General features: G+C 44.3%; 2 protein-coding genes and 1 long non-coding RNA gene across 3 annotated transcripts; 1 reads left to right on the top strand and 2 right to left on the bottom strand.

Annotated features, from left to right (window-relative positions):
- Window positions 1-3126: 3126 nt before the first annotated feature.
- LOC143930388 (uncharacterized) lies at window positions 3127-69577 on the top strand. The gene is made up of 3 exons (XR_013262767.1): window positions 3127-3300; window positions 69078-69215; window positions 69343-69577. It is a non-coding gene; the product is annotated as an uncharacterized LOC143930388 (long non-coding RNA).
- Window positions 10491-72507, bottom strand: GAN (gigaxonin). Its single transcript, XM_077454665.1, has 11 exons — window positions 72096-72507; window positions 62712-62826; window positions 59420-59770; window positions 49561-49778; window positions 44430-44551; window positions 41866-41978; window positions 37633-37782; window positions 19232-19368; window positions 19021-19149; window positions 16622-16731; window positions 10491-12362 (listed from the first exon to the last, which is right to left on the bottom strand). The coding sequence occupies exons 1-11, from the start codon at window positions 72269-72271 to the stop codon at window positions 12181-12183; spliced, it is 1803 nt and encodes a 600-aa protein (XP_077310791.1). The 5' UTR covers window positions 72272-72507; the 3' UTR covers window positions 10491-12180.
- Window positions 72508-108013: 35506 nt separating this feature from the next.
- Window positions 108014-133688, bottom strand: NUDT7 (nudix hydrolase 7). Its single transcript, XM_077454686.1, has 4 exons — window positions 133556-133688; window positions 128869-129016; window positions 126061-126219; window positions 108014-115684 (listed from the first exon to the last, which is right to left on the bottom strand). The coding sequence occupies exons 1-4, from the start codon at window positions 133606-133608 to the stop codon at window positions 115316-115318; spliced, it is 729 nt and encodes a 242-aa protein (XP_077310812.1). The 5' UTR covers window positions 133609-133688; the 3' UTR covers window positions 108014-115315.
- Window positions 133689-144179: the final 10491 nt, after the last annotated feature.

Here is a 144179-nt window from a genome sequence, read left to right on the forward strand (position 1 = left end):
AGTTTTCAGAATTTGTAAAAGATCCTCCAAACTATACATTTTCTGAAAACATACGACTGGTAGAATAAAAAAAAAAAAAAAAAAAGTGCAAATTTTTAATCAATAACATATTTTCAGTAAAAAAAAAATGACACTAAAATCGTTATTAGCAGACACTAGCATAACAAAACTTACCAAACGCCATCTAAATTCCTACTAAATGTAAAAGCTATGGGTACATTCAACACCAGAAGAGCCGCCCAACGCAGTCCCACTAAATGAAAGGGTAAAATGCCTCTCGTCATCTGCCCAGTTCACACCATTCGGTTGCTGTGTGCTGACGGAGCTCAGAGAACTGAGGGATCAACGGTCTTTGATCATTCTGTTTCTGTCTTAGAGCTGATGAGGGGCCGGCGCTGCAACCACCTAGGTAAGTATGACTTTTGAAGAGAAACAAAAAAATAAAAAATAGCCCAACTTCTTTTTAATCCGTTTGCAAAACGGTTAAAAAAAAAAATCTGGAGGTTGGCCTTCATATATGAATTTTGCTAAACACCCAAATGCAGTGCTATGTGCATTGGTGTACGTTGTAATAAAATGATGTCGGCATACTTTCTATTGCAAAGCAGTTTGTTATAATGTACATTTGTTTTGGGTTTTAGGCCTCATTTACATGACCACAATGGGCTCTACAACATCAAGGAGTAGTGTATTTCTGTGTACAGCAGCCTGTAGAAACCAGTGACAGGCTGACAGCCACCGCAGTATACACATGTAACTGCACATCTGAATGATTACAGTCACACAGGGATTTTGGAGCAGTCCAGTTGGCATCCAGGATGCAGGATATATAAAAAACAAACAAAAAACAAACAAACATACAGCCGCAGTATCCATTAGCCTATCGTTAATTCATACAGGCTGTACACAAACATCTGCGACTCCTGGCAGCAGAAATGCACACTGTGTTTGCATAAGATCTTGGAGCTCATTCAATGGGCGCTGTGGCCCATATAGCGTCATGAGCAAGGATGGGCTCGGGCATGTTCGCAACCTCACGTACCCAAGCCCGCCAGGAAAATGACACTGCGCAATGCTAATCACAGGCAGTGAAAGATATCCCGATCCGTGGCTGCACAGATCAGGAAATGTCTCACTGCCTGCGATTAGACAGCTTATATTACTCTACAGGGACACAGTGGCTGTACAAACACAGCCGCAGGTCCTAATCTAACAGGCATGAAGGTATATAGCCCCCGAATGCAGACAGTGTGCTTTTGGGGTCATTTACCGTACACCTGTGTTTATACAGCCACTGTGTCCCCATACAGTAACAGACTGCATGCAGCTGTAGCCACACAAACCATAACTACGCTTTTCAAAGAACTTAAATTGTCAAACTGCTTGACACAAAAAAAAATAGGATTTTTGTACTCACCGTAAAATCCTTTTCTCTGAAGTTCATTGATGGACACAGCACCTTTAATTTTGACCTTAGGGTTATATCGCCACCTTCAGGAGAGGACTAGGCAGAACATGTAAAAACAGCAAAACTGCACAGTACCGCCCAGGGGTCGGTCCTACTGGCTATAACCCCTCACTCTGCTTCCAGCAGCTCAGTATGTCAAAAAACAGTACAAACATAGATAGGAGGGGTGGGTTCCTGTGTCCATCAATCAACTTCAGAGAAAAGGATTTTACGCTGAGTACAAAAATCCTATTTTCTCTTTTGTTCTTTGACGGACACAGCACCTTTAATCTTGACCTTAGGGATGTCCCCAAGCAGTGTCAAAAAACGAGGGGTGGGAGCAGCAAGAAAATACACTCCACCCATAACAAAAAGAACTCCTCAATGGAGGAGTTGCAACCTTAAATAGCTGCCTGCAAAACCTTGCGGCCGAATCAAGTATCCAAAGATGCTCTCACATCAACCCAGTAAAATTTTGTGAAAGTGTGAACGGACGACCAGGTCGCCGCCTTACACACCTGGGAAATGGATGCTTGATGTCGGAAACCCCAGGAGGCACCGATTGCCCTGGTCAAATGTACAGTGACAGGAAAGGGGGGAGCCGGCCCCCTTAAGGTATAATCCTGAATCACGATCTGTCTGATCCATGAGAAATGGGAGGCCAACAAGACCGCCAGGCCCTTCTTCTAACTGAAATGGGCTTTCAGACATGCCCAGGATGAAGGGCATGTTCTCCTGCGGTCACTGTGGAATCTCCAAATTTGTTGATCGGTCTAGAACATATACCAGGCATGTGTAGTGTTTCCGTATCCCTCATGCAATGAGATGTCATTGTGTGATTGGCTTTTATCTATGTTCTCTAGTTTATTTTACAAATCTTTCCGACGGACTCGAGTCCAGTCAAAAAATCCGCTCGTGTGTGTGCTAGTCCGACGGATGAGACCGGCGCTAGGGCAGCTATTGGCTACTGGCTATGAACTTCCTTATTCTACTCCGGTCGTACTTCATCACGTTCAAATCCGTCTGACTTTGGTGTGCTTGTGTGTGACCAAGTCTGTTCGTTTGGAAAGTCCGTTGGGAAGACCATCGGACCTAGTCCGCCGAATAGTCCTGTCGTGTGTACACGGCCTTATTCTATTTCAAATTGGCTGCTCCGCCTACCATAAAATGAGCCCTTGACATGTTGGCATAGATCCTTTTATGGTCAATTTGTTCTGTAGGAAATTCAAAAGTGTGTCTAAACATAAATACATTTTTATTGTTTGACACTTGGGTGACCGTTTAAAATTTTTTCAGATATTATTCCAAGGGAAAATTATTAGAACCACATTCTGACTATGTTGTCTTGGTGGCTAACTGGGATATCTTATGTTTGTTTTGTTTAACTGTAGTTTCATGTTGTAACCAAAAGATGGCGATATAAAATCTATTGTGCAATTGAGATTAGCCAGGTTGCCTTATTTAAGGACTGGGATCATACATGCACAACGTCCAGATAAAGCACTAGTTTAAAGCACGAAACGCGTTGACGTAGCGCTGTTATAGACGCTGGCAGCCCCCCCCCCTCACACCTGAGCAATTCCGTATTGAAGTTAGCAAGGTGACTATAGACTATATGGTGGTATAGATTGTTTGGAGAGTGCCCTCAACTGGCTAAATTCAGCTAAGCAGCCCACACAAGGAACCGGATGTAAAGAGAATCACTGCTCCTTGTGAAAACAAGTGGTCATGCTGCCGGACACGAGGAATCTATCATGCTGGCACGGCTGTAGTCTGTGCCTGCAGGAAGTGTTGAAGCCTGACGCGTGAGAGACGCCCTTACAGACGGTCAAGCTGTTATAGCAAAGGGAAGGGTAAGAACTTTTTTGATGGCTGATTCATGCATCAATTGGTATGAGCTGTACTGATTCCTGGTTTCAAATAATCAGCAGAAAGTCTCTGCAGTCTGTTATATCAACTAAATCAAACATTGACTGTTTGAATATGTTAAGTGTTATGGCTGATTAACTGGAGATTTATATGCTGAAATAGTATATGGACTGATTAATATCTATACCGGCAGGACTGTCATGGACTTTTCCTCAAATGCATGAGCAGCAAAAACAGACGGTAGCTTTTTGTTTATTCCTATTGACACTTCTATTTTTTCAAGCCCTGGTAGGGGCACGAGTATTTCTAAGTGAATTGGGACATTACAAAGTTACTTTTTGCTACGAACAGGCAGTGTCACTCTCCCTTACAACGCTTCAGGGTTAATCTTCTACTTTGGTTAAAGGAAGTTCCGTGCTCAGGTTTAGTGGGGGAGGGTTTGTTTTCAGCTTCTCTTTTTAAATGATACAACCTTGTTCGTTTTCTATGGTTTAGAATGTTTTATTATTGTTAATGGATATTGTGGAGGAAGGTGTCCCACTCGTGCAGTCTTTGTGCTACATCTGTGGGATTATTTTTATACTATTTTTCATTTACCAATAAAGTTTAGGATATAATTGATCAAATTTAGTTGCCGATTCTCCTATTGTTAGCATTCCTGGGACTGCTGTGGTCCTAATCCCTTTTCTTTTGCATACATGTAATATATTTGCTACTAGGAGATAGCCCGTCATACTGACAAATTAATTGATCCAATAAATATTTGCATCAAATTCAAATCCCATGGAGGCAACAGTGGTCGATCCAGAGGGGCCACATGTCGAACCCCCTGAACAAACGTACTCACTAATGAATGAGTCGCCAAAGGTCACTGAAAAAAAAAAAAGCAGATACCTGCCCCTTAATGGTGCTTAATGCAAGTTTCTGATCCACTTCTTGCTGCAAAAACAGCAGGATCCTGGAAACGGAGTATGTGCTTGGACACCACCCCATCTCCTCACACATGGAGATGTAGGCCTTCCACGTACGATGATAAATCTTCAGAGAAGATGACTTCCATGCCCTCAGCATCGTCGAGATTACTGAATCCGACAGACCTCGGTCCCTTAGCACCTGGCTTTCAACAGCCATGCTGTTAACCAGCGACGGTAAAGCAGGATAAAAGTATTGGACCTTGCGACAGAAGGTCCTCTCGCATCAGCAGCCGCCAAGGAACATCAGCCACCATTTGTACTATGTCGGCGTACCAAGGACGTCGAGGGCAACCTGGGAAAATTAGAATAACTGGAAACCCCTCGGCCTCCACTCTGCGTAGCAGACGAGTGGGGGGGGGGGGTCATAAATCAGCCGATAATGCCCCCATGGAGCCACCAACGCATCTGCCGTGTCCGCCCAGGAATCTTTTGACCTGGCCACAAACCTCTGTACCTTCTGATTGAGTCGAGAAGCCAAGAGATCCACATCTGGTGTTCCCCACCTTAGGCAAAGGAGCCAAAATACATCCGGCTGCAGTGACCATTCCCCCTGGTCCAGCAACTGACGATTTAGGTAGTCTGCCTGCCAGTTTTCCCCCCCAGCCAGTCAGGCTGGCATCCGTTGCGATCACTGTCCAATAAAGAGGAAGGAATGACTTCCCGGACCGAAGACCTCAGCCACTAGAGAAGAGATTCCCTGACTAGCTGGCTCACCCGAATTTGACAATCCAGGGATGACGGAGGTTTGTCCCATTTGGAGAGGATCTTCTCTTTCTGCAAGACTCGAGTGTGGAATTGAGCATACAGTACCGCCTCGAATGAAAAAACGCAGTGACGGCTACCTGCGGGACACCAACAGCTTCACTGCAGCTTGAAGAGTCTGCAGCTTGTCTGAAGGGAGAAAGACTCTCCTCTGAGGAGTCCAGAATCAAGCCCAGGTACTCCAGGAATTGAGTCGGCACCAACACAGACCTCTGGAGATTCAGTACCTAACCAAACTCCCGCAGTGTCTGAAACCTTTCCGGCGTCAGCACAGGTACTATCACCCCGCGCAGCAGCAAGTCCTGTACTGCCCTGAAGAGGGCTTCCCGACAAGCCGGAAGAAGATGATGGTTGGAGGGAAAAAAATCTGTTTGGTGGACAAGAAGCTAGCTTGTATTCTGATGAAACCAGTTTGCAGACCCACTGGTTGGAAAGTAGGGAGGTCCACCGGGCTGCAAACTCCCGAAGGTGACCCCCCATCCGAGAATCGGGTGTGGCAAACTTTCATGTGGCAATAGATTTGCTCGCAGGTTTGTTTGGCTTGCGAAACCAGGGACGCTTTTTTCCCCTCAGCGGGCACCTTCTCGGACTGGGAACGCTTACCTGCTGACCCGGGTAGATGAAAAATTTGCTTCTGAGTGGAAAAGGAGGGCCCTTGCCTGCAGCATGGCTCCTTACCCTTCCTGGACTGTGGGAGCAACGTACTCTTTCCCCCAGTAACATTAATAATAATGTCATCCAGCGAGGCTCCAAATAGCCTCTCCCCCTGAAAGGGCAAATCCACCAGTGCTTTCTTACATGCTTGGTCTGCAGACCAGCATTTAAGCCAAATCAGGCAACGTAGCACCACAGCTGATACTGAGGCTCTAGAAAACAAGGGGGCCGTATCTAAGGCCGCATCACAGACATACTTCAGGCCCTGCAACAACTGGTCTGCAGTTCCACGCAGAACGGGGAAACCTGTTGCTTCTCCAACTTACGGCGCAACAACTTAGCCCATTCAGTAAGAGTCTGTGACACCAGGCCCTGTGATACCAGACCCCACCATCGTAAACATGGACCGGGCAACCGCCTCGGCCCTTCTGTCGACAGGATCATTGAAAGCAGGAGTCCCTTCCACCGGGAATCGTGGTTACCTTATTTAACTTGGATACCGGGGGGTCAACAACCAGAGGAGATGTCCATTTTTTCAGGAAACTCTCCTCAAAAGGGATCATCATCCGTCTCGGGACCGAAAAGGCCCGCTGCAGGCTTTCCCACTCCTTGTAAATAAACGTATCAAAATAAGTTAGGTAGGTTGGCTTGTGGAACCCAAAAGGGACAGACACCTCTGTAGATGCCCCCACTGTATCCTCCATCTTTAGGGTATCCCGCACTGCTGTGATAAGTGCTCCTACTAGCGCTTTTTCCTGCGCCGACCTGGACACGGAGTCATCCTTACTGTCCGAACGGTCCTGGTCCGTATTCCTCTGAGACGTCAGAACAGGGGCCGCCTGCCACAGCGGGACCTGAGTCTGAATCAAAGCTTTCCCCAGACGGTGGGGGCGTTTTTTTACCCCCCTCGCGCCCGCATGCTGCTTCCACCCTGGCAAGAAAGGACTTTAGGACCGCCGACAGAGCGTCCATAGGCACCGCAGGTGCCGGGGAACCAGTTGCAATAACAGGGATGTCTGGGGAAGAAGGGCCAGCTTCTGACGCTATGCTGACCCACTCTCGCCTGTCACCACTAGGGACCTAAGGCAAGTCACAAAAAATGCCCACCCTCCTAGCTGCCACAGACTGAGGTGCCCCCTGCAGGACTCGCCACCCTGACCCAGGTACTGCGCTGTGCCGCTTCCATCCACTCTCCCCTGTGGTGACCATGAGGTGTTCGGTGTAAGTTTTGCGCTGTTCAAGAATGAACCGGCCACCCAGCGATAGAGGTAAAACCAACTGAGGCTACTAGAAAATGGCAGCCGACCACCTCAGCAAACAACATCTGAGAGCGTCAGGAAAATGGCAGATTAAGAAAAAACTGGCTGTGGCTACAGAAAAATGGCTATGGCTCACGCAGCGGCTGGCCCACATGGCATACACACAGATACCCCACCATGGCCTAAAAACAGGGAAAAAGATGAGCGGACCACCAACCGTCCAGCGCAGCCCCCTCCCAGGACTCAGAGGCCCCGACCCAGAGGACCCCCGGCCAGGTACGTGCTCCCCACCCCCTATGCCCAGTCACACAGCGGCCCATAGCATGGGGAGGAGAGAAAGGGACAGGGAGAGAAGAAAGGGAGAGAGAGACCCCCTAGCCGACCTCCCAGGGAATGCCCAGCTGCTCCATCCTGCCAAGAAAGGTGGAAACATACTTAACCCTCCTGCAGGGACTGCTGGAGGCATTCCACGGACAGACCCATAACCTGAGCAGTACGGGGTGGCTGTCGGCCACGGCACACTGTGGCACGGACAGCAGTAGCCCGGTCATATGTGTGACCCAGAGCATATAGTTCACCGCCTGCCCCTGGATCAGACGGGGCATGTTGTGGCCGACCCAGCGCGTAGCTAAGGTCTGCTCACGCTTGATGGCCAGGCTGGGGAGACTACCGAGATCTATATTATCCAGCCTGTCACCCAGCCCGGCTGTTGATTGTAGAGCACAGGAATCAAAAAGCAGAAAAGAAAAAAAAAAAAAAAAAAAAAACTAATTCCCAGGACCAATGGTTCCCACGGGGAGCCAGGTCCTTCTCCTACACTAGGCAGAAAAAAACGGAGCTGCTGGAAGCAGAGTGAGGGGTTACAGCCAGTAGGACCGTCCCCTGGGCAGTACTGTGCAGTTTTGCTGTTTTTACATGTTCTGCCTAGTCCCCTCCAGAAGGTGAAGATATAACCGTAAAAGGTCAAGATTAAAAAAGGTGCTGTGTCCGTCAATGAACGAAATAGTTAAGTCATTTGAAACACGTAACCACGCCCATTGCTCTGCCCGCATGCAATGTCATCCAGGAGATTCCCTGCAACACACTGTGCCTATGTACAGAGATCTGGTCTGTCCTTCAGCTGCAGCTATTCCTCCATCTGACAGTGCTGTTGTCCAGGACTACAAGTGTGATAACAGAGGGTGCCCATGCTGAAGAGTTCTGAGTACATGCCTTTTCTATTTTTAGTTTGCCGTTGGCCAATTTGTATGATTTTAACATTAAAAAGTTTTTTTTTTTTTTTTTTTAACGACACTGCACTTAGGCTTAATGTACACAGGACGTTTTTACAACCTCTTCTGAACGATTTACCTTGACAGATCGTAACCCACATTTAAAACGTCAGTTTGACCACGTTTACATGCAGTGCTTAGTGGCATTTTCGTTTAGAAGTGTTTGAAATTTTTTTTTTTTTTTTCCAAAATAGCCAAAAATGAAAAATGCCTTTAAATGAAACGCGGCCAAATGCGAATTACTGCGTTTAGAATCGTTTGGCGCTTGAAATGCCTCCAAACTCAGTGTTTGAACTAATTTTTTTGCTTTCCAAAAAAAGCCTCTAAACTCAACTGCCTAGCAACGACTAAAAAATGACCCTGTGTACATGTACTGATACCATAACAGAGGAGAGTTCAAAAGCAGCTGAAAAAAAAAATCTGTTTAGCAGCAGCAGTGTACATGAGGCCTTTTTTTGTTTAGAATTACTAGTATTGTAGTAGAGTAGTATTGCAGAGATGTTGAATATACCATATATAAATTAATTTTGCCCCCATATACAATCTAGGGGAAACCTGTAATAAAAGAAGTTACGTGCTATGGATGACCTCCTTAAAAATATAAGATGCCTGGCTATATTTGGCTTCAAACCCTTCTAGGTAACTGACCCATGGGATTGCATGCAACAAGTGAAGTCAAAACTCACAATCTGTACACATGGTTCCAGATAAATGATTCAGGGTAATGAAACCACTGCATCTGCACAGCTAAACAACTAACATTTCAGAAGGAGCTGTTAGCAATAGTGTGTGTGTTTTATTTTATTTAGACCCGAACAAGAAAGTATAACGAGTAGTCAGCTGAAAATATAGCATCAGATTCCCCCAACGGATGACATGGGTTCACCCAAGGTGCAGAGTCTAAGTACTAGCCAGTATTCACCAGAGCTTCAGATTGTGGAGATGGGCTTTGGTGCATGCTAGTACCAGGCTGCAGTCTTCCAGATCGCCCCACCCAAGCCAGGGTCCAGTAGCAGATGTGGCAGGTAGTCAGTAACAAGTAGTAGTGGGATGGAATCAGACGAAAGCATATTCGATGAACAAGCTAAGGGTCGATAACCAGTTGTAGTGAAGAGAGAGCACAAAAATCTGGTAAACAGGAAGTGCAGACATGGCTTAAATCAGAAAATTCATGGGAGGTACAAAGGGATCAAGGTTCACTAGAAAAAAAAAAAAAAAAAAAAAAAAAGCAAGGTTGTCAAAGGAATCAGGCAGGGAGCTGTTCAGCATACCCAGTGGCTCAGCCAAAAGAGCCACAGCACGACACCTCAGGAGGTTGCAGGTTCAGACCTGGAACCCGACAAAAGGTAATGGTGGAAAAACATAAAAAGGAAACAAAAAACCCTCAACTAAACCATTTCAAGACAGTGGGCAGAGCCATGCAAATTATTCTCTGTTGCTCATGTGTACCCAGAAATGCTGGGGTATAGTGCAGATAAGTCCTATTATTATAGAACTATTAATTTCAAACTGCATACACTAATTCTACAGCACACACAGGTTCAGTTGAGGGCTTTTTGGTTCCTTTTATCCCCGCTCACCATAAAATTCTAGGTTATAGCTTGGTCACGGTCAAGTCATGGTTTTTGAATACTGGCGTGATGATGGGCAAAAAGCCTGAAACAGCTGTATGAAGTTTGAAATAAATAGCTTTATCTATACTGATACACATGCAGATCTGCATGGACAATATACCACTGGGGCAAAAAAACAATTTGCATGGCTCTGTCTACTATTGTGAAATAAGGAATAATTGTCTTACTTTTGGGGCACGACCTCCCATTATAAGGCGACTCTGAGCGACAACACTAGATATTAGTGCTCTCCAAACTGTTGCCCGGGGGCCTGGATTTGGCCCTTTGCATGACTTCATCAGGCCCTTGCCTTGGGGCACTTATACTCCCACTGATATAAGACACTCTTCCTCCCAACGATACCAACCATGGGACACTCTTCCTCCCAACGATACCAACCATGGGACACTCTTCCTCCCAACGATACCAACCATGGGACACTCTTCCTCCCAACGATACCAACCATGGGACTGATGCCAGGAAAAAGTCCACTCCTGATGGCTACAGTCCAGCCCCCCCCCCTAAATTTTGAATGACAATAGACTGGCCCTTTGTTTACAATGTTTGGAGACCCCTGCTATTAATATCTATCAATCTTTTAAATGATTCGATTTTTTTTTTTAAAGAAATAAAAACACATACAAGAGCCATACTTTTTATTTTCAAAGAACCATTCTGTTTTGCAGAAAGAAAGAAAAAAAAAAAAAAAAATAGAACACGTCCATTTTCACCTTTGCAAATAATATGAATTCTGTATCTTGTTCTCTTGTTCCCTCGCTTTTACACTCTCAGCTGTGCCCAGTAAAAATTGTAAACATTTCGCTTACTCCTATGTCCTGCCTGACAACAGTCATGTACCAAAACTGAACGGTCATTTACTAAACACATTGCTGCCATCTAGTTGTGAACAAGCAGCACTACTATAATTATGGAGTTGTGATGATCTATTTTATTAGGATGTCATTGGTAAATAAAAACAGTGGGTAGTAGCTCCTCTGTTTGGTTGAATTAGCACTTGTGTAGGCCACAACCAGTTTATATGCATTTGCCTACCTTGAAGCCCACTGAATCCTGGGTTTGAACCTCATTAGGATTACAGTGGCTGGTCTGCATTCCTTCCACAATCCCAAATAAGATATAGCTGTGTAAACTGGGTTTCACCCAAACGGGTCTGCCCTGTGTAGGACTAGGAGACACTGTTGTAATTAAATTCAGGGGCAGACAATGATGTTGCGCGTTCAGTTCTCTTTGCAAAACTATGCAGAATAGTTCAGTGCTATATGAGTAAAAATTTCAAACTAAAAATACACAAATCCTATATTTTAACCCTAAAAATTTCACAAAACAGCTAGTTGCATACCTTCCAAAATTGTAAAAAAAAAAAAAAAAAAAAAATGTAAGCTGTAGGTAATAAAAAAATTTGCATTTCAGAAAAAAATATGCAGTGTGCAGAAATGGCTTTATTGTCAGCCTTCACACGAGATAAAAAAAAGTCCCATTGTGCTTTCACAATTTCCCTCAAGGCAACAAGCCAAAGTTAAACAGTCTGAATTTGGCACAAACGATAAATGTATAAAGCCTAGAAAAGCATTAGAGAACAAGAGCAGCAAGAAACGCATTATGTTGCCCTGTCTGACAATATCAAACTAGCTCAGTATCACCAGAAATGAATATGAACAGACCCACCAAAATACCCTTTGTGCAAAAAAGACAAGTGAAGACCACACTGAATCCTGTTTAGTAAATAGAAAATTCCCCTCAATAATAACATCTCTAAAAACAGAAATGGAACATATGGCTGAATACTGAGTTAAAAATTATTAATTAAAACCAAATAAAATACTTTGATCCATTGCACGTGTCACCTAGGTTAAGCAGGTGTTAAAAGACAAAGTAAATAAAATAAAAAGCTATGTTTTAAGGCAGGCACACATGAGTAACAAAACACTTTAACATTAGGTTGCCCTTTGTGGTGTGAAAATATTTTCTCTTGATAATTTGCATATTAAAGCCATTTCTTTCATTACATTGCCTCATGCTTAATTATTAAATTCTCAAACCCCCAGAAGCATAAAAGCAATGTAAAATATACACATAGACAATATATTGATCCCAACGCCCTGATATTTAGTGTGTGTCTTTTCGCAAATAGTTTTTTTTTCCTCTGATCAGACTTTGACATCAAAACATAAACGGTGCTTTACAGGCCTCCAGTACATACCGGATGTATATGTAGGCTGCAAGGTGATATATTCCTTTGTAGGATTTAGCATCAGCCTGCTGTTTTACATAGTAAAGTGGCTGTTCACAAGGCTGTATGACCTAAGCTTCTCATGAGGGTGTGACGCGGATGCGGAAGAGTCCCTGCTGAAGCTGCAGCCGGAAAAGGCGACAATTGGCGATACGTAATGCAGCGCAGCCTGTGCGTCTGAGATCAGAGGGGAATAAAGGTTTGGTATGATGCCAGGTGCCCGTGCTCCTCTTAAATTCTCTCACGTAGTCATAACTTGTACCTAACATAGAAAACAATATAGTCAAAAAATAAAAATAATAATAATAATAATAATAATAATAATAATAATAATAAATAATAATACTACAGACTAGCCGATGTTTTTTCTTAAAGTATAGCGAAAGCCAAAAAACTCAGATTTAAGCTTTGGATAGAGAAGGGAAAGTCCTGAAACCTCTGTTGTGTGTTTATGGCGGTCTCTGGGGAAACTCTCCCTTTCTATCCATTTTGGCAAGCAAAACAAAGTGATGGGAAATTAAAATTTGTACAGTTGTCACTGTAATAGGAATAATGAGGATCTCTTTCCATTTTGACAGTTCCTGTGACAACTAAGAGGGGAAATCTCTCTAACAACACACAGTCATTAATGTCTAAACCACTGGCAACAAAACTGAGTACAACTCTAAATTGAAAATGTCCTAATTGTCAATATTTTGTGTGGCCACCATTATTTTCCATCTTGGGCATGGAGGTCACCAGAGCTTCACAGGTTGCCATTGGAGTCCTCCTCCACTCCTCCATGACGACATCACAGACCTGGTGGATGTTAGAGACTTTGTGTTCCTCCACCTTCCATTTGAGGATGCCCCACAGATGCTCAATAGGGTTTAGGTCTGGAGACATGCTTGGCCAGTCCATCACCTTTACCCTCAGCTACTTTAGCAAGGCAGTGTTTGCCTTGGAGGTGTGTTTGGGGTCATTGTGTTGAATACTGCCCTGTGGCCCAGTCTCCGAAGGTAGGGGATCATGCTCTGCTTCAGTATGTAACAGTACATCTTGGCATTCATGGTTCCCTCAATGAACTGTAGCTCCCCAGTGCCGGCAGCACTCATGCAGCCCCAGACCATGACACTCCCACCACCATGCTTGACTGTAGGCAAGACACACTTGTCTTTGTACTCCTCACCTGGTTTCCGCCACACAAATAAGTTCCTCTTGGTCTCAGACTACAGAACATGGTTCCAGTAACCCATGCCCTTAGTCTGCTTGTCTTCAGTAAATTGTTTGCAGCTTTCTTTTGCAACATCTTTAGAAGAGGCTTCCTCCTGGTAGGACAGCCATGCAGACCAAATTGATGCAGTGTGTGGTGTATGGTCTGGTGTGAGCACTGACAGGCTGACTCCCCTACTCCTTCAACCTCTGCAGTAATGCTGGCAGCACTCATACGTCTATTTCCCCAAGGACAACCTCTGTATATTATGCTGAGCATGTCCACTCAACTTCTTTGGTTGCCCAAGGTGAGGCCTGGTCTGAGTGGAACCTGTCTTGTTAAACCGCTGCATGGTCCTGGCCACCATCCTGCAACTCAGTTTCAGGGTCTTGGCAATCTTCTTTTAGCCCAGGCCATCTTTATGAAGAGCAACAATTCTTTTTTCAGGTCCTCAGAGAGTTCTTTGCCATGTTGAAATTCCAGTGACCAGTATGAGAGTGACCGCAATAACACCAAAATTTAACACACCTGCGACCTTGTAACACTAGCGAGATGATAATGGGAAAAAGAAAATGGCTAATTGGGCCCAATTTGGACATTTTTACTTAGGAGTGTACTCACTTTTGTTGCCAGCGGTTTAAACATTAATGGCTGTGTGTTGAGTTATTTTGAGGGGACAGCAAATTTACACTGTTATACAAGCTGTACACTCACTACTTTACATTGTAGCAAAGTTTCATTTCTTCAGTGTTGTCACATGAAAAGATACCGTATATACTCGAGTATAAGCCGAGATTTTCAGCCTCTTTTTTGAGGCTGAAAGTGCCCCCCTTGGCTTATACTCGAGTCATCGCTGTCTGCCCGCTCGATCAGCGTGTCGAGCAGACAGACAGCGGCCATTCTATCATTCAAAAGCCGCGCCTCCGGCTCCGCCTTCGCCTGTGATAGGCGGAACACTGAATTTCCCAGCAGCCTGTGTTCCGCCTATCACGGACATCGTCTCATCCTCGTACTACGGACGAGGATGATACGATGTCCGTGATAGGCGGAACACAGGCTGCTGGGAAATTCAGTGTTCCGCCTATCACAGGCGAAGGCGGAGGCTTTTGAATTTTACAATGGCCGCCGAGGCGCCGACGAAGAGGGCACGGGACGGAGGCAAGGCAAGGCACGGCACGGGACGGGACGGAGGCAAGGCAAGGCACGACACGGGACGGAGGCAAGGCACGGCGGCACGGCGGCAAGGCACGGCACGGGACGGAGGCAAGGAGGCAAGGCACGGGACGGAGGCTCGGGACAAAGGCTCGGGACACAGGTAGGCTGGACACACACACACACACACACACACACGGATGGAGACACACACACACAGGGATGGATGGATGGAGACACACACACACACAGGGATGGATGGATGGATGGATGGAGACACACACACACAGGGATGGATGGATGGAGACACACACACACAGGGATGGATGGATGGATGGACACACACACACACAGGGATGGATGGACGGACACACAGGGATGGACGGACACACAGGGATGGACGGACACACACACAGGGATGGACAGGCATGTCTCACCCTCGGCTTATACACGAGTCAATAAGTTTGCCAGTTTTTTTGGGGGTAAATTGGGGGCCTCGGCTTATATTCGGGTCGGCCTATACTCGAGTATATACGGTACACTAAAATATTTACAAAAATGTCAGGTGTGTACTCACTTTTGTGAGACACACACACACACAGTGCCTTGTAAAAGTATTCATACCCCTTGAAATTTTCCACATTTTGTCATGTTACAACCAGAAACGTAAATGTATTTTATTGGGATTTTATGTGATCGACCAACAAAAAGAGGCACATAATTGTGAAGTGGAAGGAAATTGATAAATGGGTTTTTCAAACCTTTTTTACAAATAAATATCTGAAAAGTGTGTCATGCATTTGTATTCAGCCCCCTTTACTCTGATAACCCTAACTAAAATTTAGTGGAACCAATTGCCTTCAGAAGTCACCTAATTAGTAAATAGAGTCCACCTTTGTGTAATTTAATCTCAGTATAAATACAGCTGTTCTGTGAAGCCCTCAGAGGTTTGTTTGAAAACCTTAGTGAACAAACAGCATTATGAAGGCCAAGGAACACACCAGACAGGTTAGGGATGAAGTTGTGGAGAAGTAGGGTTAGGTTATAAAAAAAATATCCCAAGCTTTGAACATCTCACGGAGCACTGTTCAATCCATCATCCAAAAACAGAAAGAGTATGGCACAACTGCAAACCTACCAAGAGATGGTCGTCCACCTAAACTGACAGGCCGGCTAAGGAGAGCATTACAAAGGAGAAGCAGCAAAGAGGCCCAGGGTAACGCTGGAGGAGCTGCAGAGATCCACAGCTCAGATGGGAGAATCTGTCCAAAAGGACAACTATTAGTCATGTACTCCACAAATCTGGCCTTAATGGAAGAGTGGCAAGAAGAAAGCCATTGTTGAAAGAAAGCCATAAGTCCTGTTTGCGGTTTGCGAGAACACAGCAAACATGTGGAAGGTGGTGCTCTGGTCAGATGAGACCAAAACGTAACTTTTTGGCCTAAAAGCAAAATTGCTATGCATAGTGGAAAAGCGAAACTGCACATCACCCTAAACACCATCCCCACGTGAAACATGGTGGTGGCAGCAACATGATGTGGGGATGCTTTTCTTTAGCAGGGACAGGGAAGCTGTCAGAGTTGATGGGAAGATGGGTGGAGCCAAATACAGGGCAATCTTAGACGAAAACCTGTGAGTCTGCAAAAGAATTGAGACTGGGGTGGAGGTTCACCTTCCAGCAGGACAACGACCTCAAACATACAGCCAAAGCTACAATGGAATAGTTTAGATAAAAGCATATCCTTGTGTTCGAATGGCCCAGTCAAAGGTCAGACCGAAATCTAATTGAGAATCTGTGGCAAGACTTAGAAATTGCTGTTCCCAGATGCTCTCCTTTAAATCTGACAGAGCTTGAGCTATTTTGCAAAGAAGAATGGGCAAAAATGTCACTCTAGAAGTGCAAAGCTGGTAGACACATCCCCAAAAAAGAATGGAAGCTGTAATTGCAGCGAAAGGTGGTTCTACAAAGTATTGACTGAATACAAATGCACACCACACTTTTCACATATTTATTTGTAAAAAGGTTTGAAAACCATGTATTATTTCGAATGGAATGGAGTAAGATAAAAAAAAACCTTCTGCCTTTACAACTCTTAACTAGCCTGGCCAACAACCTTTGAAGCTGCAGCCCTCATCAGTTAGCATAACTGCCAGATTAGTTTTATAATGTTAATTACCTGTGTCAAGGTCTCCAATAACATATATACTCGCTCCAATAGGCACCGCTCCATAGACAAAGGAAGAGCTTGTTGGAATACACAAATTCTGATCATTTAGATAGATCCATCTGTAGGAAAAACAAACATACACAGGATGATTCAGGAGTGGACGGTTTGTATCCATTAAAAAAACAATAACAAAACAAACAAACAAAAAAAACACATCTGATTAGGACTAAAAAAGGTACCAAAACATGCCAAAAATCGCTTACAACACCATGTTACACAATTTATTGCATGAACTAACTCTACCAACTACCTCGAATAATCTGCTCACATATTAGTGTACATCATAATGGACTCAATGAGCACAAAACCGCATATCCAAATTTGCTGGTTGATGCCCAGTTATACTCTTATTTCTCTGAAGTAGGTATATTTTTTAAAACCGAGGTGTGGAACATCCATTGCACCAGTTAAAGCCAATTGTTCATTTATGTTAAAACAGAGCTGGACCCAAATAAAACATGTTAATCAGTGTGTGATAGAAGGATAGGTATTCCATCTTTTAACTGTATCTACAAGACAAGAGCCCAATGTTGAAGAAACCCAATATGGGACAGAACAGGGGTCTCCCAAAGTTCTAACCAAAGGGCCAGATTAGTGTCCCGATTTTAGAGGGCCCGGAATGTGGGCAGCTGGAGAATAAAATTCCCCAGTGTCAGTGGGAATAAATGCCTCAGGCTTGGTGGTCTATGCGAGTATAAAAATAGTGCCCTGTTGTTGGGGTCAGTGGAAGGAATAGTGCCCAATTGTTGGTATCAGTGGGAGGATTAGGCCTCAGTGCTGGTGTCAGTGTACGAAATGGTGCCTTATCATTGGTGTTAGTGGGAGAACAGTGGCTGATATCAGTGGGAGGAATAGCGTCCCGAGGGCTGGATAAAGGCAAGCAAAGGGCTGTAACCCATTGGGATAAAGCTCTCTGTGATTTTGTGGTGGGGTTTTGTTTATTAGAAATGCTTCCCAGTGAGAGAGAAATGCTGTTCAAAGCCTTGCTGGCCCACTTTTATTAATAAAAAAAGAAAGGTTCACACAGAAAATCAGATTTCCAATGTAGGAGTTTCCACCATCAACACAAGCATAAATGACAATCAGCCTCGTCATTCTCTCCAACAGTGCCACTGCTCAGGCCTTTTGCACCGTGGTCCTCCCGGCCAACAAACCCTGCACCACAATGCTTTGTACCTCAGCTGTTTTCCAGTTACTTGCTGCTCTGTCACCAACTGTACCCAGGGGCGGACTGACAACTCATGGGGCCCTTGGGCAATAGGAGATTATGGGGCCACACAGTATACACACACACAGTATACAATCACACAGTATACACAGACATGTTTCTATTGGCTGAGAAGGTACTGGAGAGGTGGGGCAGCTATAATCTTGGGATTTTTAGACCAAAAGGATGTCGGTAAGGGACATTTCAGAGACTGATGTAAAAACAAAAAACACAAATTTTACATACTGTCCCTGGTTTTACTGAGGCTGGCAACCCTGATGGGGCCCCCTAGTGGCATGGGGCCCTCAGGCAGTGCCCGAGTGGCCCAATGGTCAGTCCGCCCCTGACTGTATCTGCACTGTGCAGACATACATGCCCCTGGCTGCCCTATGCAGCCTCTCTGACTCCTGGGAAGGATTGAGGTCTTCCAGACCCCTTATTAGAGACTTCCTGTCTCTCTAGTGGAGCCCCAAACTATTGTCAGGTCCTAGATTATAAAGTCTGACCCAGACACAGGATTGGAGACTCCTTCCCTCCCAAAGTACTTCAAAAGTCTCCAAGTTCCAGACCCCGATTCAGAAGTTACAAAACACAGTGCTCTAAATTGACATTCTGAAGTCCCTCACTCTGCATATGTGCAAACCTTGTGTCACTTTCTCTTATGTTTTCACAGTGGCAGGACCTTGCACTGCCACAATACAAAATGTAGAAAGTAATTAGCAAGCTTAATGTGGATGCAGCGTGCAAAGCCTGTAAATGGCTAATAATAATGTATGCAGTGTTCAAGGCTTCTTCAAAAAGGCAGTTAAGATTCTGGGGGGGGGGGGGGGGGGGGGGTTGAGTTTTCACTTTCTCCAAATCAAACATAAATCCTGGAGCACTTCACCATATGAGAAACCTAGGTGACACCTACTGTACACACCAGTGGTCATCAACCCTGTCCTCAGGGCCTACAACCAGGTTTTATGTATTACCTTGGGGAGATGCAGACTAGAATACTGCAATTACTGAGCAGCAAATTATATCGCCTGTGATGTATTTTAGTTATCTTGAAAACCTGGCCTGGTAGTGGGCCCTGAGGACAGGAGTTGATGGCCACTGGTATACACCATTGCCTGACTTTCTAAACATCAAAGTGTACCTTTTAAAGTCATCATGGTAGAATTCGGATTTACAAGCCACCATTTCACTGTTTTGTTCGTTTTCCCGACTTCTGACTCCACCAAAGACATAAAGTTCCATACCGACCCCACATGCTACTGCCCCAAACCTGCAGAGAAAATAGAAGTTAGTGAAGATACAGTTAGCAGGAAGAATTTCTCCATAAAATCACCATAAGTTTTCCCTCTCACCTTCTTTCTTTCAGGGGGCATATTGCTGTCCACTGCTGTGTTTTGGAATCATAACACTCAACGGACTCAAAAAGCTTTCCATACGATCCTCCTCCCATTGCATAGATTTTCTTCTTCATTGTGGCATAGCAGCCAATCTGTGATTAACCAACAAATGTCAAGTCAACACAAGCAGACTCTACAAATATATACTTTTTTTTTCACAATGCTTAGCCCACGTCTGCAGATAGTAGTTTAAAAAACCGTGTTGTGATTGATTCTCGTTTTAAACAGTTCTTCAGTGCTTGCTCATACTGCACCCTTTCCAGGTCATTTAGAACTAGACACTTACAGTATGTGTAATGTACATCTTGATCGATATCTCAAAGGGATAGGCTACCACACATCCTTGTTGAGACACAGTTCCTTGAAAAAGTGGCTGGCTGCAAAGTTCTCAGAAACAGAGCCCACTGAATTTTTGGCAGGATCAAGTTATTTCTTTTAACGGATATACAATGCCTTGAAAAAAAGTGTTCATACCCCTTAAAATTGTCAACATTTTGTCATATTGCAACCAAAAACGTAAATGCATTTTACTGGGATTTTATGTGATAGATGGACCAAACACAAAGTAGCACATAAATTGTGAAGTGTAAGGAAAATGATAAATGGTTTTCAAATTTTTTTTACAAATAAAATATCTGAAAAGTGTGGTGTGCATTTATAATCAGCCCCCCTGAGTCAATACTTTGTAGGACCACCCTTTGCTGCAATTACAGCTGCAAGTCTTTTTGGGGATGTCTCTACCAGCTTTGCACATCTAGAGGGACATTTTTGCCCATTCTTCTTTGCAAAAATAGTTCAAGCTCTGTCAGATTGGATGGAGAGCATCTGAACAGCAGTTTTCAAGTTTTGCCACAGGTTCTCAATTGGATTTAGGTCTGGACTTGACTGGGCCATTCTAACACATGCATATGCTTTGATCGAAACCATTCCATTGCAGCTTTGGCTGTACTTTCAGGGTTGTTGTCCTGCTGGAAGGTGATCCTCCCCAGTCTCAAGTCATTTGCAGACTCCAACAGGTTTTCTTCTAAGATTGCCCTGTATTTGGCTCCATCTATCTTCCCATCAGCTCTGACCAGCTTCCCTGTCCCTGCTGAAGAAAAGCATCGCCACAACATGATGTTGCCACCACCATGTTTCACAGATGAGGTGTTCAGGGTGATGTGCAGTGTTCGTTTTTCACCACACAAAGCGTTTTGCTTTTAGACCAAAAGTTCAATTTTGGTCTCATCTAACTAGAGCACCTTCTTCCACATGTTTGCTGTGTCCCCCACATGGCTTCTCACAAACTGCAAACAGGTCTTCTTTTGGCTCTCTTTCAACAATGGCTTTCTTCTTGCCACTCTTCCATAAAAAGGTCAGATTTGTGTAGTGCACGACTAATAGTTGTCCTGTGGACAGATTCTCCCACCTGAGCTGTGGACCTCTGCAGCTCCTCCAGAGTTACCATGGGCCTCTTGGCTGCTTCTCGTTTTAATGCTCTCCTTGGCTGGCCTGTCAGTTTAGGTGGACGGCAATGTCCTGGTAAGTTTGCAGTTGTGCCATATTCTTTCCATTTTCAGATGATGGATTGAACAGTGCTCCGTGAGACATTAAAAGTTTGGGATATTTTTCATAACCTAACCCTGGCTTTAAAACTTCTCCACAACTTTTTATCCCTAACCTGTCTGGTGTGTTCCTTGGCCTTCATGATGCCGTTTGTTCCCTAAGGTTCTCTAAAAAACCTCAGAGGACTTTACAGAACAGCTGTATTTATACTTAGATTACATTACACACAGGTGGACTCCATTTACTAACTAGATGACTTCTGAAAGCATTTGGTTCCACTAGATTTTAGTTAGAGGTATAAGAGTAAAAGGGAGTTGAATAGAAATGCACGCCACACTTTTCAGATATTTGTAAAACATCTCGAAAACCCATTTAGAATTGTCCTTCCACTTCACAATTATGTACCACTTTGTGTTGATCTATCACATAAAAATCCCAATAGAATACATTCATGTTTTTGGTTGTAACATGGAAAAATGTGGAAAATGTCAAGGGGTATGAATACTTTAAGGCACTGTAATGGCTTGGGTGGTGCAAACCTAATTTGAGGTATGTAGAATCACTGGCAAAAAATAAATGTAAAGGTGTGCTCTGCAGGACATAACAGCAAGGGGAAAATGTAACAAAGTATATTTTGCAGTGGATTTAGTCTTTTTCCTAGAGGCAGCACTCACTTGGCAGGTAATGATCATAGCGCAAGGCACACATGTAAAAATATATATACACCGAGCTGAACTCAGATCTATAGACTTTCTATATACACAAGAGGCCCATTTCTTTCAAATATTGTTCACAAATCTGTAAATGTGTGTTAGTGCACACTTCTCCTTTGCCAAAATAATCCATTCCCCTTACAGGTGTGGCATATCAAAATGCTGATTAGACAGCAGGATTATTGCACGTGTGCCTTAGGCTGGCCACAATAAAAGGCCACTGTAAAACGTGCAGTTTTATCACACAGCACAATGCCACGTCCCAAGTTTTGAGGGCAATTTGCATGCTGACTGCAGGAATATCCACCAGAGCTGTTGTCCTTGAATCGAATGTTAATTTCTCTACCATAAGCCATCTCCAAAAGAGGTTTCGGAGAATTTGCCAGTACATCCCACCGGCCTCACAACTGCAAACCACGTGTAACCACACCAGCCCAGGACCTCCACATTAAGCATCTTCACCTCAAAGACTGTCTGAGACTCGCCACCAGGACAGCTGCAACAATGAGTTAGCATAACCAAAGAATTTCTGCAAAAACTGCCAGAAACCGTCATCTGCATGCTCGACATCTTTATCGGGGTCTCAACCCGACTGCCATTCGTCATCGTAACTGACTTGAGTGGGCAAATGCTCACATTCGATGGCACCTGGCACTTTGGAGAGGTGTCCTCTTCACAGACGAATGCTGGTTTTCACTGTACAGGGCAGATGGCAGACAGCATGTACGGCGTTGTGGGTGAGCGGTTTGCTGATGTCAACATCTTGGATCGAGTGGCCCATAGTGGCAGTAGGGCTATGGTATGGGCAGGCGCATACTATGGACAACGAACACTGGTGCATTTTATTGATGGCATTTTGAATGCACAGAGATACCGTGACGAGATCCTGAGGCCCATTGTTGTGCCATTCATCCACAACCATCACCTCATGTTGCAGCATGATAATGCACGGCTCCATGTTGCAAGTATTTGTACACAATTGCTGGAAGCTGCAAATGTCTTAGTTCTTGCATGGCCAGCATACTCACAGGACATGTCACCCATTGAGCATGTTTGGATGCTCTGGATCGCCATATACAGCGTGTTCCAGTTTCTGCCAATATCCAGCAACTTCGCACAGACATTGAAGAGGAAAGGACCAACATTCCACAGGCCACAATCAACAACCTGATCAACTCCATGTGAAGGAGATGTGCTGCATTGCATAAGGCAAATGGTGTTCACACCAGATACTGACTGATTTTCAGACCCCCCTGACCCCACCAATACAGCAAGACCCCTTTCACACTAGGGTGCTTTGCTGGCGCTACAGCGCTAAAAATAGCACTTGCAAAGCGCCCTGAAACAACCGCTGCCGTCTCTCCAATGTGAAAGCCCAGAGGGCTTTCACACTGGAGCGGTGCGCTGGCAGGATGCTCAAAAAAGTCCTGCTAGCAGCATCTTTGGAGCGGTATATACACGGCTCCTAAACCGCTCCTGCCCATTGAAATCAATGGGGCAGCTCGGCTATACTGCTGACATAGCGCTGCTGTAGCGGCGCTTTGCGGTGGTTTTTAACCCTTTCTGGGCCGCAAGCGGGGGTTAAAATGTCCCAAACTAGCAGCCGAATAGCACCGCTAAAACGATGGTAAAGCAGCGCCAACAATAGCGCCGCTTTACCGCCGACGCCGCCCCAGTGTGAAAGGGCCCTAAAACTGCACATTTTAGAGTGGCCTTTTATTGTGGCCAGCCTGTGCAATAATCATGCTGTCTAATCAGCATCTTGATATGCCACACCTGTGAGGTGGATGTATTATCTTGGCAAAGGAGAAGTGCTCACTAACACAGGATCTATGAATAATATTTGAGAGAAATAGGCCTTTTGTGTACATAGAAAAAGTCGTAGATCTTTGCGTTCAGCTAATGATAAATAGGGGCAAACTCAAAAGTATTGCATTTATAATTTTACTCAGTGTATATACATTGAGAAAACCAAACAGCACTACCTTGTGAGTTTATGAGGTCTATATCACATTTGTGGTGCCCTCTGAAGAGCAACCCACATTCAAATTGCTCTTCAAAAGGGGCGTAAACCCTGTAATAACACACTGCCACGCTGCATTCTGTTGCGGTGCACCCCCATTAACCACATGCCGACCGGGCCATAGCCATAGCCAAAAGACGGCTACAGCGAGGTCGGCTTATTCTGGGTGGACGTCCTCACAGAATCCTGCTCCCGTGCTAGTAGCGGCCGTTTACCACGTGATCGCTCCGTCAAATGACGGCGGTTTCCCCCCTCTCTGTACCATTCAGTGCCCATATTCTGCCACTGCCAGTGCTGCCATACTTGGCGCCAATAAATTTAAACAAACAAATATTTTTTTATTTTATATTTTTTTACAGAATTTTCTGTATTTTTTTTTTTATATCGCAAAAAATAAAAAAACAGTGGTGATTAAATACCACCAAAAGAAAGTTCTATTTATGTGAAAAAAAAAAAGGACAAACATTTCATATGGGTACAGTAATTGTCATTCAAAATTTGAGAGCACCAAAAGCTGAAAATTGGTCTGGTTAGGAAGGGGGTTTAAGTGCTCAGTGGTTAAACTCAATAGGCAAAATTGACAAGCGGTAGTTTCAGTATTTCTACAGACAGAGGTAGCAGAGGAGCAGGCTGGGTTAAAGCTTAAAGCAATGGGCCCTGATGGTATTCATCCCAGAATTCTAAGAGAACTTGGAGGTATAGATTTTAGGCTAATAACAGATCTTTTTAATCAATCAAACAGAAATTCACTATGACTGGCGGACAGCTAATATTGTACCTATCCACAAGAAGGGTAGCAAGGTAGAAGCTGGCAATTACATGCCAGAGAGTTTAACATCAGCTGTAGTCAAGTTAATGGAATCACTCCTGAAAAGAAGACAATTTGCTGGACCCAAAGCAGCATGGCTTTACTGAGGGCAGATCATGTCAGACTAATCTGACTGGTTTTCTTTTTTCCACTATATCACTAATGTTTTGGACAAGGGTGGTGCTGTGGACATAACATATCTTGATTTCAGCAAGGTATTTGATACAGTTCCACATAATGATCTAATACAAAAGTTGTACAAGCTAACCCTTGGGTGGTTCAGTGGATATGCAGTTGGCGAAAGGAGAGATACCAGCATATGGTTGTAACAGAGCTGTTCCGCGTTTACTCAGTTGATACAGAGAGGACACAGACAGCCTGATCTACTCTATGGATGACTAGATGTCAACGGACAACTGAGTCTGACTGCCCTCTAATCCAATTCGGCTAGACGGAGGAGGATGGATCCCCTTCCATTTTTATTTTTATTTTTTTAGCAGACTGGATCTGATCAGAGGTAGCTGGGTGTAAACAGACACAATTCCATTTACACCCACCTGTCCATAGCAGTGAATGGACGGTCCGATCGGGTCTGCTTGAAAAACCGACAGGCAGACCTGGTCGCAATGACTTTGTGAAAGGGACCCAAGGTATTTATTTTTTGCTGATGACACAAAGGTGTGTAAATAGGGTCGATATCCCTGGAGGAGTCTGTAACATGGAACATAACTCGAAGATTGGTCAAAGAAGTGGAAACTGCAGTTTGTTTATAAACGTAAAATAATGCACCCACCCAGAGAAGAAGCCCTTGATAGACTACACTGTTGGCCAGCATTACAGAGAAAACAGATTTGGGGGTACTCATTTCAGATGACCACAAAATAAGCAGACAGTGTGGCTATGCAGTGGGAAAAGCAAATAGAATTCTATAAAGCATAACTAGAGGGATCACCAGTAGGAGGAAGGAGTTTCTGATTCCCCTACATAGATCTTTAGTGAGACATCATCTAGCATACTGTGTCCAGTTCTGGAGACCTCACTCACAGAAAGAGATTGAGAAGATAGAACAAGTCCAGAGATGGGTAACAAAAAAATGGTGAAAGATCTGAAGTATAAAAGATATCAGGAAAGACTTCAGGAACTTATTACGTACAGTCTGGAGCAAAGAAGGGAAAGGGGAGACGTGACTGAAACCTTTAAATACATGAAGGGTGTGAATAAGGTTCAGGAGGATTACAGTATTTTCTGTATGACGTCAAGATCAAGAACTCAAGAGAGACTTGACCTCAAACTAGCAGGAGGAAAGTTGAAAACTAATCTTATGCAGCATACACATGATCGAATTGTCCGGCGTACTTAGTCCGGCAAACAATCCGGCGGATAGTCCGGCGGACTTTCTACCGAACGGACTTGGCCACATAGAAAGTCTGACGTTTGCTAGCGCGATGACGTACAGCACATATGACGGGACTAGAAAAAGGAAGTTCAATAGCCAGTAGCTTCCTTTTCGTACTTGCTTCTGAGCATGCGTCATTCTTAGTCCGCCGGACTAGCATACTGACGAACGTATTGTCCGCTGAAACCCAAGTCTTTACGCTGAGAAAGTCCGCTGAAGCCCACACACGATCGAATTGTCCTGTGAAATGCGTTTCGGCGGACTAAGTATGCCGGACAATTCAATCGTGTGTACGTGGCATTAGAAAGTGTTTTACTGATAGAGTAGATGATGCTTGGAATAGACTTCCAGCAGAGGAACTGAATCAGTCAACAGTAAGTGGATTTAAACACGCTTGGGGCAAACAGATCTATACTATATAACACCCCCCCCCCCCACAAAAACATGTTTAATTATAAAATAAAATAAAATGCAGCAGGTGTGATAGACCACTTTGTCGTTTCTCTGCCGTCACTCTTCTATATGTTACCTCAACATTTTTTCTGATACACGTTTGTTGTCTCTTACTTGTTTTAAGAGATATCCTCTTTGTATTGCTTCCTATGTGTGAAATGCCTGGGGATCCTGCCAGTCCCCCCCTTTTCTATTTCAAACTGACCATGACTAGCTAGGCATGAGAGCACATCCTTCTTAGTGTGTTCAGTTTTCTGGCTGCGCTGGAAGAACAGAGAACAGCCCGCCTGTCTTCCGATGGTCAGACTTGTGCTGACACGATAACCTGCACAGCTAATCTCTGGAAAGATCAGTGTAGTGTTGCTTCTCCCCCAAGTTCCTTATGCATTTGAGAACAGAGATTATATTACTTATAGAAAGAGAATAAAAGAGAAGGGGGGAAAAAAAAAAAGCAAGAGAAATGGGTATTTATAATGTATTGACACACAGTGCGGCTTAGCCCCGTCTCCCATTCTCTGCTCACAGGATTTGATTGACAGCAGCAATGGCTCCCGCTGCTGTTTCTGTCAACAGAGAGAGATGCTGTAGAGGGGCACAGCCCTGGATCGAGAGAGGACTCTGGTAATTATAAAGGGGGGTTGGGTGATACAAATACTAGGAAATTTTATTACAGGTAAACATGTCCAAGCTTTAGAACCACTTTAAAGCGGAGTTCCGGGGGTCTGGGCTGCGGCAAATTACGTCATAGCTCGGCCCCCTCTTCTCTCCTCCTTCCCCACCACCAGGCCAGTAGGAGAGCGCTGCGGAGCCTTGCGCATGCACAGTAGGGACCCGGCATGAAGCCGTAATGCTACACTGCTGGGTTCCCTTACCCGCAATGGCAGCGACAGCCGATGGAAACATCGGCTGCGGTGCCGACATCGCAGGACAGGTACTCCAGGACAGGTAAGTGTCCTATTATTAAAAATCAGCAGCTGCAGTATGTGTAGCTGCTGGCTTTTAATTTTTGCTTGCAGAGGTGGACGGACCTCCACTTTAAGTTCTGCCCTGGGTCCTGGAGTCTAGAGGCTTTGGCTGGTTACAGCCTTCATTCCTGGGTCCACATCTTACCTTGTATCCAGAGCACATTATTAGTCTTAGACCACTGCCTATACAAATTGACTGATGCTCAGGGTTTTTTTTTTTTTATTCCTATCACGCTTTCTGCTGTGAGAGCCTGCAGCTGACTGGAAAGGCTGCGTGCTAACAACAATAATAAGTTACACTTACTGCCTGTTTGTGTAGGGTAGCTTTTTAGGGGATACCCTCTAAGGCATGCTGACCTGAGTTTAGTTAGTTGCTCAAGCAAGCTGATATTTTGTGTTTGTTTCATGCTATGGACTTGCTGTACAATGCCCTCCTGCATTGAATGGGGCTTGTTTCTTGTACAGGTCTGTTGCTGAGTATCCATGTCCTGCCCACTACCAGTTGAACCTGCCCACCTTATAATTAATATTTAAACTTAATTTTTTATTGAAAAATTTGAAAGCCTTTGTACAAAGTATCCACAATAAGGCAAGTGGTATAAGAAAGAGAAAGAGAGAGACCCCCTAATACTTACCTGAGCCCCATTGCAATCCAGCAATATGCACGAGAGGCTTTGGCTCTCCAGGGACTCTCCTTCCTCATTGGCTGAGACATTGGCTCTGGCTGCTGTCATTCACAGCCAGTTGGCAAATAAGAGAGAGGGGGCGAGAAGCGAGCCTGCTTGGGTGCCCCCATTGCCAGCTGCTTGCTCTGGGGGCAGGATGGAGAGGTCATTCCGCTGTTACAATCAAAAATCAGTGCGGATGTGCAGGCATGTGAATGAATGAACTACAAGTCCTGTCCTCCACCGTGGCAGACAGCTTCTAGTTCTCAATGGAGTACTAATGTGCTCATCAGCGCACTTGTAGTCTATGGACACTTCCCCCAGCTTTATAACTGAAAGCCCATACAGAGGTTAAAAAAAAAAAAAATAATAAATGCGTATTTTTATTTTTGCAAATAGATGTGCATTTATTTTGTTTTCCTTAAGGCTGGGTTCACACTAAGGAACAGAGGGGCTCACAACAAGGGGCCCGGTGCCTCTCCATTCACTGGTTCAGGTCCGATTTCAGCCCAAAGATGCACAGGGCTCCTGTACAATTCGCACTGTAGCCACTCCAGAGATGTGTGAACTGGCTCCATAGAGAGTCTGTCACAATCTCCTGCCATGCACTGGTGTGAACCCAGCCTCAAGGTGAGCTTAGCCTTTAAAGTTATGTAAAGTGTTTATTTCTTTTTAAAAACTGCTTCACTGTCTGTGCCTAGCCTCTTAAAAAAAAAAAAAAATTGTTTAAAATCAGAACATGTTAAATTAAATGTAATTGCATTAACGGACATACTTAATGGTGCCCTGCTCTGTTGGGGTTTTGGCTGTGCATTGCAGAGCATATCCTAGGGCTCACATTGTTAGGCGTTCCTTTCAAAAGCTGCCTTTGCTATTCAAACACAAAAAGGCATGCATCATAATGGCAAATGCAGCGTTTGCCAAGAAAAGCTGCATCTGACCCACTTTGCCTGTTCAAGCACACTCCAAATAGAACATGCTGCATCCAAAGAATTGCAGTGCAACGCCACGCAAAGCAGGTCAGACGCAGCCTTTGAACTGCTATGTGTACTAATTACGGTCAATGATTTGACAACAGATTTTAAATTGACCTGTGTTTGGCATGTGATCTAAATGCACATTACACACATGAAAACTCTCGTCGACACCCTTTAAAATGCTCTCAATTGGGACCCACTCTTCCCAAATATGCATATGGACTCTCTATTTAGGCCAATCAAAAGTTTGCACTCCACTCATCCTGACTAAAAACCACACTTACCCCTTGGCAACAAGATAAGTGAAATAATAAAAAATGCTTCACATAATGTTACCATGTTAATGCAGAACTACCCATGCATGTTTATTTTTTGCGGTACTAAAATTCTGCAAGTCTTGGCTTAGTTTAGAGTCCAAGTGCCAAACCAAATCATTTGCCAAGTTACATATTATGCACCACGCCTTTGTGCTCACCTTTATTGACCGACTTACTAATCTTTCCTTAAATACCCTTTTGAAAGAAGGTTTTTGAAAAAAAAGAAAAAAAAAAAAAAAAAAGTGTACACCTAGATTCTTTAGCCTGCCTGAAAGGGAATACTAGGAACCACAGGGCGGCTGTATTGTCCATAGAAGACACACCTAAGTTGTCTTTTTTTGAAAGAATATAAGTGACCAGTGGATGCCATATGAAATGGATCTGTGAATGGAAAACTACAAGTCCCATCTAAAAAGGTGTACATATCCAAATACTGTTTAAACAGGCATATTCGTGTATTGTGATAACTATTAAAGTGCTCAAAATAGTACTTCCTTTTTAAATAGTGATCGCTTATACTTCAATTAGGCAATAATGTGCTATTAATTCATAAAATAATTACAAGTCCATTCATTTAACAATTATTTTGTGTTGAAATACTTCATGTCGATCCTTCAACAATAATCTCCAATTCCAAAAATGTGTCACCATACCATGTGTTCAAGGCTTACAGAACTCTCACTTTAACCACAGATCAATGAGGCCTAATGATATATTGCAGGGATATGCAATTAGTGGACCTCCAGCTGTTGCAGAACTACAATTCCCATGAGGCATAGCAAGACTGAGAGCCACAAGCATAACACCCAGAGGCAGAGGCATGATGGGACTTGTAGTTTTGCAACAGTGGAAGATCCACTAATTGCATATCCCTGATATATTGTATTCTCTGTTCTCTGTATTGGCATCTCTTCTCCTATTCACTGGTGCCCCTCTCCAGATACTCCTCCTCAATATGCAGTATGTGTATATGGCTCCTTATGTTAATACTCCAGGTTACATAAGGCCATTCTGCATAACTCACAATGGTGAGGGGGTGGAACAAAAATGCACAGGCTCCCATAGTGTAGTATTTAAACCATCAATTTTCTTATTTATTAAAATGTATGTACTCACATTCAAAAACACGCTTCAAACATGAAAAACCTCAATGTACTGGCGTCTTCCTGTGTTACTTCCAGTTCGTGTCAGCCTCTCCTCTCTCCCTATGAGTCACATCAAGCCACACGCGACTTAATCAAGGGGGCCCCCCCCAGTGAAAAGGAGAAGAAAGATGCCAATATAAAAGAGAATACAATATATTATTAAGCCTAACTGATATGTAGTTAAGGTGAGAGTTCTGTGAGCCTTGAACACGTGGTGTGGTGACACGTTTTTGGAATCAGAGGTTATTGGCGACAGGTGAAGGCTCACTACAAAGCGACAGGTGAAGGATCAACACAAAGTATTTCAACACAGAAAATAAAATTTCTGATTTATGGACTTGTAATTATTTTATGAATTAATAGCACCTTATTGCCTAATTGAAGTAGAAGATCACTATTTAAAAAAAGAAGCACGGACCTATACGCTCCAGGTGGTATCGCTGCCCCTCCATTTTTCATAAAATTTACCCTACCATCCCTGACCTATGCTGGGGCTGTTTGCAGGCTCCTGTTATACTATGATTCATAGCTGTGACACTTGCCCACGTCTTGCTGCTTTTTGGGAAAAGATTTTGCAACGGTTTGCTGACCTGGTGGGTGATACCTTTCCCAACCAACCCCAGCTTACATTTTTATCCTTAACAGCAGATCAAAAAGAGTCGATTTAGATTTTTCTTGACCACAGCTTGCTCTGTTATTGCCAGATACTGGCGCCAATCTGACACACCAACCTTATCAGTTTGGGCTTGTGAAATGAATCAAATGGAATACTTGCAGAATATGGTAGCATGGGATGAAGATAAATCTGACCTCATAATCTACCGTATATACTCAAGTATAGGTCGATCCGAATATAAGCCGAGGCCCCTAATTTACCACAAAAAAATTGGGAAAACGTATTGACTCGTGTATAAGCCGAGGGTGAGACATGCAGCAGCTACTGTTACAGCGTCCATCCCTGTGTCCCTCCCTGTGTCCCTCCCTGTGTCCATTGCAGCCTACCTGTGCCAATCTGCAGCCTCTTTGTCCTTCTGCAGCTTCTGTGTGCCATTTTGCACCGATCTGCATGTATAAAAAACATATGGCGGCCATGCCAGGTTTCAAAAGCTGCGCCTCTGTCTGTGATAGGCAGAACACTCAATTTCGCAGCAGTCAGTGTTCCGCCTATCACGGACATCCTCTCATCCTCGTCCGTAGTATGAGGATGAGCGGATGTCCGTGATAGGCGGAACACTGACTGCTGGGAAATTGAGTGTTCCGCCTATCACAGACAGGGAGGCGCGGCTTTTGAATAGTGGAATGGCCGCCGTCTGTCTGCACGACACGCAGATCAGGTAAGCAGACGGCGGTGACTAAAGTATAAGCCGAGGGGGGCACTTTCAGCCTAAAAAAAGGGGCTGAAAATCTCGGCTTATACTCGAGTATATACGGTAATTTGGATTGTCTAATAATTTCTGGTATTCATCTACCTTTGATATGTTTACCTCTACCTTCCTTTAGCCTGTCCAAGGATCCTCTTATTAGCCTATGCCATCTTCTGTTGTCTCTATAGATATTAATAGCCTCTCTTTTTCAGTCTGTCCACACACACACACACACACCTTTTTTTGCTCTTGGATATACTCATTTTGCTCATCTGTCAAAATTCTTTTAGAGGTGCTCTGTGTAGAAGATTGTATGTGTTAACACCACACCCCTAATACATGCATCTTGTTTGATCTTAATTGTATTATGAAAATGAGAAAAGTTTTCCTATTTCATGTGTATGTAGCCTGATTATTCTTGATGCTTGTATTCTTACTCTGCATTACCCGCAGATGCGAGCGTCAATATGATCAGGCTCCTCTAACATATTTGTATTTTACTAACATAGGTCGGTATGTTTTATTGTGACTGCAAAACCAACAAAAAAAAAAAAGAAGATTAAACATAAAAAGGAAGCACTGTTTTGAGCACTTTAATAGTTATCAAAGTATACAAATACGTCTGTTTGAACAGTATTTGGATATGTACACTTTTGGATGAATATTATATGTTTGCTCGTTATTGAAAGGAGCGCAGAGCTTTAAATTATTGTCATTTCATTTGTGGGAACACAAAGCAGGGATTGCAGCACACTTGGTTATATCACAAATAATATCAGTAAGAGCACAGTTTGCTAGGACAACCCATTATCTAAGAGATTGGGTAGCGCAGGAGTACTAACACCTATACATATTGACACAAGTCCCATCTGCCACTGATACCGGTTGTTCTCAATGGAGCACAAGTGGAGTGACATCACTACAATTGTAGTCCATTGTTTATTTCCTCCTGCTCCATAAGTAAAAAAGATATGTACTTCTGTATGAACCTAGGGCTAAAGAGTTTGCAGGAGCCTGTGCACTGCACCTGTGATGCACAAATTGCAGTTGCAATGCTTTGCAGGCTCCATAACACCCAAATTAATACACATTTTTACTTAATGCAATATGGCTGCATTTATTTATTAATTTCCATTTTTACAAAAAATGCCTTTAAAATGTCTGCAGCAATATCCCTGTGCACATGTTCTCAGATGCACTCACCCTGCACAGCCAATATTATTATACAGGATTTATATAGCGCCAACAGTTTTGCGCAGTGCTTTACAACATGGGGCAAACAGTACAGTTACAATACAATTCAAGACCGGAGGAATCAGAGGGCCCTGCTCGTTAGAACTTACAAGGAAGGGTCAAGTGGAACAAAAGGTAACAGTGGTGGGGTGATCAGATGGAGAAAATTTAAAATACAGTTGTTGGGTGTGGGAGGAATAGGCTTCTCTGAAGTGGAGGGTTTTTAGGGATTGTCTAAAAGCTAATAGAGTTGGAGATAAAATCAGAGAGATTTGGGGTAAGGAGTTCCATAGGATTGGAGAGACTCTGGAAAAATCCTGCGCATGGGAGGAGGTGATGAGGGAGCTATAGAGCAGGAGGTTTTTGAGAAGAACAAAGAACGATTAGGTGGGTATTTAAAGACTAGGTCAGTGACGTATCTGGGGGCAGAGTTGTGGATGGCTTTGTAAGTAGTTGTTAGTATTTTTAATTCAATTTGTTGGGTGAGCGGGAGCCAGTGGAGGGATTGACAGAGGGAAGTAACAGACAGAGTGATTGGTAAGGCGGATGAGTCTGGCAGCAGCATTCATGATGGATTGAAGGCGGGATAGACTATGTAGAGGTAAGCCAATGAGGAGGGAGTTGCAGTAGTTGAGGCGAGAAATAACCAGAGAGTGAATTAAGAGTTTTGTTGTGTCATTGGTTAGAAAGGGGCATATTTTGGAGATGTTGTGGAGGCGGCAAGATTTGGACAGCGATTGGACGTGGGGCTTAAAGGAGAGTTCAGAGTCTAGGGCTACACCTTAGCACGTGGGGATGAGCTTATAGCTGTGCCATCGATTTTGATAGAGGTGTCAGGATCAGGGGGAGGCAAAATGATAAACTCAGTTTTGGATAGATTAAGTTTGAGGAAGTGGTGTGACATCCAGACTGATATATCCAACAGTAAATTAGCGATACGTGAGGAGACTGAAGGCGTGAGCTGAGGGGTAGAGAAATAGATTTGAGTGTCGTCAGCATAGAGATGGCATTGGAAGCAGCTGCAGGAAGGAGGTGTAGATTTGAAAATAGGAGAGGTCCGAGAACAGAACCTTGGGGAACCCCAACAGAGAAAGGAAGAGGAGAGGAGTAGGTAGAATTGTAAGTAACGCTAAAGGTGTGATTGGATAAGTAGGAAAAGAACCAGCGAAGAGTACAGTCATGGAGACCAAAGGCGTGGAGTTTTTTGAGGAGGAGGGGGTGGTCAACCATATCAAAGGCAGTAAAGGGGTCCAGGAGTAGGAGTATAGGGGTCCATTGGTTTTGGTCATTAGTAGATCGTTTGTTAGTTTTAGCAGAGCAGTTTATGTGCAGTGTTGAGGACGAAATCCAGACTCAAGGGGACCAAGAAGGCAATAAATCAGCAAGGTGGTCACTCAGCAAGTTGTAGACCAGACGGTCAAGGAGTTTGGATAAAAAGGGGAGCAAGGAGATAGGGCATAGGCTGTTAAGATTGGATGGGTCCAGTGAGGGCTTTTTTTTTTTTTTTTTTTTTTTAAGTATGGGGCTGACAAGTGCTTGTTTTAGAGAGTTGGGGAAGATGCCAGAAGAGAGGGAGAGATTGAAGATGTTGGTTAGAGAGTGTAGAATAGAGCTAGAGGGTGAACTTAGCATTTGTAAGGGAACAGGATCCAGAGGGCAGGTGGTAAGATGGGCGTTAGGAAGTAGTTTAGCAACCTCATCTATAGTGGTGGGGTTGAAAGAGGGAAGTTATGATTGTACCTGCGGGCATGAAGTGTAATGCGTGGAGGGTATCTGAACAGTAGAAATCTCATCACAAATTGTATCAATCTTCGGTTTGATGTGATTGGCGATCTCCTGGGCTGTGAGTGAGTTGGTGGGTGGAGGCAGTGGAGGACGAAGTAGAGAGTTGAAGGTAGAGAAGAGTTTACGGGGACAGGATAAGGTGTTAATGAGAGAGATGAAAAGGTCTGCTTGGCAGGGAGGAGGCAGGAATTGTGTTTTTGGAGGGCAGATTTACACTGGCTGAAATCTTTGTGGGACTTAGGCCACGTACACACGGGCGGATTGTCTGTCCAACTTAGTCCACTGAACAGTGTTTCAGCGGACAATCCGCTCGTGTGTGGGCTTCAGCGGACTTTTTCAGCGAACTGTCTGACGAACAAAGTCTTACGGAATTTCCGAAATTTTGTCCGTCCAAACTTGGTTTCAGCGGACAGTCCGCTCGTGTGTAGGCAAGTTGGACGGACTAAGTATGGCGCATGCTCAGAAAGGATTTACACGGCCGAAGGTTGCATTGCAGTGTATAGGACGTCGTTTTTCTAGTCCCGTCGTACGTGCTGTACACGTCATCGCGCACGCTTTCAGCGGACTGTCTGCTCATCGTGTGTGGTCAAGTCCATTCATGTAAATTTTGAACGGACTGTCTGTCGGATTGTCTGACGAACTTAGTTGGCCAGACAATCTGCCCGTGTGTACGCGGCCTTAGTCTTAAGCCACAGGCACGGCTGTGTTTTTTCAGACTTCTAATGTCATCTGTTTGCCAAGGTTGAAGGGGATGGGGCCCAATTCTGTGTGTAGTGAGGGGGGGGGGGGGGGTCAGTGTGTCCAGTGAGGCTAGAAATGAAGTGTTATAGACAGAAGTGGCTAGGTTGGTGCAGGACAGGGGTGCGATTTTGTCATAGAGGTGGTCAGTAGCAGAGTAGAGAAGGCGTAGGTTTCTACAGGTAACCATTAGACGGTTGGGGGGAGAGCAGAGGGAGAGACTGAAACTAATTAGGTAGTGATCAGGGGAAGGGTAAGGATAGTTGAAGCGGTTGCATGGAGTGCATAGGTGGGAGAAAAACAAGGTCAAGGGTATTGCCTTCAGAGTGAGTAGAAGCATGTATCCATTGCTTCAGGTCAAAGGAGGAGGTTAGACTGAGAAGTTTGGAAGTAGCAGGAGTGTTAGTAGGGATGTTGAAGTCCTCGAAAATTATAGGGATTTCAGAAGAGAGAAAGCAGGGTAGCCAGGCAGAGAAGTCATCAAGAGGTGAAAGGTTGATACCGGTCCAGGGGGCCTGTAGCCATCTTTAGAAACTGGGGAAAAGAAATGAATGCAGTGTGCCTCAAATGAGGAGAGTGACAGAGAGGGGAGGTGGGTGAAGTACCTGAAAGGTGCTAGCTAAAAGGATTCCATCACTATCCTTCCTGCATGTAGGTTAAATAAATATGTAACCCCAAAATTTCATATTCCCGATATGTGCCTGCTGTACTGTGTACTTGTATGAAAAAGCATCTTGTTCTCTTTCTATTGCCTCCTTTGCGTGAAATTCCTGGTATTCCTGTCAATACCCCTGCTTTCCTATTAAAAACTGACCACGCTAAGCAGGATAACACGGCATGGTCAGTTCATTGGCTGTGCTGGGAACTCAGCCTGCCCTCCTCCAATGACACACCCCCCTAACCAGCTATCAGCGTGCTGCTACTTCTCCTCCCCCCAGCTCTTATGCAGCTGAGAACAGAGGTAATGTGATCACCTTTAAAAAAGGGACAAAAATAGAAGGTATTTTTAATAATTTTTTTTTATATAATTCACAAAAACGTTTTGCCTCTCATTACCATTTTAAACTGAATGGGCTGTTTAACAAGGGGAGGTGTTACAATATCTTTAAATCTTATGTTGTCCCTAGTCTGTGTGCCTGCAGAACAAGTCTGCTTATTGCTTACAATTTAACCACTTCAATACAGGGCACTTTCGCCCCCTTCCTTCCCAGCCCAATTTTCAGCTTTCAGCGCTCTAGCGCTTTCAGTGACAATTGCGCGGTCATGCTACACTGTACCCAAATGAAATTTTTATCATTTTGTTCGCACAAATAGAGCTTTATTTTGGTGGTATTTATTCACGACTCCGTTTTTTATTTTTTGCGATATAAGCGCAAAAAAGCGGAAATTTGGAAAAAAAAAAACAATATTTTCTTTTTTCTACTTCAATAAAAATCCAATAAAATCAAATTTTGTCATAAATTTAAGCCAAAATGTATTCTGCTACATGTTTTTGGTAAAAAAAAAATCCGTTAAGTGTATAATAATTGGTTTGTGTGATCACGGACATATGTACGCAAATGATCATGTACATATGTGTGCAGGTGATCACGTACATATGTGTGCAGATAATCATTGGGACATGTGATTTTAGTGGGACATATGTGGGGGACATGTTTTTATTATTAGGGACATGTGTTTTTATTATTTGGGGACATGTATGTTTTGGGGACATGTGTGGGGACATTGTGTTTATACTGTGTGATGTGTTTACTGTGTGGTGTGTTTACTGTGTACACTAGACTGGTGATCAGTGAGTAAAAAGCTGTAAAAAGCAGCTCATACTCACTGATCAGCAGCCGGCTGCAGCGATCTGCTCTCCTCTCCACAGCGATGACTTCTGTGTGAGGAGAGGAGGAGCCGATTGCCTAGCAACCGGCTGTTTGTTTACATCACATGACGGCCGTGATTGGACACGGCCGTCATGTGATCAGGAGGGCCAATCACAGAGCCCTCCTGCCGATCTGAGATGCGCCGTGTCCGGGTGACACGGGCGCATCGGGATCGCGCCGCTGCGCGGGCACGCGCGCGCGATCCCGCTCCTCCTGATGGACGTTCCTGAAGTCCTATCAGGAGTAGGCGGCTCCCACCCGGCCGTATATGTGCATTGGCCGGGTGGGAAGTGGTTAAATAAGTGTACATCAAATCATCTAGAATGTGGTAAATAAATAGTAAGCAGATCAGACATACCTTTCGCACCATAGTCATATTTTGCTGCTTGCTCCAGGTTTTCGTACAGGTGTCATAGGACTCCATAGAGATTAACTCACGATCCCCGTCTTCTCCTCCCAGAACATAGACTACGCCATCAATTTCTACAACACCAAAACTGTGTCTTTCCTATTGGAGCAGACATACATTATTACTTACTATGGTCTTATACTTGCATAACAGTTTACTGAGCTGGGAGCATAAATAAATGTTCTGCACTTAGGCTCCGTTCACACAAGTGTGACTTGTCATGCGACTTTGGAAAACGAAGTCGCAAGACAAGTCGCAGCCCACCGATTTTAATGGCATGCGTTCCAATCTTTGTGACTTTGAAAAGGTTCCTGCGCTACTTTGATGCGACTTGAGTGCCAGAGTGTAAAGTTGCATCAAAGTCGCACTGGAAATCGTGCGACTATGGAAAAGCACTAGTGTGAACCAAGCCTTAGTGAAAAAAACTTGGCAGTCTAAGCAATGAGCAAATCAGAGCAAGGATCAGATATAATTTCCCGATTCCTGGGCCCAAGAAGGTTCTGGCCTGTGATTACATTACAGAACACAAATCAAAAATGATTTCTATATAGCTATATATCTATTTATTTTTATTATACAACTTATTAAAGCGGAGGTCCACCCTAAAGTGGACCTTCCGCTCATCAGAACCCTCCCCCCCTCCGGCGCCACAATTGGCACCTTTCAGGGGGGTGCAGATACCTGTACAGTACAGGTATCTGCACCCACTTCCGGGATAGCTCTCTGCGGAAAGGGGCGTACATTACGCCCCTTTCCGCAAGTGCCCGCCCCTTTCCGCAAGTGCCCCGCTGCCTGCTGGGAAACACACAGATCCCAGAGGCAGCGGGGACCGTCCTTATTGCGCAGCGCGACTCGCGCATGCGCAGTAGGGAACCGGGAAATGAAGCCGAAAGGCTCCATTTCCTGATTCCCATACCCAAGATGGTGGCGGCAGCACCCGAGAGACGATCTAGAGATCGGCTTCGGGTGTCGACATCGCGGGCGCGCTGGACAGGTAAGTGTCACTATTTTAAAAGTCAGCAGCTGCAGTATTTGTAGCTGCTGGCTTTTAAAAAAAAAAAAAAAAAAAAACAACACGTGGAGTCCCGGCGGACTCCCGCTTTAAAGAACACATTTGCAACTCAAAGAAGTACAAAACTCCTGTTAAAAGTTGAACTTTGGTGTGAGTAAACAGATTAAAACCAGTACATAGTACAATGCTCTTTTGGTCTATAGCAGTTGTCTCCAAACTACAGTCCATGGGCCAGATGCAGCCCTTTGCTTGCTTTTATCCAGCCCTTGGGGCACTGTTCCCACCACTGCTATGAGGCTCTGTTATTCCCACTGATATGAGGAACTATTCCTCCAACTGACACCAACAATGGGGCACGATTGCTTCCACTGACTCCAAAGGTCCTCCCACTATTCCTTCCACGACACCAATGATGAGGCACCATTCCTCAAACGAATACCAATGATGGGGGGACTATTCCTCCACTGACCACCAAGTCTGAGACATTGTCTACTTCCACTGACGCTGGGGTATATTCTACCTTTGCTGGCCACAGTCTGGACCCCCTAAGGACTGAAGGGCAGTATTCTGGCCTTTTGTTTATAAAGTTTGGAGACCCCTGGTCTAGAGAGAATATACTTACCAGTTCTGTGCAGTTGGTTTTGCATAGGGCAGCCTGGACCCTCCTCTTCTCAGGTCCCGCGCCTCCCCCCAGTTGAGTACCTCCACAGAAGCAGCTTGCTATGGGGGCACCCAAGCCAAGTCACAGCTTCCTGTGTCCATTCAGACACGGAGCTGACGTTTGGCTCCGTCCCCTCTCTCCCCTTATTGGCTAACTGACTTTTATTGACAGCCGTGGGAGCCAATGGTGTCACTGCTGCGTCTTAGCCAATCAGTAGGGAGAATCTTGGATGGCGAGGGACTTGTGGACATCGCTGGACAGAGATGGGGCTCAGGTAAGTATAAGGGGGCTGGGGAGGCTGCTACACACAAAAGGTTTTTTTTTATCTTAATGCATAGAATGCATCAAGATAAAACAAAACAAAAAACTTCTGCATTTACAACTCCTTTAAATTACACACAGTTGGACTTTATTGATTAGGTGACTTCTGAAGGCAATAGGTTACACTAGATTTTAGTTAGTAGTATCAGATTAAAGGAGGCTGAATACAAATGCAAGCCACACTTTTCAGATATTTGTAAAAAAAATAAAAAAAAAAAAAATAATAAAAATTGAAAATCATTTATCATTTTCCTTTTCACAATTATGTGCCACGTTGTGTTGGCCTATCACATAAAATCCCAATAAAATACATTTACGTTTTCGGTTCCAACATGAAAGAATGTGGAAAATTTCAAGGGGTGTGAATACTTTTGCAAGGCACTGTATCTGACCCAGAAGTAATCTTTTTACACACACACACCGTTTGAGAGATGTGTAAATCACAAGACTAAAATTGTTTTGACAATAAAATGGCTCATTTACATATCATTAAACCCACACTATAAAAAAAACTAGCAAATGCTGTCCATACTTGGCCACTATGGGATTTTTTTTTCTGCATTAAAAAAAAAAAAAAAAAAAAAACAAAAAAAAAAAACCTGGTCTATCTGCTGTTTCTGTCTCCCCCTACTGTCCATGTCCCCACTACAGTTAGAGATATTGCAGAGCAGTGTTGGCAGCTAGCGCACATGCTCAGTTTTAAGTGCATTTCTACTCTGAGCATTTCCTCCCCATTACACCTGAGAAGCCCAAGTGACTTTAGTCTCACACATGTTGGTGTATATACACAGTGGTAAATAGCAGCTCTCTCCCTCCTCCATGCTACCAACCAGCTAAACACAACGAGAGCTGGATATTACATGTAGATTGATGGAGGATTCACCTCCCCCGTATTCTAGGACACAGGCTGGAGGGGTGTGACACAGAAATCCGCCCACACCATGTTATTGCCAAAAAATAACGCTTTGATTTCAAATATGTTGTTTATTGATATTATTTATTTTTATGCTTTATCCCAAAGGTTGTTTTTTTTCTAAACATGTGACCAGCAGCAGAGGACTAGAAGCTCCTCCTGCTTATGCTTCCCTGCAGACAGGCTGGGAAAGAGCCGGGTCATGTGACAACTAGTTATTGATTAGGAAAAGAGGTACTAGATGTCTTTTTTTTTATTATTAAAATAATTAAAGTGCCATCATCTATATACAGAAATAAAAGGGACAATTTAAATTAAACGAAATGTGTTTAGTATCACTTTAACTGTGTGATCAACCAGTTCCTCTGGCGTTCCACTCCAATGTTGTGTGGACAGATCAATAGCATGACTTTTCAGCAAGTCATTCTAAAAATATTAGATGACCTAATTTTTTTCTTGAAAACAATGCTGGATTATCTGCCTTTTAATGGATTTCTGGTTATGGAGTACTTGCCTGGGCTGGCGATTGGTCAACGAAACTGGGTCTATCGACCCCCCCCCCCCCCCCTCAAGTTCTGGAAAAACCTGGTAAAACGCCAGTTTGCCCCTTTATAAAGCCACCTACTCAGGCAGGGGTTGCCCGCAAAAATTTGAGAAGGTGTGGTCCTGCTGGTTAGACGATGACACTATGGCAACTGCTGCAGTAGACAATTCCTAGGTTAACAATGTGATGTTAGTATGCGGATAGACTGACCCAAATACTCTTATGTCATATTATCCTGTAATTTTACCTTTGTGCACAGAATCTCCTGAGCTAACCTCTCCCCATATTGGGGGTTAGATAGGTATGGTTAAGTTGTGTTGCTCTGATATGTTGCGGCATGTTGCTGCCTCAGAGGTAGATTGTTGTTTGTTATAGGATGTGCCTTGCTGTGGCCTGTTGCCGCAGCAGGAATGTGCCCCTGTGTGGGTAATGTTTGGCCTGCATGGGGAGGTCTGTATGCTTATGAAAAACTCAATAAAAAAAGATCTTATAAAAAAAATTAAAAAATTAAACTGGGTCTAACTCTACCACAACAAGATATCACAGAGCAGTACTGCCTTTTCAATCACTGTCCTATGCCATCCTAAATCTACAGGAGTGGTTTGGGTGGAGCCGATCGTTTATTGACAAAATATTTCTGTTTACAGGAGGTTTAACATGTTCTTTTCAATTAGAGAAATCCTAAAAAAGTGTTGCGGTAGCATTAACTCTAATTACTGCTAATAGGTTACCTCAAGCATAGGTGGTAGTGGGCTCCAGGCATTGGCATCTGGATCATACTGCTCCCCAGAACTCAGAGTATCGCCGTTTTCATTCTGTCCTCCAAGAACAAACAAAAAACCCTCTGCCAACACAAAAGCAAAACACACCTCAGCGTATACCTGGCATTAACTCTTATGGCTTTAAAGTGGTTCTAAAGGCTCAAGATGCAGCAGCTCCCTTAATACTTACCTGAACCCCATTGTGATCCAGTGATGTGTACAGGAGCCTTGGCTCTTTGGGGACTTCCCCCTTCTCATTGGCTGAGACAAGCGAGAGCCACTGGCTCCTTGCTGCTGTCAGTCACAGAGAGAGAGAGGGGGCAGGCTGAGCTGTGGCTCTGTGTGTTAATGGACACGCAGAGCAGCGGCTCAAGAGGGAGCCTGCTTGGGTGTCCCCACAGCAAGTTGCTTACTCTGGGGCAGTCAGCAGGAGCCAAAAGTGGCGGTGGGGGACCAAAGAAGAAGAAGATCGGGGCTGCTCTGTACAAAACTACTGCACAAAGCAGGCAAATGTGACGTTTGTTATTTAAAAAAGAAAAGAAAAAGGATTTGTATAGTATGAAGAGCAAACTGAACATCAAAAAAGAAAAATGTAATTAATTCACAACATTACATACTTGTTCAGAAAACATACAGCATATATAATAATGGGAAAAACAAAGTGTCAAAAAGCTCAACTAATAAAGGGTGTTAATAAATCTGATAGGGAAGAGTTACCACCTTGGTCAAGCGAGAGAGATAGCGAGATAGCGAGATAGAGAGAGATAGCGAGATAGAAAGACTCTATATTTATCCTAGCGATCACTGCAAATGGGAGGAATAATGATGGCAAAAGCCAAAATGTACAGTTGTCACTGGATGATTATGAATAGAGGAGGAATCTTTCAATGACACCTGTTTTGTGGACTACTATATCAGAGAAGATTTCCTCTTGCTTATAGTTGAGCCTCTGGGAGGAGAAATGATGGAAAATATTCCCAAAAAGAGACAAGGCAAACCCCTCAACATTAAAAAATAAATAAATAAATAAAAAATAAAAAGCCCTCACCTGTGAAAAGCAGAGCAATGTCAGGATCCTGCAGCTTTCAGCCTGTACCTCCGATGTGAGTTGACTGTTGACAAGCTGCAGGGCCCGTGAGTGAACTATGAGAGCGCTCATCAATGCCCTTGCAGTTCAAGAACTAAAAGACATCAGCCCCAACGGGCTGACAATATTTGTAGTCCTCTTATTCACAGATCTCGGTGACTGAATGACGCAGCCATGTGGGTGGATCCCACATGTCCACGCTAATTTCGAAATGTGACAGTGGGTGAGAGTAGAAGAGCCCCTGCCTGCTGTCACGGGGGGCAGGTCTGGAGCATGTTACACCCAAATAATGGATGTAACATTTGACCACACCCACTATTTGATGCGATTTGGAGGGTGTGGGGTTTTGGGAAGTCGTGGTCGAGTACCTGCACCTATTTTCTGAGAAAAAAAAGCCCCATATCACAAGTTGTGATATGACGCAACACTAATTAATGTTGCTGTGTGGGATTTAAAGTCCCAGAGACACTGGGCCACAATATGATAAAGCACCACATCCCAAAAATGGTATAGAGAACAAGTACTGGGATTATAGCTTTGCCAATAACAATATTCATCAAAATATTACAATTTACTGAATTTTAATGATACATAGTTAAAACATGATTTTAGAAAGAACAAGGTTGAAATCTACATGTCCATACTGATATCTTAGGTAAATAATTGTGTTATGCGTCTATTCCCGACATGTTGTACCAATGATGGCTTCCTCAGTGGACTTGAAGACCACTAATGATTTAAGGACCAAGCAATCACCAAACAGACTCCCACCTGTCCACCTGCATTGAAAGACTGGAGAGAGGACACCATGGGACTACAGGAGACATATATGGACCAGTATAGTAGAAAAACAATAGATTAAACTGAGAGGATCTGAACCAGAGACCACTGCTGCAAATCAATCTGCAACCGTGTTAAAAACTTGTCCAGATAGCCCTCAGGAATCCAGCCTTTAGTGGTCTTCAAGTCCCCCGAGGAAGCCATCATTGGCGAAACATGTCAGGAATAGAAACCATAACACGAGCAAGTACGCAAGATATCAATATGAAAACATTATGGACATAGATTTTAACCTTGTTCTTTCTAAAATGATCATGTTTTAACTATCAATAGAAGTTTGTAAATTTTATATTTTAATGAATATCGTTATTGGCACCACTATAAGCCCAGTACTCCTCTATTGTTCTCTAGACACTTGACATGTTTCATACATATGAAAGGTAGGATGCTTGCACAGCAACAGTAGTCGATATAGGGTACACTCTTCAGGATAGAGATAAATATTGTTGAAACTTTGGAACTGGATACAGAGTTACCACTTGTATTGTCGATACATTCAGTGATCTTTTCAAAAAGACATTACATTATGCAGAAGGCAAGTGCAGGAACATACATCTCTAGCATTTTATACTTTAAAAAACAAACTTGCATCAATGAGGCGACCTACCTGCAGATAAAACCCCATGATTGATTCTTGGTATGCTTAGAGGGGCTAGCTCAATCCATAATTGTCTGTTGCGATCATACAGAGGGCACATACAACGAACATTGGCCAATGGCTTCCGAGACCTTAAAAGGGCAGAGACATTTCAGATTTATTTATTCTGTTACTTTCCTACAATAAGCATTACATCTTCATTGGCAATTTGTTTGAATGGAGGAATCTCCAGGGATTTTCACAAATCCTTTGTGTTTGGCAGCGGTAGACTTAAAATGCATCTGCAGCGTTATCCTCTGGTGAACCTGAGATGTAGCCTTTGTGAGCAGTTTTCATGCCAGTCTAGTTATTGCTATTCAGAAGTTAGTCTAATATTTTAAAGTGGCCACGTCATGATCTCGTTCCTAAAGCCCCACTCCAGGAAGATAAACTATCCACCATTACAGTGTTGGTTCATAACAAAAAACACTGCAAGGGTTAAAAAGCCCAACTCCAGGCAAATATATATATATATATATATATATATATATATATATATATATATATATATATATATATATATATATATATATATATATATATATAATTTGCCTGGAGTTGGGCTTTAACCCTTGCAGTGTTTTGTTATGAACCAACACTGTAATGGTGGATAGTTTATATACATCACATTTTTTTTTTTTTTTATCCATGCAGTGGGGACTGTTTGTTTCGTCTAGGGGTGAGCGGGAAGCATATACTCACTCCCCTAGCGGTGAACTTTTCCTGGTCTATGGAACCTGCTCTGGATGTGATGACGTCGGGAACGGTCCACTAGTCAAGACCAATGGAGTGCAGGGGAGCCGGACCAGTCTTGTGCTGGGAGGATTGGAGGTTCAGGTAAGTACATCTCAGCTTTTCTCTCCCCTAGACAAAAAAACGAGGGCTGCTACTAAGGATTAGTTGACCGATTATTGTTTTGATTAATCGGTTAATAACCTTAAAAGTGTGGTGTATAATTTAGTTAATATGTAAAGTTTAAAAAAAAAAAAAAAAGGCAATTTATTCCTAAATATCTCTATATACAGTGGTAAATATAAATAGCTATATGGTTAGGGAGCAAAATATCTAATCCACTCTGAGAATAACAGACAGAAGAGATATACTGTATATATTAGAGGGGATATATACACTATTAGAGATATACTGTATATACTATTATAGGCTATATACACTATTATAGGCTATATACTGTATATACTATTAGAGGAGAGATACTGTATATATTATTAGAGGAGAGATATACTGCATATACTATTAGAGGAGAGATACTGTATATATTATTAGAGGAGAGATATACTGCATATACTATTAGAGGAGAGATACTGTATAAACTATTAGGAGAGATAAACTGTATATACCATTAGAGGAGAGATATACTGCATATAAAATTAGTGAAGAGATATAGTGTTTATACTATTAGAGTGTATATACTATTAGAGGAGATATATACTCTTAAAGGGTCAATCTGGTAAATATCATCAGACTCATTAACTTTAACCCCACTTTGTTACTGGCCGATTAATCGATTATGAAAATTGTAATCGATTAATTGACAACTAATCGATTAGTTGTTTCAGCCCAAAAAAAAAAACTAGCAGTTAACTCATGCAGTGTGGACAGGGTCCCACTGCATGGGAAAACATTTATTTTTTTTGCTCGGAGTTCAGCTTAAATCGTTTAGTCTGGGGCCAGAGTATTAGGAACTTTCCTTACTACTCAGTCCAGCAGGCTCCTTACAGATGCTCTGTAGGCTGCGACCAGTCCTGGGTGTACTCCAGGACTCCTCAACGTACAATACAATAACAGTCCCTCTATTCTGTATGACAGTGCCAAGGCCATGCCCACAGACCAGAGCTTTGGGCAGAGAACCAGGTGACACCCCCTAGACAGAATGAGCATATAACACTTGCAGTGTGGGGGTTAGTAGGAGCCCCACTGCAAGGGTGTTTTTTTTTTTTTATTTAAAGAGGAAGTAAACCCTGATGAGTTTACTTCCTCTTTCATTCCCTGCAAAGGCAAAGCATAATGGACTACTATGCATCGCATAGTAGTCCATTATGTGTCACTTACCTGACACAGGAGCCAGCAAAGTCACCGCTGTCCCCTGTAGTCCGCCGCATCCATCTTCTTGGTGGGGTCTCGCAGCTCCGCCGCTGTCATTCAGCGAAGCCACAATGACGTCTCTCCCGCACATGCGCACGGGAGCCGACGCGCGCACCATCTGCGTCGTTGAAAATGCCTCGCTCAGTGCGCCTGCGTGCCGCTGTCTACGGCGCATGCGCCATAGACAGCAGTGCCTGTCTTCGGGCAAATATCTCCTAAACCGTATAGGTTTAGGAGATATTTCTTGGACCTACAGGTAAGCCTTAATCTAGGCTTACCTGTAGGTCAAAGTGTGTTGTAAGGGTTTACAACCACTTTAAAAATGGAGGTGGCCTTTAGGATTGCTAGTTCCCCGATACTGTGGCTTTAATCCTTTCTAAGCTTCTTCCCTAAAACACATACAGGAATGGAGGGATTCTGACACATTTATAGCATGCTTGTTCAAGGTCTATGACTGCACCGTAGTCAGACACAGTCAAGTATGGCAGTGCCCATACCTTTCTCTTGACAAATCCATTTTAAATAATTTATTACTTCACAAGGTGAGGTCCAACATCTTCAAAAGAGAACCTGTCAGCCTTACTTACCTCTATGGCCCAAGGAAACCTCATGCTATAAATATAGAGGGTTGCCAAGCCTGACCTCCTCCTAAATATACTAGTTGCCTGGCTGCTGTGCTTTAATGATTTCCGAGTCACCAACTCAGACCCCATATACAGGTCAGGAAAACCAGAGGTCCTTATCTACATGTGTTCCAGATCTCTTACTCAAAAGTATCAAAAGCAAGAGGATCGCAGATAACTAGCATAAGGTCTCTGACAACAGCTCTCTATTGCTGTCACAACAGTTATATTATTGAGGGACCAAAAAAAAAAAAAAAAAAAACCAGGATTGAATTTCCAGGTAAAATTTAGGCTTGGTTTCTGGATATTCAAGCCATGCCACCTTATATAAAACAATGCCACTCAATTTTTTGGAGCACATTAAAGCGGAGGTCCACCCTAAAGTGGACCTTCCGCTCATTGGAATCCTCTCCTCCTCCGGCGCCACAATTGGCACCTTTCAGGGTGGAGGGGGGTGCAGGTACCTGTACAGTACAGGTATCTGCACCCACATCCGGCATAGATTCTGCAGAAGGTACGCCCCTTTTCGCAGAATCTACGCCCCTTTCCGAAAGTCCCCCGCTGCCTGCTGGGAAACACACGGATCCCAGAGACAGCGGGGACCATCCTTATTGCACAGCGCGACTCGCGCATGCGCAGTAGGGAACCGGGAAATTAAAGCTGCTGGCTTTTAAGAAAAAAAAAAAAAAAAAAACGGCGGAACTCCCGGCGGACTCCCGCTTTAAGGTAAATGCATCGGTCTCATCAAATCTCCCCGTGTTAAAATCCTTGCAGTAAATAAAAAGGCAAACTTTCACGCGAGAACTTGTTTCCAAAAACATTAAAAACCAAAGTTTGCACGTTGTAGAACACATTTTAGTGAGCATGTATTTTCAGGTATTATTGCAGCGTGTTTTATTTAAAGTCATTCTGGTTATAGTAGAGGAGGGTTACACCACGGTCATTTTGTTTTGCCATCTGTGTCTCATTAGGAAGATTCTTTCACTTCCTGTCATACAGCCTCAAAAAGGAAGCAAAGGGAAATCTTTCCAATGTGGGGGAGACCCCCCCTCAGTATTCATAGAACAAGTGTCTCCATTGGAAAATTTCCCTCTATTCCTGATCTGGTGGCAACTAAAAAAAAATTAAATTTACCTGCATATGGATTTAATATTTGCTCCCATCTAGTGCTTAATATACAAATCTTTATATTTAATAATAAAACCATAATATGTAAAATATAAAAATCCTTGGTGACACTTGTGATCAGTACAATAAAAGAAGGACTCAAGTTACAAGGAAACACTGTAGCCCCTCGCCACTCTTCCCAAATCTTTAAAAATTTTTTACATATTGTTATCTTATCAAATATACAAATTTGTAGATTAACCACTAGAAGGAGCATGTATTAAATCCACAAACAGTTGTTAAAGTGGAACGTTACCCCCAACAACTTGACAAAAAAAAATAAAAAAAATCTTTAGCAAGGAACATACATTCCACATTAGGCACGTGGAGCCAGTGCCTCCCGGCCCTTTAAGGGGTTTAGGCTGCCAGGAGGTGGGGCGGAGTTTCTGATCATGTGATCGTCCTGATTGGCTGTCACGGCAGTCACATGATCGTAAAGCTCACAACTGCGCGCAGCAATCGGGAGCTGTTAGCCACTGGTAACTGTACCAGCTGTATTTGTACTGATGCACGCAAATATGTATATATATGCGCAATAAGCGTATATTGATTGGTTTGCGCAAAAGTTATAGCCTCTACAAAATAGAGGCTAGAGTTATGGCATTTTTATTTATTTTTTACTAGTAATGGCGGTGGAAAGCGATTTTTTTAATCGGTATTGCGACATTGCGGTGGACAGATCGGACACTTTTTTGGGACCAGTGACATTTATACAGTGATCAGTAGTATAAAAAATGCACAGATTACTGTATAAATGACACTGGCAGGGAAGGGGTTAACACTAGGGCTGATCAAGGAGTTAAATGTGTTCCCTGGAGATGTTTCTAACTGTGGGGAGAGGAGGGGACTGACTGGGAGTACAGAGAGATCTGGTTTCTAGTGACTATGAACAGTGATCACGCTGTACTCTCCTGTCAGAACAGGGATCTGTTTGTTTACATTGGCAGATCCTCATTCTGGCTCTCCGTGGAGCGATTGCGGGTGGCGATTCACGGGACGGCGATTCACAGGAACGAGCCAACCTGCCGCAGTATAATGATGCCGCCCCCCTTACCATACATTGATAATGTCTTTAATGCAGGTTCGTCTATTTATATGTGCATCTAAAACTATTCCAAAAAAAAAAAAAAAAAAACGAAGGAAAGCTGTAGCATTTAATGGAGGGGGTACATTATAAAACAGACTTCATGCACAGAAGCGTCACCTACACTCGTTCCTCTCCACCCGCTGTCACAATGCATTCCGAATAGCCTCTGGGCTTGAAGGAGGCCAGGACAGCCTCTCCTTGCTGAGGCTGGCTCAGGGGAATGTTGGTGCATTCTCGGACCATTTCTCGTACCAGTGGCTCATTCAGCATTTGTTCACGGAGGTAGCTGGAGTCTAAACCACTCACCCACAAGGCCGAGCTTACATCCCTCATGTAAACCTGAAGGAACAAACAGAAATTCTGTTAAGGCACTTTAACTACAAAGAAAGTCACAGCAAGTGTGAAGTTAACCAACTGCAAAGATTTTAATGTTTTTCTAGTTAAAAGGCTTATGTGGGGTCTTGTGGCACCTACTACAATTAAAGTGATTGTAAAGTCTCGTTTTTAAACCCCCCCCCCCCCCCCTCAAAAAAAAAAACACACACACACACAAACATGTTATACTTGCCTCCTCTGCAGTTGGTTTAGCACAGAGCAGCCTGGATCCTCCTCTTTCCGGGTCCCTCTTCGCTGGCCCTGGTCCCTTTCCTTGATGAGTACCCCCATAGACCGGCGGCTTGCTACAGGGGCACCTGGGCTGCAGTCCTTTGTGTCCATTCAGACACACAGCTGCTGCTCGGCCCTGCCCCCTCTCTACCCCGATTGGCTAACTAACTTTGAGTGACAGCTGTGGTAGCCAATGGAGAGTCCCAGACGGCCGAGGGAATTGTGGATATCGCTGGAGAGAGATGAGGCTCAAGTGTTGGGGGATGCTGGGGAGGCTGCTACACACAGAAGGTTTTTTTTTTTTTTTTATCTTAATGCGTAGAATGCATTAAGATAAAAAAAAACTTTTGCCTTTACAACTCCTTTAACTACTTCCCTACAGGGACCAATTCTGACATTTCTCGCCTACATGTAAAAACCAGTATTTTTTTTTTTTTGCAAGAAAACTACTTGCAACCCCCAAACATAATATTTTTTTTGCAGAGGCCCCAGAGAATAAAATGGTGGGTGTTGCAATTTTTTGGTTACACAGTATTTGTGCAGCAGTTTTCAAATGCAATTTATTGGCAAAAAATACACTTTAATGAATGTTATTGCTCACAAACACTATAAAAATACCCAATTTAAGAGATGATGTTACACTAAGCAACTGCATCCACCTGTGGAATGGTGCCAAACGACAAAAATCTCTATAGGCAATACTTTAAAGCCTTTACAGGTTACTAGTTTAGCATAAGGCTGGGTTCAGACATGCTGCGTCCATGGCTCACAGGCGGAGGTCCCTGTTCTCCAATTCAGGTCCCAATTCCTACCTGAATTTGCACCCGATTTGGAGCCAAAAGATGCACAGGACCCTTTCCAAGTCTGGACCCCCCCCCCCGGAGCTGTGTGAGCGCTTTAACATTTTTCATTTGAAATGTATTATTTTACTTCAAGAGGCAAATCCTCGGTCTTCTAATACTTTGAGAGTGACAGACCTGAAACATCTCTGACTTTACTGATCTGTAAAAGGAATCTGCGTTAGGGACTCAAAAATAATTAAAAGATGTGTGGGGTTTTTTTTTATTTTTTTTATTTTTTTTTAGCTTTAGACCTAAGTGGATCTGTCCCCCAGTGCCTCTAACACTAAGAACTGAGCAATCGAACACCGCCGATCGCTCAGTTCTCATAGCTCCGCAAGCAGAGAGCTGCTGACTGTCAGTCACCGGCTCTCTGCACAGCCAGCCGGTCCAGGCATCTAGGCAGATACCAACTTCACAGTCGGGTTGACGCCCGAGCCCTGGACCAACATCAGCAGACAGCAGACTTCGGCCCGCTCTCTGCTGAAAACAGTTCACACGAGTGCACAACGAACTGCAATCCTGTGATCCACAGAGAAGTATATCCAGATGAGCTTTGACTGTACTTCTCCTTTAAAGCACAGCCTCGGCTCTGTTGCTGCGTGGAGGGGAGGAGGTGAGTCCTTTCCCTCCAATTACCTGTTGGAACGCTGCTTGCTGAGCTCTAGAGTAACTTCAGCTCTCCCCCCCTTTTTTTTCCGACAGCTCAGACAAGCTTTATAAATTCTGGACTTTGAATGGATGTAGAGAAAAGAAAAGAAGACTGCAGATAACCAGGTATAGCATATGTAGGAGAACTGGTTTAATCTCTGTATCACCTGAGGCCAGTCACTTCACTGAGTATACGTAAGGGTTTACAACCACTTGCCAATCGTTGTCGGCATATATACGTTGGCAGAAGGGCACGGCTGGGCAAAGTAACGTACCTGTACCTTCCTTTGAAATTCCCGCTGTGCGTGCACCTGCCGCAAGCTCCGTGACCACGGGACCTGATCGCCGTGGGGATACCCGCGATTGTGTCACGGAGCTCAAGAACGGGGAGATGCCGATGTAAACAGCGTCTCGCCGTTCTGCCTAATGACAGGATACTGATAGTCTGCTCCCTGTCATCGGGAGCAGCGATCAGCGTCACGTCATACAAGCCCATCCCCAAGTCAGTTAGAAACACATCCCTAGGACACACTTAACCCCCTTTCCGCCCCCTAGTGGTTAACCCCTTCACTACCAGTGACATTTTTATAGTAATCAATGCAATTTTAAAGCATTGATCGCTGTATTAATGCCAATGGTTCCAAAAATGTGTCAAAATTGTCCAATGTGTCCGCCATAATGTCACAGTCACGATTATATATATATTTATTAATAATAAAAATGCCATAAAACTATTCCCTATTTTGTAGATGCTATCTAACTTTTGCACAAACCAATCAAAACGCTTATCACGATTTTTTTAAAATCAAAAATATGTAAAAGAATACGTATCGGTCCTAAACTGAGGAAAAAAATATAATGTTTTTTTTTATACCTTTTTGGGGGGGATATTTATTATAGTAAAAATTAAAAAAATAATGTGTTTTTTTCAAAATTGTCGCTCTATTTTTTTGTTTATAGCGCAAAAAATAAAAACCGCAGAGGGGATCAAATACCACCAAAAGAAAGCTCTATTTGTGGGAAAAAAAGAACGCCAATTTTGTTTGGGAACCACGTCGCACGACCACGCAATTGTCAGTTAAAGCGTCGCAGTGCCAAATCACAAAAAGGGCTCTGGTCAGGAAGAGGGTAAATTCTTCCGGGGCTGAAGTGGTTAATGATCAAGAATGCTTTAATAGTACTAGAACCTCTATGTAGCCACATGGTACAGATCTGATGGTGCCAAAAAGGGGTGGTATTAAAGCTACAGATAACAATACGGATTGGTCTTTAAAAATTAAATTTAGAAGGTTCATTTCATTAAACAACGTACAATGGCATTTTGAACTGTTTTCAAGATAACATGGAAAGAATGATAAAAGTCGGCATTCCTCTTTAATATTCATTCAGCATACAAATAAAAGTTCATGGTCATGGCAGTTCTCTGTGCAGGCATAGTGCCAGCCACACATAAATCAGCTGATGTGTTCACAGATAAAAAATAGTCTATGGAATACTTTTGATGAGGTCTGTGATGAAGCATACCGTTTCTGCTCAGGAACCCACGTTCAACGCGCTCGTGTCACTAGTTTATCAGAGGGGTTGTCCAACACTGGAAATTGGATCCATGCTTCATCAGAGGCCAGTAACTGACCTTATTTATCAAATAGGAGATCATTCTGCAATATTTTTACAGATGATTCCCTGCAAAGGTAAAGCATAACGGACTACTATGCATCGCATAGTAGTCCATTATGTGTCACCTGACACAGGAGCCAGCGAAGTCACCGCTGTCCCCTGTAGTTTCGAGCGTCCATCTTCTTGGTGGGTCTCGCTGCTCCGGCACTGTGATTGGCTGGAGCAGAGATGACGTCACTCCCGCGCATGTGCACGGGAGCCGACACTCGCGGCATATCACTGCGATCTGCGGCCTATGCAGTGCGCCTGCGCGCCGCTGTCTGCGGCGCATGCGCCGTAGACAGTGGTGGCGGTCTTCAGGTAAATACCTATACAGTTTAGGAGATATTTCTTGGACCTACAGGTAGGCCTTAATCTAGGCTTACCTGTAGGTCAAAGTGGTTTGTAAGGGTTTACAACCACTTTAATGCTGTGAGGCCGCATAAATGCGGTCATGTGTAAAACACTTACCGCGCTGAGAGCGCACTCCCGCCACAGTAGCTGCTGGTTACCTGAAAGCTCCCGATGCATACTAGCACTCTGGAGTTTTCCCAATCACATGACAGCCAATCACAGTGGTGGGTGGAGAACTGAAGTTACACTCTGCAGAGTTCAGTGAGGAGAGCTCCAAGAGCTGATTGGAGGGAAGGGTCACACCCCCTTCACAGTCACACAGCAAACATTTTTTCTTGGTGTCAGGAAAACTTATCAGAAGTGACTCATGCTGATAGAGGAAGGAAGCATCAGACAGAAATGACACTTCGTACTCTGGATTAGGACAAGTACACACTATAGAGATGGGGTCAGCAACCAGTAGATCTAGTAGATCGCAGTCTGGGCTTGGACCCCCCATTCCAGGGCATCAGAGTGCAATGCTGAGGGGCTACTTGTAAAGTTGCTGCTATAGTAGAGTGCAAGAGCCGCATAAGCGGATGTCTCCTCCGTAGTTCCGGCTCCTGTCCCATGCGGAGTGATACCAGCTGCACTCCACCTCTTATCCCGGCTAGCGGTCTCCAGCAGCAGGAATGAAGAGATCTTCAGGTCAGTGTGAAGCAATACACTGAGCATAATAGTAGCTGCTTTCACACCGATGTGCTGTGGTTTACCCAAACCAGGATTTCAGTGCATTGTACCTGCAGGTTTGCTACACTTAATCACAGCCTTCAATTATATCCTGCGGGTTTGGTGTACTTTCTAAATGCAGGAGATTTAGCTACTTAATGGCGTTTGTACATATTTCCTCGGCCATTTAACAAAGTTCTAAATACTTAAACAATCGTGAAAACCAGTCGCTCACAGCCAGAGCTAATAAAACAGGAGTACAGGCATAAAAAGGGAGGCAAGGTTCTTTGCATATGTAGTGAGCCAATCGTCCCATCAAGAGTTTAGTAGTTCAGACAGATCAGTCAATGAAAGCTACACTACTCAAATGCTGCAAGAGATCAAGTAACAAGAACAGATCGTAGATAAGAGTCTCAGAGGAGCCATAATGCACTCAGAGTACTTCTAACACCACTCAGTCTAGTAATACAACTATAATGGCGTGCTGAGGGATTCCACTAATGCTCCACACTTACCATACTCACAGTTCATATAACTAAACATCACCAATCCTGAAGCACGATCGGGTGAAATAATAAACTGTGTTCATAAGTTAGTATTAAAAGGACTCATAAAATATATGAGTTCTACTGAATTGATAAGCTCATTTTGCAGAGGACCTAAATTCCAAATAGTAACTGATGAGAATACTCCCGTTACAATAGATATATAAAAAGTGATATGTGCTGAAATCCCTTCCTGGAGAACAAGCTGCTTCTTGTATGCACCAGTACTGGTCATGAAAAGCCCAGTAATATAAAAGTGGTTGTAAATCAGTAGCTATACCCAATGCAGTGTCTGGCCTAAGGTAATACACAGAGATGAAACAAATCCTCCTAAATAAGTTGTACTGGTTTATCTGCAGTCTTGTCTTCATCAGTTCAAAGTGCAGAATTTATTAAGCTTATCTGAGCTGGGGGGGGGGGGGGGGGGGGGGGATAAAAGGGAAGAGAGCTGAAATTACACTTTGCAGAGCTCAGTGTGAAAACTCAGAGATGATTGGAGGCAAAAGGGAGGAAAAAGGGAGGCAAAAAAAAGGGAGGGAAGAGGAGGGACACCACCCACCCCCCCACCCCCTTCACACAGCAACAGAGCTGAGGCTGTCAATCAGCTGGAGGTCCCTCCCCTGTCACCATTTTTCTCTTGGTGTCAGGAAAACTTGTCTTAGGCGACTCATGCTGATAGATGAAAAAAGCAGCAGACAGAAATTACACAAGTACACACTATAGAGGGATATGCTTTGTTCATATTTTGCCTAGGTTCACACTGAGTGCGGGAATGAAATTGTGTGAGTTCAGGTGAACTTGTGCGATTTCAGAGACATCTTACATAGTTAGTCAGGTTGAAAAAGATCCAGTTCAAGCACAAAAAAAAAAATTATATTATAATATATATATATATATATATATATCAATCATACAATCCCATATACCCAATTCTATACCCACAGTTGATCCACAGGAAGGCAAACAGCAGCAGAGCATGATCCAATTTGCTAAAGCAGGGGAAAAAAAATTCCTTCCCGATCCCCCCCAGAGGCAATCGGATTTTCCCCGGATCAACTTTACCTATAAATGTTAGTACCCAGTTATATTATGTACACTTGGGAAATAATCCAGGCCCTTCTTAAAGCAATCCACTGAGCTGGCCAGAACCACCTCTGCAGGGAGTCTATTCCGCATTTTCACAGCTCTTACTGTGAAGAAACCTTTCCGTATTTGGAGATGAAATGTCTTTTCCTCTAGACGTAAAGAGTGCCCCCTTGTCCTCTTTGTTGACTGTAAAGTGAATAACTCGACACCAAGTTCACTATATGGACCCCTTATATATTTGTACATGTTGATTACCGTATATCCCCCCTTAATCTCCTCTTATCAAGAGTGAATAAATTCAGTTCCTCTAATCTTTCCTCATAGCTGAGCTCCTCCATGCCTCTTATCAGTTTCAGCATCTCGCCGCTTAGGATGGTGGAATTGCCACCAACTGAACGCTTGTGTATGTATGTATATATATATATCCCCTGTCTTGAATGCACATTACCCAACACACAAGCCTAATTATTCACTGACAAACCACTCACAGTAAACATACTGTGGCGGGTGGCAGTTACAGGCACAGATACCTACATGATCAGCCTTTTTCTGGGTTTGGGCCGTGTGCCCCCTGCCAACTTGTGCTGCAACTGGGCACAGCACAAGTTTAGCAGCTGATTTTAGCCAATGATTTTGGCTGAAACCAGTTGATCGCTGTGTCCAATCACACACCCACACAGAGTTCTGGGTTTACAAAAACACAGAACTCTGTACTGTAAACAGCAATCTGGTTGTTTACCATCTGTCCGCTTTTTCAGGGAGAAGAATGTAAAAGCAGCACACATTACATTCGTTAGGCACACATATATGATTGCTGTTATCCCGTTACTGCGCCACATTGCTATAAGTAACAAAGTTTGACAAAGATAGGATGAGATTTTTCAGGTGCCATTTAAATCCACCAAAAAAAAAAAGGTAAGTATTAAAAACATATATATTTTATTTACACAAAAAATAAAATCCATAGACATCGACACTATACATATATAATTGGATAATTGTCCAAAGTGCACTTTTGCCTTCTATACGTTTTGCCAAAATGGCTTCTTCAGGAAGTATTAAATTGCCACAGAATAACTATATAAAGAGATATAATCATGATTAGAAAAATACACATACAGCAATCTATATAACGTATTAAGTTCACATCACATACCAGTGCTCCCAGAGATTACACCCAGTACAAAATTTTAGGGCCCCCCATACCTCTCGCCCATCTGGGATTGTCCCCCTTTCCATCTCTGGCCCTTAGTCCTATCTGGGTGCAATCTCTGGGAACCCCGATATGTGATGTGAACTTGATACATTATACAGACTGACTGCTGTATGTATTTTTTCTAATTATGCTTATATCTCTTTATATAATTGTACTGTGGCACTTTAATACTTTCTGAAGAAGCCAATTTGGCTAAACATGTAGAAGAGAAAAAAAAAAGTGCAATTGGGACAACATATTGTCAAACTGTATATATGTATACTGTTTATGGATTTTATTTTTTGTATAAATATATATGTATGTATGTATGTATGTATGTATGTATGTATGTATGTATGTATGTATGTAAATATATTTTAATACTTACCTATTTGGTAGATTTAAATGGCACCTGAAAAATCCTATCTTATCTTTGTCAAACCTTGTAATGCCGGCCATACACGATGCGAATTCCGAACGAAAATCCGAGCGAAAGTAAAATCGACCGATTTTCGTATCGTTAGTGTGGTATGCGCGACATGCGATTTTCGTACGACAGGGCAAATTGACAAATCCAACATGTTGTTTTTTTTTTCAAAAATCGTCCAAAAATCGTATCGTTAATGGCAGAGTTGGACGATTTGACATAAGAAAATGAACTGCGCACGATCTCTGGAAAGTTTGAACCAGAAGGAAACCAACACGGAATAAAAAAAACCCGTTAAAACATAGTGTTTTAACGTACGATTTTCGTACTTAATTGATGGCACATTCGCATGTTGTTGTGAGTGCCGCTTTCGTTTATCGTTCGACGGGTCGTTCGGAATTCGCATCGTGTATGGCCGGCATTAGGCACACAGTTAAACCCATAATTGCCTCTAGATGTTAACCCCTTCCCAGCCAGTGTCATTAGTACAGTGTCATTGTACAGTATTATCATGGATCACTGTAATAGTGTCACTAGTGACGGCAGTGGAACTTAGTGACCCTCTCAGATAGTGTCAGGTTGCCCGTTACCCTATCACAGTCCCAGTTGCTGATCACCACCATTACAGTATAGCGTCTATAGCTGTGTAAATTCCAGTATATACACACACCATAGTTTGTAGATGCTATATTTTTCACACAAACCAATTTACACTTATTGGGATTTATTTTATTTTTATTTTTTACCAAAAACATGTAGCAGAATATATTTTGGCCTAAATTTATGAAGAAATTCGTTTTTTTATTGGATGTTTTATAAACAGGCAGTAGAAAATATAGCTCTTTTTTTTTTTTTTTTTTAATTGACTGTATTTTTTCGTTTGGATAATAAAAAACCCAGTGGTGATCAAATACCACCAAATGTAAAGCTCTATTTGTTTGGAAAAGAGAGAAGCAGAGAAAGAGAAAAAAAAATAAAAATAAATAAAATAAAAAGAAGGATATACCTGTCATTTGAGTATAGTGTTGAAAGAGCAATTACCAGTTAAAGTAGCACAGTGCTGAATAGCAAAAAATGTCCTGGTCATGAAGGGGGTAAAACCTTCTGAAGTCAAGTGGTTAAACCGTTTCAACTACTCGCAATAAAAACAAGGAGGTTAAAGTGTTACTAAACCCTCAACAGTAAAAATTAGGCTGCATATGCAGTAAGGCCTGCTTGTTAAGATTGTGTAAAAAGGCTGTTTGATCCTGTCTTCTCTGATCCACCCCCTCTTCCACAGTGCCCAATCTATCTCCTGATAGTACAGAGCCTTGGGGGCACTCCGCACATGGTGAATTTGGTGTGCATTGCTAGAGTTTGTTGTTTTTTTTTTTGGGGGGGGGGGGGGGGGGGGGGGAAGAGTGCATGTGATCAGCATACAGCCAATCAGCACTGTCCAGACAGAGGGTCAGATGTCATGCAGCCTCATAGCACAGTCAGAAGAGAAAAAACTCCTCCTACAAGCTTAAACCAGTGCTCAGCCAGACACTGATAGCAGTCTTGTGACTACTGATGAGAAAAAGTATTTAGCAGTTATTTACTGAAATGATATCATTCCCATGTCCTGTGTACTGTGGGAGACCAGATATAGTGAATGCAGGTTCCTGGGTTTAGTAAAGCCCCATACACACTATCAGATTGTCTGCTGGAGTTTTTCCTTCAGATTTACCAAAACCATGTAGTAGAAGGGCCTGCCTGATTGCATACACATTGAAACTCCTAAGGTTTGACCTCATATTATATGGTTTTGGTAAATCTGAAGGAAAAACTCAGCAGAAAAACTGATAGTGTGTATGGGGCTTAACACGTTTACATCAGGTGACTGAATATGGACATCAGGAATTGCAAAGTCAGCATTAAAATGAAGGACCTACCTTCCTCACTTCGGGATCATGGGAAATCCAGCGTATCACTGCTTCAAACACATATTTTTCATTGCCTACATTTAGCTTCTCTAGGGACAGGACCTCTTTGAGTTTGTTTGGGTTTAGTTCTAGAAACTCCTCAGTGCTGCTGACATCTCTGAAGTGGGTTTCCAGGTACTCGGTGGCGAGGTAATATACATGGTTCAAGCAGTAATGCAATGCAAAGTCTCGGATGCCGATGCAGTTTTCAGCAGTAATGCAGCCCTCCAAGAACTCACAGCACAAGGTTTTGAGATCGGTAAGCAATAAAAGATCTGCTGCTTGTACCACATCCTGGATGGTTTCTTCACTCAGCCTGACCTAGCCATGGAGAAAAAAAACAAATAAATACAATTTTAGAAAACCAGAGCATGTTGCTTTCAGTAGAAATATAAAATTTAGATGCGAGGAGAGGTTGTTTTTCAGAATCAGTAGCACCCAACAGGATCAGGACATTCTATTCTTTATTTTGTGGTTGAGAGTCTGTTATCTGGAGCCAGTCACCTTAAAGAAGAACTCCACCCAGCACTAAAAATACTGGCATGTAACTGCCAGGGTGCTGTATACCCCAAAAACAGGAAGCAGTGGTAATGCCCATATGTGAAATGGCGTCCCTATAATTGAAAGAACTGAAATTTAATTAAAGAAAGGGATGGGCCAGGCACAGCAAGGAATAACTTGCTGCGGCTTCTAATGTACACTGTTAGAAGCTCACAACGTACACTGAAAATGGAATAAGCATTTTCAGTACAGAAGAGGAGCCTGTACAACTGTGCAAAAATCAGACGATAGGGTTGGAATTCACTTTTAAACTGACCACATAACAAAAGCCCCAAGCATTTTACTAAACATACAAATGCATTCGCATTTTATACGCATGTGCACTAAAAGCCATAATAAAATCACCACAACGTAGAGGGATACTACTACTAGATGTATCTAGAAGTGAGCCAATGTGGATAAAAATGATGTGTACCATGGGTAAAACTTTGTGGTTTGAAGATATAATTATTTTAAAATGGAACTTCACCCTAAGGCTCCATTTACACTTGTGCAATTTGTCATGTTGTCAATAGAACCCGTTCAAATCTATGTGATAAAGTTGCAGCGACTTTGAAAAGGTTCCTGTACTACTTAGATGCGACTTGAGTGCCCGAGTGTAAAAGTCACACTCTGAGTTATACTAGTGTGAACGGAGCCCTTAAGGGAAAGTTCCACTTTATGCCCTCCTCCACCCCCCCAACTCTACAATTTTTTAGCCACTTTTTTGGAAGTCAGTCAATGCCAGCAGATAAATAATTGTAAAAAGATAGCCCACAGCAGAGCCTGAGGAAGGAGCACACATGCTCCAAACACACACCATGCCTGCTGATGGTAGTGACGTCATCCACAGTGTCCCCGAGCACTGACGAGTCACCTGGGATCGGTGGGAGCCAACAGCACAGCTGGGTCTAATACAGCCTCTGCAGCTGGAAACGCTGAGCACTCGCCCCGGAACCAAGAGGAGGATCACATCACAATATATACATGCTGTTTTTATTCATCCTCTTGTGGAGTGTTATTCATACGTTTTCAATATTAAATTGTTTTACCGCTACACTTAGATGGCGCTGCTTTTTGTCTCCTCTACATTTCAGAGTCTCTAGCTCCTTTCAAGCCTGGCAGCCTTTAAGAATAGTTTTATGGTCACCCTTAAATGGACTCATTTTTACAATGGACTAAAATCTGACTGTCCTACTCCTAATGTGTGACAGAGACACAAATACTCTTATTTTAACCTTACAGCCCAATATGGACAGCGCCATGTAGATTCTTGTTGTTCATGTTATAGAATCACATGTGTGTGCAGTCTCCAGCTACAAGCTTAATATTGGTTTTAACCCATAATCTGTTTATCATCGTTTTATTATTAAAGCGGGGTTCCACCCTAAAGTGGAACTTCCGCTGATCGGAACCCTCCCCACCTCCGGTGTCACAATTGGCACCTTTCAGGGGGGAGGGGGGTGGGGATACCTGTCAAAGACAGGTATTTACACCCACTTCCGGGCATAGACTCCCGTGGGAGTCTATGCCTCTTCCTGTCCTGCCGCGCTGTCTGCTGGGACACACACGGGTCCCAGAGACAGCGCGGACAATTCCCATTGCGCTGCGCGACTCACGCATGCACAGTAGGGAACCGGGAAGTGAAGCCGATTCGCTTCACTTCCTGATTCCCTCACCTAGAATGGTGGCGGCAGCAGCCGAGAGATCGATCGGCCTCGGCATCGCTGGACCCCGGGACAGGTGAGTGTCCATTTATTAAAAGTCAGCAGCTGTAGTATTTATAGCTGCTGGCTTTTAATATTTTTTTCCCCAGTACAGTCCCGCTTTAACGTTTTGATTCACATCAGAATATTACCTTTAATTTATTGTATATCCCTACTAGGGTTGCACCAATACCCTTATCGGTGCCGATACCGAGCACTTGCTCGAGTATTTGTGCTCGGGCAAATGCTTTGATGCTTAATCCGATACCTGGGCAGTCAGGGGTGATCGGTGCGGCAGTGGGAGGAGTTACGAGCACCGATCTCCCTGAATAGATTTCAACAAATCAACTGATAGCCACTTCTCCTCTCCCTCCCCGTGGCTTTCAGCTGCTTTATTAAAATCTATACAGTGAGATCAGTGATTGCAACTCCAACACCGCACCGATCATCCCAGACTGTCCTGTGTCCTCCTTCCCACTATGTGCTCCTCCAGTCCCCACCCATCTGTCCTCGAGCTGTCAGGATGGACAACTGAGGAAGGAGCCGGTAAATCTGTCATTTACCAGCTCCTTCTTTTTCCAAATGAACAGAGTCAGTGACTCTGCCCATTCATAACTGAGCATCATAAACTGTTTACGATGCTTCAGTCTATGACTGAAGAGGAGCCTCAGTCTCCTGTCTATTCATCTTCAGAGTACATCTCTGGCAGCCCACAAGAGATTGGCCAGATTTCTCCTCCTGTACTGCGGCTGACGTTTAGCCTGCATGTAGATCTCCTGGCATCATCAAGTGGATGCCCACCTGAGTGATGATTACTTTATGTTTGATATCATGTAAGTGGCCCCATTGACGTTTTGAATAAATGTATTTTGAGCCTTTGCTTAGCTCATGGGTGCTTAACCTATGGCCCACTGTTTGGTCACCCATGGCTTAGCTCAAAGGTTACACATAGAGCAGACAACTTTAACAGTCAGGTTCTCCACCCCACCAATAAATCCTCATAGCAGACACATTACCTGTCCACTAAAAATGTAGTCTAGTATCTCTTTCATAATAGTCACTGAAATGCCTTCCATCTGAATGCGGTAGATGGTCCCATCGTCTTTTGGAGGGTTGTAGTTGAGTTTGGCTCTGCAATAATAAAAAAATAAATAACATACAAGTTAACAAAATGCAAGAAACATGTTTTACTACTTGGCAAATCACTGACCCAGTGGCATCTTTAAAAAAAAAAAAAATAAGGGCATTCAAGAGGCGCTTGGATTTTGAAAAAGTTTATAGGCAGTGCCACTGACTCAGGTTGGGCTGCTCACAACAGAAAAGGCTACCCTCCAGTGGGTTCTCCAGCAGGTTACCATAAAAAACACATACATACAAGGAAGGAGTGCCAGATCGAAGATAGAGTCCAGTTTAATTTATTGGTTTTGTGCCAAGACAGCCAATGCATTTCAGGGGCCAAAGGAACACCCCCCCCCCCCCCCTTATCAGGGCCTCAGTTAAAAATGAGAACCTTGAATGGACACTAAAGCTTTCCTGTGCGAACTGCTGGATTGAAAGAATTACTCGCCAGCAGTATCTGCATGAGAAATCAAAATCGTCGGGGCAACCAAGAGTCTTGATTGCTCATGCAGATACTGCTGGCAAGTGATTCTTTTAATCCAGCAATTAGGTTCCCTGCACAGATTCGCATAAGAAAGCCTTTGTGTCCATTTTAACTGAAGCCCTGATGAAGGGGAGTTCCTCTGCCCCCAAAACATATGGGCTGTCTTTTAGCAGAGACCAATAAATGAATTTGAATTTAAATAAAATTGGACTCTCTTCTTTTTGGCCTGGGGCTCCTTCCATGTATGCACGGGGGGGTTGACAGAATTGGGATGTGTTGTGTTATTAGAGCTTCAAAACATCCCAATACCATGGTATCAGGATGACTGAAGCGCATTATTTCTGTTATTACAGGAGAATACATACCTAAAATAGTTAAACTTACCATAAAGCAGAATCAGTGGGAGCCCGAGCTGCCACCAGATGCAGCTTGTCTACTATCCTGCCACCAGATGCAGCTCGTCTACTATCCTGCCACCAGATGCACCTGCCACTATTGCAGCCTGCCACCAGATGCAGCTTCCTACTGTAGACTGCCACCACAAAAACCAGATGCAGCTTGTTACTTCAAGGCTTCATGCACACAGGACATTATAAAAAAATGCCAGTAGAGTTAGCTGTAGAATGAGTTTTGCAGTAGTGTTTTTTTAGCAAAACTATACTCAGAAAAGCCTATGGCTTAAAAATGCTCAATAGCCACGTTTTTCAGCATTTTCAGCTTTTATTAGAGTTTGGAGCGTTTTTACAGTGGAAAACTCCTCTCAAAACCCACTAGTTCTGGGGGGGGTTTCCAGCCAGAAAACACTCCTATTAAAAACTGCTGGAATAACAGCCTGTGTGTGCATGGACACATAGGATAACATGCTGGGGAATCCTGCACATGGGCAGTTGCAGCACTGGGTTCCATCGTGTGAAAGTGAGAACAGCGGTGATGCGGGTCGGGCGGTGAGAGATGTCCTCTCTCAGCTTGGCCACTGCTCAGCTTTCAGTGCAGCCTTTGCGGACCAGCCGCAAACAGAACATGGACCAGCACAGGTCCATGGTCTAGGGTTTAGGGACCTCTGGTTTATAGTATAACTAAAGACAAACCCCCCCCCATTTTGGATAGAGGGGAGATGGATTAGAACATCTTTCAGTTTGAAGGAAAATCTCTGCAATGAGGCACTGTCAGGGCTGAGCTCCTGCTACCCAACAAGCAGCTCTTTTCTTTTAGTGCTCAGAAGCTGCTCAGCTGTCAGTTAAATACCAGCCACTTGTTACCAGAGTGACTCACCTGGTCACCATTAACCTGCCTCATTAGTCCAGCCTACAGCCAGCCCCTTTTTGCTATTTAAGCAGCTTAGCTCATTTCCTCCTTGCCCTTGTGTGGTCTATGATCGCCAAGTCCTTCCTTCCTGTGCTCCTGTGTATAACTTGGCCTCGCTGACTTTCCATCCAATTCCTGTTCCTGATTTTTGCTCCTGACTATGCCGACTTCTGGTTTTCCTGACCTGAGCTCGTCTGATTAGCCTCTCTGGCAACCAAACCTTTGCTTCTGTTTTTGCTACGTTCCGAAACGGTGTTAGGTTTGCCATTTCATTAAAGGTTTATTTTTTACTGCACTTTCTGTCCCCACCTGGTTTATGGTTCCTGACACACAGATCGCAAAAAATAAATAAAAAAAACACTGACCTGACATGGATTATAACCCTCCTTGCTCTATAAAAAAAAAAAAAAAAAAAAAAAGTTTTGCCTATAGTTTTATTTAACCTCTGGAGAACAACTAAAAAAGGAATTGACAGATTTCAGTTATGCATGGTTAGTCCAACTGCTAAATTCATCCCTCTCTTCAGGCCTTTACAAATAAGCTTTTCCTCAGCAGTCTCCACAGCCACAACCACTGCATTTTCTAGAAAAAAAAAAATCTAATAAAAAAAAAAAAAAAAAGGGAGAAGGAAGAGTAGAGTAGAGCCTTTGGGATGAAACCTTTTCGCTAAGAAATCAGAGGTCAGCAGCTTGGAAACCTGCCATGGTCGCAACAATTAAGCCTGCAAAAGAACTGAGGAAAAAAAAAAAAAAAAAAAAAAGGGTGTTTTATGTGGACCAACACTTTATTTGTGCCATCTCCCTCATCCCAACCGACTATTAGGTGGACACCTGGTAAGGTGGCAAGGGTGTAATGGGACATGGCAAAACACACTGAAATGGAGTATGAAGTACTTGGTGGGAAATGGTGCAGATCACAACAAAAAAGCAATTGGTACAAATTATTATTAATATATAAAATAAATAGTATTAAAAAACGTTACATTTCTTTTATTTAAAGCGGTAGTAAACCCGCTTTTTTTTTTTTTTTTTTTTTTTTTTTTAACACCTGCAAAGCAAAAGGCATAATGAGCTAGTATGCACCGCATACTAGCTCATTATGAAATACTTACCTTAGAACGAGGTCCCGACATCTGGCACGATCCACGCCGAGGGAGCTGACATGCTCCCTCTGCGTTTCTTCCGGGTATCGCGGCTCCGGCGCTGTGAGTGGCCGGAGCCGCGATATCGTCACTCCCGCGCATGCGCGCGGGAGATTTCTTTCCGGCCGCCGGCCACTGCTGGATTTTCAGGCCGAGAATCCCCTCGTGCGCATGCGCCGCTGCAGTCAGCTGCGCATACCGAGGGGAATATCTCCTAAACCTGTACGGTTTAGGAGATATTTTTTTTACCTACAGGTAAGCCTTATTATAGGCTTTCCTGTAGGTAAAAGTTACAAAAAAGGGTATACAACCACTTTAATCTCAGCCACCCAAACCAAGGAGTGGTGTTCCCGTTGCTATACAATTTGGGCGGAAACTTCAAAAAGCATTCATGTACACACAGGCCTGTTTAAATCACTGAGTCATTGTATGTGCATTTGATATTTTTATCAAACATGTAAGTATATTAAACATCAGATTACAAGAACACTATATAATAATAATCATCAACTAGATAGAACAGCATTCACAGAAGAAGACCATAATCAAAGAGTTGGCAGCACCATACAAAAAATACTAAACATTTGCTGGTAGCTATCCAAGAAGAGCAATAAGCCATAAAAGGACCAACGTGAAAAATGCACAAGACCATAAAATACACCGATCAGCCATAACATTATGACCTCCCACCACAACTCATTAAGGCATGGACTCCACTAGACCTCTGAATGTATGCTGTTATCTGGCAAGTCCTCAGTAGCAGATTCTTTAAAGTGGATGCAAACCCAACATTTTTTGATGTCATAATGTAGAGTATAAGATTTACTATCATTTGAGCTCAATCTTGCCACAAAGAGTTAATCCAGCTCTGAGCAAGCCTCTTATTGTTCAGTGAGATAAATCTTGACAAACAGAGAAAAAAACTGTCAAATCCTCCCACTTGCTGTGAGTGACAGGTGATTTACATATGTCGTGCACTAGCCTAAGAGACATGCATTATTTTTTTAATTCCCTCCCACTCCTTTCTTCTGCTGCTCTGCCAGGATTGGATGCTCCACACCTCATGTGGTTACTTTCCTGTCTTTTCACTGGATGTTAGAGAACATAGCAGAAGTTCAGTGTAAGAAATACACAGGAGAAAATGCATATTGACAAGGGGAGTGTAGAGGTGGGCGGGGAGTCTACTGACATCATGACTCCCCCCACCGAGCTCCAGACAACAGACCCACCCACAAAAGCTGCAGTTTTTTGGGTCCCATAACAGACAGATAGGAGACATTTGACAGATAAAGATACATGCATGTATATCCTTATAGATAACCCCTATGGCAGTAGTTTAGAAAGGATGACATTGGGTTTACATCCACTTTAAGTCCTGTTGTGAGGTGGGGCCTCCATGGATCAGACTTGTTTTTCCAGCAAATCTTGCAGATGCTTGATTGGATTGAGATCTGGAGAATTTAGAGGCAAAAGTCAACACCTTGAACTTATTGTGTTCCTCAAACCATTCTTGAATTCATCAGACCAGCCCACCTTCCTCCATGGTCCAGTTCTAATGCTCATATCCATCGTAGGCCCTTTTGGCTGTAGACATGGGTCAGCATGGACCCCCTGACAGTACTGCCTCAAAAACTCCACAAACAGCAATGCACTGTGTGTTCCGACACCTTTCTATCAGAACCAGCATGAACTTTTTCAGCTACAGTAGCTCTTCTATTGGATTGGACTACACAGACCAGCCTTTGCTCTCCATGTGCATCAAATGAGCCTTGGCTGCCCATACCCAGTCTCTTGGACCACTTTTGGTAGGTCCAGACCACTGGCAGAGCGGGACCATCCCACAAGACCTGCAGTTTTGGACTTGTTCTGATCCAGTCGCCCAGTCATTACAATATGTCCCAAGACAAAATCACTCAAATCCTTACAGGTGCCCATTTTTTCTGCTTTCAAGACATCAATTTCAGGGACAACATGTTCATTTGCTGCCGTAATATTTCCTACCCACTTTCAGATAACATTGTAACGAGATAATATTCACCAGCACACCATGGATCGACAACTTCTGTGCAAAGGTTTCTTTTATTGAAAGAGATCACAGCGATAATAGCACTTATCTCTGTGATGTGATCTCTTTCAATAAAATAAACCTTTTATTAACGGAAGTTGTCGATCCATGGTGTGCTGGCCACTATGTACACTTGCTTGATTTTCCAAGACCCAACTGGTAATCGCTGCAGCACCCATCATTCCAAGAGCCATACTTGCCAGGAACGTGTGCGAAAGCAATATTGACAAGAGTGATATCCTTGAAAGACTTTCTTTTTTTTTTTTTTTAATACATTTATAAACTTTAATGGCAACCCCAGCCTTAGTTGGCCCACCCTCTGCAGTTATAACAACTTCAACTCTTCTGGGAAGGCTGTCCACAAGGTTTAGGAGTGTGTCTATGGGAATGTTTGACCATTCTTCCAGAAGGGTATTTGTGAGGTCAGGCACTGATAAGAAGGCCTGGCTTGCAGTCTCCACTCTAATTCCTCCCAAAGGTGTTTTATCAGGTTGAGGTCAGGACTCTGTGCAGGCCAGTCAAGTTCCTCCACGTCTTTATGGGCCTTGCTTCGTGCACTGTCATGTTGGAACAGGATGGGCCATCCCCAAACTGTTCCCACAAAAGGTGGGAGCATGAAAATGTCCAAAATATCTTGGTATGCTGACACCTTAATCCTTTAAAGTTCTGCTCCACCATTTGGTAGAACACATTTTGAGTCACGCTAACTCATTAAAAGATGTGCACTTTAAAGGGTTAAGAGTTCCCTTCACTGGAACTAAGGGGCAAAGAACAAACCCTTAAAAACAACCCCACACCATAATCCCCCCTCCCCCCCCAACCAAATGATTTGGACCAGTGCACAAAGGAAGGTGCATAAAGACATGAATGAGCGAGTTTGGGGTGGAGGAACTTGACTGGCCTGCGCAGAGTCCTGACCACAAACTGATAGAACACCTTTGGGAAGAATTAGAGCAGAGACTGCAAGCCAGGCCTTCTTCTCCAGCATCAGTGCCTGACCTCACAAATGAACTTCTGGAAGAATGGTCAAACATTCCCATAGACACATTCCTAAACCTTGTCAGCCTTCCCAGAAGAGTTGAAGCTGTTATAGATGCAAAGGGTGGGCCAACTGAATATTGAACCTTACAGACTAAGACTGGGATGCCGTTAACGTGTGTGTAAGGCAGGCATCCCAATACTTCTGGTAATATAAAGTGCGTGTGTCTGTATTTTATTTTTTTAATCAGCATTTATATAACACTGTCAATTTACACTATTTCACACAGATACAAGTGCAAACTATGCAGCAGAGGAAAGCCCCACACACAAGCAAAGGGAGAACATGCAAACTCCACAAAGAATGTATCCTGGCCAGGATTCAAACCAAGGACCCCAGTGCTACAAGGCAGAAGTCCTATATACAAGTACGTAAGCATGTATTTTTTTTTTTTTTTTTTGTGAACTACTAAACCTATTTTAAAGCAACCTGCAAAGATGCATATATATTGTAACTTCCCTTTTTTTTTTTTTCTTGTTTTTGTTTTTTTAAAGGTCCAGGCTCCAGGACAGTCATCTGCATTCCACTACCTATAATGTCACTGACCTGGAACAAACAAACATGGAACAAGTGAAGTCTGTAAAGACGAATCTTCTCTCCTGAATGCTTTTTCCAGGTCAGACACTCACTAGGTAATCAAGCAAGGATCAGGATGACAGCTGCACTTTTAAACAGACATCAGCAATGGCATATCCAATATTTTAATAATCAAAAAGGATTTCTCCTAAATTGTGGTATTTGTAAGTACTCATAATTCCTTTTATATGACATTTCCCCTTCATCAGAGGATTTATTTATATCAGACAGTGGGCATTTCCAGCGCTGGTTACTAAATTAAGACAGAGGGGTCAGAGGTCACGATACACTTGGTATCATATATACCAGTGATGGTGAACCTCGGCACCCCAGATGTTTTGGAACTACATTTCCCATGATGTTCAACTACACTGCAGAGTGCAGGAGCATCATGGGAAATGTAGTTCCAAAACATCTGGGGTGCCGAGGTTCGCCATCACTGATATATACCGTCTATCCTTTTCAAAGTTATTCTAGTGTTTTATTATCTACATAGAAATGCTGAATCGAGGCATTTAGATGGCATGTAAAAGGTCTAGGCAAATATTTGGCACATCAGTAGGAAGATACTACCCCAATAAATGACACATCAGAAAATGTGAGTCTCAAACATCTATCATACAGGCAATTCAGGCTGGGTTCACACGTGTGCGATCAGAGACATTGCATGCGATTCACACCTCTGCTGTACATGTGATGTCTGTGCAATGCAAATTCAGCCATACAAACTGTATGGTTGAAATCGCATCACATTTGCACCAAAATGGTGTAGGACCTTTTTTGGTCTGCACTGGAATTAAATCGCATGGGTGTGAACACCCATGCGATTCGATTCCTGTACCATTTCAGTTTGCAATGCGATCTGATCAGTTGGTGTCATTAACTTTACATTGACCCCCCCCAGCGGTTCGCAGATGTCAGTGTAAACCAGTGTGCGATTCAGGTGCAATGTGGGAACTGGCACTGAATCGCAAGGTTTCCCACATTGCTCCAGTGTGAACGGGGACTCAAAGAATTGCTGACCCATGGGATGCATCAGTATGAATGCAGTTGCAACATACCATATCCATTGGGTGTTTTACACCTACCCATAACTTTATTTTCAACATGAAAACTATTTTTTTTCTCCAGTAAAGACACACACCTTTACATAATTACCAACAATAAATTCAGCAATTGTATACAATGGTTGAGGCTTTTATCTTAATAAAGGCAGCAGAACAGACAAGACAGCTTGGAATCTGAGACAGCGTGCTAAATATCCCTGGGATTGCCCCCGGGGCAGAACGGCAGAGCCGCCCTTAAAAAAAAATGTTTCTTCTTGCAGTTAGACAAAATAGGTTGAATTTTACAAGTTAACTCCTTACATAAAAATGAGCTACTTACATCACCCAGCCTGGGAGAACCATAGGCGACATATGCAGTCTTTTTAATAGCAGACATCAATGTAACAACTTGCGATGATAGACTAACTTGGTTTATGGCTGACTTCACCACTCACTGTATGTAACCATGTTACACTGAGAGTATGAGGATTGGAAAAAGGGTCATTTTTTCTGTCCAGCCAGTCCTAGTGTGCAACATACAAAATTGAGACTGCAAGTATTTCTTTATAGATTCTCATATGTGCTTCATGTCACATCCCTTAACTATATCCAACTCTATAGGTTTACACATCCGACACACTCAGTGCCACTGTATACTACACTACCAGAGCCCAAGAGAAGATTTGTGACAAACATCCCAGTGTAGGAGTAGGGCTGGCGGATTAAGGAGAATGGGTACAATGAGAGTAGAAGAGGTCTGTCTACCCAACTTCTGCCAGCACTTCTTACTAAGCCTGTGGGGGACAACCTGAAGTTCGGAAATCTAACTGCCCCCCCCTTTGGCCAGCGTGTGGTAGTGAGTGCTCCCTACTTTCAGTATGACGCATGCAGGGGATTCAGCCCCCATATTTCTGACGTCACAATATGGCAGCAGTATTCAGCACAAGTGCTGTAGCGACCTCAGGGATTGTATGCTACCACACATGGGTATTATATCACCACTATTGTTTCATTACAGAGCCCAGATGTAGATAAGGTCACACACATGCATGCTGAATAGCTGGAAATATGGCCACTGTATTCATGCATGGGGTGCAGATTGCATGCATGCTGCACAGGCAGAGGCCAGGAAAAGGGCCAGAAATATGACTATATTCACGCATGCACGGGGCGCAGATTGTACATGCAGCATGCGTAGAGGCCAGGAAAGGGTCCAGAAACAGGAGGCAACATTCATGCATGTATGGGGTGCTGCAAAGGCAGAAGCCAGGAAAAGGGCCAGAAAAACGGAAGCTAGGTTCATGCATGGGGTGCTGAATGGGCCTGTACTGTGCGATCTGGTGCAGGCAAACCGCATTGCATTTATGGTGTTAACTTTGTGTTGACACTCGCAGCAGATCGCAAACACAGTGCAATTGCAAGGTGGGAAACGTGCAGGGATCACTGCGTTTCCCACACTTGTATAAGCCTAGGCTTTAAAGGGCAAAGTTCACCTTTACAAATTCTTCTGAAAAGGTGAACTTACACAGGACACCTCACTCACCACCGCTTAACTTTAAATGCCCTGATGACAATATGCAAATATATAACATATAATAAGAAAAAAATATATATATTGTATTTACCTAATGTAAGGACTTGCAGCTGCTAAAATATTCCTCTGCACAGGAATTTCTTGTTCTTCCACAATAAGCAGAGCATCGCAGAAGTCGGATTCTTCACGGAATGAACTCAGAGCTCGGAGAAGCTTGGCGGCATGTTGGGGGTCAGATACCACTGTCATAGAGTTTGAATCTGTCATGTTGGACCAATGTGTGCAAGGACTATGTAAACTTACTGTATGTAAAAAGCAAACGCTGAATCAGAGAATGAGGAGGGGGCTAGATACTCCCAGTGCAAAGAAATAGTATAGAAAGATCTTGGACAGGATGTGGTCATACAATATATATTTAACCTGTACATGGACTGCAATACCGGACAACTAACACTGATAGGACAGAAACAACATGCATTCCTTGCTATATACAGCTTGTATGTTCAGAAGAACTGACTATGCAAAAAAAAAAAAAAAAAAAAAAAAAAAAAATCAGATCATTCCCATATCATAGGCAGCTAAAATAAAATAAAAAGGAGGTATGTGTGCTGGTATTATGTAGGCACTTTGAGCTCCTACTTAGAAGCTAAATCTGGGACAAGGTGGTGCAGCTGACAACAGAACGATGATGAAAAGGCACTATGAATGAAGGGAGCTGTACAGAAACATGCAGTAAGAGTTTACACTTAGAACAAGCTGAGGAATGTACAGGAATGTATAGCGGAGAGGAATACTATTAGTGCAGCAGACTAGGAGAGATCTACAGAACACTATGGAAGAACTGATCTATAAAGCTACAACCAAAGCAGTCTATGGACTGGGCTCTGGTTTCAGGGATATGTGGATTGCTGCATAAGAAATATTGGACCATTAACAGTCACTATGAATGAGGTAAAACAGAAGTAGTAAGAACCCGTACCGTGAGGGTGAAGACTCTGTGTCATCACATAGACAGCGGAGGAAGATTAGAAGTGCGGAAAATGTGAATCATTCTATAGGAATGGAGAGCGGTGGAGCTCTGTGTATAGCAATGGAGAGCAGTATGGACACAACGGAGAAGAGTAAAGATCAGACACCACTAGGAGAGCAGGATCATTGTGTCTGAGCAGGCTGTGGATGGGGCTAATGTACAGGCTATAGATAAGGCTATGCATGCAGGAAAGGCCTATGTACACAAGTAGAGGCTGTGTATGGGAATGAACAGACAGAGGAATAACAGAAGTTAGGCTAAGTAAAAAAATCTGCTCATAGAGTTGTATAGGGAACAGGACACAGAGGTTGGGAATCTCTGGGGAGGCCAGGAATCTTTTTAGATCTATGGAAATCTCTGGGGGTGCTGGGTACCTTTGGGGCCCTCTAGGGAGGCCAGGAATCTTTTTAGATCTCTGGGGTGGCTGGGAATCTCTGGAGCAGCTGGGGCTCTCTAGGGAGGCCGGGAATCTTTTTAGATCTCTGGGGGTAATGAGTTCTTTGGGGCTCTCTAGGGAGGCCAGGAATCTTTTTAGATATCTGGTAAGGCTGGGAAACCCTGGGGCTCTCAAGGGAGGCTGGTTACCTCTTTAGATCTCTGGGGAGGCTGGGAATCTCTGGAGCTCTCTGGGGAGGCTGGGAATCTCTATGGAGGTCGGGAATCTCTGAGGCTGGCTGGGAGTTCTCTAAGGAGGCTGGGAATCTATATGGAGGTCGGGAATCTCTGGGGATGACTGGGAATCTCTATGGAGGTCGGGAATCTCTATGGAGGTCGGGAATCTCTATGGAGGTCGGGAATCTCAGGGAAGATTGGGGCTCTGTGGACAGGAATGGACAGAGGAAGAACAGAAGTCGGTCTAAGTTTCAGAGCAGCTTGCAGAGTGGCACAATGAGAGCTGTATGTGGAATGCAGAGTCCCGGGCAGAGCTCCTGGCACACACAGGCTGTGGTCCCCTCAGTCTGGGAATGGGTCCGGACTCCCCTCGCCTCTCTTCTCCTCCTCACACCTCTGTGCACCCGGCTCAGCAACAGCCAAGAATTCCTGACCAGCCTGCATGACATCATCACAGAGCGTCCCACACCCCACGTGTCAAAACACAGCCCGGAGCCATGGAGCTACAGTGTGAGACTGGAAATAAAGGGGTGGGGACATTAAAGCCCTTCATTTGGACTTGACAGGTAGCCCCGCCTCTCTTGCGGTTCGCAGCCTATGGTGTTCTAGCCCTTTCCTATACTCTGCCAGGCAACCTAGATCATTGGCTCCTTCCGTGTTGTGTGCCCTCCCCTCTGACGGCTCTGTGTGGTTTGCACAGCTCCAGCACACGGTATAGCTCCATGTTGTGGTGTGTGACACACCCTTAATGACAAGGCAAGGAGTGGTCACTAGGGAGGGGATGTTGTTGAGTGAAGCTGTGGGCTAATGCAGGGATTAGAGGGCTGGGCGGAACTCTGCAAGTTACCGAACAAACTAAAAGTGCTCACACAGGAGACAGCTAGTCCCACATCCAGCAGATTACACTTGACCCCTCTCCTGGATTGTAATAAACTTTATTATACACCAATCAGCCATCACAGTATGACCACTGACAGGTGAAGTGGATAACATGTTCATTGAAGGACACAGCTCCTTTAATTCTTGACCTTAGGGTTATCACGCCACCTGCCGGAGAGGACTAGGCAGAACATGTAACACATTTAAAAACAGCAAGCCGTCACAGCACCACCCAGGGGGCGGTCCCTCTTGGCTATAGCCCCTCACCCTGCTTCCTGCCGATCAGTTTTTTTTCTGCCTAGTGTAGGAGGACCTGGCTACCTGTGGGGACCATTGGTCCTGTGAATTTTTTCTTAAATTTTGATTCCTGTGTTCTACAATCAACAGCCGGGCTAGGTGACAGGCTGGATAATATAGATCTTTGTAGTCTCCCCAGCCTGGCCATCGAGAGTGAGCAGGCACTAGCTACGCGCTGGGACGGCCACGACATACCCCTCAGGCTCCAGGGGCGGCCGGTGAGCTATATGCTCCGGGGCACACATATGACCGGGCTACTGCTGTCAGTGTCACAGTGTGCTGTGGCCAACAGCCACCCCGTACTTCTAGGGTGATGGGTCTGTGGTGGAATGCGTCTAGCAATCCCAACAGGAAGGGTAAGTATGGCTCTCCCTGCCTCGGCAGGATGGAGCAGCTGGGCATTCCCTGGGAGGTCAACTCTCACTCTCCCTTTCCTCTCTCCCTATCCCTCCTCCCTGTCATGGCTTGCTTAGCCCTTCCTTCTCTGGGCTGGCTGCTTAGCTGTCGGCTAATTGCCAGCTCTCATCTATCTCCACAGTTACCAGCTGTTCCTGATCATGCTCGTCTGACCTGCCTACTTAAAGCTGTCCAGCTCACTTCCCCTCTGCCTTCGCCTTGGTCACATCACAAGAAACCATCTCCTGCGGTTCTGTTTAAAGACTGGCTTGCTGACATCCCTTCTGGCTCCTTATCCTGCTTGCTGTTGCTCAACTTGGATCCCTGACTTCTGGCCTGGCTGATTACCCAATCTGGTTATTGAACTCTGGCCTGGCTGACTACTCTATCCAGTTACTGGACTCTGGCTATGCTTTGACTACACTTTTTCTATTTACCTTTTTATTTTTATTAATAAACAAGTGTGATTTAATTGTACTTCTGTCTCGGTCTGATTCATGGTTTCTGACAGTAGGCGAAGGCCATGAATTCAGAAGATACAGTCAATCCACTTGTTGGTAATATTTTTTCCAGATTGGATGAGCAAGATCACTGCATGGATCAGTTTGCCATGGTGTTGCAAACGCTCCCGAGTCGCACGGCTCACCTGGAATCCCCCACGGTGGCTGCTCCGGTACAACCCGAGTCGCAGGCCGTCCCTGCTGCTGCGCCAGACTCTGTACAGGAACCTGCCTCGAGTACTACCTCTATACGAGTTATGTCTGGTTCCGCTCCACTTTCCCATCGATTTGGGGGTGATGGAGTTCAATGCAGAGGGTTTCTCAATCAGCTTGAGATATACTTCGAGATGCTGCCCCAGGTGTTTCCCACGGACAGAAGCAAAGTAGGTTTCGAGATATCTTTGCTTTCTGAGAGAGCCTTGGACTGAGCTAACCCTCTATGGGAGACGCAAAAACCTGTTGTCTTGAGTTACCCTCAGTTTGTGGCCTCCTTTAAAATGGTATTTGACATTCCCGCACGCTCCGCTTCTGCTGCCAAGTGCCTCATGTCCATCAAACAGAGTACAAGAACTGTTGCCAACTACGCCATTGAATTCCGTACTCTGGCAGCAGAACTTGCTTGGAACAATGAGGCCCTCGTGGCTGCTTTTTCTCATGGTCTCTCGGATTCCATCAAGGATGAGATAGCAGCCCAAGATATACCTACTGAGCTGGAGAGCTTGATCTCGTTTGCCAATCTCATTGACTCCAGACTCAGAGAAAGACTTTCTCTTAAGGAGCGCTTGCGGAAGCCTCCTGTACGTTTGCCTCCGAGCTTTGTAGTCCCACCCATGCCTCCCTCACCTCCCATGCCTCCTAGTACCAAGTCGGTCAGTGAAGATGAACCCATGCACCTGGGCTTCACGCGTCTCTCTGCGGATGAGAGAGCCTTTAGGAGGAGGGAGAGATTGTGCCTTTATTGTGGCCAGGCAGGTCACTTTTTGAAGTCTTGTCCTACCCGTCCAGGGAACGCCCGAACCTTGAGGTGCTGTCATGGACAGACCTTTGGTGGCGTTGTTTCGTCCTCAGTTATCCTGAATGATAAGCCCCTGGTTTGGGTCACCCTTTCTTGGGCTGAGTCATCCATCGAGATACAGGCTCTAATCAACTCAGGGGCTGCAGGCCTGCTCATTGATGCTGCATTTGTTTTGTAGCACTTGATTCCGCTGCAGCTGCGTGACACTCCACTTGCCATTGAGGCTCTTGATGGGAGACCTTTACAGCCTGCCCATGTGACTCATGAGACTGTTCCGTTGTTCATGGCCGTAGGGGCTCTTCACCATGAGATAATCCAATTACAAGTTATTTCCTCACCCAGGTTTCCGCTGGTTATTGGTTATCCTTGGTTACAAAGGCACAACCCCTTTTTTGATTGGCTCCATGCTGAGGTTCTCTCCTGGTCACCACAATGCAGTGAGACATGCTTCCTGAAGGTATCCAAGGTCCTGTGCACCTTTTCACTCCCTTCCCTGCCGGAGGAGTACCACGATTTTAGCAATGTCTTTGATAAAGGTCAAGCCGGTAGTTTGCCTCCACACAGGTCTAATGATTGCGCAATTGACCTTCAACCTGGTGCCATACCTCTTCGTGGCTGGGTTTACCCTTTGTCGGTCTTGGAGGATAAGGCCATGGAGGATGTTGCTGACGCACTTTCTCGAGGTTTGATCTGCAAATCCTTGTCTCCTGCTGGTTTCTTCTTTGTGAAGAAGAAGAGCAGTGAACTGAGACCTTGTATAGATTATAGGGGTCTCAATTGTGTCACGATTAAGAATGCCTACCCAATTCCATTGATTACAGAGTTATTTGACCGCCTCAAGGGAGCAACGGTTTTCACGAAGCTTGACTTGAGAGGGGAATACAATCTCGTGCGCATTAAGGAGGGCCAGGAGTGGAAAACCGTGTTTAATACCAGAACAGGCCATTATGAATACCTGGTAATGCCTTTTGGCCTTTGTAACGCCCCGGCAGTTTTCCAAGAATTTATTAACGATTTCCTCAGAGATTTGTTGCAGTTATGTGTGGTGGTTTATCTCAATGATATCCTCATATTTTCCAAGTCCCTGGAGAGCCACCACACAGATGTCTGTCGTGTGCTTCAGAAACTAAGAGAGAACAATCTCTATTGTAAACTGGAGAAGTGCGAGTTCCATCGTGAACAGATTACATTCTTGGGCTTTGTCATTTCCACTGCTGGTTTTTCGATGGACCCAGAGAAACTTTCGGCAGTCCTACATTGGCCTCAACCCATGGGTTTACGTCCTCTGCGGCGTTTCCTGGGTTTTGCCAACTACTATCGAAAGTTTATTCGTAACTTCTCATCTCTGGTCAAGCCCCTGACTGATATGACCAGAAAGGACGGTAACCCACAGAGTTGATCTCCGGAATCCATTAAGGCCTTTGAGACTCTCAAGGCTGCCTTTGTTTCTGCTCCTGTGTTGGCACATCCTGATCCTATGTTGCCTTTTATCCTAGAAGTTGATGCTTCTGAGACTGGAGTTGGCTCCCTTCTGTCTCAATGTCCTAACTCTGTTATGCATCCATGTGGCTACTTTTCCAAGAAATTGTCACCTGCTGAATGCAATTATGAGATTGGTGACAGAGAGCTGTTGGCGATCATTTTAGCCCTAAAAGAATGGAGACATCTCCTTGAAGGTACCACTGTGCCTGTTCTTATTCTTACTGACCATAAGAATCTTACATTCTTGTCTGAGGCTAAGCGACTCTCTCCCAGAAGGGCGCGATGGGCTCTTTTCTTGTCGAGCTTTAATTACATTGTCTCATTCTTACCCGGTACTAAGAATGTAAGGGCTGATGCCTTGTCATGACAATTTTCCTCCACTTCCAAGTCGGAGTCGGTACTGGTTCCTATGATTCCTCCTGATCGTATCTTGGCTATGGTTCGCACCAGTCTTACTTCTCCTTTGGTGACAAAATTCTTGCTGTTCAGGTCCATGCTCCTCCTGAGAAACCTTGTAACCACTGCTTTGTCCCAGAGAGTCTCCATACTGCTCCAGACTACCAATTCTTCCAAGGCAGCTGGCCATCCTGGGAAGAATCAACTAATTTGGGCCATTTCCCAACAATTCTGGTGACCTAGTCTACAGGTTGATGTTACTGTCTTCATAGCTGCCTGTCCCATGTGCACTCAGAGTAAGACTCCACGACACCTTCCAGTGTCCTACAATCCATACACCTGTCAATGGATTTCATTGTGGAGTTGCCCAACTCCCAAGGCAACACTGTTATCCTTATGGTGGTTGACCGGTTCTCAAAGATGTGTCATTGTATTCCACTTAAGAAGTTGCCTACCTCTAAGGAACTGGCTTCCATTTTTGCTCAGGAGATCTTTTGCTTACATGGGCTACCCAAGGTGATTGTCTCGGACTGGGGCAGTCAGTTTGTCTCCTGGTTCTGGCGAGTCTTTTGTGCACAGTTGGGAGTCCAGCTTGCATTCTCTTCTGCGTATCACCTGCAGTCTAATGGGGCTGCAGAGCGAGCCAATCAGTCCTTGGAGCAATTCCTACGTTGCTATATTTCTGACCACCATAACAACTGGTCAGACCTATTACCATGGGCAGAGTTTGCTCACAACAGTGCCTTGAATTCTGCCTCCCGATTGTCTCCATTTATGGCAAATTATGGTTTCCAACCTTCCATGTTGCCTGACTCATTTGTTCCGCAGAGTATTCCAGCGTTAGAGGAGCATCTCCGTGGTCTTCATTCCACTTGGGTACAAGTCCAGGAGGCTTTGAGTCATGCTAATGATAGATACAGACTCCATGCTGACCGCAGATGCTTGCCTGCACCTTCCTACCAGGTTGGGGACAGGGTCTGGCTGTCATCTCGCAACCTTCGGCTTCGTGTTCCCTCACTGAAGTTTGCACGTTGGTTTATTGGGCCTTTCCGTATCCTCCGCAGGATTAACCCAATGGCTTATGCATTGGACCTTCCTCCTAGTATGTGCATCTCAAATGTGTTTCATGTCTCCTTATTGAAACCGTGAGGAGTATGAGGTACACTCCATTGTTGACTCCCGTAGGTTCCGTGGGCGCATACAGTACCTGGTGCATTGGAAGGGGTACGGTCCGGAGGAACGCTCCTGGGTTTCATCATCGGACGTACATGCCCCTGTCCTCCTCCGCGAGTTCCATAGACATTTTACCCTCAAGCTCGGTGGCCCTCCAAGGGAGAGGGGTCATTGAGGAGGGGGTACTGTCAGGGCCTTCCTTCTCTGGGCTGGCTGCTCAGCTGTCAGCTAATTGCCAGCTCTCATCTCTCTCCACACCTTACCACCTGTTCCTGATCATGCTCGTCTGATCTGCCTACTTAAAGCGGTCCAGCTCACTACACCTCTGCCTTCGCCTTGGTCACATCACAAGAAACCATCTCCTGCGGTTCTGTTTAAAGACTGGCTTGCTAACATCCCTTCTGACTCCTTATCCTGCTTGCTGTTGCTCTACATGGATCCCTGACTTCTGGCCTGGCTGATTACCCGATCTGGTTATTGAACTCTCCTGGCTGACTACTCTATCCGGTTACTGGACTCTGGCTATGCTTTGCTAATAAAAGTGTGATTTAATTGTACTTCTGTCTCGGTCTGATTCATGGTTTCTGGCACTCCCCCTGCTGGGCCCGCTGTGTGACTGGGCATGAGGTGCGGTGTATGTACCTGACTGGGGGGCTCTGGGCCTTGGCGGGGGGGACTGCGCTGGCTGTCATTGTCCGCTCTTACTTTCCTTGCTTTTTTCCTGTCACAGTGTGGTATTCAGACTGTTTGCCATGAGGGGAGGCCGCCGCATGGACTGCGGCCATTTTGCTGAGGATACAGCCATTTTCCTGTAGCCTTATGCAGTGTATATGCTGTCAGCCATTTTCTAGAAGGTTTGGCGGCCATTCTCTTGGTGGTTTTTTTTGATAGAATGGCCGGCAGCCATTTTCCTGTAGCCCCAGCGCGGTTTATATCTAGTGCTTGTGTCTGTATGTTTCAGAACAGGGCAGAGCGGACAGCAGCAGCACAGCGCAGTACTGTAAAAACGCCTCCTGCCCCGTCTTCTGGGGAATGCTCAGATTCAGACTTGTCAAGACTTGGCGACCCCTGTCTTGACATGTCAGACAGGACCGTTTGGACAGTGAGAATGACTCGGTGTCCGGGTTAGCACAGGAAAAAGCGCTAGTAGGAGCACTTATCACATCGGTGCGGGATACCCTGAAGATACAGGATGCAGCAGGGACATCTGCAGAGGTGGCAGTCCCTTTTGGGTCCCGCAAACCGGCCCACACGCATAAGGTGTTTCCGTATTTGACTTATTTTGATAAGTTCATCTACAAGGAATGGGGAAGCCCGCAATGGGCCTTTTCAGTCCCGAGAAGAATGACGGTGCGTTACCCCTTTGGGGAGAGCCTCCTGAAAAAATGGGCGCCTCCTCCGGTCGTTGACCCCCCCCGGTATCCAGGTTGAATAAAGTAACCACGAATTCCGCTAGAAGGGACTCCTGCCTTTAAGGACCCTGCTGATAGAAGGGCAGAGGCAGTGGCTTGGTCCATTTTTACGGTGGTGGGGTCAGCGTTACGACCTGTGCTGGCCACAGCCTTGGTGTCGCAGATGCTTACTGAATGGTCAAAGCTGTTGCACCGTGAATTGGAGAAGCAACAGACTTACCCGGTCTGCGTAGAACTGGCAGATCAGTTGGTGCATGGCCTTCAGTATGTCTGTGGTGCGGCCCTGGATACGGTCCCCCTGCTCTCTAGAGCATCAGTATCAGCAGTGGTGCTACGGCGCCTTATTTGGCTGAAATGCTGGTCTGCAGACCAGGCATCTAAAAAAGCACTGGTGGATTTGACCTTCCAAGGTGAGAAGCTATTTGGAGCCTCGCTGGATGACATTATTAAAAATGTTACTGGTGGAAAGAGCACGTTGCTCCCACAGTCCAGAAAGAGTAAGGAGCCACGCCGTAGGCAAGGGCCCTCTTTTTCTGCTCAGAAACTGCTTTTTCACTCACCCGGGTCGGCAGGTAAGCGTTCCTAGTCCGACAAGGTGCCGGCTGAAGGACAAAAGCGTCCCCGGTTTCGCAAGGCAAACAAGTCTGCGAGCAAAAATGTAACCGACTCTTGGGTAGGGTGTCGCCTTCGGGAGTTTGCAGCTCAGTGGACCTTCCTACTGTTCGGCCAATGGGTGTGTTAACTGGTTTCATCGGGATACAAGATAAAATTTCTTTCTTGTCCACGAAACAAATTCTTTCCCTCCAACCTTTATCTGCTTCCGGCTCATCAGAAAACCCTGTTCGGGGCAGTACAGGACCTGCTCCTGCGCAGGGTGATTCTACTCCAATCTGTTTGTAGTCCCAAAGAAGGAAGGGGCATGTCCAATCCTGGACCTCAAGGCCCTCAACAGCTTTGTGAAAGTGCAAAGGTTCAGGATGGAATCCGTTCGCTCCGTGGTCACTGCACTCATTAGGGGGACTTCCTGGTGTCCTTGAATATCAAGGACGTATACTTACATGTACCTATATGCCTCAGGCATCAGAGGTTTCTGTAATTTGCAGTCGGGGAAGAGCAATACCAATTTGTGGTTCTCCCTTTTGGCCTGGCGTCGGCACCCCGAGTCTTCACCAAGATGTTAGCCACAATTCTGGCGTTGTTAAGGCAAAGTGGGATCCCAATCGTGGGTTACCTAGACGACCTCCATCTGAGGGCAGCTCCCACCTGAGAATTAAGGGAGGATGTAGCAATCACCATGCAGACTCTCCGGGAATTTGGTTGGGTACTGAACCTAAAAAAGTCGGTGTTAGTGCCAACTCAACGCCTGGAGTTCCTGGGCTTACTGCTGGACTCCTCAGAAGTGAGAGTTTTCTCCCTCCAGACAAGCTGCAGACTCTTCAAGCTGCAGTGAAGTTGGTGAACTGCAGGTGGTCATTGCTGTGCTTCTGTATGCAAGTCCTGGGCCTCATGACAGCCACTTTCGAAACGGTACCGTACGCTCACTTTCACACTCGAGTCTTGCAAAAGGAGATTTTGTCAAAATGGGACAAATCTCCGTTATCCCTGGATTATCAAATTCGGGTGAGCCAGCTAGTCAGGGATTCCCTTCTCTGGTGGCTGAGGTCTCCGGCCCTTCGGTCCCGGAGATCGTTCCTTCTTCTCCATTGGACAGTGATCACAATGGATGCCAGCCTGACTGGTTGGGGGGGGGGGGGGGGCTGTTTTGGGCATACAGTCGGCCCAGGGCCTTTGGAAGCGGGAAGAATCCCAACTGCCGATCAATGTGCTCGAGCTTCGGGCGATCAGGCGGTGCCTCTCCACATGCTCATGGAGGCTGCAGGGGCGCCCGGTCCGGCAACTTCTCTGTTTGAGGAGTTCCTCTTGTTGTGGGTGAAGTTATTTCTTGCTGTTTCCACCCCTCATTTTTTTGACACTGTTTGGGGACTAGGCTTGGCTACTGAATCACTGAATCAAATCAGTGAATCAACTCACTACAGAGTTTGAATGAATCAAATCTTGAAAATGAATCTGATTATTCATTGTCAAAGATCCTCCCCTTTCAGGATGTGTAGGGAACTGAAAAAACAGCAGCCTCAGCTCATGATTTGTAAAATTAGCTATAACATGATTGTGCGAGCCATCAAGACTTCCAAGTTTCTGAATAAATCACAGAGCACACAAGGTTTTCTTATGTAAGATGTCTGTGTGTGAAGCAGGCAGCAGCTTGTCAAGTCAAGTCCAGTCTGTGATGACAGACTCAGTAAGAGAGCACATAAGTATCAACATTATGTTTTGTGACATGAGCTATGTGAGACAGCAGCATGGCTCCTGAATCTATGAGTAACTCATTAGGTTCATGAGTTGTGTGTGAGTCAGGAGAGCAGTATAACTCCTGACTCTATGAAAGACTCATCAGGTCACATTAGATTCATGAGCTGCTGTGAGAAGTCTTTGAATGAGGCTCAGTTCACATTGGTGCGATCATGCGGGAAACCCTGCAGTTTGCGCATCGCACCACACTGCGCTATGCGATTGCAAACTGCTGGAAGTACCAATACAAAGTTAATGACACCCCCAGATCGGTTTGCATATTGCAGTGCAAACTTTCAATTCAGACAGGAATCTAATCGGAAGGGGGTATGAACACCCATGCGATTCGATTCAGGTGTGGACCAAAAAAAGGGTCCTGCGCGTTTTTGATCCAAATGTGAGGCAAATTCAGCCATACAAATCTGTATGGCTGAATTTGCATTGCACAGACATTGCATGCAATTTGCACAGATGTCGCAAAACACAAAGAACACAGCACTGTGTGAACCCAGCCTAAATCACAAAGAGCACACAATCATTCTTGAATCTACCGTGTTTCCCCGATAGTAAGACACCCCCGATTGTAAGACGTATCGGGAGTTTCAGAGGGGTCGGCTAATATAAGCCGTACCCCGAAAGTAAGACATATGTCTTACTTTCGGGGAAACACGGGGGTATTGCCGCCTCCAGTGGGGAACTAAGAGTGGGGCGGGGGGTGCGGGCCACACCGGGTGCCACACCCTGGGGGGGGGTGCCAGGCCAGCGCCCTCCCCCTCCGACTGAAGAGACAGCGCCGTTCTGATCAGTCTCGGGCAGCGGCTGTCACTCACAGCCGAGCAGAGTGAAGCCGCCTCCCCCTCCTCTTGTATGGCTACACAGTGCTGTCCATGAAGGAGAAGGAGGGGGAGGCGGCTTCACTGAAGCCGCCTCCCCCTCCTCCTCCTCCTCCATACACAGCACTGTGTAGCCATACAAGAGAAGGGGGAGGTGGCTTCACTCTGCTCGGCTGTGAGTGACAGCCGCTGCCCGAGACTGATCAGAACGGCGCGACGCAACCACAGAGAAGGGGATTATTGCGCCAGGTCCCGGATCACTGCCGACAGGTGTCACTGGCTCTGTGTCCTCCCGGTACAGGTCAGTGCTGGTCATACAGAGAGAGACCAAGGAGGGGGAGGGGGAGGGGGGGTGTGAAGAGATTCTCTGCAGCTCTTATTATGTAACCGCAAGATGCAGCTGAGGAGGACTACAAGTCCCAACATACCGGGCTGTGTGGGCTTACAGTTCTCCTCTGCTGAGCATAGCAGCTTTGTATGCTTGGACTTGTAGTCCTCCATAGTGCAGCCTTGCATGCTGGGACTTGTAGGCCTCCTCTGTAGTACAGTGCAGCCTTGCATGCTGGGACTTGTAGTCCTCTGTAATGCAGTGCAGCCTTGCTTGCTGGGACTTGTAGTCCTCTTCTGTAGCGCAGTGCAGCTCTGCATGCTGGGATTTTTTTCCAATATAAGACATACCCCGAAAGTAACACATAGTGGGGCTTTTGGGGATAAAAAGAAAGTAAGACACTGTCTTACTTTCGGGGAAACACGGTATGAATGACTCAGTCTAGAGAGCTCAGTGCTCACAAGCTATAATTTGTATTTTTGGTTCTGTTAGTATTTTTGCATAATTCAAGGGAGCTGTTTTTTTTTTTTTTTGCTGTATTGCAGAGTTTGTAGAATAGTTATTGCAGCAAAATAAAGTTATTTAACATCTAATATGCTTACAGTACTGACTGAGTGTATCAAAGGACTGCAGTTAGGATCCTTACTCTTAGCTTTGAAGAAATGAGTTGTGAGTCGATTCAGTGATTCAAATCATTTCATTGAACTGATCCAAATGATTCGACTCACTAAAATGAATCACTCTGCCCAAGTCTATTGGGGATGTCCCTAAGGTCAAGATTTAAAGGAGCTGTGTTAGTCAATGAACGAAAGAGAAAATTGGATTTTTGTACTCACCATAAAATCCTTTTCTCTGAAGTTCATTGACGGACACAACACCCACCCCTCCTAGTTTTGTTTGTACTGCTTTTTGACGAACCGAGCTGCAGGAAGCAGGGTGAGGGGTTATAGCCAGTGGGACCACCCCCTGGGCGGTGTTGTGCAGCCTTGCTGTTTTTACATGTTTTACATGTTCTGCCTAGTCCTCCCCTGAAGATGGTGTGATAACTCTAAGGTCAAGATTTAAAGGAGCTGTGTCCGTCAATGAACTTCAGAGAAAAGGATTTTACGGTGAGTACAAAATTCCCATTTTTCTCATTACAATGGCATCTGAAAGTGGATGGGATCTATTAGGAAGTAAGCATGTAGTCCCTGAAGTTGATGTGTTGAGAGCCACTCCAAAACTGCAGCTCTTGCATGGGGGATGTTGGTCTGCAGTGGTCAAGAGCGACCAAAAGTGGTCCAAGGGAGGAAAACACGCACACTGAGGACAGCATCATGGGAGGTCAAGGCTCATTGATGGACGTGGGGAACAAAGGCTGGTCCTTGTAGTCTGATCCAATAGAAGAGTTACTGTAGCTCAGATTGCTCAAAAAGTTGTTGCTGGTTTGGATAGAAAGCTGTCAGAACACACAGGGCATCACAGTCTGTTGTGTATGGGGTTGCACAGACTTAGACCAGTCAGGGGTCCCATGCTGAACCAATTTTAGGGTGACCACGTGTCCCAGATTGCCTGGGACAGTCTGGCATTTTGCAGGTCTGTCCTGGGTCCTGGGCCCCTTCATTTCGGAAAAGTACAGCGTCCCAAAATGAAACTGTCACAGCCACCCCTTCCCACCTGGGCCTATCTGATGCCCCCATAAAGGGCAGCTGCATTGCCGCTTTTCTCACCGCCAAGACCCTTTTACCTTGTTTCACAGCTGGTTTTACACTGCCCAAACTGGTTGCTAGGAGCACCTGGCATCTGGCAACCAGTGACTTCACGTGGGCCAGGGTGGGGGGGGGGGGTGGCTGGTGTCAGTTTTATTTTGGGACATTGTATTGTCCCAGAATGAAGGTGCCCAGGACCCAAGACAGTCGTGCAAAATGTGGGACTGTCCTGGGCGATCTGGGACACGTGGTCACCCTAATGGATCAGCATGGGCACCCTGACTGGTCTAAGTCTATGCAACTCCATACGCAACAGACCGTGATGCCCAAGGCCCCAGCATTCAGCGCAGAGGAGGATGAACTCTTTCCCCCCATCACACCTGTTGCTCATTGAAATGCCATTTGATTTGACAGTATGACTTGACTTTTCTGACATGTATTCGAAAGGAATGCTTTCAGGGTAATGCGGCGTCATGCATGATGTGATTTTTCGGGGTACCATTACCCGGCGCAACACATCAGGCATCATACTGCAGGATGAATGTAATTTATTTGTATGCTTGGAACTGTATTGTTATGTAGTATATTTATGTGCTGCGTCGCAGTACAGAGTGGAATGTACCCTGTCTAAAGTATTTGTTTTTTGTATATTTTCTTGCAAAATAAAGTATATGTTTTCAATCAAAAAGAGGAGGATTTAACTTCCTCTTCACCTAGTGCTTTAGCTTCACCCACCTCCTCCTCAGTCTTCTCCGGCGGCATGCTCAAAAGGAAGGGAACTTCCAGGATTTGAGAGCAACTGTCAATACACAGAGGTAAGGCTGGGCCAGGGATGGATGGAACACCATGTGTGTCAGGAGGCACTGACTGCAGAGAGACTGGCAGAGGACAGGTGACACCCTCGGAGGGATCAGGGGTTTATGCTGGGGCTTGTAGTCCTTCAGTTTTGAGGGATGTGACCCCCCAAAAGTGAAGAACTACAGGTCCCAGCATAAATCCCTCAGAGCTGAAGATGTGACAACCCCCCGCCCTTCCAATTAGTGAAGAACTACAGGTCCCAGCATGAACCTGTGAAATCTATAGGGTCACACCCTTCGATCTCAGGGGTTCATGCTGGCACTTGCAGTCCTTCACCCCACCAACTAGTGAAGAACTACAGGTCCCAGCATGAACCCCTGGAATCTATTGGATCACAAAAGGTATCAAAAATCTTTTTTTTTTTGGTGGGGGGGGGGGGGGGGGGGCTGAATGGCAGTTTGTAAATGTGGTCACCCTATGACTCATGTCAACAGCCGAAAGAACCTACAATGGGCCAGTGAGCATCAGAACTGGACCACGGAGCAATGAAAGAAGGTGGCCTGCTCTGATGAATTCAAGAAAGGTTTGAGGAACACAACAACAGGTTTGAGGTATTGACTCGTCCTCTACATTCTCCAGATCTCGATCCAATACAGCATATGTGGGATGTGCTGGAAAAATAAGTCTGATCCATGGAGGCCCCACCTTGCAACCTACAGGACTTAAAGGATCTGCTACTGACAGCTTGGTACTAAATACCACAGCATACCTTCAGAGGTCTAGTGGAGTCCATGCCTCGACATGTTATGGTGGGTGGTGATAATTAGTGATGGACGAACTTCCGACGGGACGTTTCGCGAAAGCGAAATGCGAACGGACCCAAACGTTCGCGAAACCGAACGTTCGCCGCGGGCCCCATTGACTTCAATGGGAGGCGAACTTTGCAAACCTTCATGTCGAATTTGCGGCCACGTGGTAATTATTAGGGGGTAAAACGTAGTCCCACCATCTGGACAATGACATAATACATGTATGAGGTGAATTTGGGATCGATAACTACAAGCATTTTTATTTTATTTGGGAAATTGTTCTAACAATTCAGGACTATGGAGCTAATGAAGGCAATGGAGGAGAGGGAAGGTCAGGGACCAGGGTAGGCAAAGAAGAGGGTGCAGGAGATGATCACCAGCAGCGTGACATACCGGAATGACACATGCACCGTGATAGAGGCATCTGACAGCAGCACCGTAATACAGAGCACTGACAGCAGCACCGTGACATACAGCGCTGACAGCAGCACCGTGACATACAGCGCTGACAGCAGCACCGTGACATACAGCGCTGACAGCAGCACCGTGACATACAGCGCTGACAGCAGCACCGTGACATACAGCGCTGACAGCAGCACCGTGACATACAGCGCTGACAGCAGCACCGTGACATACAGCGCTGACAGCAGCACCGTGACATACAGCGCTGACAGCAGCACCGTGACATACAGCGCTGACAGCAGCACCGTGACATACAGCGCTGACAGCAGCACCGTGACATACAGCGCTGACAGCAGCACCGTGACATACAGCACTGACAGCAGCACCGTAAGCAGCCCCAGGAGGAAGTCAGCACAGCACAGGGATGGTGTGATCCCCTCATAATAAGAACCCCCAGGAGGAAGTCAGCACAGCACAGGGATAGTGTGATCCCTTCATAATAAGAACCCCCAGGAGGAAGTCAGCACAGCACAGGGATATCATAAGCAGCCCCAGTAGAAATATGACACCGCTCAACCTCTTCAAAGAGGAGGGTAGGGGCATATAGTACGGTGTGCTTTTTTGGGTCAAGGAAGTGAGCCAAATGAATTAAGAAGGTCTGTGTGCTTGATTAAAAAAATAGTTTATAGACATATACATGGTCTACTGGTCACATGTGTTGAATTCCTCCGAGATCCATGCCTCATTCATTTTTAGAAATGTGAGGTAGTTAACACTGTGGTGAGCTAGGCGAGTACGCTTATCGGTCACAATCCCCCCTGCTGCGCTGAACGTCCTTTCGGACAGGACACTGGATGAGGGGCAAGCCAACAGTTCGATTGCAAATTGGGCAAGCTCTGGCCAGAGGTCAAGCCTGCCCACCCAGTAGTCTAGGGGTTCATCACTCCTCAGAGCGTCCACATCGGCCGTTAACCCAATGTAGTCGGACACCTGACGGTCTAGGCGTTCCCTGATGCTGGATCCGGATGACACCTGTCGATGGGTCGGCTGAAAGAATGACCTCATATCCGAAGTCACCAACACATCTTCAAACCGGCCTCTTCTTGCAGGCGCTGTTGGATTGGTACCCGCAAATCCTTCTCTGGGAGTGGGAATTGCTCCTCTGCCAGCGCACGCAAAAGCAGAATGCAGCATTTCTCGAAGCAAGGCCTGGAAGTGCTGCATTCTGACAGCCCTCTGCGACGGCGGTAACATTTCCGCCATTTTGTGTTTGTACCGGGGGTCTAAGTACGTTGCCACCCAGTACTGGTCCTTGACCCTCATGCTTTTTATACGGGGGTCCCTATTAAAACACTGGAGCATGAAGGCCCCCATTTGCACTAAAGTGGAAGCGGTGTGGTGGCCTGGCTCCTGCTCATCATCCAGGATAATGTCGTCCTCTTCATTCTCCTCTCCCCATCCTCGCACAACAGGGATCCCAGAAAGGTTTAAAGCATGCTCTTCTTGCTCCTGCTCATCCGCCCCGGCACCATCCTCCTCTGACTCCTCATCAGACTCCTGTTGTTGACTTGTCTCAGATAGAGTAGCCCCCCCCTGGGAATTCATCCAGCATTGCGACTTCCTCATCTTCCCGCTCCTGCTCCTCCACAGCCTGATCAATGACACGACGCAATGCACGCTCCAGAAAGAAGGCATAAGGTACCATGTCACTGATGGCGCCATGGCTGCGACTGACCAGTTTGGTGATCTCCTCAAATGGCCGCAGAAGTCTGCATGTGTCGCGCATGAGCAGCCACTGGCGCGGTGAAAAAAAACCCAGCTCCCCAGAACCGTTTCTTTCGCAGAGTTCATACAGGTAGACGTTAACTGCACGTTTCTGCTGGAGCAGCCTATCAAGCATATAGAAGGTTGAGTTCCATCGCGTCGGGCAATCGCAAATAAGACGTCTGACCGGCAGATGGTGTCGCCGCTGAATGTCAGCAAGGCGAGCCATGGCCGTGTAAGATCTTCTGAAATGGGCCGAGATTTTCCTTGCCTGCCGCAAGATGTCCTGGACCCCAGGGTATTTGACAAGGAATCGCTGCACGACCAAGTTTAAGACGTGTGCCATGCACGGCACGTGCGTGATTTTGCCCTGTTTCAATGCGCTAAGCAGATTGGCACCGTTGTCACACACCACTTTACCAACTGTCAAATTGAGCGGTGTTAGCCACTCATCTGCCTGTGAACGCAAAGCTGAAAGGAGTGCCGGGCCAGTGTGGCTCTTTGCTTCCAGGCACAACAGACGCAGCACGGCATGGCAACGTCTCACCTGGCATGTGGAATAGGTTCTGGGGAGCTTGGGCGGTGCAGTGGAAGAGACGCTAGCAGCGGAAAAGGAGGAGGCAGCTGAGGAGGAGAGGGAGGAGGATGGAGTAGGAGGAGGAGAAGAAGAGTCAGGCCTGCATGCAATCCGTGGCGGTAAAACCAAATCTACACGGGTGCCACGGGTTACATGCTTGACGGCCGTCAGAAGGTTCACCCAGTGGGCAGTAAAACTGATATACCTTCCCTGCCCGTGTTTGCTAGACCACGTGTCTGTGGTCAGATGTATCTTGGCACCGACACTGTGTGCCAGAGATACATTCACTTGCCGCTGAACATGGCCATATAGCTCTGGGATGCCCTTCTCTGAGAAATACTTCCTTCCTGGGACCTTCCATTGTGGTGTTCCAATGGCCACAAATTTGCGAAAGGCCTCCGAGTCCACCAGTTTATATGGCAGTAGTTGGCGGGCTATGAGTTCTGACAAGCCAGCCGCCAACCGTTGGGCAAGAGGGTTATCCGGCGTCATCATTTTTTTACGCTCAAACATTAGGCCCACGGAAGCCTGCCTTTTTGCAGAAAAATGTGAGCTTGGCGTGATGGAAGGTGGAGTGGAGGACAATTGTGAGGAGAGAGGAGAAGGAGAAGTAGAAGACGAGGCTGGACGGTGAGAGCCTGCAGTGTGGCTTTGTGTGTTCCGTTGCTCCCACTGGGCTCGGTGATGGCTGCTCATGTGCCTTCTTAAGGCGGTCGTCCCTAGGTGAGTATTGGGCTTACCGCGACTAACGCGTTGACTGCAAAGATTGCAGATGGCAACGCTATTGTCAGCAGCGGACACGTTAAAAAAAGCCCACACTGCGGAGCCATGTGCCGGTGTCCTGGGAGCGCCAGATGTGACCGTACATGGTCGATGACTCGCTCCTGATACATTTGCAGTCTGCTTTGTCCCTGCTGTGCAATGTAAGTCATTGCTGCTTCTCCTCCCTATCTGCTGGTCCATATCTCCCTCTGAACTCCCCTCCTCTTCCTCTCTTGTGGGCACCCACGTGACATCACTAGACACGTCATCATCAACGTCACCTTCCCCACCGCTATAAGTAGAGATCTCGGAGTAGGCAGCAACACCGGGGACCAACCTCCTCCTTGGGCTGATCTGGGTACTGGCGTCAGACTGCTGAGTAGCGCTTGTTGCTACCTCCTCTTCCTGATCCAATACCAAGAGTGGCTGCGCATCAGAAATGTCCTCTTGATATGGATCGGAAAATAATTCCAGTGACTCAAGCGGAAGGTATGTGGTGGTGGTGGTGGTGGTCGTGTTGTTGGTGGTAGTGTCTTTGGGGGTGCACATAGCAGAGAGTGAAGAAGAGGGTGCAGATCGAGAGGATGAGGAGGGTGCAGAAGAGTAAGGCTGAGCGAGCCACTCAACCAAGTCTGGTGCATCCTTTAAAGTAATTGAACGCACCTTCTGCAACTTCCCACTTTGGCTCAAGCCTGTTGCTCCTGCCCTACCCCTACCACCCCTGCGGAAGGGCCTGCCTCTTCCTCTGCCTGTCATTTTTTAAATGACCCTGTGACAAAACTCTTAGTCCCTATACCGATGAAGGACTGCTGCAGTATAGGGCAGCGGTCAGCAGTGGTGCACGTCAACCCTATCTATTGTGGACCGATAGCGGTCCTTACAGAACAGCAGACTGTACCGCACTCAAGCCTATGTACCGTAGCACCCTATACCAAGTTACCAGTCCTTATAAGAACTTTTGTGGAACAAGCAGGTTGTGTGTTAGTGATTAGCAGACTGTACGTCAGTCCCTATACCGCTGAAGGACTGCTGCAGTATAGGTGAGCGGTCAGCAGTGGTGCACGTCAACCCTATCTATTGTGGACCTATAGCGGTCCTTACAGAACAGCAGACTGTACCGCACTCAAGCCTATGTACCGTAGCACCCTATACCAAGTTACCAGTCCTTATAAGAACTTTTGTGGACCAAGCAGGTTGTGTATTAGTGTTTAGCAGACTGTACGTCAGTCCCTATACCGCTGAAGGACTGCTGCAGTATAGGGCAGCGGTCAGCAGTGGTGCACGTCAACCCTATCTATTGTGGACCGATAGCGGTCCTTACAGAACAGCAGACTGTACCGCACTCAAGCCTATGTACCGTAGCACCCTATACCAAGTTACCAGTCCTTATAAGAACTTTTGTGGAACAAGCAGGTTGTGTGTTAGTGATTAGCAGACTGTACGTCAGTCCCTATACCGCTGAAGGACTGCTGCAGTATAGGTGAGCGGTCAGCAGTGGTGCACGTCAACCCTATCTATTGTGGACCTATAGCGGTCCTTACAGAACAGCAGACTGTACCGCACTCAAGCCTATGTACCGTAGCACCCTATACCAAGTTACCAGTCCTTATAAGAACTTTTGTGGACCAAGCAGGTTGTGTATTAGTGTTTAGCAGACTGTACGTCAGTCCCTATACCGCTGAAGGACTGCTGCAGTATAGGGCAGCGGTCAGCAGTGGTGCACGTCAACCCTATCTATTGTGGACCGATAGCGGTCCTTACAGAACAGCAGACTGTACCGCACTCAAGCCTATGTACCGTAGCACCCTATACCAAGTTACCAGTCCTTATAAGAACTTTTGTGGAACAAGCAGGTTGTGTGTTAGTGATTAGCAGACTGTACGTCAGTCCCTATACCGCTGAAGGACTGCTGCAGTATAGGTGAGCGGTCAGCAGTGGTGCACGTCAACCCTATCTATTGTGGACCTATAGCGGTCCTTACAGAACAGCAGACTGTACCGCACTCAAGCCTATGTACCGTAGCACCCTATACCAAGTTACCAGTCCTTATAAGAACTTTTGTGGACCAAGCAGGTTGTGTATTAGTGTTTAGCAGACTGTACGTCAGTCCCTATACCGCTGAAGGACTGCTGCAGTATAGGGCAGCGGTCAGCAGTGGTGCACGTCAACCCTATCTATTGTGGACCGATAGCGGTCCTTACAGAACAGCAGACTGTACCGCACTCAAGCCTATGTACCGTAGCACCCTATACCAAGTTACCAGTCCTTATAAGAACTTTTGTGGAACAAGCAGGTTGTGTGTTAGTGATTAGCAGACTGTACGTCAGTCCCTATACCGCTGAAGGACTGCTGCAGTATAGGTGAGCGGTCAGCAGTGGTGCACGTCAACCCTATCTATTGTGGACCGATAGCGGTCCTTACAGAACAGCAGACTGTACCGCACTCAAGCCTATGTACCGTAGCACCCTATACCAAGTTACCAGTCCTTATAAGAACTTTTGTGGAACAAGCAGGTTGTGTGTTAGTGATTAGCAGACTGTACGTCAGTCCCTATACCGCTGAAGGACTGCTGCAGTATAGGTGAGCGGTCAGCAGTGGTGCACGTCAACCCTATCTATTGTGGACCTATAGCGGTCCTTACAGAACAGCAGACTGTACCGCACTCAAGCCTATGTACCGTAGCACCCTATACCAAGTTACCAGTCCTTATAAGAACTTTTGTGGACCAAGCAGGTTGTGTATTAGTGTTTAGCAGACTGTACGTCAGTCCCTATACCGCTGAAGGACTGCTGCAGTATAGGGCAGCGGTCAGCAGTGGTGCACGTCAACCCTATCTATTGTGGACCGATAGCGGTCCTTACAGAACAGCAGACTGTACCGCACTCAAGCCTATGTACCGTAGCACCCTATACCAAGTTACCAGTCCTTATAAGAACTTTTGTGGACCAAGCAGGTTGTGTATTAGTGTTTAGCAGACTGTACGTCAGTCCCTATACCGCTGAAGGACTGCTGCAGTATAGGGCAGCGGTCAGCAGTGGTGCACGTCAACCCTATCTATTGTGGACCGATAGCGGTCCTTACAGAACAGCAGACTGTACCGCACTCAAGCCTATGTACCGTAGCACCCTATACCAAGTTACCAGTCCTTATAAGAACTTTTGTGGAACAAGCAGGTTGTGTGTTAGTGATTAGCAGACTGTACGTCAGTCCCTATACCGCTGAAGGACTGCTGCAGTATAGGTGAGCGGTCAGCAGTGGTGCACGTCAACCCTATCTATTGTGGACCTATAGCGGTCCTTACAGAACAGCAGACTGTACCGCACTCAAGCCTATGTACCGTAGCACCCTATACCAAGTTACCAGTCCTTATAAGAACTTTTGTGGACCAAGCAGGTTGTGTATTAGTGTTTAGCAGACTGTACGTCAGTCCCTATACCGCTGAAGGACTGCTGCAGTATAGGGCAGCGGTCAGCAGTGGTGCACGTCAACCCTATCTATTGTGGACCGATAGCGGTCCTTACAGAACAGCAGACTGTACCGCACTCAAGCCTATGTACCGTAGCACCCTATACCAAGTTACCAGTCCTTATAAGAACTTTTGTGGAACAAGCAGGTTGTGTGTTAGTGATTAGCAGACTGTACGTCAGTCCCTATACCGCTGAAGGACTGCTGCAGTATAGGGCAGCGGTCAGCAGTGGTGCACGTCAACCCTATCTATTGTGGACCGATAGCGGTCCTTACAGAACAGCAGACTGTACCGCACTCAAGCCTATGTACCGTAGCACCCTATACCAAGTTACCAGTCCTTATAAGAACTTTTGTGGAACAAGTGAGTTGTGAATGTTTAGCAGACTGCAGCAGAAGGGCAGCAGTCAAGTATAATATCCTTTCTATATTTGGAAGAAAGAATATTATACATGTACAAGCCTATTACTGTACCACTGATACCAGTCCTGAAAAGAACCTTTGTGGAACTAATAATAACAGCAAGTCTTTAAAATTACCCTCACTGCCTGACAACACTGCTTCCTTCCTGTCCCTATACAAATTGGCAAAAAAAGAGAACGATTAGTGGTTACTGGAACAGCTCTTTTGTGGACCTTGATAGTAACAGCTAATGATGATGATGATGATGATGATGATGAAAGACTAATCTGGCTGTCCCTGTAGCATACACCGTCCTTTCCCTTTCTCTAAACTAACAAAAGACACTCAGGCTGCTGCAAGAATCAGCAGCACAGCAAACCTATCAACACCTAACACCTATACCAGTCCTGAAAAGAACTTTTGTGTACCAAATAGCTAGTGGTTTATCTCTCCCTACTCCACACAGGAACCTGTCCCTATCGTAACAGAAGAAAGAATGTAAAATGGCCACCGGATCGGGTGTATTTATAGGTTAGGGGGAATGTCCAAGTGTCCATGTGCTGTCATGTCTCAATTGGCTGTCCTGTATCACATGATAAACGTGTCACCAAAGGTTAAAGTTCTTGTATACATTAAACACGTAAGTCCGCCGCGGCGAACGACGGAAAAAGGCGTTCGAACGTGCGGACCGCGAATGTCGGAAATTCGCCGCGAAACGACCGCCGGGCGAAACGTTCGTCCATCACTAGTGATAATGTTATGGCTGATCAGTGTGTATATGTATGATCAATGAAGATGCTACCCCCATCCAAATATTATAAAACAAAAAACAGATCGGGTATGAAATTTTACTCACTTTTGTTGCCAGCAGTTTAGACATTAATGGCTGTGTGTTGAGTTATTTTGAGGGGACAGCAAATTTACACTGTTATACAAGCTGTACACTCACTACTTTACATTGTAGCAAAGTGTCATTTCTTCAGTGTTGTCACATGAAAAAATATAATAAAATATTTACAAAAATATGAGGGGAGTACTCACTTTGTGAGATACTAAAGATCAGGTCAGTGACGTCACAAGGGAGCGTTTTTTTTTTCTTTTTCGGGTCCGGCGGTGTGGCGGGCATCGTCGTGATTGACGATGGGTCTGGGGTTGTTAAAGGGGGCTTCCAGAATCTGATCAACCCCCTGCCCGTAGACTTCCACAACCACTGCCCAAGAAAAAAGAAGACACCAGTCCATCTAGTTCGGGGATATGCAATTAGCGGACCTCCAGCTGTTGCAAAATTACAAGTCCCATCATGCCTTTGCCTCTAGGTGTCATGCTTGTGGCTGTCAGAGTCTTGGTATGCCTCATGGGACTTGTAGTTCTGCAACAGCTGGAGGTCTGCTAATTGCATATCCCTTATCTAGTTCAACCAAGGGGAAAAAAAACATACAATCCCATATACACAATCCTATAATCACAGTTGATCTAGAGCAGGGGTCTCAAACTGGTGGCCCTCCAGCTGTTTCGAAACTACAAGTCCCATGAGGCATTTCAAGGATGATGGTTAAAAGCATGACTCCCGCAGGAGGAGGCATAATGGGACTTATAGTTTTGCAACAGCTGGAGGGCCACCAGTTTGAGACCCCTGATCTAGAGGAAGGCAAAAAAACCAGCAAAGCATGATCCATCCAATTTGCTCCAGCAGAGTAAAAAATTCCCTCCTAATCCCCCGAGAGGCAATTGGATTTTCCCTGGATCAACTTATAAATCTTAGTACCCAGTTATATTATGTGTACCTAGGAAAGGATCCAGGCTTTTTTTTACTAGACTTAAGGGAGTCTATTACATATTTTCACAGCTTGTACTTTGAAGAAACTTTTATGTATCTGGAAATTAAGGCTGGGTTCACACTAGGGGCTCACAGCAGTCTGGTGAGTCTCCATTCACTGTTTCAGGTCCGATTTCAGCCTTAAAGCGGAGGTCCACCCTAAAATGGACCTCCGCTCATCGGAATCCCCCCCCCCTCCGGCGCCACAATCGGCACCTTTCAGGGGGGAGGGGGGTGCAGTTACCTGGATAATCCAGGTAACTGCACCCACTTCCGGGCTAGCGCTCTGCGGAACGAGCGTAGGTTACGCCCCCGTTCCGCAAGCGCCCGCCCCCTTCAGCAAGTGCCCCGCTGCCTGCTGGGAAACACACAGCTCCCAGAGGCAGCGGGGACCGTCCGGATTGCGCCGCGCGGCTCGCGCATGCGCAGTAGGGAACCGGGAAATGAAGCCGAAAGGCTCCATTTCCTGATTCCCATACCCAAGATGGCGGCGGGACCCGGCAGCCGAGCGAGCGATCGGCTTCGGGTGCCGACATCGCGGGCACGCTGGACAGGTAAGTGTCACTATTTAAAAGTCAGCAGCTGCAGTATTTGTAGCTGCTGGCTTTTAAAAAAAAAAAAAAAAAAACGCGGAGTCCCGGTGGACTCCCGCTTTAATTTTGGGCTGAATTTGGACCTGAAATGGACCAAAAGACACACAGGGCTCCTGTGTAATTTGCACCGGAGCCGCTGCGGAGATGTGTGGACCGGCTCAATAGAGCACCAGTCACGAGGAAGCAATAAATCTCTTTTCCTCCAGACATAAAGAGTACTACCTTTCCCTCTGTGATGATGAGATGCGTACAGCAGAACCTGGTGCGTCATCACGTCACTTCTGGTTTTGGAGATTTTTGTCTGTGGAACGCAAAGCGTCCTAGACATATTGCCGTTTTGATTTGTACTAACTCCATAGCACTGTTGGAAGTACGTTTTTTTTAACATTTGTTTTAAATAAACCTATTATTATGGACTTACACTATGAGATGCCTTTCTGTCCATCCATCCCTATGCGAATGTACATTGGATAAGGATTAGAAACAGTTCTAGTGTAATGCCTTTTACCCCTGCAAGGGTTCAGCTTTCTGGTGAGTGGGGATCTGAGGGGGGTGCACATGTGAAATTCAACCACCCTTCACCAGTGATTTATACTATACCTTTTACCCAGGGACAAGTCACTTTGGAATAGGATCACCTTTGTGGATTCATGTACTGTGATTTTTTTTTCTTGTGTTTTTCTTGTTTTTTTGGAATATTTTGTTTTTTAATATACAATTTGACTTCCGGTCTCTCATATATGGACATTTTTGCACGTTGAGCACTTTATCATAATATATTGTCAACTATTTACTTGCACATGAATGTAGGGAGTTCTCCTTTTTTTTATATTACTTTCCAACTGATGGAGTCTCTATGTACAATAGTGATTTTATTTATGTTTGTGTATGTAGCACAATTTATTACTGTGTGCCTCTGATCATTTACCTACTCTGAAAAAACCTGTACACAAATTTCCTCACACATTAGAGGGCGCTACATGCATATGGTTTGTTTATTTTGAACATTACACATCAGATTCAGGCAACGCCACCTTTTATCTCTATTTTTATATATTTAACAGCTGAAGACAGTGACCAATGAAGTTTATCACTATATTAGGAGACTGGAACAGTCTAACTCATGCAGCCAACGACTCCAAGAAAGTTTGGGCAAATTGGGATGGCTTGAACAGTCACACTTCCACAGCTGGGGACCATGGATAACTGCAGCACCATGTTCAGGCTCTACTCACAGATCCAGGAGGAAGAGCTTGTTTATGGGTTCTGTCCATAGCACAGCACAGTCCAGAGACCAGTCTTGGAGGACTCCAGGGGCAAGCAGACCCCAGGAGCATCAGTAGTTCATCCTTGCAGGGAGGCTGACCCCATCTGTCCATGCTTCAGCCTATTTACCCCTTCTCCCCCAAACTACTGGGCACACCCCCTCAGGGATTGGGCAGAGAGTAATAAATATTCAGGCTGGGGATTTGAATTTTCCCATCTCAAGCTCTGGTAGTTTCTCAACAAAGTCAGGGGGAAACAATGAATCCCGCAGGAAACTGGCCAAAGCGAGCAATCCAGCTCCTCTGGCTACAATGAGCCAAAGCCTAAATTTCCCTAGCAACCTAACCAGGAGGGTGCAACACTTGTAAGCCCTTGTACACACGGTCGGAGATTCCAACAGAATGTGTCCTATCGGACCGTTTTGTCAGATATTCCGTCTGTGTGTGGTCTGCATCGGACTGTTTCCGTTGGAATATCCGACGGACCAAGTTTTCCAACTTGCCGGTAAAATTTTCCGACAAAATGCTCCTATCGGACATACGCCGATCATGTGTAGCCTACTCCGACGGACAAAGTGCCACGCATGCTCAGATCAAATTCCTAGACCAAAGCTATTGGCTACTAGCCTGAACGTAGTTCCGTCTAACGAAATAACGTTATCACGGTATGTACAATCGGATTTTCCAACAACTTAGTCCGACTGCGTGTATGCAACATCACTTCCGGACCTCTTCTGGAATTAATTCGTCGGAATTACTCAGATGGATTTGGTAGTCAGAATCTCCGACCGTGTGTACAAGGGCTAATTGTAATCTGCTTAGAGGAACATGCGGTATAGTGTTACATATGAAGAGAAAATCCTGTATTGTTGTTGTGAGTTAAGCAGTTCTGATATGGTAAGCCAGCCCCATATATTGAGTATGTCAGGCAGGGATCAACTCCTGGGGAAAAAAGTGTGGAACTCCCAAACAAGATCCACTCCCCCCACCAAAAAAAATAAAAAATGATACGCTCATATGCACAAACGCTTCAAAAGTGGTATTTTTCATCCAATTTTCGTATTATGTGTATGAAGCTTAACTGTTAGTACACAAAAAAACAATTCTCAATAAATATAAATATGGTAATTCTCTGAATAATCAGCCTTCATTCAATTGTGCTTCCATGCAAATGTGAACATCGTGTTCTGATCTTTATTGGGGAATTTTATTTTGTATATAAAGTGTTTATGTGTTGAGTTTACACTTTTCATTGAACAGAGTTTAGATAACACAGGGTTAAACGGAAAGGTCATAAATTAACTGCACATTATATGGACAGAATGCTTGGGGTGATAGTGATGTGTTCCTGCTTAGGAGATGTATGTTAGCTTGGGGGGGCTGCAAACTCTGCAGGGCTCCAACACACACTCACTGCTATTCCAACCCTTCACATATTTACACATAAACTTCCCTCCTGGCATTAAACTTTGCCAGGTATTGTGCTCAGCTCACCTCTCTCCCTGCATGTCCTGTGAGCAGAATAGCTGTGCTCCTCCTCTGGGTTCTCTCATTATATGGCACTGAATATAGAGGAGGGGGAGATTCAGCGGGACACACAGAGCAAGTATGCAGGACAAGGGGGGAGGATGAGGAGACAGAAAATCAGGAGGGGCCGGCGGGGAGGAGTGCATCACGAGAGGTCTGACTAAATACAATCTCTGGCAGGGACCTGATCTACCCGTCAGCTAGCTGTGATTGACAGGTAGATCGAAGTGGAAGCTGTCATGGGGCCCCCTACTGGCAATGACTGAATGGTCAGGTGTGCGGCGCTTACTATTGCGAGCTGTGTTGGCGGCTGCTGGTGTAGTACCTGCCATACAGCTCGCATACTTCAAAGTCTTGCAGGACATGGCTGCTAATGGGAACTGAGTTCCTTTTGTGGAAAAAGTACAGGAACTCCATTCCTGTGAGTTCCCACAGGACTTGAGCCCTGATTACAGACATTACTTTTAGGCCGGGTTCACATAAGTGCAGCCACAGGTTCGTGCCTGGGGTCCGGTGCGTGTCTGTTCACTGGTTCAGGTGTGATTCAGGTCCAAATTTTTGCCTGGATATGCATCTGAAACAGACCCAAACACACACCGGATCCTTTTTCAATCCATGCCGGAGCCACCCCGGACATGTGTGAACCGGCTCTATTGAGAACAGGTCGCACTTGCCCGTTATGCGAACTGGATGTGAAGAAATCCACATTTAATTCGCATATGTGTGAATCCAGCCTTGGACAATCTAGGAAGTCAGATTGTGAGAGAAATGTTTTCTGTCTGCTTAACTGGGAACATGTCATTTACATTCAATTCATTCTATTTCAAAAAGAAAATATGTACTTTTCAGCACTTGAGGAGCCCTGTGGTAACTTCATTGTTCTACAGACATCTAGCCTCATGCATAGGTCGGTGGTTGTTATGAAAAGGCCAAGTATGTTGGTAATAGGTAAAATAATAGTAAGCTTCTAAGCATTTGGCTAACACCTACATTTTTGATCATAAATTTTATGCGTCTCCTTAAATCAGTGGAACAGGACCTTAAATCCTGGCCTTCAAAATATTTTTCATGGTTTGGTAAAGTGGCAATAATTAAAATGGCTATTCTTCTGAAATTGCGGTATGTGATGCATGCTCTTTCGAAAAGTATCCCACGCCAATTTTTTAAATGACTTTAATCCATACAGATCCAATTCTTATGGGCCCATAAGAAACTGAGAATTGGGTTTCGTTTAATTTCTAAACTTATGGATCAAGGGGGCTAAGGGTTTACTGGATTTTTATGCAATACAGTTAGCTAGAATTATTGATTGGCATTGCCGATACCAGACAAAATATTGAGTTTCATTAGGATCTAACAGTATAAATAAACAAATGGCCACTGCCCACAACTATAGCAGACATTTGCAGCAAGGAGCACATGGAAGGACCACTGATGTAAAAAAATTCCCAGCTCAACTTACTGACCAGCCTGTAACCAACTGAATTATCCTGTCTAACAGCATGCATTAAAAAAAAAAAAGAGGTTTAGTTTGGACACATTTGCAAGTACATGCATAAGCTGCAGAGCCATTTCACGGCACCCAAGTAATATCTGCAGTCCTAACTCTAAATTTTGAGAGCCTCCATAATAGAAGCACATGCATTTTAACCACCTCAATACAGTGCAGTTACATCCCCTTCCTGACCAGACCAATTTTCAGCTTTCAGCGCTCTCACAGTTTGAATGACAATTACTCAGTCATCCAACACTGTATCCATATGAAACTTACGTCCTTTTTTCCACACAAATGGAGCTTTCTTTTAGTGGTATTTAATCACTAGTGGGTTTTTTATTTTTTGTGCTATAAATAAAATAAAACGTAAATTTTGTGAAAAAAATGCCTTTTTCTTAGTTTCTGTCATAAATTTTTGCTAATTAGTAATTTTTCTTCATAAATTTTGGCCAAAATTTATACTGCTACATATCTTTGGTAAAAATAACCCACATTAGTATATATTATTTGGTCTTTGTGAAAGTTATAGAGTCTACAAACTATGGTGCCAATCACTGAAAATTGATCACTTCTGATCAGGCCTTCAGTACATCAGGTGTATCTCATTTCTTGAGACACTAACAAGTCAGGAAAGTACAAATACCCCCCAAATGACCCCTTTTTACAAAGTAGACATCCCAAGGTATTAAGTAAGTAGCATGGTGAGTTTTTTTAAGATGTCATTTTTTCCCACAATTCTTTGCAAAATGAAGATTTTTTTTTTTTTTTACTAAATTGTCATATTATCAGGTTATTTCTCACACACAGCATATGCATACAACAAATTACACCCCAAAATACATTCTGCTACTCTTCCAGAGTACAGCGATACCACATGTGTGAGACTTTTACACAGCCTGGCCACATACAGAGCACTAACATTGATGTAGTACCTTCAGACGTTCTACGAGCAAAAATTACGCATCTCGTTTCTCAACCACCTATTACACTTTTGAAGGCCCTGGAGTACCAGGACAATGGAATTTCCCATAAAATTACCCCATTTTGGAAAGCAAACACCCCAACGTATAATCTGTGAGGCATAATGAGTCTTTTGAACGGTTCATTTTTTTCCAGAAGTTTTTGGAATATGTGGAAAAAAATGAAAACACATTTTTTTTTACACAAAATTGTCAATTTATAAGATATTTCTAACACATAGCATGTATATAGCAAAAATTACACCACAAAATACATTCTGCTACTCCTCCCGAGTATGGTGATACCACATGTGTAGGACTTTTACACAGCCTGGCCACATAGAGAGGCCGAACATTGAAGTAGTACGTTCAGGCGTTCTAGGAGCATAAATAACACATCTCATTTCATTCCTACCCATCACACTTTTGAAGATCCTGGACCACCAGGACAGTGAAATTACCCACAAAATGACCCCATTTTGGAAAGCAAACACCCCAACGTATATTCTATGAGACATGGGCTGCAAATAGGTACTCGGGTACTCTGATGGCCTGGTGACAGGTACTCGGGTACTCTGATGGCCTGGTGACAGGTACTCGGGTACTCTGATGGCCTGGTGACAAGTACTCGGGTACTCTGATGGCCTGGTGACAAGTACTCAGGTACTCTGATGGCCTGGTGACAGGTACTCTGATGGTTTGGTGACTGGTATTTGGGTACTCTGAAGGGCGGTGACAGGTACTCATATGGACTGTGACAGGTACTCGGGTACTCAGATGAACTGTGACAGGTACTCAGATGGACTGTGACAGGTACTCAGGTACTCAGATGGACTGGAACAGGTACTCGGGTACTCAGATGGGCTGTGACAGGTACTCGGGTACCCTGATGGACTGTGACAGGTACTCGGTACTCTAATGGACTGTGACAGGTACTCGGGTACCCTGATGGACTGTGACAGGTACTCGGTACTCTAATGGACTGTGACAGGTACTCGGGTACCCTGATGGGCTGTGACAGGTACTCGGTACTCTAAAGGACTGTGACAGGTACTCGGTACTCTAATGGACTGTGACAGGTACTCGGGTACCCTGATGGACTGTGACAGGTACTCGGGTACCCTGATGGGCCGTGACAGGTACTCGGGTACCCTGATGGGCCGTGACAGGTACTCGGGTACTCTGATGTGCGTGACAGGTACTCGGGTACTCTGATGTGCGTGACAGGTACTCGGGTACTCTGATGGGCTGGGGCAGGTACTCGGGTACTCAAATGAACTTTGACAGGGTCTCGGGTACTCAGATGGGCTGGGACAGGTACTCGGGTACTCAGATGGGCTGGGACAGGTACTCGGGTACTCAGATGGGCTGGGACAGGTACTCGGGTACTCTGATGGGCTGGGACAGGTACTCGGGTACTCTGATGGGCTGGGACAGGTACTCGGGTACTCTGATGGGCTGGGACAGGTACTCGGGTACTCAGATGGGCTGTGACAGGTACTCTGATGGACTGTGATTGACAGGTACTATGAGGGGTGGTGACAGGTCCTCTTTATGGGGGGGGGGGGGCAATCAGTATGATTGGTGTACACTGTATGCGGTAACTAGATGTTACCGCAATCTCCTCCTCACACACGATCGGTGTGTGAGGAGGAGAACCCGGTAACATCCCGTTACCGCGGTTTGTTTACATTTTAGTGATCGGCTGTGAAAGGATCACAGCCGATCACGTGGGTAAACAGCCGGCCAATGGCTGTTTACCAGCGTCGGTGACGAGCAGTGTTCCCGGGGAACACGCCGCCACCGACGTGCACGCGCAGCGCGATCGCGCGAATGCGCCGTGCACGTTCGGGGTGTGACCATCTGTGATCGGCCGTGACTTCATCACGGCCGATCATGTGGTAAACAGCCATAACGAAATGGCTGTTCACCCCCTTCGGTGGCGAGCGGTGTCTCATATGACGGCCTCCCGCCACAATAGGTGCGCCGCCTGGCCGTCATTTGACGGCCGGCGGTCGGCATCTAGTTAATGGATAGGCAGAGGGCAGGTGAGCCTGGAGGTAGCCCACCCCTCCTTAAAGGCACAGAGGCATGCTGGGCACCCAGCATATAGCACTATGAGAGCAAAGGTTTCCAGTGCATTCTCTCACCAGTATTCCAACAGTACACACAAATGACCACTGCCCCACTTATAACTGGTTTTGCAGCAAGGAACACATGGAACACCAACGCTTGTCAAACAAAACCAAAGAAAATTCCCAGCTCAACTTACCATCCAGCCTGCAACCACTTAAACTATCATGAATTATCACGTCGCCCTTCCATGTACTCCTTGTTGCAACCTCCTGATGGATGGCTTAAATGGGCCAGGTGAAATTTGATGAACAGTCTTTTTTTGTACAGTCTTCATAAATAGCTATATCAATCTGAGTTTTAATATGATACTTACTATATATGATTTTGGTATGATAGAGAAAATGTAATTAAAATACATATGGCTATCAGATGCACAGGAACATATAATATAAACTGTAAAAAAAAAAAAAAACTTACAATGTCACCTAAGACATTAGGAAGTAGACTATTTCACCCAAAATTAGAAGTTACACTTTTGTGCCCCTCCCCCCCCCCCACACACTTTTTGAAACTCTGCTCCCACTTCCACTTGGGTCACTTAGGCCAGAGATCTCCAAATGTTCTAAACAAAGGGCCAGTTTACTGTCTTTCGGACTTTAGGGGGCCAAATTATGGCCAGTGGGAGTAGAAAATACCCCAGCGTCAGTGGGAGTACAAAATACCTCAGGCTTGATGGTCAGTGGGAGTAAAAAAAATATAATAGTGACCGTAGTCAGTAGTAGGAGGAATAATGCTCCATCATTGGTATTAGTGGGATTAATAGTGCCCCTTCTTGTATATCAGTGTGGGGAAATAATGCAGCATCATTGGCATTAGTGGTAGGAATAGTGAGTGCACCATCGTTGTCAGTGAAAGAAAAGCTGCCTCATTGTTGGTGTCAGTAGAAGGAATAATGCATCAGGGGCCAGAAAAGGCAAGCGTCTCTCCACTGCTTTTGAGGCTGTATTATTCCTGACATACACATAAATATTTGGTGGGACTGCCCCGTAGCTAAATAAATTTAGCTACGGGCCAAATATATTTAACATAATTTCCACCCCTTTTTGATGATAATCATCTGCAGTGGCTCTCCTTAACATGAAACCTCCTAATCTGACCTCTCGACAATGTAAATTACTCCTGCAGCTTACCACGGCAGCCAAACAAATAATAGCAAAAACATGGAAAACTCCCAATTTATGCATTGTAGCAGTTAAAAATAAAATTACTCAAGCAATGATACATGGCAAAATTGAAGCCATCATATTAGATAAGGTACATAAGTTTGAGATGCTATGAAGTCTGTGGATAAAACATTATCTTCCTCCCAATTTTGATGAATCCTTGCTCCTATCCTTAAAAGCTTAGCCTTCTGACCTACACTATTTTCCTACTTCTTTTCTCTGGCTTTCTGGGGTTCTCCCTACAACGCCCCCCCCATCCCTCCTTTTCTTTTCCCCTTCCTTCTCCCCCCACCACCCCACCATCTTATTTTCTCTTTTCTCTTCCACATACTGACTAACCTTCCTTTTTTCTTTTTTCACCCAACTACAGACACTTTGGACTTTCCCCACCTACTACATTTCTAATAACTTTATAGCTTATATCCCCCAATTTTTTCTTGAACAGTGACTCTCATGATAACTACAGTAGACACATTTGTTTGTTATACTTTTTTACATTTGCCTCCCTTAACCTCTTTACTGACATATTATATTATCACCATTACGCTATTCTACCTTTGCTCCCTCCTCCTGCCTTCTGTCTATTCTGTATGCATATGTAAGGTAATGGCAGTGTACTGATGTTGTGTTAAGCTATCCTCCAACCTTTTTCTACCATGGTTTGAAGAGTGAACTTTTCGTGGTCTTACTTTCTCAAACTGTCAAATATTGTTCTGTAGTTCTATTGTAATGTGTTTTAATACACCCTCCTATGTGTTATTGCTTTGTTATGCTCAAACACTTTTGTCTCCTTTCAATAAAAATATTGAACAAGAAAAAAAGCAAACAAAGGGCCACATCCGGCCCTCGGGCCATAGTTTGGAAACCACTAGCCTAGGTGATCCAAGTGGACATGTCACAGGTCCCAGAAGGCTGCGGGAGTCTTTACAAAGCGCAGTGCGGCAATGGGAAGCTGACTGAAGCCACAAGGAGTCACAGCTGGCTTCCCTTAGTACACATGCTGGTGCTGGGGACCCGAAGATTGATGAAGAGCTGGCACGGGTGAGGACAGTGCGGGATCCCTGGACAGGTAAGAGTCTTTTTAACAAAAGTAAGCAGCTTCAATATTTGTAGCTGCTGACTTTTAATTTTTGTTGGGGAGACTGAGGTTCCTCTTTAAAGCAGTAGTAAACGCTAAAACTTAAAATTTGCCTTACAGGTAAGCTTATAGCAAGTCTTGCCTATAGGTACCATGAATATCTACCAAACTTGTGCTGTTTAGTAGATATGCACATTGGCTCTAGCCAATGATGTTACGCATGCACAGTACGCTCTGCATTCAGGGCACAAAGAAAACAAATGCAGCCATTACAACTAAGAATTGGTAAGCTGCAATATAATAAACAGCACAAGTTTGGAGTTTTGGGGTTTAATACTGCTTTAAGCTAAGCTACAGCCATAACCCTTATTACATGAGATACCAGAGAACCAGTCATATACAGTAAAGCAGAATGCACATCTGATAAGTTCCCTAACAAATACTGTTCCAAGTTCTGGTCTGTAGATACATACATTTTTAGAAATACAATACAAATGTAATGAAACGTCCCACACTCCGCTTGAGTGTTTGTCATATACTGCTTCCTCCCAGTCAGAATATAGATAACAGATATTCGAACCGCTCACAAGCACAAAACAAGACGATACTTGTTTAGTTGCTTAACATGGACTGTTTATTAGAACCAAAATACAAGTCTTATATACAGTAGAAGAGGCCCCCCTCCTGCTTATATTACTCCAACAATATACCTGTTAGCAGAAACATGAGCTAATTAATTAATCCCTTAAAGCAGCCGATGTGACTCCGTGCCCTCCTGGGCATTGTTATGATTAATCAGGATTTCACTACAGGTCAGACTTGTTGTCACCGAGCTTCACACAGTAGATTACACATTATCATAACTATAAACACAGGACACCTTCTCACAATAGCAGGCGCTCCAGCAGGAGTCGGCCCATCTCCTACATTGTACAGAGGCCAATGTGATCAGCTCTCTCAATTAACATGTTGAGTTCAGAATTAAACAAAACAAGAATAGTGTTTACATATATCCTGGGAGATATCATGGATAAATATTACTGTCCCATTTTAAGTAATCCAAGATATATTTTCTCAGTCAGTGACTTAGACATAAGAGGTGCATGGGGCGCTGAAACATGGGTTTCCCATCCTTTCCATTCTTGGTTCCACAGGGCCTCCCGTCATAATATACATTACCATTTAAATCTACAATGGTGAGGGGGCTTTTCCTGTACACTATGGTAGAGATTTACTAAAACTGGTGCAGCTGTACATAGTAACCAATCAGCTTCCAGGTTTTAGCCCTTTGCGGCTTTGCAAAGTGTGTGAATTCATCTGAAATCACGCAATTTCAAAGCCACGTGTCAATGTGACTTCAGGTGCGCCTTTAAAGAGATCTGTAGGGCTTCATGCACAGATGTTTATGCAAGTCGCACCCAAAATTGTCAAAAGTAGTGCAGGAACTACTTTTTCAAATCGGTGTGGCACCGCAAAGTTGGCATCACACCGATTTAAGCAGTGCACTTGCCAGAAATAGGGTGCGGCTTGATAAATTCGCTCCAAAGTGAGTGAGGGCTTGTTTTCAAAGGTTAATTATACAAGCTGACGTTAGAAGCCGATTGGGTACTATGCACAGTTGCACCAGATTCTGTGTGCATCAGTTTTTGGAAATGTCTCCCTATGTACAGAACACCCCACCCAGAAATGTAATTTTGCTGGGTGGGGCTCTTGTCTCTCCTGATTGGCTCTTTGTCTTTCCTGATGTACAGAGGTTTTGATCAAATAATTACTATGCAATTAATTTTCAGAATTTTTATAAGAACTTTTTGAGCCTCATAGATAAGTAAATGACTGCCAGAACCGCTGCCCATTATGGAACAGACACTGATTTCACAATGACAGGGATACAGACCCTCTCACTTAGTTTGAGAAAAGTAATAGTACTGACATCACCATCTCCAGATCAGAAACAGCTGTAAATTTTTTTTTTTTTTTTTAAAGTCTGAAATTTATATGGAGCACTTCAGAGGGATTGTTTATTTCCCCCAAAACTGGAGTTTCTGTTTAAGTGACTACTAACATATTAGCTAGTGTGAAATTTCTATCCCCTATTTTCCCATTCAGGAATAGATATCGCCCCTCTGGGTCAGTCAGCCTATCGAACACCTCATATTTTATACCCTTCTCAAACCCGATTGCCACTCCCTTAGCCCTCCTAATTGGCGAATCTCCATAAATCCAATTTGGGTAGTTTTCGGAGTACAGTTTCACGTTTGCCCAAATAAAAACCCAAAGAGATATATGATACAAACGTTGGGGAGACTTGCGGAGTTTAAAAAAGGAGACGTAATAGTGGCGGGGGATATTAATTTCTGCATGGACCCAGCATTTGACAGTACGTCCGGTGCAAAGGGGAAGAGTGCGAGGAGTGCAAAAAAAGTTAGGCTTCGGTTGAGGAGAAGCCAACTGATTGATGCTTGGAGGACACAGCATGAAAAAATAAAAGATTACACGTTTTTTTCCCCAGTGCATGGGACGTACTCTAGGCTGGACTATATACTGGTCGAACATAGATTATTGGAGTCGGTTATGGAAACGAAAATAGAAATAGCAACTTTCTCAGATCATTGTCCAGTAGCAATGAAGATGAGGATACCCGGGACACAGAGACGCCCGTTTACATGGAGGTTAAATGAGGAGCTCCTTTGGGATAAGAAAACGGCAGAAAAAATACAGAAAGAGATAGAATTTTATTTCATGACAAATGGCACAGGGGAGGTGTCGGGTGCTGCCCTCTGGGAGGGCCATAAGGCATATATTAGGGGTGTCCTCATCTCCATAGGGACCAGGAAAAAAAAGGAAAGAAAAGAAGAAAAGGAGAAGTTGATGAGAGAGGTCCACAGGCTGGAACAGGAGCATAAAACGCAAGGGGGCCGGCAACAAGAGATCTTTCACCGACTGATCAATAAGAGAGAGGAACTTAAAGATATTTATGACGAGGAAACTAGAAGGGCATTTTTAAGCAGAGTCAGAGAAAGGTATTATGAGGAAAATAAAATAGGAAAAAGCCTAGCGAGACAGGTGAGAAGTAAGAGAGGGGTTAATTTTATAGATAAAATTAAGGACAAGAATGGTAAAATGGCATATACCTCCAAGGAAATAGCAGAAGTATTTAAACACTACTATGAAGCTTTGTATAACGTGGGAAAGAAAGGGGAACAGGGAAAAGGGCAAAAGGAGAAAACGAAAGAATTTTTGCGTAAAGCTAAAGTACCCCGTCTAAAAGACGAGGAGAGGGAGGATATGGAGAGCCCCATCACAGAAGAGGAAATCTATAAGGCTTTAAAAGAGACAGCCTCTGGGAAAAGCCCGGGCCCAGATGGGTTTGTGACCTCGTATTATATAAAATTTAAGGACACCTTAGTTCCCCAATTATGTAAATATATCAATGGAATAGGCACCGAATACGAGATGGGGAGAGAAACATTGCGAGCCGCGATCACTTTGATCCTGAAAGAGGAGAAAGATCAAACACTATGTGGCAACTATAGGCCGATAGCTCTGCTAAACACAGATGTAAAGTTATATGCTAAAGTAATCGCAGCAAGATTAAAAAGATATATGACAAAATTGATACATCCGGATCAAGTGGGGTTTATCCCTGAGAGAGAAGGCAGGGATAATGGAATAAGGGCATTGCTCCTCATCCAAGCAGTAAAAGACAGTGGGTCCCCAGGGCTATTCCTGTCAATAGACGCTGAAAAAGCCTTTGACAGGGTAGACTGGGGACTCATGCTAGAAACATTAGAAGAGATGGGGGTGGGCCCGAGGATGTTATACTGGATCAAGGCATTATATAAGAATCCACAAGCGACGGTAAAGGTTAATGGAGAATCTTCCACACTGTTACAAATGGGAAATGGCACCAGACAGGGGTGTCCATTGTCACCCCTGCTGTTTGCGATCTCCCTTGAACCTTTGCTGGCTGCAATCCGTAATAACCCAGACATCAAGGGGATCAGAATGGGAGAAGAGGAACACAAATTAGCCGCATACGCGGACGATGTGCTCTTCTTTATTACAAACCCCAGGATAACGATCCCGAACCTGCTAAAGACACTTGAAGAATATGGACAAATATCTAACTTGAAAATTAATCTTGGAAAATCAGAAGCTTTAAACATAAATATTTGTAAACAAGAAGAGGAGAGATTACGAGCACAATTTTTCTTCCCCTGGCGTAATGAAATTAAATATTTGGGAGTCCTCCTATCGAACACCATAAGAAAAATATATCTGAAAAATTATATCCCTTTACTAGAAGAAATTAAGAGGGAGATAAATAAAATTTCATCTAGCCCTCTCTCATGGTTAGGTCGGATAAATGTGGTAAAAATGATCTTAGTCCCGAAGATAATATATAAATTTCAAATGATACCCATTGCACTCCCTGCGACCTATTTTGTAGTTTTAAGGAAGATAATATCGAAGTTTATATGGCAAAATAAAAAACCGAGAATCTCGTTCGCGGTACTAAGGAGAGGGAAAAAACAAGGGGGAGTGGCAGCCCCGGATATAAAAAGATACTATAACGCAGTAGTTCTTTCACGGGTGGTAGAATGGGCGAATGAGGGAAATGGAATCCGCCACAATTCAGGACACTGGGTCCAAATACACATAAGATTACTCGACAAGTATTTAAAATATGGGATCAAATACACACACAAAAAAAATGGGGATACAATTCACCTTGGATTTTTTTGAAAGACAACGAATATTTCCCACCAGGACAACAAGAAATAGGGGGAAAATGGATATTAAAAGATAATGCACAATTAAAAGATATTTTAGTAAAAGATAAATTAAGCACTTTTAAAGCACTAAGAGAAGACACAGAAATGATGAGGATCAATGAATGGCGGTACCTCCAGCTACGAATGTTTGTCTTAAAGCTACCCCATCCCCTACAGAGTAAAGAGGAGCTAAGACCTTTTGAACAATTATGTCAGAAGGATAAACTATTTAAAAAAAGAAAAAATATTGGTTTAATTTATAAAATACTCGCAGAGGGGGATGAACTGGATGAACCGGCATTCATTAGAAAATGGGAAAAAGAACTGGGGGTACAATGTAACACTCAAAACAGAAAGAAAATATTGACATTAACTCACTATGCGGGGGGAGGGAGTAAACTGATTGAATCAAATTATAAATGTATAGCAAGATGGTATGCCACCCCTGACAAATTAAGTAGGTTCAGAAATGACCAATCTCCAGAGTGCTGGCGAGGATGTAAGTCTATCGGGAGTATGGGCCATATTTGGTGGGACTGTCCCATAATTAAAGAATACTGGAAGAGGATAATTGATATAACAAAGATGGTTACAGGAAAAGAAATTAGAGAGGACCCATGGATGGTGTTATTCCATGGGACAGAGGAGACAACAAATCAATACAAAGCATCATTAGTCCCCATATTACTTGATACCGCAAAAAGTCTTATCCCGAGAAAATGGCGAGAGAAAGAAGGTCCTAAAATCCAGGATTGGATTATTCGGGTAACCGAAATCCAGTATCTGGAAAGTGGGGAGGGAGGTGAAGAGGAACCAGCCATAAAGGAGGAGAGGAATAGGAAATGGGATATATGGGAAAAATTTAAAAAATCTTGGCGATATGTGGAGGAAATAACACAGGAGTAACAACGGGAAAGGAAATGTGGAAGAAATGACTAAAGTAGAACCCCGAGGGAAAGCATTCAGGAACAGAAAGGGGGGAGGGAGGGGATAGATGAGAGTATAAAGGGACAAAAAGAGGAGGCCTGACCGAGGTTAGACTTCTGACGTATTGTTACAGGACCAGGGGTTTTTGCCTCCCTTTTTTTTTACCCATAACAGAATTAAAAGAGAGAGGGATTGGGGAGAGGGGGGAAAATAAAGTGAAGAAGCAGTGCGAGGGATGGTAAGGGTTAAATACAAGGGTCAGCACAGGATAACCTATATTATATTGGTTTTATATGTATGAACAAATAAAGTCTATGATTGTTAAGATTCACTTAAAAGATGAGCTACAATGATGTGAAGACGAGGATAACTAAATGAACGTTAAGTTGATTGGCGCCTCGCAGATAAATTCGCTGATGTAGTTCAAATAAAAGAAAAAAAAAAAAAAAGTGACTACTAACATTTTGTGAATATGGGCAGCTAGACTGGTTTATCTACCATTTGTGCCTATGTTAGTTGACACCGTTTTCTGCACACATATATTACATTTTGGCTAATGAAAAGATCTTTACCAAACTAAGATGGTATTAAACCCCAAACCAAAAATGTAATATATTGCAGCTTACCAATCATTAAATGTGGTGGCTACATTTCTTTTCTTTTTAGGCTTCCCCCCTATTTTCACATGGTGATCTGGCCAGTAACACACGTCCTGAATTAGACCCCTTTCACACTGGGGTGGAGGGTCAGTTAGCAGTAAAGCGCCGATTTACCACTGTCATGTCGGTGGTTTTCGGCCACTAGCAGGGCGCTTTTAACCCATGCTAGCGGCCGAGAAAAGGGTTAATAGTGCCCGTTTTGCGGCACTTTAGCAGCCCTGCCCATTCATTTTAATGGGCAGAGACGGTGGAGGAACACACCTGCACCACCCCAAAGATGATGCTTACAGGACTTTTTTTCCTGTCCTGCAAGCGCACTGCCCCCGTGGGAAAGCACTCAGGCTTTCCCACTAGGGTGGCTTAAGAGGCACATTTCAGGTGCTTTGTAGATGCTATTTTTAGCAGTAAAATGCCTGAAAAGCACCCAGTGTGAAAGCGGTGTTAGAGTGCCTTCATTGTGGTATTATCAGAATGGTAGGAGGGGAGTTGCTAACAATTCAAAGAAGGAAACTCCGCTGAGCAATCACTACAGTCCCAATAGTGCTGGGTGCAATACCACGGCTCACCACCAAAGATCAATGAACTGGTTGAAGAAACAGTGTTTGGTGTGAAATGCGTCACCTCCTGGGTCCTGTAACCTTGTCCTTGTGGCTGTCAAGTGTCATGTTTTGGAAATAAACACGTTGGATTAATTCTTTGGTAAGAGTGCATTTTTTTTAGCACTGATCACTTTATTAGTGTCACTGGTCCCCATAAAGTATACTTAGTGTCCGCCGCAATGTCGCAGTCCTGCTAAAAATCGCAGATCACCACCATTACTAGTAAAAATAAAAATGCCATAAAAAATCCAATAATTTGTAGATTCGATAACTTTTGTGTAAACCAATCAATATACGCTTATTGGGATTTTTACCAAAAATATGCAGCAGAATACATATTGGCCTAAATTGATGAAGAAATTTTATTTTTTTTATTGGATATGTTTAATAGCAGAAAGTAAAAAAATATGTTTTTTTCAAAATGGTCAGTCTTTTTTTGTTTATCGCGCAAAAAAAAACAACAACAAAAAAAACAAAAATGCAGAGGTAATCAAATACCACCAAAATGCAGCTCTATTTGTTTGGGTACAGCATTGCACAAACGCGCAATTGTCAGTTAAAGCAATGCAGTGCTGTATCTCAAAAAATGGCCTGGTCGTGAAGGGGGGTGAAACCTTCAGGGGCTGAAGTGGTTAAAGAGTCAGAATTTCCCAAAGCACTCATCCCCCTGCTCTTGTAATATCGAATGACACCAGCCCTGGTAATGTCCCTAGAGTAACCGCATCATGATGGCATGCCATGGTTTGCGCATGGGAGATGGGGAGGATCCAGTCTTTTACAGCACAGGGTCTGATGTGACCACAGGAAATGTAGAATCTCCCATATATAACCTTTTCAGCAAACACACTGGATTGGCCGATGTCTCTGCCTACAGAACACATGCTGGTAAGAATCTAAGACAACATTTGATTGAATAAAGATTTGGCACCAGTCATTTATCCTTTGGACTGCTACAGCTTACTCAAATTATGATAGTTCAGGATGGTTTTCTCACAAATCTGCAATGTGCTCTCCAGATCAAACTCTGGGTCGAACAATGGACGTCTTTCCAGGAGGATAACTGAAAGCAGCAAGGCAAAATGACCCGTCAACCCCCAAATGTGAAAGCTTTTCTTGGTTTTTGCATCCTGATACTCGAACTTATGAATGTTCTGCTTTCCAAAAGGGGGTATGTTATATGGTATTGCAGTGTAATTATCCAAGCTGATAAACAGATCCAAGGGAACATAGAGGACGTCTGTGACCTCATTGGGGTTAGGTGATGGCTGGAACGTTTCTTCCACAATCCCAACCACTGGAGTGACCAAGTAAACTGGAGACTGGAAGAAAAGAGAGGCATTAAAAGGATATCAAACAATAAAAATACATACAACAGGATATCTGTGTCATTATAGTAACATGAATGCTTGCTGAGATCCTTCTAAAATATATTTGCCTGGCTCTTATATTCATCTTGCAGTTTCAACACTTTGGGGACTATGTATAAAATACTTGCTGTGCAAATATCTTAACCATAAATCCCAACTTTTTGAGATGGGAATGTGGGGCACCTATTAGTAAAAGTATGTAGGCATAGTATTCCTCCCCCCCGCCACACCCCCTTAAAAATAGGATATGCAAAAAAATATATATCAGTTAAACCCACACTTGTAAGAATTGAAAAAAGAAAAGAATTGCGCTAGGTGTGAAATAAACAATACATAAATAAATGAATAAATAAACTGTGAAGGATACCCTGCAGCTAAGCACTATAACCCCGATATAGGGCACAAAAAAAAAAAGACAAAAAGTGCAGCGCTGGGTAATAAACTAATAATGTAAGTGATTATGAATAAAAACCGTGATTATACAAAGGAGTATTCTAAATAATATGATTTGCGCACTCGCACTGCGTGTATAAGCAACGTCCCTACGGCCGTTTCGTCACAGCTAACATCATCAGGGGTGACGTCTAAGACCCCTGATGATGTTAGCTTTGACGAAAAGGCCGTAGGGAAGTTGCACATACACCCAGTGCGAGAATAGTTTTTTTGGAGATTAGAAAAGCCTTTTTATCCTTACAAGGAACGTTTTTAAGCATTGTGAACATGTTGGTACCTTTTTTGAATAAATTAGTCAAATTTATCTCTGCACTATTTGAGTCTTTTTTTCTCCTCATAACTTTTTGCGGAAATCCATTGTAAGACCACATCCCACTGGTGGAAGGAAATGTCCATTGGTGCGCATTGATCGTCTCCTGACAGAAGCGCCTTTGAAACCACTTTCCACAGACGCTGGCCGGTTACCTGTGAGGACAGTCGGTGGTACTTCAACAGCAAGCCTGCTGCTCTACTAAGCCTTATGTGACCCCCCCCCCCCCCTGAACAAGGGTGGTCACTGGCTTTTTGGTAAGCCTCCATTGCTTATTCCTAGGTGACGGGCTGCACTAGTGGTGGAAACGTATTATTTGGATTTCATTTGTGAACACTTCTTTTGTTGGATTATTTTACCCATGAACTGTTTTTGCATTTGATGCACGTGTTTGTTGCTCATGGATTGATCATATTAACACATATGGACTATTATGATGTTTTTTTTTTTGATCACCTATTTAGAATACTCCTTTGTATAATCACTTGCATTATTAGTTTATTACCCAGCACTGCATTTTTTGTCTATTTAGTTAAACCCATGGGTGCTTTTTTTTTTACCACTACTATTTTGAAATTTACAAATGCAGCCATTTAGAAATTGGATGAAAGGTTTTGTACTGGGAAAACCTTTTTTGAAAGATAAATAGTACATTTTTTAATACAACTATAGTGATCAGACCAAAATGAGGGACACATGAGCAGGACGGAGGGACTTTATTCCAAATCAGGCACAGTCCCTCAAAAAAATATTGAACAGTTTGCATGTGTAGCACCCTCCTAGAGTAGAGTAGGCTATTAGCTAAATGTAGTTACAGTGCCTTGAAAAAGTATTCATACCCCTTGAAATTTTCCACATTTTGTCACAATCAAAAACATAAATGTATTTTATTGGGATTTTATGTGATAGACCAACACAAAGTGGCACATAATTGTGAAGTGGAAGGAAAATTATTAATGGTTTTCAAAATTTTCTACAAATAAATATGTGAAAAGTGTGGCGTGCATTTGCATTCAGCCCCCCTGAGTCAATAGTTTGTAGAACCACCTTTTGCTGCAATTACAGCTGTAAGGCCGCGTACACACGCGGGGACTGTTCGCCCAACTTTGTCCGCTGAACAGTGTTTCGGCGGACAGTCCGCTCGTGTGTGGGCTTTCAGCGGACAGTTTCAGCGAACAGTCCGCTGAACAAGGTTTTTCGGAATTTCCGAAAAACTGTCCGCTGAAACTTTGTTTCAGCGAACAGTCCCCTCGTGTGTAGGCTTGTTCGTCAAACTAAGTTCCGCGCATGCTCAGAAAGGATTTACAAGCCGAAAGTTATAATGCAGTGTATAGGACGTCGTATTTTTCGTCCCGTCGTACGTGCCGTTCACGTCATCGCGCACGGTTTCAGCAAACTGTTCGTTCGTCGTGTGTGGCCATGTCCGTCCATGCTAATTTTGAGCGGACTGTTTGCTGAAACTGTTTGACGGACAAAGTTGGGCGAACAGTCCCCGCGTGTGTACGCGGCCTAAGTCTTTTTGGGGATATCTCTACCATCTTTGTACATCTAGAGAGTGAAATTTTTCGACCTTCAAAATATCTCAACCTGTCAGATTGGATGGAGAGCGCCTGTAAACAGCAATTTTCGTGTCTTGCCACAGATTCTGTATCACATAAAATCCCAATAAAATACTGTACATTTACGTCTTTGGTTGTAACATGACAAAATGTGGAAAATTTCAAGAAGTATGAATACTTTTTCAAGACACTGTAGTTCTTTGGTAATCAATGGAGCAGGAGTTGATTGTTTAGGCCTGCTCAGTATCTCACAGGCTGCTGGTCTGATTTCTTTCCCCAGTATTCTCGAGGATTCTATAGTGAGAGGAAGGACAGAGTGGGCAGTCTGAGCATTTATGGTAACCAAGCCAATCCTTGGGGAGGCATGCCTAGTTGGTGGGGAGAGAGCCCATAAATAGTCTGAGGCCTGAGCAGCAGGGTGCAGAGTTCCTGGGTCCAGTCCTGGTGAGGAGACCTTTGTGCAGGTGAGCTCTTCCCCTGGGGCAGAGTTCTAGAATAAGCAGTTAGGAAGACACCAATGTCCCATCTAGGCTTATCCGTGTCCGGGGATCAAGTCGGGTCTGGAGAAGCTCACTGGAGAGAGCCAGGAGGAAGTTGGTGGGAAAAAGTCCAGCTGTCCTATGGTGGTGTAAGCCTGGTGGATATGGGCAGGAGGCAAATGATCATCCTGTGGCTATGTGAGTAAGCAACCCCAGTGCTGAAGAGTTAGTGAGTTTCTAAACTCTGGAAGAAGTGCAGGACACCATCAGCATATAGATCCTGTAGGACATTCATTTTTGTAATGTGCAGCCAGAAAGTTAAGGACTTCTCAAGTTATTCAGTTCTACAGTTTATTGGGGCGTCATCAGCACATGCGCACCGAATAAACTGCCCACTTGTGCCATTTCTTTAGGACCTGTGCCGTGACGTCCTTTAGGCTCCGGCCAATCACAGTGCCTGAGCCGTGAACCTGGAAATAACTCCGGGAGACAGGTCGGCGGTGTGTGGGGAGCGCTGCGAGAGCTTTGATCTAAGGCAAGTACTGTATTTCATAATGAGCCAGTATGCAAGACATACTAGCTCACTATGCCTTTGTCTTGCAGGGTTTTTTGTGTGTTTTTTTTTCATTTTGTTTGGAGTTTACAACCACTAACTTATTTAACTACTTCCAGCCCAAGTACGTCGCCTGCAGCTGCCATCATTCCTACTTAACAGGAATATATATTCGGGGGGAGGGGGGTGTGTAAAATGTTTCCATTTTTGTTTAAATTGAACACAACCAGGGTTTTCCTCATGGTGGTCTAAATTCTCTAATTGCATGAAATGACGTACAGGTACGTCATTTCGCGCAACAAAGCCAACCTGTCGTAGTACATCTGTGGTAGGTGGTCTGCAAGTAGTTAAAATAAAAAATGACCCTGCCCCATCTAGTGGTAAAAAGGTATAATTATAATAAGACAATGTGGTTGATTTACTAAAACTGGGGAGTGCAAAAATCTAGTGCAGCTGTGTATGGTAGCCAATCAGCTTCTAAATTCAAAATTCAGTTTGTTGAATTAAGCTTTGACAAAAAAAATAGAAACACATTGGCTACCATGCACAGCTGCACCAGATTTTGCACTCCCTAGTTTTAGTAAATCAACCTCTCAGTATAAACCTTTAGGACATCAGTAAATAAAAAAAAATAAAAAAATCAGTTGGTTAATTTCACTAATGTGATACAAAATGCTTTAAATAAATATTCAGAATATTTAAAGTGCAAGTTCACCTGTACAGAAAAATCTGTAAAGTGAACTTACACAGGACACCCCCTCACCCCCCAGGTCCCGCTGACCTGCAGGGCGGCGTTCTCCCATTCTTATCCCTGGTATAGCTGCCTCACGGCTCCAGGGCTTTCACTCCTTGTTCCCCGCTGAGAGGACGGGCTATGTAGGTTCTGATTGGCCAGCGCTGCCCATGTGACTGCGTCGACCAATTAGAAAGCCCTGGAGCCGTGAGGCGGCTATACCAGGGTTCAGAACAGGAGAACGCCATGCTGCAGGTCAGCGGGACAGGGGGGCTGAGGGGTTTGGGGGGGGGGGGGGTCCTGTTTAAGTTCACATTACAGATTTTTTTTGTAAAGGTGAACTGACTCTTTAAAGTAATGTTGCCAGCTAACACAAATTACGTGAATTCACAACACTCAATAACAACATAAATGAATAAAAAAGCAGTGTAGTGCAACCAAAATCTACCATATGCTAAAAAAACTTTCAATAAACTCAAATTATACAGTGTACAACAAAAATTATGTTCACATTCCAAAATCGTGTACAATTGTGTAAAAGTGATGTCACGCCCAAGGCTCTGCCCCTATACGTGTTACGGGGACTTTACATTATGGATGTAGTGCTTATAGGGGAGCAGAGCCTTGGGTGTCACATCAACCAACGGCCATCTTGTTATAGAGCCGAATGCCGGCATATGTGTTTGACATGTGCATTAAAGTTAGCACTGGCGGCAGTGCTTCACTCTGGAAGTGTAATACTTATTTTTTGTATATTAAAAGTTTAAACGGAGAACATTAGATGTGTGCTTCCCCTTCCTTCCCATATATATCTGGTGTTCCTGAATGTCTGAGGACCTGTGTATCCCATTGTGAGGACTTGCCAAGCCTCTCTCAGAACCATTATCTTTGAGGAGAACACCGCTTGCTTTGACCTTTCTGGTAATGCAGGGCCCATGGCCATGAGGTGGGTGCCAACTGCTATGGTGGTGGAGATATGGAGCACTTTTATTTGGAGAATAGTGGTATAGTGGTGGTTGCGCTATTTATTGATTGAACTTTAACGTTTGATTGTACACAATTTTGGAATGTGATCGTAATTTTTACTGTACACTGTATAATTTGATTTTTGTGGAATCTTCAAATTTTTTGTTGTATCGTTTTTTTAGTATATGGTAGTGTTTGGTTATGCTACACTGCTTGTTTATTCATTTAGGTTCAGTTTGCTCCTATGGAATTAGGCTATGTTCAAAGTAGTGCAGCTGCAACTTAATCAGATTTTTTTTGTGCATTTTGAGGCATGTCTCATGCTTTTTTTGTAGGTGAAGGAGACTGGATTTTATACACAAAACTCTGTCGAAAACACACTATAAAACGCCTTACTGAATCAAACACATTCTTTCACATGGTTTGGTCTGGCCCTCTTATACAAGATTTTTGGTCAGCAGTGGTAGCTGACATGTGTGGTGACCTGTGGTGAGTAATGTTCCAATGGACCCACTGCTGCTACTGTTGGGGGTATTTGATATGATCGATACCACTCATCATACAAAAATATTCCTCTTACATGCAGTGTATTATGACAGGAAAACCATTCCTACTAAATCAAAACTACCAGACCCCCCCCCCCCCCCCCAAACAATGGTGTCAGTGGGATAAACCTGTGCCCATCATTGATGTTCAGTGGAAGAAACAAAGTGCCCATCATTAGCATCATTGGAGAGAATGTAGTGCCTGTTGTTGGTGTTAATTGGAGGAATATATCAATGGTGTCAGTAGGAGGAATCTAGTGCCCATAATTTGTGTTTAGTGTGAAGAATATAACGCTCATCATTTGTGTTTATTGAAAAGAATACAATGCCCATCATTGGTGTTGAGTGGGAGGAAAAGAGTGTCCATTATTGATGACAATAGGAAATATCTAGTGCCCATCATCGATGCAAGTGGGAAGAATATAGTATCCATTATTGGCGTTCGATGGGAGGAATATAGTTCCCATCAATGGTGTCAGAGGATATATTGTCTATTAATGGTGTTAGTGTGAATAAAGTAGTGCCCATTATTGGTCTCAGTGAGAGAATAGTGACCATCATTTGAATTTATTGTGTGATAATGCCCATCATTGGTATCAGTGGGAATGAACTAGTGTTAATTATTGGTGTCCAGCGAGGAAAAAGCACCCACTGTTGGTGTCAGTGGGAGGAATATAGTGCCCATCATTGGGGTTCAACAGGAGGAATATGTGCCCATTGTTTGTGTTTAGTGGGAAGAATAGAATACCTATCATTGGTGTCGGTGTGAATAAACTAGTATCCATCATAAGTGTCAGTGGGAATATTGTAGTGCCCATCACTAGTGTCAATGAGAGGAATGCTGTAAAGTGAAAAAATTTTTTTTGTTTAGTGCGAAGAATATAGTGACAATCATTGATTTCAGTGCGAAAAAAACTAGTGTCTGTTATAGATGTCAGTGGAAAGAATACAGTGCCCACTATTGGTGTCAGTGGACATTCAAGACCTTTTACACTGAATTAACACCAAGCTAATTAAAAATAAAGTTACAATAATACAAAATAGAGTTATATGTAACAACAAATGCATCCTAACAGATATTTATGTGATCTGTCCATATAGTTGTTACTGACATTTCTGTCCATATATTTCTTACTAGCATATTGTCAATTCCTGAAATCTTATTTAGCCTGTTCTAGCATTCCTTAACTGCAGTCCATATAAAGAATGTTCTTGCCATTTACAATATGTAGGTAGACCCACCCAAACAGGTAAAGAATAAATAAGCACAGATATAATATACTATAGCAAAGTAAAAACAGTGTCAGTGCCATTTATCTCTTTCCCACAAAAGAGATTTGCTGAAATTCTCATATTCACCAGATTTTCACTTCCAACAAGATTAACCTATTTCAAAGGCTCTGCATGTTGAAGATGGGCTGCATTCATAAATTAGGAACCCTCCAGAAGGATTTCAAAGATATTTGGAAAGCTGTCATTTTGTTACTTTACCACTAGATGGAGCTGGTGCACTAAATATATGCAGCTCTGATAAGAAACAAAAAGTAGCAATATAAGGGTTTATTTATTTTTAAAATGATGACCAATTTATGCACAGTGTATTAGGCTCGGTTCACACAGGGGCGACTTGTCCAGGCGACTTCGCTGCCTGACAAGTCGCGCTCCGTTCTGTACTATGGAACCGTTCTAATAGGAGCGACTCAAGTCGCTCCGACTTAGAAAAAAGGTTCCTGTACTACTTTGGGGCGACTTCAGGCGACTTGCATTGACTTCTATACAGAAGTCGTTTTGCAAGTCGCCGCTGATCGTGTGCAGGTCGCGGCGCTGCAAGTCGTGCCACCCCTGTGTGAACCGAGCCTTAAAGTGGAACTAGGGGCAACATTCTAGTGCTAGACCTCCTCTGTAACTCTAAACTCGTAACCTGAAAATCTTTTTAAACTCTAGCCTATAGAGATTTTTAAGTACCATAGTTTGTCGCCATTCCACAAACATGTGCAATTTTAAAGCGTGACATGTTAGGTATCAATTTACTCATCATATCATCTTTAACATTATACAAAAAAATTGGGGTAACTATTGTGCATTTATTTTTGTTTTTTTTAATTCGTTAAAAGTGTATTTTTTCCAAACAAATTGTGTTTTAAAAACCGCTGCGCAAACACAGTGTGACATAAAATATTGCAACGATCGCCAATTTATTCTCTAGGGTCTCTGCTAAAAAATATATATAATGTTTGGGGGTTCTAAGTAACTCTCTAGCAAAAAATACAAATTTAAGCTTGTAAAGAAAAAGTTTGAGAAAAGGCCCGGTCTTCACGTGGTTAAAGCGGTAGTATACCGCTGGACATTTTTTTTTTCTTCCTGCAAGGTAAAGTCACAATTCGCTAGTATGCATCGCATACTAGCCCATTATGTGAAACTTAACTTAAAAGGGAAGCTGATCCAGCGCCACGATATCATCGCTGTAGCCGCTTCCATTTTCACCTGTCTTGCTTCCGGGTTCTCTGTGATTAGCCGGAGCAGGAGCCGTCGTTCACGGCACAGGGCTCAGAAGGTACGGCACCCGTCGCCATTAGTTCAGAGTGTATGCGCCAGTGATGTCACTGGCCCTAATGTACAGTAAATATCTCCTAAACTGTACAATTTTAAGAGATATTTACACTATCTATAAGTCTTATTATAGGCCTACCTATAGGTAAATGTTAGTAGTGGAAGTTTACTTCCCCTTTAACAGGCCAAGCTGTCTAGCAACACTGCACTTGGGACAAACCGTTAGGCCCATTCACACTGGACACACACTAAACCAAAGCAGTTTATTGTGCAGGTAGCTGTCAGTTCCAGCTTCAGTGAGCTGGCCGTAGAGGCAGTGCGATGCACATTTTGCAGAATCGCACAGCTCCCTTTTTTTGTGTGAACCTTATATGAATTTTTTTGTTTGTTTTGGATGGGAGTGGAGACGGACTAGATCACCTGTCAGTTTTTGTTACCGTCTGTGCCCCCCTTAAAGTGGAACTGCACATTGGCTGTGCTGTCAGCCAAACTATCAAACCATCCAATGGCTGGTGTCATAACGAATCACAGGTGCTGCACCATAGCAGTTGAAGATTTAACAGAGGCAAAGATGGCAGCTTCCTTGGCTGAAAATGATAGGGGAGTTTACTTCCACTTTAAGGCGATTCACCCTCTCCATTCATCCTGTTTACTATTATCATTGAAAGTGAACGTAAAAGAAAATCCCAAATTCTTGGTTGTCTCCAGAAAAGTAATAGAGGGGAAATCTTCCAATGGGGACACTATTTTTTATGACTTGGGGGTCCTCAAGGAATTCCCTTAATTTACAGGGATTTCCTCTCATTTCCAGTTTGGCTCTGGGACAGGAAGTGAAGCAAAATCTCCGTAATGGGATGCAGAAAGAATCTCTCCTGTCCCATTTGTTTGTACCACAGTGTATTGCAACACATCATTTATAAATCAACCGTTTTGGAGTGCTATTTAAAGTGGAACTTTACTCCCCAATCACCATTATTTTAATTCTCATGCTGCTAACATTAGTAAATAGAAAGTATATTAACTTGTTTAAAACTTTTTTTTTTTAATTTCTTCAGTTACTTCCTGGTTTCTTGCCTAGGCAAACAATGTCTTAAATCCCAGGAGTCTTCAGGAGGAGAGAGAGGCGGAGGGGTTTTCTCAGATCAGCACACTCCTGCCTGCATGCTTGTGCTAATGGCGGATGTATTCCAGGAAGTAAATCCTACATGAATTGTTTGCCCTTAGTCAAGATGGCCATGGCCAGAAATGCAAGGGGGTGTATTTCAAAGTGATTTATCAGCTAAATAAAGCATGGAGACATGAATGAATGGGGGAGTTTGCTTTTAATAGTAAAAATGAATTAAATAGTGTTTTTGGTGCTCAGATACAGTAAAGATCTGCTTTAAAATGCAAAGCCTCGTACCCTGCTTGGTGCACTACTACGGTGCTATGGTGTGAAGGATCCCTTATAACAGGGATATGCAATTAGCGGACCTCCAGCTGTTGCAAAACTACAAGTCCCATGAGGCATAGCAAGACTGACAGTCCACAAGCATGACACCCAGAGGCAGTGGCATGATGGGACTTGCAGTTTTGCAACAGCTGGAGGTCCACTAATTGCATATCCCTGCCTTAAAACAAGGGTTGCTGTAAATGCTTCTGCTAACTAAAGTTAGCCCTTTCATTTTTTTTTGCATATTAAGGGGTCTAGTTGAAAAATATTTGCCTCAGCATTCACAAAGCTGTCAAGATGAAATCCTCGTAAGGCGTCTTATCTATGCATTTCCCGTGATTGTCAGCTCCATCTAATGTCCATAATGAAGTATTCTCCTGATTAAGGTATTTCAGGAAAATACCACTTTATGGCCACTGGATGGAGTTGATGATCATAGGAAATATACATATTAGACAAATTATGGGGATTGTTTTTTTATAAATAGATCCCTTAAAGTCAATCTAAAACTATCCTGTCCAAAAAGTGAAAACACTGCTGTGTAATTTCCATGCGGAACACCTGGCTGTATATCCAGCTTACTAATAAAAAATACCAGTATGCTATGTAAATTGTAAGGGGAGCACTCTGTGTATATAAACTAAAGAGTTTATAAATTATGAAAACATTATATAAAATGCCTGTTTATTACTAATGACAATGTAGTACTTCAGAATTACATGACTTAAACCTGATTACATTTACTGACCCTGGTAACATAGGGAAGAAGCCTGCAAATGACTTCCACTTGGTTAGGACACAGTCCGATTTCCTCTTTGGATTCCCTTAGAGCCGTTTCTATTTCATCTTGGTCTGATGGATCCTGTCTTCCTCCAGGAAAGCACACATCTCCCGGCATTGTGTTCAGCTGTAAAAAAACAAAAAAAAAAACAAAAAAAAAAACACACCCAATGACCTACAGTTACTTACCCAGTAAAACCCACATGTAGCAGATCTCATCCACTTGGAGGATGAGAGTTGCAGGAGATGATCTACCAAATTTGAGGGTTAAAGCTCATTGCCAGGCAAATATAACCTGATCTTTCAGGGAACTTAAGACCAATTTTTGCTACAGTACAGGCTTTAGAACAACAAGCAAACAGCTCATAGAATAATGACAAGAGTGGAAGTTACTTTGCCCACACCAATGGAAAAACATCTTCCAGGTATGGTGGTACTCCCTACGGGAAGTAGCCTTACATGCCTTAAGAAGCATGGGAATAACTGACTTCGAAACATCCCTTTCCTGGGCTTCAACAGCCATGCTGTCAAAACCAGCAACCGTGAGGAAAGGTGGTAAATGGGACCTTGCGACAGAAGGTCTACACAATCCAAAACATCCAAAAGGTTCCACTGAAGAATGTCTGAGAACCAAGCCCTTCTTGGCCAGTTTTGGGCCACCACAATCACTGTAGGTCTTTTCACCCCAATCTAGGGAAGTAAACATGGTAACAACTGAAGTGAGGGAATGTATAAATCAGATGGAATTGGTCCTATGGAGACACCAGGGCGTCTACCATCAGATATACAGGATCCCTTGTTCTGTACACAAAACTGTCCAATTTCCTGGTAAAGCGGGAAGCCAGGAATTCCCCAGCAATGACCTGTCCCTCTGAAGTTCTGAACACTCCTGGTGTAGCAATTAATCCCTTGGCAGTAGTTCCTGTTGACTTAGAAAGTCTGCCTGCCAACTTTCAGGAAGGAGCACTGTGGATATGGCCAGGGCTCTGTCCAACTTAACTTGAGATCTGCCTCCTTCTGAGTTGTGCAACTTCTTGTGCCTACTAAGTGGTTTATGTAAGCCACTGGCATTGTCAGATTGTAATCTGACCAGGAGACCTTGGGAAGGAAGGTCTGTCCACTATAGAAGGTAAAGAAATTGATCTCAGCTCCAGGACATTGATTGAAAGTCTAGTGTCCCTTGGACACCAGTTTAGCAGAGACTGGCCGAATCTCCATCCATTTATGGACATGAAGGTTGTACACAAGTCAATCTATTGATTGCCTTGTGTACTACCAGCCTGAAGGGGTTTTCATAAATGATCATATAGCGGGCAACACTGATCATTGTATTCTGACAGAGGGAAAGGCTCCTCACTAAGAGATTGTCTGTGGACCAAAGGGCCCGAGCCTGCTCTCATAGGGAGACAAGTTTCCCCTGTGGAAAGAGCACCTTGCTCTGGACTGTAGCCAATATGAATCCCAGATATTCCAGATGCTGGGATGGCTTCAGAACTGATTTATGAAGTTTGAGACTACCAACTAAAGTTCTGTAAGATCTGAATTGTCTGTTGAAGGTTTTCTCTTAAGAGAAGAGCTGACTTTTTCTGCAAAATCAGACCATCCAGGTATCCCAGAATTCATTTGGTTCTTAATAGAGCCAACACTGAGGCAAAGACCATTGCAAAGACTCTAAGCCAGTGATGGTGAACCTTGCACCCCAGATGTTTTGGAACTACATTTCCCATGATGCTCCCCTACACTGCAGAGTGCATGAGCATCATGGGAAATGTAGTTCCAAAACATCTGGGGTACCAAGGTTCACCATCACTGCTCTAAGCCATGGTTAAGCTGAATGGGAGAGCCATAAACTAAAAATGACTGTCCAAAGCTAATTAATGTTGGTGTCCCAGAACAGCCGCTCTCACTCGGCCATGTTGCTAGGACATGGAGCAACCCCCATCTCTTTAAAGAGCCGTGGCTCTTTAACCAGGTGATCGGCTGTGTCCAATCACAGCTGGTCACATGTAAACACGGAGATGCTGGTAATCGGTGCTCCTTGCCTCACACTGACAGAGTGTGTGGTGAGGAGAGCCGATCAGTGGCTTCTCCTTGCAGGAGACATGTACACATGTAATCAGGGAACTGATCATCAGTGCCCTGATTACAATAGCGCCAGCAATCAGTGCCAGTGATCAGTGCCCATCAGTACCAGCGATCACTGCCCACCAGTGACAGCAATCAGTGCCCACAAGTGCCACCAATCAGTACCTATTAGTGATGCCAATCAGTGCTGCCTATCAGTGCTGCCCATCAATGCCACCTAACAATGTCGCCTATCAGTGCCACCTATCAGTGCCCATATGTGCGGCATAATAGTGCCTCCTCATCAGTGCCACCTCAGCAGTTTTGCCTATTAGTGCAGCCTATCCGTGCTGCTCTATTTGTGTAAAGAAAATGCTAAAAAATTGACACAGTTACAGTATAGCATGACCGCGCAATTGTCATTCAAAATGTGAGAGCGCTGAAAGCTGAAAAATGGCCTGGGCAGGAAGGGGGTGTTAGTGCCCGGTATTGAAGTGGTTAAAGGAGATTATGGAAAAAAATCAAGATGGCAGATGTGCCTTTAAATGATAGAACTACCAGGTTCTCACCATAAGCAGCAAAAAAGCAATTTGCTCCGGATAGATGAACAAATGATCCAATTTGTGGCAGTTTAGCTGTGAGCGAGGGGTAATAACGCCTGGTGTTCCGCACACAGTTCCAGAACAAACCACGTGAGGAATAGTGAACTTACCTTCATTGATCTGACAGTCAGAAGCAGGTAGAGTCTGCCTTGTCTAATTTGAAGAGGGAGCAGAACTGAGGCTTTCTGAAGAGGAATGTGGTTGTATCGGCTGCCAACATCATATCTGCTTAAACGGTCCTTGATCTTCTTTCTAAGACTTGTAAGAAAACAGACAGCCAAATTCAACTGCAAATCATATGTAAAAAAAAGTTGGCACAATTATGAGATAAACAATGCATGAAGAAAAATAAAAAATAAATAATAAAAAATGTAAAATCTGCCATTGCTGGCCTCTCGTTCTGAAAATACCAGCTGCCTGGCTGCCACACTGATCCATGACTTTCATACACTAACCCAGAACATTTGATTTATCTGATCTGCATCCTGGCTGCTGGTAAGTATTGAAATCAAAGACAGCCATTTATAGAAGCCACCATATTTATCTTGGTTATACACAGAATGAATTGAAGTGATGGGTCGGCCCCCCTTCTGGCCAACATCTTGCAATCTGAAAATCGAAGAAGCCAGGTGTAAAATAGTTTGGGTACTTATAAAGCACCATCAATTTACACAGCGCTTTACATGTGTATTATACATTGACATCAGTCCCTGCCCTCAAGGAGCTTACAATCTAAGGTCCCTTAACTAGTTCCCTACCGCCGTATTGTAAAATTACGGCAGCAGGAACGGAACTGTTCCTCCCTCTGGGTGGGCGTCATATGACGTCCTCTGCCTCCAAGCATTGTGGAGAGCGTGCACGCTCGCTGCATCGCTGGGGACCCGATGCGCGTGCCCAGCAGACGCGATGTCCGCCAGGCACCCGCGATTGCCTGGTAACAGAGCCGGGATGTGGATCTGTGTGTGTAAAGTCACACATCCACGTCCTGTCAGCGGAGAGGAGAACTGATCATATGTTCCTTGTTAAGAGGAACACCGATCAGTCTCCTCCCCTCATCAGTCCCCTCCCCCCACAGTTAGAATAACTCCCTAGGACACACATTTAACCCCTTTAACGCCCCCTAGTGTTAACCCCTTCCCTAACAGTCACATTTATACAGTAAATCGGTGCAATTGTTTTAGCACCGATCGTCAAAAGTGTCCGATCTGTCCGCCGCAGTCACAGTCACGATAAAAAATAAAATAAAAAATATCACAGATTGCCACCATTAGTAGTAAAAATAAATAAATAAATAATAAAAATGACAAATCTATCCCCTATTTTGTAGACACTATAACTTGTGCGCAAACCAATCAATATACAATATCAATATCTATATACACTTATTGGGATTTTTTACCAAAAATATGTAAAAGAATACATATCAGCCTAAACTATCAGCACAAAGCAAGGTCCATAAAGACATGGATGAGCGAGATTGGGGTGAAGGAACTTGACTGGCCTGCACAGAGTCCTGACCTCAACCCGATAGAACACCTTTGGGATGAATTAGAGGCCTTCTTGTCCACATCAGTGCCTGACCTCACAAATGCGCTTGAGGAAGAATTGTCAAATATTCCCATAGACACACTCCTAAACCTTGTGGACAGCCTTCCCAGAAGAGTTGAAGCTGTTATAGCTGTAAAGGGGGGGGGGGGGACAACTCAATATTGAACCCTAGGGATGAAGGCTTGGATGCTGGAATACTTTTGGTAATATAACGTACAATCTGTATGGCTGAATTCGCATTGCACAGACATTGCATGTGATCAGCACAGCAGTGCGGTGTGAATTACATGCTATGTTTGACATCGCTATAATGTGAACCCAGCATAAGACTGGGATGCCAATGAAGTTCATGTAAAGGCAGGCTTCCCAATACTTTTGACAATATAGTGTAAGTGAACCCAACCTTAGTGATTGTAATGCCGCGTACACACGATCAGATTGTCCGGCGTACTTAGTCCGCCGAAACGCATTTCAGCGGACAATTCGATCGTGTGTGGGCTTCAGTGGACTTTTCCAGCGTGAAGTCCGGCGGACTAAGAAAGTATTTTTGCACTCCAATCTTCCCATCGGACTTGGGTTTCAGCGGACAATACGTTCGTCAGTATGCTAGTACGGCGGACTAAGAATGACACATGCTCAGAAGCAAGTACGAAAAAATAAGCTATTGGCTACTGGCTATTGAACTTCCTTTTTCTAGTCCCGTCGTACGTGCTGTACGTCATCGCGGCAAGTCCATTCAGTAGAAAGTCCGCCAGACTATCCGCCGGATTGTATGTCGGACTAAGTACGCCAGACAATTCGATCGTGTGTACGCGGCAAAAGTGTCTTTCCTGCAATAAACAACTGCCTGCTCACAGTCTTTTAACTACTTGCCGCCTGCGCTATAGCAGAAAGACGGCTGCAGCGTGGGCCTTAATTGCCGGGAGGGCATCCATGGATGTCCTCCCGAGCAAGCGCAGTCTGTGCGATTCCTGCAGGGCGCTCTGCGATCATATGAGACTCGGCTGATCACAGATCCTGGTCGATCCTGGCCCCTTATCACGTGATCAGCTGTCACCAATTTCGGCCGATTACGTCATGTAAACAGAAGCTTGGTAATCGTTTTTTTTTTTTTTTCTCGCGCTTTCAGCATGAGGGGAACAAAAAGGTTGAGCACCAGCTTCTGTCAGAGGGACATCGGTCCCTCCCTCAGAAAGCCACGGCTATGCCCACCAGTGTCACCTACCAGTGCCCACCATGCCACCTGCCAGTGCCACCCAATGCCCATCAGTGCCTAATAATTAGTTCCACAGATCAGTGCTGCCTATCAGTGTCACCTACCAGTGCCACCCATCAGTGATAATCAGTGCCACCTTTGAGTGATGCTTATCAGTGCCACCTATCAGTGCCCTTCAGTGCCACCCATCAGTGCAGTCTTATTATTGCCGCCTATCAGTGTCCATCAGCACAGCCTTTCAGTGCCCATCAGGGCAGCCTCATCAGCACACATCAGTGAAGGAGAAAAAAAAAAAAAGACCTTTTTCAAAATTTTATAACAAACTATGAAACAGTTTTGTTTTTTTCTTCAAAATGTTGGTCCCTTTTTGTTTTATTTAGCAAAAAAACAAAAAAAAACTAGCAGCAATTAACCACTTGCTTACTGGGCACTTAAACCCCCCTCAGTCCCAGACCAATTTTCAGCTTTCAGCGCTGATGCACTTTGAATGACAATTGCGCGGTCATACAACACTGTACCCAAATGAAATTTTTATCATTTTTTTCCCACAAATAGAGCTTTCTTTTGGTGGTATTTAGTTACAGCTCGGAGTTTTATATATTTTATAAAATTTTGCAAACGGGTCATTTTTCTCCTTCATTGAAGTGCGCTGATTAGGCGGCACTGATAGGCTGCATTGGTGGGCACTGATGGGCTGCATTGGTGGGCACTGATGGGCTGCATTGGTGGGCACTGATAGGCTGCACCGGTGGGCACTGATAGGCATAGTTAAGGCGGCACTAATAGGCACAGATAAGGCGGCACCGATGGGCACAGATAAGGCGGCACTGATGGGCAAAGATGGGCACAGATAAGATGGCACGGATGGGTGGCACGGATAAGTGGCACGGATGGGTGGCACGGATGGGCACTGATAGGTACCACAGATAGATGGGACTGATGGGCACTGATAGGTGGCACTGATAGGTGGCTCTGATAGGTGGCACTGCTGGGCACTGATGGGCGGCACTGCTGGGCACTGATGGGCGGCACTGCTGGGCACTGATGGGCGGCACTGGGGTGCAGCACCTTTGAGCAGATTGGGTGGCACTGTGGGTGGCACTGTGGGTGGCACTGTGGGGTGGCACTGTGGGTGGCACTGTGGGTGGCACTGTGGGCACTATGGGCACTGACGGGGGGCACTGACGGGGGGCACTTACTTTTGCTTTTATTTAATTTCAGGATGGCACTGCGGGAGGCAGGTGGGCACAGGCAGGTGGCAGGTGGTCCCTTGTATTGATGGCCGTGATTGGGACTGATGTCCCGATCACGGCCGCCGGTGATCGGCTTTTTTTTTCTCTCCTCGCGCTGTCAGCGCGAGGAGGAATAATAGCCGATTACCGGCTCCGTTCTATCACATGATCAGCTGTCATTGGCTGACAGCTGATCACGTGATAAGGGGTCGGGATCGACCCCTTACACGGATCGGTGATCAGGCGAGTCTCACGGACTCGCCGATCACAGAGCGCGCCGCGCGCGCCCCTCAGGGGGCGCGCAGGCCGCTCGTAACCGGGACTACGTCAATAGACGTAGTCCCGGAAATGTAGGTCCGCGCTAATGCCGTCATTTGGCAATAGCGCGGATCTGAAGTGGTTAAATACCACCAGACCATAGTTCCACGCCTGACACAAGAGACAGTGGCCCCTGTGGCCAGGCTGAACATCTCACAGTCCAGTCAGACTGATGCAGAGGTCCAATTTAGACAAATAAAACCCAAACCAAACTGCAGTTTAGGTAAAGTTTAACTTTGAAAAACGCATAGCGTGTGCTCTTCAGGAGCCGCCGCTACACCTGTTTTCATCCACGAAGAAAAACAGGTAAGTGCACATAGTGTGAACGGCTCTAAGCTCCGCTTTCACTCAGCAAACAGAAGAAGAAGCAAAGGACACACAATCTCTTTTAGGTCTGGTAATTATTAGCTGCATACCTAAATACATTTGACTCCTGCAGCTTTGCAACTGTCAGCGCTGCATTAACCTGTGAAGCAGAATTACCTGTGGTGATCCCTGGTCTGATCCTCTGTATAGCCACTGCTGATAGAAGACATGTCTGCTTGTAGCTGACTCTTCCAACTTCCCAGTCTCTGCTCCACAGGTCACGTGATGTGATGACGCTGCAGTCACGTGACCCTGCTAGAGGCAAGAAGAGGAGAAACAATGCACAGTCAACGTTATAACCGATCGTTATCAGCCTGCGTCCTGTATGAGTCAATTCACTAAAGCGGCACACATGCAAGATTTTCCATTCGTTATCTGCAAATGTTTACGATTGAAAATGATTATTATTATTATACAGGATTTATATAGCATCAACAGTTTACATAGCGCTTTATAACTTGAGGGCAGACAGTACAAATACAATACACTTTAATACAGTAGGAATCAAAGGGCCCGGCTCCTTAGAGCTTACAATCTAAAAATAAACAGTCTTTAGTAAGGATGAGCACGGGCATGTTCGCATACTCCACGTGCAGAGCCCGCTAGGAAGTCAGCGCAGTTCTGCGCTAATCACAGGCATTGAGACATTGCCCGATCTCTGCAGCCACACATTGGGGCAATGTCTCACTGCCTGTGATTAGCGCAGCACTGCGCCGACTTCCTGGCGGGCTCTGCACGTGGAGTATGCGAACACGCCTAAACTCATCCTTAGTCGTCAGGACCAATAGAGAGGGTGATGTGCTGTTCACAGCGTAAGAGCTAATTTACACAAGTGTCACCCTCTGAAGAGGAATCACAGTGGATCGCTTTTCAGAGGGTGTTTGATAGGCAGTGAGGAGGCATTACACACCTCCCAACTTTCTGAGAGGCGAATGAGGAACACCTATTATCAAAAGACATAGGACACACCCCTGCCACGCCCCCTTAAAGGAGAATTCTACAAAAAAAAAGGATTTGTTAAACCCACATGTGTTTTTTTTAACCACTACTATTCCTATACTGGCTTTTGAAATTCACAAATGCAGCAATGTAGAACTTTTAATACTTTTTAGCACTGGGAAATACTTTTTCGAAGTATAAAAAGTGCATTTTATATGCAACTATATAGATCAGACCAAAATGAGGGACAAATGAGAAGGACAGAGGGACATTGTTCCAAATCAAGGACAGTCCCTCGAAATCTGGGACAGTTGGGAGTAAGTCGGCGCAGTGCTGCGCTAATCACAGGCAGTGAGACATTTCCCGATGCGCGGCTGCAGAGATATGATTAGCGCAGCGCCAACTTCCAAATGGGCTCTGCACGTGAAATGTGCGAACACGCCGGAGCTCATCCCTACCGGTAGTTGGGAGCTATGGCATTATGTTGCATCCTCACTACCTATTTTAACCGAGTGAGTTTCCACAGTTTCCACTGCACACTGATGGGTGCTGGCCCTCTGTATCAAAAAAACTTTAATCAGCTGTCAAAAAAAAAAAAACTTTAATCAGTGGTCAATAAACACATTTTCTTTGGGTAACGATGGACCTTGCATTGAGCCTACATTGCCTATGCAGATCAATGGGACACAGTGTGAATGAGCCCTAATATACACGTGTCAGTGTTTTATTGCCAATTGATCAATGCTCGCAACATTTTTTGACTGATCCCTAATGTGCATGTATCAATATTTTACCACTGATTCAAGTTTTTTTTAGTTTTTTTTATTGAAAATGTGATTATTGACCGCTGATTAAAGTTTTTTTTTTTTAAATGTGTTTATTGACCGCTGATTAAATTTTTTTTTTATTGAAAATGTGTTTATTGACCACTGATTAAAGTTTTCTTTATTTGAAAATGTGTTTACTGACCGCTGATTAAAGTTTTTTTTATTGAAAATATGTTTAAAACTGCAGCTGCAGGAATAGATTCACATGTTATTTTATACATAGATAAGAAAGGGGTGGTGTGAGATGTTATTAAAAACTAACAAACAGAAATATGTTATTAAAAGCTAGAGAATAGAACAATTGCAAAAGTAAAACCTTGAGAGGGGAGGGGGGAGTAGAGACAGAGAGAGCTTCTAGCAGAAGACGTGTCTGTGTGTTAGGTGAAGGTTACAGAACACATTTCAACAGCGTGAACAAAATGGAGTCTCTTGTATTTAACCACTTCACAACCTGCCCATCATCAAATGACGTCCGCAGGAGGGATTTCCCAACCTGAGCTGGCGTCATATGACATCCTCGGCCTCCCGGCCATCTGGGGGGCGCGCGCCTGCCGCGTCACTCGGGAGCCGATGTGCGTGCCACGATTGCCAGTAACAGAGCCGGGATGTGGATCTGTGTGTGTAAACACACAGATCCACATCCTGTCAGGGGAGATGAGACTAACCTGTGTGTTCCCAGTACAGAGGAACACCGATTGATCTCCTTCCCTTGTAAGTCCCCTCCCCCTACAGTTAGAATCACGCCCTAAGTAACACATTTAACCCCTTGGTCTCCCCCCACGAGTATTAACCCCTTTCCTGCCAGTGACATTTATACAGTAATCAGTGCATTTTTATAGCACTGATTGCTGTATAAATGTGAATGGTCTCAAAATGTGTCAAAAGTGTCCGATATGTCCACCGCAATGTCACAGTCATGATAAAAATTGCAGACCGCCACCATTACTAGTAAAAAAAATTAAATAAATAAAATTGCCATAAATCTATCCCCTATTTTGTATGACCCTATAACTTTTGCGCAAACCAATCAATATACGCGTATTGCGTTTTTTTTTTTTTTTTACCAAAAATATGTAGAAGAATACATATCGGCCTAAACTGAGGAAAACATTTTTTTTTTAAATTGGGATATTTATTATAGCAAAAACAGAAAACAAAAAAAATATTGTGTTTTTTTTTCAAACTTGTCACTCTTCTTTTGTTTATAGCGCAAGAAATAAAAACCGCAGAGGTGATCAAATACCACCAAAAGAAAGCTCTAAGTGGAGACTCACATGGAGCGATGTTTCACTCTCTTGGTTAAAACAGGTAGTTTTAATGCAACATAATGCCTCCTCACCACCGATCAAACACCGTCTGAAAAGAAAAAATGCTCCCTCCAGAAAAAAAAGTGGAACATGCTGCATTTTTCCTGCACTGGACTGTACTGGAATGTGTTAAAAAGCATCAAAAACACACCAGATCCCATTACAATGAAAAAAAAAACGGAAAAAGAAGAAAAAAATGCATCAAATACACGCATGTAGGAATGGATCTGGAGTGCGTTTTGAGGTGTGTGCTGGACAATGCTCTATTTTCTCGAATTTTCTTTATTTGCACAGTAGGGTAATAGAATCGCATTATCACGGGTCGATTGTATAAAAGCTCAAATTCTGTTTTTCTGGTGGATTTTTTTTTTTATACTATAAATGGATTATCTTATTAACAATAGAGAATAACAATAGACTCTGAAGTGTTTAATAATGATAAGTTTGAATAAAAAAAATGCAATGATTGGATTACTGCTTGTGTTGTAACCAAATGATTTCATACTTGGATGGGAAGGGGATTCTTAACCGGTTCCCGACCGGCGCACGCCTATGTACGTCGGCAGAATGGCACGGCTGGGCAAATGGGCGTACCTGTACGGCCTTTTAAATTTGCCGCCGTGCCATCGCGTGCTCCAGCTGGGACCTCCGTGAGTCGGGTCGCAGGTCCCACGGACTCGACATCCGTGGGGATACCCGCGATCGCCTCACGGAGTGGAAGAATGGGGAGATGCTAATGTAAACAAGCATCTCCCCGTTCTGCCTAGTGACAGAGAGCAGAGATCAGTGACGTGTCGCACGTAACCATGATGACCCCCACAGTTAGAATCACTCCCCAGGACACACTTAACCCCTTCACTGCCAGTGTCATTTACACAGGAATAAGTGCATTTGTATAGCACTGATTGCTGTATAAATGACCCAAAATGGTCCCAAAAATTTGTCAAAATGTCCAATGTGTCCGCCATAATGTCGCAGTCATGATAAAAATTGCTGATCGCTGTCATTACCAGTAAAAAAAAAAAAATTTTTTATAAAAATGCCATAAAACTATCCCCTATTTTGTAAACACTATAACTTTTGCGCAAACCAATCAATAAACGGTTATTGCAATTTTTTTTAACCAAAAATATGTAGAAGAATACGTATCGGCCTAAACTGAGGAAAAAAAATGTTTTTTTATATATTTTTGGGGGATATTTATTATAGCTAAATGTAAAAAATAATGTGTTTTTTTCAAGATTGTCGCTCTTTTTTGTTTATAGTGCAAAAAATAAAAACCGCAGGGGTGATCAAAAGAAAGCTCTATTTGTGGGGAAAAAAAAAGATGTACATTTTGTTTGGGAGCCACGTCGCACGACTGCGCAATTGTCAGTTAAAGCAACGCAGTGCCGAATCGCAAAAAGTGCTCTGGTCTTTGGCCAGCAAAATGGTCCGGGGCTGAAGTGGTTAAAGGGGTTGTAGAGGTTTGTGTTTTTCCACCTTAATGCATCCTTTGTGGTGAAAGATCCCCAGCAGCTCCTGTTTTACTTACCTGAACCCTCGATCTTGTCCCACGGGGATGCGCCATCTCTCTGCTAGGGAGTTCCCGGCTGTTGATTGGATAGATTGATAGCAGCACAGCCATTGGTTCCCGCTGCTGTCAATCAAATCAAATCTAGTGACACGGCCGCTGTGGGGTGGGGCCGAGTCCTGTATTCAGCGTCTATGGACACAGAATGCTGGACTCAGAAGCGCACCCGCAAGGTAACACCCCAGGAGAGTGCTACTCCTAGGGGGTTATCTGATGTGGGGAGGAGCAGCGAGAGCTGCCGGGGCACCCCAGAAGACGCTGTTTGGGGCCACTCTGCAAAATGAGCTGCACAGTGGAGGTAAGTATGACATGTTTGTTATTAAAAAAAAAAAAAAAAAACTTCTAGTGTCACTTTAAGCAAGGTCGGACTGGTTCCACGTAAAAAGGCAGATGTGCCACTAACTGGAAACTGAGCATGTGCAGTTCTTCAATTGGCCGAGTGTTACTGCTTGGGATGGCTCTGGAGGGGGGCTGGCAGGGCTGGATTAAAAGCCCAGGAACGTTCATCCCATACAGAGCACAGCTCCCTCCACATAAATGGAAAAGGATGGGTCAGCTCTGCCTCCTTCCACCCCTCTCTCACTGTGCCGGAGCTGTGCTGTATCTTTTGTGTGCTTTAAAAAAAAAATGCAGCAAAAACACACAACATAGAAGAAGCCTATGGGACTTTGGCTAGGGAAAACTGCGAGTACACCTGCATTGAGGCCAAAATGCAGCACACCAGTGTGAGCTAGGGTTGCCACCTTTTCTTCAAGCCAAACACAAACACTTTAGTGGTAAAGGGCAAGGGGTCTCCAAACTACGGCCCTCCAGTTGTTTAGGAACTACAATTCCCATCATGCCTAGTCATGTCTGTGAATGTCAGATTTTTACAATAACCTCATGGGATGTGTAGTTCCGCAACAACTGGAGGACCATAGTTTGGAGATCCCTGTACACTAAAGAGTTGTAAAAGACCCGGGACATCTTTGGGTGCCCCAAGGAAAGTAGAAATGCAGCGCATATAGCATGCGGTGGTAAACAGTGGCCACTTGCTGACATCATCGCCCTGCCTGCCATTGATGCTGAACTTGCTGCCAGACAGCCGTCCGCAGCTCTTGGACGGCAACAGATTTGTGTGTGGCTATCTCAGTTACTTTGGGAGCTACAGCCCGGTCTGAATAATGTGGTTTCAGGGGGACTGGAACCTGGACACATAATTAAAAACCTGGACTCTCCTGGCAACCCTAGTGTGAGCCCAAAGGTTAGTACGCACTTACAGCAGGCACTGCCACCAGGGCCGTCTTTAAGGCAAGGCAAAAGGGGCAGCTGCCCTGGGCTCTGTCATTGTTGTGGGGCCCAAAGCAGTTGCCTCATACTTGCCAACTTTCCCAGTTTAAATTCCCTTGTACCTTGAAGTTTTAGTCCTGTGCTGTGTCCCGATATCTCAGTGTGAAGTGCTGGTACTAATGCTGCTCAGCTCTGCCCTATTGTTGTGTACAGATGACTCACATGCAGACCCTGTGTTTACATGAAAATAACCGGGATTCATATGTAAATATGACCATTACTAAGTAAATAGTTGTGGCTGGCAGCATTGATATGTAAATAAAGGCAGCATTCATATGTATATCATGCTCCCCTGCAGTGAGGAGATGATGTGCTATAATCTCTAGCAACTAATCAGTGAACCGTAAACCGGTCTGTAACCTCTAGCAACCAGTCAGTAAGCAGCAAATGATATGCTGTAACTGCTGGCAACCAATCATAATTTCTGCCTGATCGGATACAGTAAACTGATTTTAAGTCTTGCTGCTAGTTATTATATGTCTCAGAGCAGGTGGAAAGTGAAATTGCATGGGGGGGCCCAAGAAAAATTTTGCCCAGGGTCCAATCAATATTAAAGATGGCCCTGACTGCCACTCTGCCGAAAAGTGATCTGACGTTGAAGCCACTTTTCTGAGGCATTTGACAGACAGTGGGGAGGTGATATCACAATGACCAGACATCAGACATGACCAATGGTATTTGATCTGGCGATTTGACAGGTGTTAGTAGTGATCACCGTTTTTGAATCGTCAGTTGAGAAATATCAGTGAATATTTGGATTGTGTGCCCCTGTAAAGAGATATCCTGCCGCAATCTGGCTTCCATCATGATTAGGGATGAGCTCAGGTGTGTTCGAATGGAACACGTGCAGAGCCCGCCAGGAAGTCAGCGCAGCACTGCGCTAATCACAGGCAGTGAGACATTGCCCGATCTCTGCAGCCATATATCGGGGCAATGTCTCATTGCGTGTGATTAGCGCAGCGCTGTGCCGACTTCCTGGCGGGCTCTGCACGTGTTCCATGCGAACACACCTGAGCTCATCCCTAATCATGATCTTCTCTTTGATTCTGTAGAAATAAGGTTAGACTAGGACATCTTGGGGCAAGCCATCTGATCTGGGGGCTGTTAAGGCCTGGTGGAAGCGGTCCAGTTCCAAGTGGTGTGGAGATACAGTGCCTTGCAAAAGTATTCACCCCCTTGGCATTTTTTGTGTTTTGTTGCCTCACACCCTGGAATTAATATGGATTGTTTGAAGATTTGCATCATTAATTTACAGAACATTCCACAACTTTGAAGATTTTTTTTTATTGTGAAGCAAACAATGAATAGGACAAAATAACAGAAAAAGTCAATGTGCATAACTATTCACCCCCCTAAAGACATACGGGACAGCACAGAGGTTCATGCCTCTACCTTCATGGGGTTTGCATGTTCTCTCTATGCTTGTGTGAGCTTCAAGATCATGTGGTAGATTATCTGGCCCAAGAAGGTATACTTGTATATACACTATATTACCAAAAGTATTGGGACACCTACCTTTACACGCACATGAACTTTAATGGAATCCCAGACTTAGTCTGTAATATTGAGTTGGCCCATCCTTTGCAGCTAAAACAGCTTTAACTCTTCTGGGTAGCTTGTCCACAAGGTTTAGGAGTGTGTCTATGGGAATGTTTGACTATTCTTCCAGAAGCACATTTGTGAGGTCAGGCACTGAAGTTGGATGAGAAGGCCTGGCTCACAGTCTTCGCTTTAATTCATCCCAAAGGCGTTCTGTCGGGTTGAGGTCAGAAATTCTGTGCAGGCCAGTCAAGTTCCTCCACCCCAAACTCACTCATTCATGTCTTTATGGACCTTGCTTTGTGCAGTCATGTTGGAATAGGAAGGGGCCATCCCCAAACTGTTCCCACAAAGTTGGGAGCATGAAAATGTCTTGGTATGCTGAAGCCTTAAGAGTTCCATTCACTGGAACTAAGTGGCCAAGCCCAGCCCTTGAACAACAACCCCACACCATAATCCCCCCCTCCAAATGATTTGGACCAGTGCACAAAGCAAGGTCCATAAAGACAAGGATGAGCGAGTTTTGGGGTGGAGGAACTTCAGTCCTGAACTCAACCCAACAGAACACCTATTGAATTAAAGCGGAGACTGTGAGCCAGGCCTTCTCGTCCACATCAGTGCCTGACCTCACAAATGCGATTCTGGAAAAATGGTCAAACATTCCCATAGACACACTCCTAAACTCTGTGGATAGCCTTCCTAGAATAGTTGAAGCTGTTATAACTGCAAAGGGTGGGCCAACTAAATATTGAACCCTACAGACTAAGACTGGGATGCCATTAAAGTTCATGTGTGTGTAAAGGCAGGCGTCCCAATACTTATGGTAATATAGTGTACATGTGAGATAGGAATCTTAGATCGTAAGCTCCTGAGGACAGGGGCTGATGTGAATGTACAAAAATATGCTAAGTGCTGCATAAATAAATACCTGTTAAAAAAAAAAAAACATAACAGAGTTCAGGGAACAGGTTGTACCTTGCTCTATATCAGTGTTATTTTTTTTTTATTATTTTTTTTTTTTTGCTGTCTTATCCTTCCAGTGAAAGTCCACAGCTATCCAATGCCACAAGCATTAAGAGTTCATTGACTGATCTGAAGCAGGTGGAGCTCAGGGAAAACCTGCTAACCCAAGGCTGTTTTATTTTTATTTTATTTATTTTTATTTATTTTATTTTTGTATATATATTTTTTTATTTTTTTAAGAAACCAGTCTAAAAGAAAATTACAGGCAGCTCAAACTTTTTGCAGCAGCAACATTAAACATTGCATGGCTCTTCTGCCAAAAACTTTGTACACCCAACATACATTTTTTTTTTAATTATTATTACAGTGCTTTAGTTTAATTTTCATTTAATATGTATCCTCATCAGGTTTTGTACCAGAAACAACGTTTTGTTTGATAAAAAATTTAATTAAATCATTTTAAAATAAATAAAAATGTAAAATAAAATATAATAAAAAAAAAAAAAGGGACAAATAGCAGACTCCGGGCAAAAATTTGCACAAGGAACCCTCTGCAAAACGTAAAGGGATTCTGGGCAATGCAAAAAAGGCCTCGTCGCATTCAGAGCCTCCAGTTTTCTCTCCCATAAAAAGGTGTCATTTTATTTCAAAGGATGGGAAATCTGTTGGTAAAATATGACATTTGTAATGGCAATTGGGCTAAACTAAGAATTATGGTCTTATAAAGGTTTTCTGGAAAGAGAAGACCTGTACAACATAACTTATTCTTTTTATAATATTGAGTTCCCTTTAACTTGTAATACTAACCGAGTACAAGTTATACAGCCCTGCCCTCTGCTGGTGGAATTGCAGAATGCAGTTCTGCTATGCAGTAGTAGTGTAACTAAAGGAAAAACTTGTTTTTAGTATTGGATGGAGAGGAGAGGGAATAGAACATCTGTTCAATGTTTACTGCTTTCTTTGCCCCTATTAGGGAGATTCACCTGCTGTAGTTGTCCTGTTTACAGTTATCACTGAAAGTGAAAATGAACCGCTTGCCGACCGCCTCACCCCAAAATACGTCGGCAGAAGGGCTCGTACAGGCAAACTAACGTACCTGTACGTTGCCCCTTAAGAGGCGGCGTGACCGCGGCAAGCTCCCGCGATCGCCTCATGGAGAGGAAGAACAGGAAAGTGCTAATGTAAATAAGCATCTCAAAATAAAAAAAGGGAGATATCACTGCTCCAGGAAAAACAAACAGATAATGAACCTCTTTCTCGGTTTGGAAGTTGCAGGTACTGGCAATTGCTAATAGCAGTAAACAGGAACAGATTCTGGACAGCCGCACTCTTGAAAAGTAGCCTTCTTTTATTGAGAAAAATTCACATCAAAAATCAAACATGGAAATCACAGCTGACAAAATAGCTGAAGTTTCGCACTAACAGCAGTGCTAGTGCGAAACGTCAGCTATTTTGTCTGCTGTGATTACCATCTTTGATTCTTGATGTGAATTTTTCTCAATAAAAGAAGGCTACTTTTCAAGAGTGCGGCTGTCCAGAATCTGTTCCTGTTTATTGTAAACAAGCATCTCCTCGTTCTGCCTAGTGACAGTGTCACTGATCTCTGCTCCCTGTGATCGGGAGTGGTGATCAGTAACGTGTCACACATAGCCACACCCCCAAGTTAGAAACACCCCCCAGGACACACTCAACCCCTACACTGCCCCATAGTGGTTAATCCTTTCACTGCCAGTGTCATTTACACAGGAATCAGTGCATTTGTATACCACTGATTGCTGTATAAATGACAATGGTCCCAAAAATGTGTCACAAATGTCCGATGTGTCTGCCATAATGTCGCAGTCACGATAAAAAAATCACTGATCGCGGGGGCGGAGCTAGCCGGAGTCCAAGATGGACGTGCAGTAAAGGAGCTCCTGACTCAGCGAGGAAGAAGCGGCTAAAAGCACCCATCCCAATCGCTCTATAGGGCAACCACAGCGGCGATCCAGACCCCTGACAGTCAGTGATCACTCCGCTGACATGCCTGGGAAGAAACAAAGACCGGGAGGGCCAGCGAGGCTCACGGAGTACTTCTCCTATGAAGGGAAGCAAGATGGCGCCGGCCATACATCCACGCCGTCCACCGCAGCCTCCAGCCGCGGAACGCAGCATGGGAAGCAAAAAAGGAGCAGCCCCCTGGGAGATCCAAGGTCCCCACCTGCCACACCGTCCTCAGGGAGCCCGGAGAAGGCACGATTTAAGCCGAATGACGCGGATGGCAA

This window comes from Lithobates pipiens, unplaced genomic scaffold (genome assembly GCF_037356315.1).
Source record: "Lithobates pipiens isolate NorthernLeopardFrog02 unplaced genomic scaffold, aLitPip1_a1.2 Scaffold_10, whole genome shotgun sequence".
Taxonomy (NCBI): Eukaryota; Metazoa; Chordata; class Amphibia; order Anura; family Ranidae; genus Lithobates; species Lithobates pipiens.

Bases quoted from the DNA above. Each gene is read 5' to 3' on its own strand.
- GAN (XM_077454665.1), bottom strand. From the start codon at position 72,271: ATGACAGATTCAAACTCTATGACAGTGGTATCTGACCCCCAACATGCC. The intron at 59,771-62,711 runs GTAATGTGTCTG...CTCCATGGCTAG, and splicing joins ACTACATTTTTAGTGGACAG to GTCAGGCTGAGTGAAGAAAC. The intron at 41,979-44,429 runs GTAGGTCGCCTC...TTGTGTTGGCAG, and splicing joins TCATGGGGTTTTATCTGCAG to AGGGTTTTTTGTTTGTTCTT.
- NUDT7 (XM_077454686.1), bottom strand. From the start codon at position 133,608: ATGTCTTCTATCAGCAGTGGCTATACAGAGGATCAGACCAGGGATCAC. The intron at 129,017-133,555 runs GTAATTCTGCTT...TTTTCTTACAAG, and splicing joins CAGACCAGGGATCACCACAG to TCTTAGAAAGAAGATCAAGG. The intron at 126,220-128,868 runs GTAAGTTCACTA...GTTTTTTTACAG, and splicing joins TGACTGTCAGATCAATGAAG to CTGAACACAATGCCGGGAGA.